Genomic DNA, 115060 nt, shown 5'->3' on the forward strand with positions numbered 1-115060 from the left:
CCCCCCAGGCCCCTTCCAGCAGATCAATGCAGCCCCAATCAATAAGCCGGGCGGGAGATTCACCCATGTGGCACGCACTGCAACATGGAGTCCTTTCCTCTCGCTCGCACAAGCAAACACATCTTCGTGGGCAGAAAGCTGGAGGGCCGGCATGCACAAAGATGCCGGTCGGTTTTTGGCTTTTAAACTTTTTTATTTTAAGCCCAACGAATGCTGCACAAATCTCCTAAAATGGGATTTGGTGGGCAGGTGGGAAGCCAAGGGGCTTTCCTTCAAGAAGGGACCTCAAATGTCCTCACAACAGCCCTGCTAGGTAGGCTGGGGCCAGAGAGAAAAATAGCTGGCCACTCAGGCCTTTTTCCTCACGTCGCCTTAATCAGAATTTAACACCAGCTTGTTTAATATGACAGGAGAAGGGGGTCAATCAGCCCCACGGCCAAAGCTTCGGCTCCCACCTTGTCCTCACCTTTATTTTCTCTTCCTTTCAAACCCCGATTCCTGGTTTGTCATCAGCAAACTTCAAGATGGATGCCGCCAGGAAAGTGCAAAAAGAGGAGAGAGACTGGAAAGGGCTTCATAAAAGCCACGGCTACAACACCCTACTACGAGGGATTCCCCAACTTTCCATCGCTTAAGATTGCCGGAGATCGAGGTGGGGGGATCCCAAGCCAGAATCAGTTGATCCCTGAGCCTCATAGTTTTGGAGACCATGTTGTCCAAAGACTGGAGGGTCAGAAGAGAGAAAGAGGTGCCTTCAGACCTCTTCTACTTCCTTCCTTCCCTTCAATCCATCTATTTATCTATTCATTTTCCTTCCTTCCTTCCCTTCAATCCATCTATTTATCTACTCATTTTCCTTCCTTCCTTCCCTTCAATCCATCTATTTATCTACTCATTTTCCTTCCTTCCTTCCCTTCAACCCATCTATTTATCTACTCATTTTCCTTCCTTCCTTCCTTCCCTTCAATCCATCTATTTATCTACTCATTTTCCTTCCTTCCTTCCCTTCAATCCATCTATTTATCTACTCATTTTCCTTCCTTCCTTCCTTCCCTTCAATCCATCTATTTATCTACTCATTTTCCTTCCTTCTTTTCCTTCCTTCCTTCCTTCCATCTTCCCTTCAATCCATCTATTTATTCATTTTCCTTCCTTCCTCCCTTCCCTTCAATCCATCTATTTATCTATTCATTTACCTTCTTTCCTTCCTTCCTTCCTTCCTTGCTTGCAGTCCTATTGATTTTTCAAAGCCATTTCGAGTAAATCTACCCACCGACTCGGCCCCAAGCAGCTTAAACGGCTTGACAGTTTTTATTCGGCCCCTCAATCTATTTTAAAACGTGTCGGTCTCCGGCCTTTTGCGAGGAGGGAAAGAAACGGGGGACGGGCAGAGTTCTGCCGAAGGGCTGAGGGCAGCCATAGATGGGAGGTTTCGGTCCCAGAGATATTTCAAAAGTCATTTCTTGAGGGGTTGGGTGGGAAGAGACGGACATCCAGCTACCAAATGGGCCTTTTATTCTCCTTTTTTCTCCTTGCTGTCTGAAACTGCAGGCTGGGCTTATTATCAGGGGATGTCTTATTTTGGGGAAAACAGGGTGTATGTGTGTGTATAATTTTATTTATTTATTTATTTAGTCAAACACAACAATATATATAAGCATGAAATAACCACACAATATCTATCTATCTATCTATCTATCTATCTATCTATCTATCTATCTATCTATCTATCTATCTATCTATGCGTTTCAGCCTCGCCAGGATCCAGAGAGGTTTCACTGAAGTGCAGAGACAAGTTTTAAACCATGCCATTTTTGTTCTTTTGTTGGCTGAGATTTATTTCCAGCTAAAACCCCAAACCTTTGGGCACTGGGGTGATGGGGGTGAAATTTGCCTTTGGAGGTACAAAGCCACCAGGATAATCATCTCGCTTCTGGCCCCTGAAGCCAGCAGGCCCCCAATGCAAGATTATCCCCCCACCCAGATCGTCCAGTAAGGAAGGGGTGAGACTAAAGAAAGACACTAACCCCCCCAATAAATAAACGGGGGATCTTGCATTCGGTCTGGCCTTCCCAGCGGGGAGGGAGGGAGGGTGGATCGAGCCCGGCTCCCCCCCACAGCCCAGAACTTGGAAGCCCCCAGCCCGCCACTCTCATTCTCCTCTTCCTGGTTGCCATAGCGGCCACGCAATTCCGGCGGTATTGATGTTCCCCATTGATCTGTGCGGTGGTGCGGTGTCTGGACATGAGGCTCAGCCATTGTGCAGGAAAAGCTGACAGACACCGATCAATGCGCCCTGCCATTTTCCAGCCCTGGCCCACCCTTTCGGGGAGGCGGCGCATGGCTGATCCCCTCCGGGTATGGGGGAAATGGGGGCAGGGGGGAGAAGGCCATGGGGAGGGGGGCTCCTCTCTTAAAGCAGCAGCTATGCATTCGACTCCCCCCTATTCTGGACCCAGGTCCTTCCCCCTCCCCCCACCAACGGCATCCTCAACCTGGCCCAGCTCTTGGAGGAGGGAGGGAGGTGGCACCTTGGCCAGGTGGCAGAGCAGGAGGCGTGGCCATGCAGATGAAGGGGTGGGGCCATACAGGGGGTTTACCCCTTTCCCTGTCCTGTGGCTAGGCCAACCGAAGTCACACCATGTCCCATCAGCCACAGCCACACGGAGAGCACAGGTGTGGCTTGTGAACTTGCGGAATCAATTGGTTTGTGACCAGAGAGGAAAAATAAGTGAGATGCTTTGTCTCTTGGATGCTTGTTGATGCCGGAAGTGATGGTAGTGGAGCCTCCCCCACCCCCGGGAGGGCGAGGGTGCCCTGTACCCATGGACTGGGCCATGCAAAAGCCAAAGGCAAGTTAATGGTTGCCCCCTGGTGCCTCTGGGACTGAAATGCCACTATTGTGACCGTCACACTTGGCTTGTGAGCCTTTGCAATCCCCAGAAGAGGGCCTTAGGTGGCAGGGCAAGCTGACCACCATTCGTGGTTGGAGAGACCAGGGTAGGCAAAGGCAACTAATTGAAATAGTATCGGTTCTCCTGCTTGAGCAGGGGGCTGGACTAGATGGCCTCCAAGGTCCCTTCCAGCTCATTCATTCATTGATTCTATTCTGACTGGGCCAGTTGGGGGAGATGGGGAGGGGCGGCCGAGGCTGATCCCCCCCCCGCCCGGAGCCCCGTGCATCCCTCCTGCACCTGCCGGCCTTCCTGCGGGGTCTGCACTGAACCGGGCTCCGCGCAGCGACCCCGGCCGGCACCTGAGCCGCTTTTCCTGCGGCTGGACCAGTCTGGAAGCGGGCGGGCGCCCTCTGGTGGCCCATCCCGGGACTGCAGCCAGGCGCCGGTTTGGGGCTTCGGCAGCGCTTTTGGGCGGGTGGTCGCGGGGGTGGGGGGGAGACGACCCTCGTGGAGAAGAGGGGCGAAGAGGGGATCCCGGCAGGGGGGCTTCTTGTTAAAATCTGCATCTGCTGGGGGGGGAAGGAGGAGGGAAGCCCTCTGCACGTGCTTTGGGGATTGCAGAGGCAATCTGCTCATGCTCATGGGATGCATTTTGGAGCAAGTGGGTGGAGCACTCTGTCCACGCTCAGAGGCACCGCGCCGGGGTCACTGGGGGATTTCTTGATTAACTCTGGCTCAATGAGCCTCTTCGCCCCGCCTTCTGCAATTCCTATTGGCTGAGGGCGATGCCCGTCTAATTCGAATCTTTTTCCCGCCTTTCACAGTCTGTCAATCACTGCGTTGGAAACCGAGCGCCCGATTGGCCGGCCGAGATATCGGCCGCCTCCCGGTTCTCGCCCGGTGATTCGCTGCGAGGCTCGCGGCTCCTCCCCGTGGGCGGGGAATAATGAAGCGAGGGGGCGGAGGAGGCGGCGGCCATTTTGGCTCTCCGCTGACAGGGGCAGGCGAGCGGGAAAGAGGGCGCCGGCCGTGCCTGGCCCCAGCGCTTCTACCCTCGCCTTCCTCGGGCCGCCCGGTTCGGCTCCTTGCGCCTCGCCATGTCGGACACGCGTGGCGGCAGTGACAGCCGTCCCGACGAGACCGGCGTCGAGAAACAGGTGAGGGCGGGGAGGGGCCGAGCAGCGCTGGTGGGGGGAAGTGTGCAGAACGGGCAGCGCGGATTGGTCTGTCGCTCCGCCACTCGGCGCCGAGCTGCATCCTGATTGGCCGAACCCGAGGAATGCCCGGGGGCTCATTGGTCGGCGAGCTCTCCGGCGTTCGGGCCCGTGGGGGACCATAGAGAGGAGCGAGCGCGGCTACCCGCAGCCTGAACTTCCGGTTTGAAACTGCTCCCCCTCTTGCCCCCGCATCTTTATGGTGAGTACACTTGTCACGCGTGGGAAGGCCGCTCTGCGCGTTTGAATGAGGCCCGTTGCGTTTCGAGCCAGCCGAGGCGCCTCTGGAAAGCGCAATGCTGGGTCTGGCGTCTTGCGGAAGGACTGCAGCCCCCATTCTCTCCCCAGGCAGGGGATGATGGGCCCTGCCGTGGATCCCTGCTGGGTGATTTGATCCCAGCAGAGTTTGGAAGGGACCTTGGAGGTCTTCTAGCCCACCCCCCTGCTCAGAATACAGAATATTAAGAGTTGGAAGGGACCTTGGAGGTCATCTAGTCCGCCCCCTGGTCAGAATACAGACTACCAGAGTTGGAAGGGACCTTGGAGGTCTTCTAGACCACCCACCTGCTCAGACAGGAGACCCAAGAGCATTGCAGACAAAGGGCTGTCCAGTCTCTTCTTGAAAACCTCCAGTGACACAGCGCCCACAACTTCTGGAGGCCAGCCGTTCCACTGGGGTTAATTCTTGTAAGCTTCAGTGGCAGGAAGCTGCCAGCTGTAGGTAGCAGGTTGGCACCTGGTGCCCGGCGGGGGTGGGTGTGTGGGTGGGTTGGGTAAGACCCTCCCTAGCAGTCACCCTTGTCTGCTTCCCTATGTGCTCGGCTGAACTCCCTGCCCCAAAGGCCTCCAGTTCAAGCCAAGAGACGTTGCACCTGATGTGGCCCATCAAGCCGCTCCAAATAAACAGCGAGGGGCTGGCATCCTTGCAAAGCTCAACCTGGCAGGGTTCGGTTTCAGGCAAGAATAACCGACAGGGCATCCAGCTTGGCGGCGGCAGCAAAGATGACAATTTAAGGAGCGAGCATCTGAAAATAATACCAGGACGAGCTCCAGCTATTGTAACAAGAGGAATCTTGAGTTTAATATATCTGTATATTCTTTTCATCATATATATATATATATATATATATATGTATGTATGTATGTATGTATGTATGTATGTATGTATGTATGTATATTATTGTTTTAATGCTGTTTTTTTTATTTGCTGGTCTGTGACCATCATAAAAGATGGATTGTCTGAGATCAGCACAGTCTTTTCCAGTGTTATCTTAAGTGAGGCAGGAGTTGGCATGCTTAAAGAAAAGATAAATTCTTCTTGGGGTGGAGGAAAGTTCAGAAATGTAGGCTTGGCTCTCAGATAAGAGTTTGAAGAGTGTGACAGCCTTCCCCCCCCCTCACCATCCAGTTTTTTATTATTCTTCGGTTCCTGTTCATCAGCATTCTAGAAATATCTAGCTGGCCCAGTGAGAGGAAGGTCTGGTGCACCCAGAACATTGAAGAAATGGGTGGATTAACAAGTGAAAGTCAGGACGGCTCTCATAATATTCAAAGCACTGAGGCAGATATTAGGAATTTTGCAAAAGCTTTATTTTTTAGTGGTGTGTTTTGAACTCCCTTCAAAGAGATTGGGGATGGCTCTTTTGATACATGAAGCATTTTCTGTCCCTGCAGGGGACAGAATGGCTGCTCTTGATTATTATTATTTACTTTATTCATTAAACATGAAACTCAGTCAACTGAACATTCAAAAAGGCACCGCAAATACCATTGACTGGTGCTGATGGTTGATAAGAGTTGCTGCCAGCGTCCCACGTATCAACCAAGGACCTTCTTAAGATGTACGATGTTCCAAGTAGCCCAGTTTTTTGCAGTTCCGCTGGTGTTATTGCAGGAAGCTGCAATTTGTTGATATATCTTATAAAATTCTTGGACATGGTACCAAGTGCCCCGATGACCATGGGTATCACTGTGACATGTTTCATCCATAGCCGTGTAGTTTCAATGGCCAGGTCGTGATATTTCGTGATTTTTTCCAATTCTTTTTCTTTGACTCTGGCATCTCCTGGTACCGCGATGTCAATAAATTGTACACTTCGGTTTTCCACAACCGTGATATCTGATTTGTTGTGTTCCAAGTGACAATCCGTCTGTATTCAAAAGTCCCACAAGATCTTCATCTCATTTTCTATAACTTTTTCCACTTTATGTTCCTGTGACTTTTTGGATACAGGAAACTGTATTTCTTATATAATCACCAGTGGATTAATTTAGGAACTCGATCGTGTCTAGCTTTGTAATCAGTTTGTGCGATTTTGCTGCATTCACATATTAAATGTGTAACAGTTTCGACTTTGTTGTTGCAAAGTCGGCAGTTTGGATTGTCGGTGGATTTTTGTATCTTTGCTTTCATGGCCTTAGTTTGTAGTGCTTGATGTTGATGACGATGATGAGCCTTGCTTTCTTTCAGGACACGCAGGAGAAGGAAACGGGCATCCCCGAGAAAGAAGAGGAGGCCAAATTAAAAGCCAAATATCCCAACATAGGACTTCAGAAGCCGGGGGGTTCTGACTTCTTAATGAAGAGGCTGCAGAAAGGGGTAAGTGAGCCCCCAGGAACCCTCTCCTGGAAAGGAGGAGCCCTGTAGGGAAATCAGGGTGGCAGGAAGCGAAAACTCAGCAGCTGCCGCCTAATGACGATAAACCGAAGCCCGGATGGGTGGCAGCTGACAGAGCGGATGGGTGGCTGCTGCCTTGGCTTGTGGGGTGTCTAGGGGAGGCCCGGCTGGAAGCGTTGTCTTGCCAAGACCCTCGGTGTCCGCTTGCCAGATTCCCACCCAGTGGGAAAACCTCCGTTTGAAAGGAATAGGCTGGAAACTTCCCTGGAGTTTCTGCTGTTTTCTGGCAAAGTCCAGAACGTAACCAGACCAGTCCCCTCCATGGCACAAGGGGGCAGCAGAGGGGAGAGCGCTGGTCAGTGGCTAGGTGTGGACACTTTTTAAGACTTGTAGACTTCAACTCTCAGAATTCCCCAGCCCTGGGCCAAAGGAAACAATAGGCCGCCAATTGGAGGCAGGGCCCATTCGGAGGGATTGGTGGCCCCAGCTGTTATTTGGTGGAGGGGGCAGCAGGAAGGGGCAAGAGGTCGGCATCTAGACGGGCCTCCCTTGTGCAAAGTGATGGACCCAAATCCTCCCTTCTGAATGAATGGCTTGTATTTCCCTCGGAGGACGGAACAGGGGCCTCTCCTCCGTTTGCTGTGGCTTCCCCCCCATCCTTTGGGCCCCAGATCTCATCCCCTCGCTTTCTTCCCCAGCAAAAGTACTTCGACTCTGGAGATTACAACATGGCCAAAGCCAAAATCAAGAACAAGCAGCTGCCAACGGCGGGTACCGACAAGAACCTGGTGACCGGCGACCACATCCCCACCCCACAGGATCTGCCCCAGAGAAAATCGTCCCTCGTCACCAGCAAGCTGGCAGGGTAACCTGCTCTCCTGATGGAATTTCTCTCTCTTTCTCTCTCTTTCTCTCCCCCTCTCTCTCTATTTTTTTTTCCATTTGGGGCTTTGGGGAATTGGGTTGTGTTTCCCCCCACCCCGTTATCAGACTGAACTGAACTCTGCTGTACCCTAGAGCTGGGACCCACAGAACCTCCACTGTGGTGGATCTCTTTGTAGTAATCAAAACCAGAAGCCAAGACATGGACTTGTGTGCCGTTCTGGTGTGTGTTTTCTCGCCACTGCGAGCGGGCAGGCTGTGCAGCATGGATTCTCTGGGGGGCGGAGGGGGGGGAGCGGGACCCTGAAACGCGCTTTGCTTTAGATCGTCAACGCTCTGTCCTGTCCATTAATCCTTCATCGCCAGCTCGGAGGGGGCAGGAAGTCTGCACAGAAAAGCCGAAAGAGGCAGAGTGCAGAGTTAAAAGTTAAGACAGCCGTGTCTTAACATTTCCGGGAAACCTGCTCCATACACTTAGGACAACGAGACCCATCAGTGGCAACCACGGGCTGCGTAGCCTCCAGCGATCCGAAACGCCCATGAGCCTCCTCCATCCTGCGGGAAGAGGGCTTTGCGGGCAGAACCTCGGCAACTCTGTGTTGTGTTTTTTACTTCTAGAAAACTGGCTGAAGGGAGAGTGGGGCTCTTTAAAGGTCTTGGAGAAGCCGTTTTGCAAGGCTTGGAGCTTGCAGGCAAAAAGTCTTCCAAAGTTAGAAGGTTTTTCTGGGAATCTTGTCCGAGGCCGACTGCCAGGTCCAACCTCCCCTGTATCTGCAGAAACTCTGAACATCTGCCCCACCCCCCACCCCCCAGCTGATAGGAACCAGGCAGTGAGTCAGACAAGACGTCCCGTGCCTCAAGTCGAGGCACTCAGCTGGATTGAAGGGTCTCCCCTTCCCCTCTGCTGTTTGGCATGGCCCCCAGGGCACATTGGCATGGATCTTCGACGTAGCGTAAAGGTGCCTGCGTGGAGCCCGTTCAAAGAGAGATGCGGGATGTAAAATCCTCTTAGGCGGGAAAAAGAGATCTTATGGGATCGTCTTGGGGATGGATCATGCAAAGGGTGGCGTTTGTCCGGTGTTGGCCAGGAGCTGTCGGGTGGGCCCTGCTCGCTCTTCCCTGCCAACGGCCGAGCCCAGCGCTACGATATTGGCCAAGGCGGGCTGGTCTTGTCTCAAGGACGGACCCTTGGGAGTCTTAGAGACAGGGGGTGGCCAGTGGATGAGGGGTCAGGCAGGAAGGGCTGACACCGTGGGGAGCAAAGGAGCCCTGAATTCTGAATTGAAGGTGCCGAAGGATGACCGGATGTTCAGCCTAGTGAAACATCCCAGCTTGATTCACGGTGGGGTGACCTTCTTTCCCCCCCTTAGAAAGCAAGGCTGTCCAATTTTAGCCACTTTAAGGCGTGTGGACTTCAACTTCCAGAATTCCCCGGCCAGCGCTGGGATTCTGGGAGTTGAAGTCCACACACGTCTTAAAAGGAGCCAAAGGTTGGATGTCCCTAATTTAAGGATGATTCCAACAGTATGTTTTAACCTCGATCAATAGAATAAGTAGAGAAACTTAACCACTTTGAATTGGGAGCTGTCCAGAGTTACTGATTTAAGATAGGCGGCTCCAGAAACTGAAGGAATGAATGAATCGATCGATTGATCGATAAAACGTTAAGCAGGATCCCCTTGGCAGCCCAAGGAAAGCACGGCCCCTCGCCCAGAGCCCCCCGCCCTTTGAAATTCTGGGAGCTTCTCCAGGGGGCTCTCCCAAGAGCCCGTGGTTACGGAGAGCCCACTTTGGCGGGGCCGGCCTGGCGGTTTCCAGGAAGGTTGTGAGAAGAGAGTTGGAAGATTTCAGGAGTCCCCTGTGGTCTGCTGGCTGACCTTCCCACTCTCTGTCCTCCGTCTGTGTTCCTTGCTTTGCCCCCGAAAGAGAACAAAACCCTGTATTTGGGAATTGAGTGCGTCCCCTCTCTGCAGCAGCGCTTGGCGGGTGCAACAGCTTAACAGGAGGGTGCCCCCTGGCCAGCCCCCCCTTCCCCCCGTCCTGCTGGGTGCTTCATGGGGCCCCAGGAGACGTGTCAGTGGGGGCATCGACCCGGCCACTGCCTGGTGGAACGTCCTCCATCACCCCAGCTTTACTAGCTGGCTTAATGTTGGCCAGAAGTAGGGCCTCTGTTTCCCCCCATTTATCCCCAAAGACTGTGGTGCTTCGAGACCCCCGAAGCCGTAGAGCCTTGCCCGCCGAGCCTGCCCTCTGTCCCAGCCGTACTGTAAATAGACCCGAGTCATATATATATATATAAATATATATATATATACACACACATATATATATATATATAATTTTTTTACATTGTCTTCATCCTTATCTTCTGGTGCTTGCGTTTTTCTAAAAAAAAAAAAATTGCAAAAAAAAGACACCGCCCCTCCAAAGTATGAACGTGCGCACATAATTCTCTCTCTCTCTCTCTCTCTCTCTCTTTCTCTCTCTCCAAACTTCCAAATCACGGGTGCCCCCCACTGCTCTCCCGTTTGTCCTTCCCGCAAACCAGCTTGGTGCTTCAAAGCTGCTGCTTTTAAAAAAAAAAGGGGGTGGGGGGGGAAAGGGAATTGTGTTTTCTGGCTTTTGGCGACCAGCAATTCCGGGTGGTGGGGCTGTGACAAAGAAAGGAAGAAAGGGGTAAAGGAGCCAGGTGTGAACATCAGAGTGACAAACTTTTAACAATAAAATAACCCTTGTTTCAACCCAGGAACCTGATGTCTGGTGTGTGACCTCTTTGCGGGTTGCCGATCCCGCTAACCTGGTTTGCTGGGTTGCTTTTCACTTAGGCCGTTCGTGTGAACCACTGTAGTTAGCTGAACGTGACTTGGAGGCTTAGGCAGGTGGCGCGAAACCCAGTTTACACTCTAGCGAACTCGACAAGTGCAAGATAGGTGGCGGCGTAGCCTGGTGTATGAACCAAGCGTTTGGCTGATTTCTGTCATTAAATATCTGCGTCTTATCAACCCCTGCCTCCAATGTGGTCTCTCTCTTTCTCTCGAATTTGGCCACTTGAAAATGTATGGACTTCAACTCCCAGAATTCCCCAGGCTGAGGGATTCTGGGAGTTGAAGTCCGCTCATCTTTTGCCCAATGGAAATATTCTGCCTGAGGCAGGAAGGCCAAGAATTGAGCAGGGGGGGAAACCCCCAAGCTTGTAACTGAACCATCTCCACAAGTCTACGGGTCGCGGGTGGTGTGAAGGGGGCTTGCCGGCCGTGTCATTCCCTCCTTGGCCATGGGGGGGTGAAAGAGGCCTTTCAGTTCAACCGCTCCCAAATCAAGTGGGGGGGGCGGAGAAAGGGGAGGAACCCAGCCTGAACTGGATGTTCCTTTGCATTTCCAAAGGTTGAGATCATTGCAAAGCGTGGGAATGGCGATGGGGGAAGGAGCCCCAGAGCATTGTGGGAAGGAGGGCCGAAGGGTTGGGGTTTGTTTGCAGTCAGGGCTGGGCCCGTCCCAGTTCCCAGTGAAGCCTGTATCCCAACAGACCCACCCCTCAGTTCAAAAGCAAACGAACAAATTGAACAAATCTGGAGCTTGCGGTGGGGGGTGTGTGTGTGCTTTCCTAGGGAGCCTGAAGTGTCCCATTGAGGTCCTCTGTTGAAGGACAGGCTCCCCCCAGCTGCCAAAGGGCTTTCAGGCGTCCCCCAAAATCTCTTCCTCCAAGGGTTGTGGTTTTTTTAGCTGGGCTCGGCCAGCCCCCCCTCCCCCCCCGTGTTTTCAATGTAAACCTGGCTTGTTTGCTTTGGAAGGTTTAATTGCTGTTTTACTTTTCTCCAGGTGCCTTCTCAGGCTGGGCTGTTTACTTGAGCTGGGTCACGTCAGCGGTTCCTTCACTCGTGGAGGGTTAGAGGTCAGAGGGGATGTTGGCTGGAAGGTGAGGTGGGTGTTTGCTCAGTCTGGCCAGAAGAGTTTTGGCACCCCCAGGACTCCCGATTTCTTCCAAGGGGAGAAAAGGGCTGCTGGGTTTAGGCTGATCAGCCTTCCTGCCTGCCTTCCTTCCTTCCTCTGCCCCATGTGGGGTGGTGGTGGTGGAGACCCACACAGGTAGAGGGCAGCCCTAAATTGCTCCTGGTTAGCATAACCCGCCCTTCTTCGATCTGAAGCACTCCAATTCCCATTATGCACAGCTGCCCTTGCCAACCTGCGTGGATGGGAAGACCCCTGGCTTTCTTGTGGATTTGATTTTAGCCCGAATCGATCCCCTAAGAACGGTTCGTGTGTCTAAGCGGCTGGTTTGGGAAGATTGTTAGAGGTCAAGAGTATTGCAAGGTCTCCGTCCCTCGATCGTCCCCACCCCACAAGCTCTCTAGGGTAGGGATTTGCCAAAATCTCAGATGAAAATTTAGAACGGAGGTCAGGCTTTTGCGGTGAAGGATTCTGGGCTAAGGAAGACGTTGGCATCTGGGTGTTTCTTTCGTCTTAAAAAAAGGATGTCCACGGCTGGCTGGGGAATTCTGGGAGTTGAAGTCCACAAGTCTTAAAGGGACCAAGGTTGGAGACCTTTGCTGTAGAGCAAAGCAGGATGATGGACAGTAAAGCTTTTTTGTTTTTGTTTTTGTGAATGTGGACAGGAGGGAATGCTAATTTTCCATTGAAAGAAGAGGACTAGAAACTTTAGGCCACGCCTTTCTGACGAAATGTAAGATTTTCCTGTCAAGTTTTGTTTCTTAAAAAAAATTTTTTTTTGGTGCGGTTTGACCTTTTGGGTTGTGTCCTTAAAAATGTTGTTGGTGGCTGTGTTTGGGTCAGCTGTTGAGCTTTCCTTGGTGCCCGATTGACACCGTATGGGCACCGTGTCAACAATTTAGGGCTGGGGTGTCATATTGCTGACATCTGTAGACAAGATGTTCTTTCCAGAAGCCGTGTTTTCTTCCTCTTTCTTAAGTCTTCCTTCACAATAGATTTATTACATAATCTCCGGGGATCGGTTAATAGGGGATTACGTAATGGGGATGTAGGTCAGGTAACCAGGTTTGCTCCCTTGTTCTGAGTTGATGGTGTGTGTGTGCGTGTGAGTGGGTGGGCTTTGAACAAAGACAGGCCTGTGTGCTCAGGATTTTACTTTTAAATTCCATTTTCTCTCCGGGTTTTCCTTCCCATCAGTGAAAATGGCTTTACTGTGGGGAGGGAATTTTTAGTTACTTACATGACGCCACTTTCAAAGACTCCTGGCTGGTTTACAAGAGAAACACGAACACATCTGTGGAAATTAATCCCACATCTGCAATACAGCCCCTTTTTTCTTTAACCATTAAAGGCTGGTGGGGCAGGGGTTCTGCCTTTCAGGGCGAAAATTGGCCGCCTTCTGCTCAACGGGGAGAATTGTTTGGCTCAGGCCTTTTGAGTTCTTCTGCTGACGTTTTCTTCCCAGGTTTGATGCAAACATTTAAAAAGACATTTTTCCATAATGTCATGCTAAGAAGAACAGGGGAAGAAAAAACTGACTTAAGCCCCGTCAGTTTGAAATGTGCAAACCCAGTCCCTGGTTCCTAAGGCTTTATAAGGAGTGATTTCATTCAGTTATCCTTGGCTCGCGGGCCCTCGAGTCATCTTGCCAAACCCAGGCCACCCCCCCTTGGCTGCAGGAAAACATTGCTGCGGGTTGGTCTAGACAACCCCAAACTCATCTGGTGACATCATGGAAGACCTGATCCTGCGAAGAAGTCAGCTGAGCTACTGGGCTTTTTGTTTTGTTTTGTTTTTGGGGTTTTTTTTTTTGCAGAAGGAAAAACCAAAAATGTGCTGAAAATGGATTGCACAAAGTTTTGAAATCTGTCATTTGCCCCGAGGCTGCGTGACATCCTGTTATGCTCGAGAAAGATGCTGAGCTTTTCGTTTCGCAGCCAGCCAGCCAGCAGGGCCGTTTTTGCTGAATTCTGCTCAAGAAGCTGGGTGCCTTTGAAGGCAGCCTGATTTTAATTTATTTCTATCCTGCCTTTATTGTTTTTGTAAACAAGGCAGCGAACCTATCCAACACACCACCTTCCTCCTCCTGTTTTCCTTACCACAACAGCCCTGTGAGGCGGGTCGGACCGGGCGAGACGGAATTGGCTCCAAGTCACCCAGCTGGCTTTCATGCCTTAAGCGGGACTACAACACCCATTGTCAGGGGGCTGATTTGAGGTTCAGGTTGACAGTCCATCACGCAGGAAAAGGTTGCTCCCGTTGGGGGGCTTTGTGGGGCATATTTGGGGAGGGGGTATTGCCAGCCAGCATTAACCCAGAGCCAAAACTGGCCTGGGGGTTAGTGTGGAACGGGGGGGGGGGGGACCCCAGCCCTCTGCCTTGCAGGAGGAGAAAACCCCAAGAGTCCAGGGCTCTCCAAGCTTGGCCGTTTCTAAGACTGGTGGACTTCAACTCCCAGAATTCCTCATGCGTGGCCAGCTGGGGAATCCTGGGACTTGAAGTCCCCCAGTCTTAAAAGCAGCCAAGCGTGGAAACCCCTGGGTTAGTCCGTGGCGGGATAAGATCTTCCCCCACTCCCCGAGACGGGCTTGCAATGCTCCCCCCCCCGGCCGGGGGGGGGGTTTGGGGTCAACCCAGGACGCTGAGGGCGCCCGTGGGCTCCGCTTTGCAACTGCACTCCAGACCTCCTTTCCCCCCCCCTTCTGGAAAGTTCCCCCTTCCGCTTTTGCTCCCCGAGGGCAGCTGCGGTCCTTGCCTCCTAAAAGCCCCAGGCAGGGAGTCCCGCAGGGCACTTCCATTCCTTCCTCTTTCTCTTTCTCCCCCCCAAAGGAAAAATGGGCCCGTCCATCCTTGCTGGGGAAGATGAAAGGGGGATTAAAAAAAAAAAAAAATTCCAACCCTGATTGGCTACCCAGAATCTTTTCCCCCCCTCCCTCCCAGGGAGGAGTCCCCGCCCCTTCTCCGCTCTTTTTCCATTCTATCGCTCCGATACGCCTCCCGCGTGGCCCCGCCTCCCCATCCTCTGCGTCGTCGTCGTCGTCCGTGACGTCACTCGGCGGGTGGCATTTATAACGGGCGCTCGTTGCGCGCGCCACTCCCCTCCTCAGACGAAGCCGTCGCGCGAGGCCGGCCGCCATGTTCAACAAGAAGACGATGGTTCTGTATTGCGGCGGCTCCCCCGGATTGGCCCCGGCCGCCCCTCAGTCTCCCGGCGCGGGTGGTGGCGGCGGAGGAGGAAGCGGCGGCGGTGGCGGCGAGGGCGGCCTGGCTCTCCATCCCGGCGGCGTCCGAGCAGGCCTGGGCGTGGGGGGGCTGTGCTGGCCTCCCGCCGGCTGCGCTGAGGGGCCTCGAGCGCTGATTGGCGGAGGGCCGCGCGCAGGGGGCCCCTCGCTGATTGGGCCCCCGGAGGCGGCCGCGCGCGCGCCGATTGGCTCCCCCGAAGAGGAGCTGGACGGCTGCGAGCCCGACGCGGAGAACGGAGCGGAGCCTCCCGCCGCCTCCCCCGCCTCGCCTCCGCCCGGGGACCCGCTGCGCCAGGTGACGCTGCAGCTGGTGGCCTCGTACCTGCGGGAGGCGGCCGACCAGGAGCCCCCCAAGCAGGACGGCGGTTGCGGCGGCGGCGGGAAGTTCCTGCAGGGCCTGCTGGGCCGCTTCGGTCCCTGTCCCGGCGAGGCGGAGACGGCCGCCCGGGCCCTGGAGACGCTGCGGAGGGTCTGCGACGACATCATGGAGAAGCACCAGCTGGCCTTCCAAGGTGGGCTCCTTCCCCCTCTTCCTCCCGCTGCATTGGTGCTCCTGATGGGGTTTGTAGTCCCAGAGAGGCCGCCTCCTCCCCCACCCCGCCCCCTCGCAGGGAAAGTGGATGGGATTCGGTGGGTGTGTAAATATTGAGAAACTGCCATGCAAACAGAAGGTTGGTCTAGTAATTCCTCGCCCCTCCCGCCCCCACCCCCACCGAAAAGGACAGCAAGCAGGAAGGATTGGGGGGCGGGGTTTGAAAATATTGAGAAACTGCCATGCATCCAGAGGGTTGTCTACCCCACCCCGAAAAAGGGGTCCCACCCACCCCCACCCTGAAAAAGCATGGGATTGCAAAGGTGTAGATATTAAAACTGCAATATAAACAGAAGGCTAGTCTAGTTAGCCCCCTCCTCCCAAAAAACGGAAGCAAGCAAGGTGGGGGGAATTGAGAGGATGCCAGATATGCAGGAAGGGCTGTAAAATATACTTTTTTCTTATATCTCTTCCCCCCCCATTCCATCTGCCCTCTGCTGGGGAGGGATGAGTTGGAGAGGAAGGGGCTCTTGGCCAGGATTGGCTGGAAAGCAGCTGCAACTCTGGTGGAGCCCACCCTGGTAGCTGGGAGGCTGTGTGTGGCTGGGGCTGCTGCAGGCCAGCCTGGCTTCTCTCTTTCCTTCTCTGCCTCCCCCCTCCCCTTGTTTTTGCTGCAAGCAGTCATTGTGAAAGTATCAGGCTGCAGCAGAAAGGAAACTGCACTTTGTACTGTGGGGGAGGGGGCAACCTTGCAGGCAGGCAGAGATAAAAAAAAACTCATTATAGATTAGCTTTATCAGTGGCTCCTATCCTGCTGGGCCCAGCAAGCGAAAAATAGCTCATTGTAAACAGGGTGGTATTAAAAAAACACCAGAAGCTTCTGTAGCTAGCCAAGATTTTTAACTTCCTTTGCTGTAGACCAAGTTGGTTGCGCTTCGCCTTTGGAGTGATTTTAGCAAAGCGTTTGAAGTTTGCCAGCTTTTGCGGTTTCTTGATGAATGGAATGGTTGCTGATGAGTTTCCAGGGCGATGTATCAGTGGGGGACAATCCTGGGCCATCATGCTTTGAAGTGAGGACTGTGACACAGAATAGGCAGAGGGTGGCCTATTATAGTGCAATAGTATTTGACTGATTCATTGAATTCCCTGGTAACTGATTTCATCAGCTCCTGCTTCCTGGGAGGTTTAAAGCCTTCTGAATAATCCACTATCCCGCAGGGATTCTTCTCACCTGAATTCAAACTTCCTGAAGCTTTGAGATCCACTGGGGAATCCAGTTCTGCCTTTGCCTCTTACGTGGCACCATTTAGCAATCTGAACTGAGAGTTTCATCCTGCTTTCCTTGGGAAATCACTGGGGCTGAGAATTAAATTGCTGTTTCCTTTTAGTTCTAGTTGCTTTTTGGGTGAACTGTAGCAACACAGACCATGTTTCTGGGGGGTTCTGAGGTTCCCCCCCCTTGGGAAAAGAGAAAACCAGAGATTGTTTTCAATATTTTTTTCCCCTCGTTGACCTTTTGTGGTGCTTTGCCTAAAGTCCTTCCTTCCCTTCTTAATTCAGGAATGCTGAGGAAAGTGCAGATTGACAAAGCAGATGACTTAAAGCTCATGTCAGAAGTTGCAACGCAGGTTTTCAACGATGGCATAACAAACTGGGGGCGAATTGTGACTCTCATTTCTTTTGGTGCCTTTGTTGCCAAACACTTGAAGAGCCTAAATCAGGAAAGCAGCATCAACACTTTGGCGGAGATTATCACAGAGGTGCTGGTGACAGAGAAGAGAGAGTGGCTGCTGCATCACAATGCCTGGGTGAGTAAGATCCCACTGGCTTTTGGGAGGTTTTCTTGCTTGAATGGAAGGAATGGAAACTTCAGCTGTGCTTGAGGCTAGTTGTCCAGACACAAAAATAGGCAGTGATTGCATGACCAGTCTTCCTGTTCCCTCAAGAGGGGTTCTAGTGGGGTGGGCTTCTGGGGTTTTATGATAGACTAAGTTCTCCTTTGAAGGGGTGTTTGAGGCACAGGTCATATTCTATAGGCCCAGTTTCTGGAATTTGCTTCTCTCTCCATGCAAAACCTGCTTGGCTTGCTTTCGGTGGATTGTCTAAAGCTGCCACGTGCTGCTGTTGCTGCCTGTGTCAAAGCCATTAACGGTACCATTCTTTCTTTTAGGAAGGCTTTGTTAAATTCTTCCATGTAGAGGACCTGGAAGGCAGCATCAGAAACATTCTGGTGGCTTTTGCAAGCGTGGCTGGCCTAGGAGCGAGCTTGGCTTACTTGATCCGGTGAGCCAAAAAAAGGGGGGCTCTCCCGAGTGGAGCTTAGCTTGGACTACTCTGTTCCTGCTGTGAATAGAAAACTGAGCTGTTCTCCTCTTGCCGAGTGGGAAGCAGGACAGCTGGAACTCCCCAAGAAGGACTGCTATGAACTGTCCCGGGATAGAAGGTAACCCAGCAAGGATATCTTACAAATGGAAGTCGCTTTTTCCAAGGGAAGAAACATGTGCACTCTGCTTCACTCACACGAAGCTAGGAGGACTGAAGCCCTGTGCAGGAGGAGGAAGTGGTGTGCTTGGACTGGCGGCAATCGGGCTCTGGAGGAAAGACAGTTGGATGCACTGAGCAGTGAGTGATCTGTTTGCACAGGGTGACAGTCGTACCCTCCCGTCTTTTGGAGAATAACGCTGGGTCTGAAGTGCCAGGGGTGTTTGGGTCCTGTGTCATCCTAAAGACTTCCGGGTGATCTCTGGGAAATGCCTTGAACTGTTGGTGGATCCAGGCAATGTATTTTTGCCCCATCACTGAGAGAAAAGGCCTGGCGTCCTTCAGCCTCTCATCAACATCGTATTCGAAAGGGCTGACTGTATTTTTTTATTTTTATTTCACTCTTTCTTTCCACTGCCCTCCCTTTGAAAGCGTCACACTGCCATTAAGCCCCCCCCCATCACACCTAGCTGCTCCCTGCAGTGAAGCTCAGTCTGCAACCATGATAAGCATCATTTGGGACCGATGAAACCTGCAGAATGTGCGCACTCTTGAAGCAGATTTCTCTTTGAGAAAGATTGCGAAGAGGGGTTTTGTTTTAAAACATGATTCAGTTTGGATTTGATGACTCTTGATTCATTTTCCCCCATCAGCATATACTGGGCATTTCAGAAAACCTCCGCATCCAAGTTTAACAAGGTTATCGATGTGACTGTCATGACCAGCGTAAAGTTTGAAACCCCCTCTTTTCTTTCCCTTTCTCTCTTGGGAAGAAAGGAGCCCTTTGGGGTTTTCCGTCACCCTGCTTTATTTCTTTGATTCCTGAGTTGAGCTTAAAGGATGCTTTTTTAAAAAAAAAAAAAAGCTAAACTTGCACATGAATGTCATTTATCCTGTAAGAAAGCAAAATAACATGCGTGAATTAGCAGTGTGAGATCCTGTGGTACACAAAAACACACAAACACACACTCACATTCTAATCTGTGGGCAGCTTCCTGGGTGTCCTCTAGATGTTTCAGCCTGGATGTTTCTGGAGGATGCCTGATGATGGCCTTTTCTAAACCCTTGAGGATGAAACAGTTCATAAGCTGAGTTTTCTTTGATTTTTTTTTCTTTTATTCAGGAGAATGGCTTCAGTTAATAGGAGCAGGAATTTTAATTTGCAGTGTAGAATTGCTTTTAGTTTTCATTGTGCATCAGTCTAGAACCGGGAGTATCCAACCATGGCCACTTTAATAACCGTGGACTTCACGTAGCTGAGGAATTCTGGGAGTTGGAGTCCACAAGTCTTAAAAGTGACCAGGTTGGACACTTGGCTCTAGACCAGATAATGGCAGAAGTAAAAATCTTGGCAAGGTGCTGGAAGACCTGCTTGTTTACATAAACCGTCTAATAAAACCCATTCAGTGATTCTCGCAATGTGAGGAGGTTCTTCTGTTAATACAGAAACCTGAAGTGTTTGTTTTCGTTTTGGGGCTGAATGATTGTCCCTTGTTCTTTCTTTCCTCCCCCTTTAATCTTGCCAGGCAATTGATTGGTAGATGAGGGGCTTAAAACCCTGGACCGACTTTTTTCCCCCTGTGGAGATGGAGAGGCAGGGCCAGAGATCAGTCTTAGAACAGATCTAGAACTAGCCAGCTTCAGGGATGTGGGATTAAGCCTTGTTTCTTCATTCAGGGTGGTCTGAATTCTGGCTTGGGTCCTGGAGCTGTCTGATCTGTGACTTGCACCTCAGTTGTTTCCAAATTGCTGTTCTGTGGGCACTTGAGCTGGTTAAAAAGGTATTACAGTGATGGGCAAGAAAATTAAAGCATTTCACACAGGTTAAGATGCCCCCCTTCTGTCTGCCTCCAGGGCCCAGAAATGTGGCTTAGAAAGAAAAACAGAGGAGGCTAGGGAAAATATTTTTCATAGGGGCTAATAGAACTAGCCTATTGCAATGCCTTGTGTGGGGTTTACTGGCGGAGTATGCAAAGTTTTTCCTTAGAAATATGCAAAATGGCACTTCTCCAAAGTTCTGTTGTTACAAATACTGGTGCCGTGTGGGTGTGTCAGCTGGGTTTTCTTGTCCAACCAAACAGGCAGGGCCTGAGGTTCCCCATTTTCACACGAGCAGCAAAGAGATTGCAAGTGAGACCTGATGGCCTGTCCTCTTTCCTTCTGTTTGACAACACTTTGACTCAAACCCCAGTAGCTGTGACTGTGTCTCTAACGAGAATCCAGAGGGAACCTTGGCATTTTATATTTTAATAGGGCCCTGAGCCTGGATTCCTTCTGATTTCCTGGCAGATCAGAAGAACCAGTCACATCATGGGAGTTCTTTTTTCATCCCAGATCCTCTTGGCGGCTAGGCTGCTGGGGTGACGTCTCTCTTTGTGGTAGGAAAGAAGGGAACAGTCGCATGTAGCAAAAGCCAGAGAGATGTTTATTCTAAGGGCCTTGACTTCAATAAAGCCCAAGTTTGCCAGCAACATTAGAATGGCCTTACTGATTTCTACCCTGTCCACATTCCTCCCAGGCAGAATCACTGTTTTGCAACCTAGCAATGAAGTGTTTAATATAATATGTGCTTGAATGTTCATCCAAATTAAATTAATTTAACCCTTAAGTGTTCAAGTTGTCGGTAATGCTATATACCTTGGGTTTCCCTGCCTTCTTAGAATGTCCTGCTTTGATGAAGCAGAGGAATGTATTTGTCTGAATATTGCAAATGTTCTTTTGGGAACTGACCATAAAAAGTTCATGTATTGGTAGATACTTAATCCAATGAGGTTCTTTGAACTATTCTACCCCCACCCGCTTGTATTGCTCCTTGGTGTAACTGACAGACTTGTGCCTTTTCCTCTAATCCAATATTTATAAATTTCTCAGTTTTGCAATAAGTAGATGGGTGTGCTGGAAATCACTGTTGGGTGCGATGCTGTGACTTTTTCGAGCAAATGACAGAATTGCCAGTGAGGATGCAAGTGGGCTTCACCCTTGGTTCAGCTTTTAGGCAAAAAATAAAGATTGCTTGCTCTACAGCTCAGAAAGATTTAACTGAAGCGATAATGGGCAGTATTCACCCTCATGAATAGAAGGAAACCAGATTAAGGAACTCCAGCAACAATTACAAGATAACCATTTCCCCTTTCTGCTTTTCATGTGCTCACACCCAATTCACTATAGAAGAGTCAGCTCTCTCAAGGTGTAAAGGAAAGGCGGCGGGGGGGGTGTACCTCATTGGCAGTCAGCAAAACCAAAGGGGAGAATTGATGTCTTATTTTAGGGGGGAAAAATATTCAGGACTAGCTGAAGTAAAGCCAGACTGCTTTTGATTGAGGCTTAAATTATTTAACAGTGCAAAGGAGTCACTGAAGAAGACCCTGTTTCTTGGAAAAATCAAGAGCGATTGATTGTTGAAAATATTGTTAGCCCCCCCCCCCAAAAGAAAAAAAGGCTGAACAATATTTTCTTTTTCATAAACTGGTCCCTGGGATTTTGAACTTCAAATACCCACCCTTCTTAATCTCTGAAAATGAAGTGCAATTAAGCGTTGCTGTTGTTAACTTCACAGGTTCCTTCTTTCCTCTCTCCAGGATTTAATTAAACCAGAGGAAAGTTGAGGCTTTGGCACTAATGAATCACCTGCTTAAAACCCCCAGTTCTCATCCATAGCGCAGATCCAAAATAGAGACGGGGTGGAGCCGAGTGTTGTTTACCCTGATGAATTCCCCTTCCTTTTATTGGGGAAAACACATGATGGGGAGGCTGACTCCTCTGTTGAAGCTCTGTGGGAACCATGTGGGTGGCCTCTTCCATTTCATGGGCTCCCGTCCCAAAACCTCCAGCGATGTCCTTGTTAGAATTGTTCTAGAAAGATAGGCGATAATGACCATGAATTTAGAAAACTATGGTGGTGGTATGTTTTAATGGAAAGCTGCGAAACTCCACTTCCTGGCCCCCTCTGGCTTTTAAGGGCTCCCATGGTTGTGGGTCTGAAACTGAGCCGATGGCTGAGCCCAGCCTTCTCGGTCCAAAGCTCAGGCTGTCCTTTCCCACCATTTCCCTTTCTTGCCTCCTTGATCCGGGGTTCAAGACAATTCATAAAGGCTCCCCCTGTCTTTTTCATGGCGACTTAGCACAGCTGCTTTCCACTTTCTGTTCCTAAAAGGCGGAGGGGGGGGGAACACCCCATTGCTGGGCAAATGTTTAAGGCCATTCTTGTCTGGTGAAGTCATCGCTGGTGGCTTTTCCTGTAATAAGAGGCCTTGCAAATAAATAAATGAAAGGGAAGCTTTTATCCCAGGGAAGGGAAGGGGGGTGTCAGCCAGTCCTCCAGCACAGCTGCCTCCAGAGAGGGAAACCTCCCCCTTTAGCTTTAGTCTGGGTTAGTATTTCCACATGGGGTTCATTATTCCTTGCCTCTTCTCTCCCCCCCTAAAATTTTAATCCAGCATTTGATTGAAAGTCTTCCCTGTTTGACGGTCTGCTTTCTTTCTTTCTGATAAGCAGAAGTCAAAAGCAGAAATAAGACCTGTGTCAGCCAGCTGTTCGGGGAACTGGCCTTCCAGATCTAGCAGACTCCATTGTCAAATAATGGGAGTTTTCTGTCTGAAGTTCCTCTCCAAGAGCCATTCAGAAGGAGCCGTTTCAATTCATTGGGGGGTTTCTTTGCCAGTTCCTCCTTTGCTCTTCTTCTCTGCAATATCCCTTTTAGCATCTCACAGCCTGCTTCCTCAGCTTCACAAAGGCTAGTTGCACAACACACAAATCCTCACTGACCAGCCACAAGTGCCTTCCCCTAATATTCCAAGTCACAAACGGCACATGGGGTGAAGCACCCCAAAGGTTCAGAGGGCCAGGCCCCAAAAGATACAACCTGCCATGATTTTGTAGTTTTTTTCTGATCTTCCAGCAACTTTTGGACTGGTGACACCCTTTTCTTCACCTTCTGGGGTAGAGTTAAAGAAAATAGTTGGATTTTTCTACTTCTGCCTGGCTCCTGGCTGAAAGTTGCCAGCAGCATCCAGATGTTTTGTAGGACAAAAGTTATTGGGGGGGGGTGTTCCTTTCCAGGAAGCGATTAGCAAGCAATCTCCCCGTGTGACTTTTAAGCCTTTTTCCAAATAGCGAAGAGATGGGATGGGACTTCCAGCTATCCTTGCGTCCTTAGAAAGAAGAACTATTCATTGAGTAACCATCAAAGTCTTTCAAAGGAAAAACACAGCCCAGAAAGACTGACTGAGGCTTTGAAGGTTTCCAAAAGGGTCTCTGGGCAGACAGCATTGTACAGCCCTGAACTCCTCCTTCAATCCTGTCTAAGGTCTCAAAAGAGACGCTGCTTTCCTGGGTGGCTGTGAAATCTGTTTTTGTGTGTATAATTAACAGGCAGACTTGCTGGGAGGTTGGGAAATGAACCTGGGCTGTTTTCTTGGAGTTGTGTTGCTGCTTTTCCAGTGACCGGGCCTTCCATTAGCGCCCCACCCACCCAACCTTACTTCAATATGGCCAGATCCTGACAGCCTCCTTTGGGTTTTTAAAAATCTCTTCCTCCTTGGAAATCCGCACATCTGTTTAAAGATGCTCCTGAGAGCAACCCACTTTTCCTTTTTTCTTGGACAAACCTGGGATCTCCTTGTCGCCAGATTTTTCAGCCAAGCGATCACATGCGGGTGCAAGATCACCAGGGAGATATCCATGGAAAACGATGGATCCAATTAAGGAAATGGAAGAGCGGAATCTATTCTCTGTTAAGCCATAATTGTCTGGGTGTACACAGCACACGGAGCGATAAAAACAGCCTTATCAGCCACAGTGGGCAATTCTTGTGACCTTGCCCTGTGTTCCTTCCACATATTCCCAATATAATGTCATAAATTCATTAAACTTTTCACAGTTGCCCAGGGGCAAAGTGCCACCGAGTGAGCCCAGTTCACTGCCTTTATCACCAGATGCGATATTTGACCATATCTGAACTTTGCTGGGAACCGAAACTCTCTTCTCCCTTGGTCCCTCCCAAACATAGCTTGCAAAAATGCCAAGTTTTGGATTCGTTCCCTGCTATGAGAGAAATAAAACTTATTATGGTTGTTGTTTTAGCGTTTCTTCCCACGGAAAAAGGTTTTTCTTCCTTAAGCAAATGGATTCTTCCTAATCTGAGAATGCCCTGAAGAATTTGCAGTTATTCAGGGTTAAAGTCCTTGCTGAACAGGCAGTCTTTTGTCTGGATGTTTTCTTCTTTCTATTTTGCTTTAACGTCTTTTTCCCCCTTCTTCTTTGAAATTGGAGACGGGGAAAATGCAGTGCAGGCCACAAAGTGCTGATAGGGTTATCTAGGCACCTTGTCCTTGAATCGCTGAAGCAAAATGATAGCCCCACAATTTCCTTCTTGTGTATTGCCCTTTAGTGCGAAAAATCTGAAAAACCTCCATGAAGCTCTTACAAGGAGAGAGGATTTTCTCCACAAAGATGAGGGCGGGGGAAAAAAATAGCCATTTTGGATCACATTTTTGCCACTGGGCCTGTTCGGAAGGGACATTTGTCTGAATTTCTAAGAAATGGAGTCCCAACACAACCAGATTTTGAGAAAAACATCTCGCTAGAATGAAACACTGAAGGATCAAATTGGGACTGTTAAAAAAACACATCATTCCACAACTGTGCATTAAATCCCTTTTAATTCACTGAAGGTTGTTTGTGCCAGGCGGGGCCCCAACTTAGACCTCTGTAGAGAAAGCCTGAGAAACTTAAGGAGAGTTTAGTTGGGCACGACTAATTAAATACTAGGATCAATGGCTGGCAGTTGTGATATTTTAATAGGCTCCAAGTTGATACTCACGAACTGAAAGAATTTCTTAACACAATAGGGCCCTTTCCTCATCTCTGCCCATCCTTTTCATGTCTCCCACCTAGTGGGAGTTTGCAAAATAATAATTAGGACGGCAATGTGGAAGGCAGATAGTAATTTACAAAACCCTGCAAGCGTCCTAGGGATTGTACCAAATACGTCAGCCTGACAGAGAAGCCACCTTTCTCCTACAGGCCGGCTGTCAGGATCGAACTTGTTTTGCAGACTTGAGCGATACCAAAAAAAACAAAACAAAAAACGTGCTGCCATTCGTGGTCTTTGTACCCCAGGGGTTTAACAAAACGTTGCTCCTTCCGAAATTTGGACGGTTATTTTTCAGAGAATGAATTAAGCCTCAGCCTTTCCTTGAATTTACAGGAATTAGAAGAACATCTTTTTCTTAGAAGTTTTTAAGCAACACAGGAAGACAACACGACGTTTCATTTCGGGGAACCGTCTCAAAGAAGCTTATCAGCCAGACCCAGGAGGCCCCTACTAGGAAGAGAGGAGAGGAGAGGAAAGAGGGCCCAGCCAGATTGTGGGCACCATGACGCTGCAGGAAACTCACAAACGGCTCAAGATGGCAGCAGTTCGGTGTGCTCAAAAGTATTAATGGGCACAGGTGCCATCGTTCCTTGCCAACAGGCTGAGGCCGGAAGGAGCCGAGCGCTCCAAAAAGGGTATTCTTCTTCACCCAGAATGCAAAAGAGGGCGCGGTGGCAGATCGTATGCCTTGCCCCACGCCCAGGATGGGCCCTGAGTCAGCAGGGGTGCGAAGGCTCTCTGCCTCCATTACGCCCAGGGAACAACTTGAATTTTCACATTTATTTTTTTCTTTCTTTCTAGCCCTCTTATTTCCTGTGACTCAGGAAATGCAAAGCTTCAAAAGTTCCGAGCTTCGCTGTGCTTCCTACCCCCCGAGTGGGTTTCTTTCTCGGTTTCATGCGAGTTTCTTCTCCGCTTTTGCTCCTTAATTGCAAAGATGACGCGTTGGGAGAAAGAGGAACAAAACAGGTGACTTTTCTCGAGACCCGTGAGCGGAGTTTTCTTTCTCGGAGAGGCAGGATGCTGAAACCAGGTTTCAGTTGTGGGTCCGAGGGAGCCAAGCCTGCTTTTGTGCTTCCCTGCCATCTGTTCTCCAACAGGCCCTCCCTCTGCCCACAGCTGGCTGCGTCTCGGGCAGCTGGTCCTTCTGTTTTGGCACTCGGTCAGGCTCTTCCTCCTTGATGGGGCAGGGGGGGGGGAATCTCTTGAATGAATATCACTGGCTTGGACTTGTCCATGCAGAGAGCAGTGTGCTTGTGTGTATTGCTAATTGGCCAATAATTCTGCATGGCAGAAACCCTGGGTGCCTAGAATATAAACACAGGTAGTCAGTTCGAAGTTAACAACAGCACTGGAAAAAGTGAATTATGACCGTTTTTCATACTTACAACCGTTGCAGCCCCTCCATGGCCACGTGATCAAAATTCGGATGCGTGGCAGCTGGTTCATATTTGTGACGGTTGCAGCGTCCCCTTTTGCGACCTTCTGACAGCCAAAGCCAATGGGGAAACCAGATTCATTTAACAACCCTGTTACTACCTTAACTAGCAAGAAATATCATAACATGGGTCAGAACTCAACCAATGTTTCACTTAGCAGCAGCAATTTTGGGCTCAATTGTGGTCGTAAGATGAGGACTGCCTGTAATATATAAATCAAAATATGAACCAAAATGGCGAGAAGACCCCCTTGAAAAAAAACTGTTTAGCAAAATTTGTGGGTCCTCCTGGTCTCCACACACTCGTGCGGTCCGTCTCCTGATCCAGATCTTTTCAACTACAGTTGCTTTCTTCCAGACCACAGCTAGGATCACACAATTGTGAGCTTGCAGAGTTGCTGAGGGTCATCTTAGAAGTTGCCAAGTCTGAAAACAATCGATGAGTCTTGGTCTGGATGTCCTTGCTCCTTTCTGTGGCAGCCCGAGAGAGAAATGCAGTGGGGTGGCCCGGCCTGATGCCAGCCAGTAAAAATTCAATCTAAGGCGAAAAGATGCCCTTGAATCGAACAATTGTGCCAGGAGAGAAGTGGTTTGCGCTGGCTTCACCCGAGACCTGTTTTCAGTCTACAAGCTGTGAATGGAACTGAAAATACAGCTGTGGGGTGTCGTACACAAATTAAGCACTTGGCTGCAATAAAAGCTGTGCCTTGCTGCAATGTTGACCTGGGTTCTTAGCACAGGCTGGTTGTGCCTGTGTGTGTGTAGGTGTAACATTTGCCTACCTGGCCCATTTAGGCATAAATGCCCCTCTCCCCCAATGATGTCCCCTTCCTCTGCACGTAGGCAGAAGGACCCCTTCCCACTTATGACCACGTGAGGACTAGAATGCAACCTATGTGAGCCTGGAGATTAATTGGGAGTGAGGGTCCTGCAAGAGTTGCTTTCCCTCCCCCCTCAGCCAAGGACCCTCATTTCCCCTGGGGAGGGGGATTTATTTGCTCTCTGCAGGGACCCTCCTCTTAACATGGGTTTGTTCTCTGCCTGCGTTCCTCGTCTCTAAACTTTGCAAAGTTTACAGAGCAGTAATGCCTCTAGTGCCTGTGTGTTTATGTGTGTGTGTGTGTGTGTGTGGTTGTGTGTACTTTATATCCTGTTCTCCAGAAAAGAAACTTAAGACAAACTTCCTCCACCAAGGAGGCGTGGCTGATTTGAGACCCACGGGGCCGATTATTATTTTGAAATCGATTTATCCTGTGTCACTCATGCCTTCGGTTGGATTGCTGATCCTACGGGATTCTCATTGGGTGATTTGTATTTGTAAATACCACCAAAAATAACTTCAATTTAGACTGGTATGGTGCACAGACTGAGGCTGTTTTCGTTAGCAGATTTTTATTGCGGCATGTGGGCGAAAGTGGGTTATTTCTGGTGCCAACATCATCTCCTCTCTATTTGATCTGTTATAATCAGTTTCTATAGTCTGCAAAGTCAGGTAGGAATTGAAATAACCATTCTGGGCCTAAATGCCCCAATATTACCCTCTCTTATTTCCTGCACCATTTTGTCTTTTTCAGTTTCTTCCTTAAATCTCGTCCCGTCTCCCTTTCCCTCCCTGATTCACAAGGCTTGTGCGGGACTTAGAAGTCTCATGCTTAAGCTGGCACAAACACCACCTGCTCTCTGGGCCAATGAGGAATGATTCATTGCCCCGCAGAACAATCTGTTTCCTCCATGCACAAATATTTGGGTTTGCTGTTGGCAATGGGAGGGAAACTCCTTCCTTCCTTTTCAAAAAACACGAGAGGATCTCGGGATGCCTGTTTGTTTCTGTGGCCTTCAAGCAGCGGTAATATAACCGAAATGTGGTTGTTGAGTGGGAAAAAAAAGAAAAAAAGCTGGATTTAGAATGGGGAGTCCCTGCCCCGGATAATCCTTCCCCGGGTACTGACTCAACCATAGCTTCATCTAGCAATTTGTCACCCCAGAGGTTGGCAAAGCAGTCGGTTCAGCCAGGTATGGAGAAGTGGGCTTAAGCACGCCTGGGTACACCTGCCGTCCTCGTCCCCTCCTTCTCCTCTCCCTCTCTGTCTCTCTCTGTATGTGTGTTCTTCAACTCTCATCCCCAGCATGCTCAGCCAGGGTACAAGGGAGCCAGCAAAGAGGACGGATGGGGCATCCTGTGTCCAAAGGGTGGATGGTCCAGGACAAATTTAGGATCCAGAACAAATTTAGGCAATAAATTGGAGGTTGCAACTGAAGCCAACTTTTGTACAGCCACCATGGGTCTTTCCTTGCTGCACGCTCAGTTGTTTGTTGTACCCAGGCCTCTGTATTTTTTCTCTCTCAGTGGTGCGCAAGGAACCCAGCCATTGGTGGCTTGTTCTACAAACCCTAGTTAAGCCAGGATTTGGTGCCTAAACCAACAAACCGCAGATTCCTGCTTGGACGTGCAGTAGACGGCTTTAAAGGAGCTCCTTGGAAGGGTTTGCTGAGGGCCTCCGGAATTAGAAATCGGGAGGCAAAACCTGCCTCTGACACAATCAAAGTGCCCTTAAAGGACCCATCTTGGGCGACTCCTATTTTTGAGGGGTCTCTCCTGGTTTTCAAGAGGCACGATCCTGTGTGGGGTCCCTCTGAGAGGAGATGCTTTTCCAAGGCTGCCTCTGATCCGAGGTTGGATTCCAGTCTCCCCCCCACGCTGAACTATCGCGGTGCAACTTCAGATGCTCCGTGACGAGGAAGCTCAGGAAGTCGCTGTGGGCAAGATACGGATTTTCTGCGAAACGCTTCTGCTGCATCCGGCCCTGTTGCTGGGCAGAAAATCCAGGCAGCCGGCCGAGCGAAGCAGCTCGGCCAAGGAGCTCCTTCCCCTTTGGATTTTTCCACAGGAGGTGGTTTTTTTTTGGGGGGGGGGGGCTTGCTGTGACTCATGAGCATGAGGACTAGGAAACTCAGCTGGCCTTGTAAAAACCATAACTGTCTCCCTTTTGTTTTGACCTTGCCTTAAAAGTACGCCACTGACACCATTCCTACATTTCTAACAGACTTTTAAATCTGCAAGCAATTCTGAAGGCAGGAAGCACAAGAGTCTCTTGTCCTGTGCTGAAGGCTCCTTCTTTCTTCCCCTCCCTCCTTCCCTCTTCCCCTTTAATCCTTCCTTCCTTCCTTCCTTCCTTCCTTCCTTCCTTCCTTCCTTCCTTCCTTCCTTCCGAATCCCACTCAATTCTGCTTCGTTTGGCCTTCACCCTTATTTCAGTCGCAGGGCTTAGAAAAGGGCTACCATGTTGGTAGTCCGGTGGATTTTATCCCGTCTTTCCAAGCGAAGAAGGAGGGATGGCCAAGGCCAAGAGACAGGAAAGCCGTTTCCCTTGAACCCTGCTTGCGTTGTTTTCCTGTGGAGGTGGGGGTGGGGTGGGATTCCAGTCGAAGAAAATTCTGGACATTAAATGTTCTCTGAGCCTGACTGCCACAGTGCCCTGTCTGTGGGGCTTTCCTTGATGACTCTGCTTGAGTAAAAAATAGGTTGGAGTTTATAACCTCCAGCCAGGAAGTGCTGTCTGGACAAATACATAAAAATGGGGGGGGGGGTTTTGCAACTGGCTACCTTCATTCAAGAGTCAGCATTTGTCCAAAATCCACTTCCTTTTGGCAAGCTTTGCTTCTCCCCCAGCTGTCTGCGCCTCTTTTTGGCGTGAAATGAGGAAAGAAGCGAGAGGGCCAGTTTCAGCCGGAAGGAACCCAAATCGGATGTGAAGCAGGAAGCGTTTTGGAAAGAGGAGCCCAGAAGCACCTTCGGGCTCTCCTTGGCCTGGCAGCCACCCTTCAATGGAGGCCCATGGGGCTTGCCCTGAATCTTTCTCAGGCCCAGGCCGTGGGTGGGGAATGCCCCGGCCCTCCTGGGGAATGGGAAGAACAAAAGTTGGTATTTGCTTTCCTGGTTCCTCCCAGGAGGACTTTGGATTGGCTAATGTAAGGCAGAGATTGAGAGAGGGGATTTGAGTCTTTAGCCCCCCACCTTCCCAAGAATCTAGAGAAAGGCAGACTCATCTTTGGGAGAGTCTCCCCTTTCACCCAATAAGGATCAAGTTTCTAGCTCCCATTGTCCGAAGGATATCTTTGGTGCCACTCCCACTCCCTTTTTTTTATTAAAAAAACAAAAACCGCATAGTGTTGTTCTCTGGCACGGCCGTCTGGGCAACCTTGAGGCACAAGGATCCCCGAGTCATTCAGAGCTGGAAACGATACGTTCTCGGCCACACACACGGTGCTGTGGGGACCCGGAAGTCCTCCCTTCCAGCGGACCTTGCGCTGCACAAGGACTCTGCAAAGCCCACAACCCAGCAGGCTGGGCCTGCTAATTTGACAGAAAGGCTCCATGCTGGTTTGCACGCTCGCCCCAGCCAGCCCTGTTTGATCTGGCCACTTTCAAAAGCATGGAATCGAGTTCGTTCTCCTTTCAGTCTTGCACAATCACAGCTGGTGTGTGTGTATAAGGTTGCGATGCCTGGATTTAGCAGCATGGAGGAGGAGCTAAGGTTCCTTTTAAATCTCTGCTGAATGCACAGTCATGAGGACTAGGATCTTGACGCTGAGGGGTTTGTGTGAAGGCTCTCCACTTTGAAGAGGACGGGATTGGAAGGAAGCTGAGAATTTTTTAAAAATAAACACCTTAATTGTTTTACAATCTATGGTCTCAGGCCATTTGTAGGCCTCTTTCTTTCCACTTGGGCCTCACTCTGCTCACCCTCGTCAGAATATCGCCGTGTCCTTGGAGATCTCCCGGATTCAGGAAGGAATCCACCTTTTCTGGCAGATCCATGAGAACTTGGAGCCATCCCAAGCCAGCCTGGTGAAAACCTCACTCAAGCCTGCCCAAACGAGATCTTCGATTGGTGCCAAAGTGGCATCTTCTCCCCTTAAAAATCCCCTTCTGGGGAAGTTGCCCAGCTCTGAACTGGAAAAGAAAAATATTCAGCAACAGTCCAAAAGTAAGCGTTGGGGTCCCGTATGGCTGGAGAAGCATTACAGTTTTGGAAATGATGCCTTGTGAGCTGCACTAAATGATCCTGTTCAGGACTTGGCTAAATCAGGTTTAGACACCCGCTCCTGGTTAGCAGATTCCCCCCACCTTCTCTGTATGTCTGGTGGAGCTCATTCCTAGCATTTTTCTCCGCTTGGTTGTTAGCAAGGCAACTTAAAAAAAGCCTCATTGTTCTTGCAGAACCTGGGTGATTCACACACGTTGTACTCAAAGGGGGGTTAGTCAGGCCTCAGTCATCTTCCTTCCTGAAGGAACTCGTGGGCTGAATGTTAGAGATGTGGGGAGAGAGAAGATTGTTCTGCATTTCTTAATCCTTGTGCCTACAGATCCCCCAGGCAGACCACCTAAAGCAGTTTTGGTTTCGGCAAATAAAATCTTGCCTCCCCCTTTTGAGTTTTGAAGTGAGGGGGGGGAGATAACTCACATTCCTGGCATAGCAACCCTGAACCTTAGCTATGTGGAGCCTCCTTTGCAAGGGATTGTGGCAATATTTACCTTTAGCAAATTGTTTCGGGGCCCCAAGGTGAAATTCTTACTTTTTTGCTGCCTAGCAAGAGGGTTAGAAGAGCAACTAAGACGATCAAAGGCCTGGAGACTAAAACATATGAAGAATGGTCCCAGGAACTGGGCATGGTTAGTCTAGTGAAGAGACGGACCAGGGGAGACAGGATCGCAGGGTTGCAATATTTGAGGGGCTGCCACAAAGAGATGGTTGGGTCAATTTATTTTCCAAAGCACCTGAAGGCAGGACAAGGAACAACAGATGGAAACTAACCAAGGAGAGAAGCAACCTGGAATTAGGGAGAAACTTCCTAACAGTGAACACAGTTCACCAGTGGAACAGAAGTTGCCTCTAGAAGTTGTGGGTGCTTCATCGCTGTAGGCTTTTAAGAAGAGGTTGGATTAGAAGATCCCTTCCATCTCTATTCTGATAGATTGAAAAAGTTCCCAAGCTGAATTTTATCAGTTTGTCTCCACCTATCCCTGAGCGGGAATGTGGGTTGGATCAGGAGCGGAAAAAAAATTCCAGTATTGACGGTTGTTCTTTGTCAATTCAGTGAATTGTTTGAATTTCTCATGTTTTGAATTGGTTTCCAAGGTGGAGCCTTTGCACAATGCCCTGAGATACAGCTGACCTTGGCTTAAGGGCAGCTAAGGCAACGAAAGTGGGTTTTTTATTACATTTTATAATGAAAGGGAAGATAGATCTCTGATTCCGGAGAAACAGAAACAAGATAACGATGGGGGAAAATATCCCTTTAGCAAGATAGACTGCTTGGGGAGCCGGAAGCTCTATTGGTTATTGTAGGATCTTTTCTCTTCCAGCCCCTTTCACAATCATTCTACACAATCCCAAATTCTGCTCCTTGGGCAGTTGCCATCAGTCTCTGAAGTCCAATTTTGCAAAAGTTGCGGGAATATTTTCCAACTCATTAATTCTTCCTTGGAAAGGTGCATACATGGGGGGGGGAGGGGGGAGGCAACATCCCAACTGTTCCTGCTCAGCTGTGTCGTTCAAATCCCACTTTTCCTACAAAATATCTGAAGACTGGACAGGTTCAAAGTGAGGTGGCCACTGGCTTCGTGTCCTACAGTTGCCTAGGCTCTTAGTGACCCATGGGCTCCAACTCCCAATTCTAGGAGTTAAAGTCCACAGATCGTCTAAAGGGGCCAGAGTTGTCCACTCTTGGTTTGGGTGGACAAAATCCAATTTCGATCAGCGACCCAGCTTTGCAGCCTCCGGGGCGGGTGAGGAAAAGAGCCAGCGTCCTTCTGAGCTTGCTGGTTTCCAGAAGCGTCTTTTCTGCATGTTGGAACTTGCCTGCTCCCCACCCCCACCCCAGCCCGCCGTCCTCCGACTCCGGGTTCAGGTATCAGCCAAAGTAGGAATCCAACCCCAGAGGCTTGTTTACCTTCAATCTGGCAGGACAAGCGGCCCTGACTCAGGAGTCTGGAATGCGTCTGTCCGGCACATAATGTCCCAAGCAGGCCTGGAAGCCGCAGCAGCCCGCCTGGATCTGGATGACTTCAGCAGTCCTCTGGCCTTTGTTCCATTCTGTAATTCCCGGCAGCAGGATTAAAACAGACCAGGCCTTTTTATTTCCCCAGGCAGGCCTGGCTGAAGCCCTCTGTCCACATGGGAGGCTTGGTCTGATCCCTACCCAGTTTTCTTTTGTAATTCATTGGGGATCGGAAGTGAAGAAGCTTCTGGGATGAGAAGTGAAACATTTTCAAGGGGAAACACCCTCCCCCCAACAAGTCTTTTTGAAAAACACTTTCTCCTGTTCCCTGGGCATGTGCAGAGTTGCTTGGGGGTGGGACTGACTCCCCCAGAAACACACCAGACGAGGCGCAGACCAAAAGGGCTGAGCCTCCTCAGTCAAGAGAATTCAGTTTTGTTGAATTTTGCTGAGTTTTTTTTTCGTATCCCGAACTCCCACTGGTGGAAATCCCACGTCTCTTCTAGCCCCTGCCTGAATTGTGTCAAAACACAACACAATCACATTTTTCTTTTGTCGCTTCGTCCTGTTTTTGTTCCATGGCTCAGTTCGAATTAGGAAGGGCTGGATGGTGACCACCGTGCAAAGCAAAGGCTCAGATCTCACCTGCCGGTGTCACAGCGACTCCTAGTGGTCAAAGGGAGGCAGTGCCTTTGCGACCAACGCAACAACACAACTCCAAGCCTCCGAGTCCTCTTGACTTTGTGGATTAGTTTATGTAGTTTTCTTGGCAAGGGCACAGAAAGTCTTTTGTTTTGACTCCCTGGCTTTCCTGGTGGTTTCCCATCCTTGCACTAACCAGATCTTGCAAGTTCAGTCAAGTCCAGTTCAAGGTCATCCCCTATCTGGGTTGGTAAAGAATAAAAGCCTATTTTCATCTCCTGGACTCCCAACGCTTTCATAGGTGAAAAAATTCCCAAAAGTCCTGTTCTGTCTCTGGCCGGGGAGGATGGCAGGTGTAGTCCAAGACTGAAATTGAGGGAAGCTGTTCCCTGATTTAAGTTTGGTGTTGGGCCCTGATCAGAAACGGGAGGTTTCTCAAACTTCCCAGGCCCAGCAAGAGCAGGGATTTTGTCCTAACTTGACAAAAGAAATAGAGTCCTTCTTTAAGAAAACAAAAACCCTCTGTATAACTTTATTCAGGATTTACAAACAAAGCAATCAATGGAAAAGAGAGAGTTAGGAAGAGAGAAACGAGCAAGCAAAGACTTCCAACAAAATTGAGCGTGAAATGAGTTTTTTAAACTTCAGCTTGGAAGCTCCGCAAAGTATAAGGAGAGCAAAATCTTTGGGAAGTTGGCTGTGAAATGATTGTCTCTAAACACAAAAGGCTGCTGGTGTCCACAGGATTTCCACACGAAATGCCACAACACCCTCCCCACCCCCACTAGCCCCCTCCCAGGTGAAATAGAGCCCCCAAATGTCAAAAATCCAAGAATGAAAACTTCTCCTCCTTCTTCCGCCTCTAGCAACAAGATGCCAAGAAAGGGATTTTTAAAACCGGCCCCTTGTTTTCATCAAGACAACTCTGCTCTTTTCCTTCCTCATACCTTGACTCTCATCACTGCTGTTTTGCGGACGGGGCCCCGTCTGAAAGCCCCCCCCTGCCCCTTTGCATTTCCCACCTTTGGGGAAGAGAAGCATAAATGTTCAAATGAGTTTGGGTGAAGCGCCTTGCAGGCTCATGCTCTTCCGGATTTCCTTTCTATACGTGTGTTGGGTTTGTCTTTGGGAGGAACGGGAAGGGAAGCAGACCCAAGGGACGGGGAATGGAGAGTGGTATCAGCTGGGGCCTTGTCTTGTGGCCTCTGAGCTGCCTGCGGCCTCTGTCGGCTTTTCACAGTCTGCACTGATCCGCTGCAAACGTCCCGTGGGCGCCCACAAGCCCGAGGTGGTTGGACTATCCCTGGGACGAGATTTCATTGAAAGATCCGTGGGCTGCAGGTCAGGATCAAAGGAGCTGTACCACTCTGGCTGGTCCAGTGGCGGGGACTCCCGTGAACCCCATCCAAAGGGCATCGAGACGAGAGGAGTTGGCATCCTGGTTCGGATGACGCTGAGGTGGTACGGCGAGATCCTCCTGGGGGGAGCCACAATGACGTTCCTGGCCTCGGCCGACCTTTCCTCCCTCGGCTCCTCGGGGGCCGGTCTCTTGACTTCCAATCCCAGGGAGAACTCTTCTTGGGAACTCTCTTTTGTCAAGTTCTGGAGGGAAGAATTCGGAGCAACAGAATCCGGAGCAGGAGGAGGGTCTTCGCTACCTGCAGGCACCACAACGGGGTCTGAATCCTCCTTGCTTTTAGTCAGCTCTTTTCTGAGGATGCTGTTCTCCGGCACAGGAGGCTCGTCCGGCTTCTTCCGTGGCCGGCCACGCCTCCTCTTCGCGGTCACCTCTCTGAGTCGGTCTGCCGGCCGCTTGGTGGGGCTCTTGACTTTCTGCGGCTCACATGGGCTCCGCTCAGCTTCAACACTGGGTGCTCCGCCGGCCCCACTGGAGATACTTTTGGGCTTCAGCCGGTTCTCGGTTGCGGGTGGGACCGCCACGTTGATAACTGGCACCATGTTGATGACCGGCACAGCGGCCGGTTGGCTGACCAGGGTGGTGGGTCCATTCACAGCCGAGGCTAGCAAAGTGGAGGAGGGTGCCCCCACGGAGAGTGCCATCTTGACCGTTCCCCCCACCGGAGTGGAAGTAAGCTTAGGAGCCAGGATAGGGTGGGGAGAGTGGACAGTCGCCGTCCCAGGAGACACCACCAAGTGGTCCCTGGGTTGGACCTGCACACGGGGAAGCAGCAAAGGGAGACGGGCCACCAAGGCGTTGACCTGTGGGCTGCTGGCCTTCTTGGGAGGAACGTCGGCTGGCTTCTTGGCTTCGCTCCGTGGGGAGGGGGCCGAGGGCTTGGGCACGTTGTCTGGTTTAGCCTGAAATGCAGAGATGAGAGAGGAGGGATGAGAGGCCCATGGCCCATTCAGTTACTCGGTGTGGCAAGTCTTGAAGGCCCCAGTGGCTTCTTGGACCCCTGTGTTAAGAAATAACGTAGCTGGAAACAGCGGAGTTTGTTTGCGTGCCGTTTCCTTCGCACCAGGTGTGTGGGTTTTCCAGAGGTTCCTGGTTTGATTTTTGGTAACCGTAAATGGGTCTGGGGTCTACATTACACACTGTTTGTCAGGGCTGATTGATACAAAGCACCTTTTGGAATTCCTCTGTCTGGCCCCCTTTGCCTCCCTCCCAACCTGGTGTTTGCATTTCTCCTGGGGTGGGTAATTCCCCCCCCACACACACATACACATACTCACGTACACACAACATACACGCCAGAGTCTCGTACCTGAGGTTGTGCTTTGGCTGTATTTTCCGCGGCTTCCGGCTCGCTTTTCTTTGGGGGAGGACGCTTCCCCCACGAGCTCTCAGCGTGTTCTGTAGCCGGAGACAATGAACCAAAGGAATATCAGCAATTCAGGATTTGGGGAGTATTATCTGTGCCATGATGGGGGGTGGGGGAGGAAGGGGACAGCCTCAGCCACAAAGAGAGTGAAGCCACCAATCTTTTGAGTTTGACCCTAGGCATTTTCCAACACCCCACTCTCTCCCCCCCACAAAAAAACCCCAGATGGGACTAAGTCAGGACCAGGACAGCAGCAAAAGGCAGCCATCCCTCCCTCCCATCATTCTGCAGAGGTCAGGCCCAAGACTGGCTGAAATGCCCAGTCCATTCTCAAGGTCCCACCTGTGACCACGGTGGCCATGACCAGGTCGGCGTGAGCCGAGCGTGAGCTGATGAGGTGCTGCTGCAGGAGGAACTGGGCCACCTCCACGATGCTGTCAAAGGAGCGTTTGAGGATCTTCTGGGCCCAGTTACAAGTCAGGGCGCAGGCCGCCTCGACCACCTTGTCGTTGTAGGGGTTGGTGGTCTCCGTTCGCTCCAGCTGCAGGGACACAGAATCGGCCTCAACCGTGGATCGGCTGCCATCCCCTCCCCTCCCCCCCTGCGAGTCTTCTTAGAAGTGGGGCTGCCTGAGCAGCTGGGCGGCAAAGGCACACAGGTGAGCACGCAGCTCAACCTGCACGAATGGCAGGCCAGCCCGCGCACGTACGCAGCAGCCCACTTCTTGCATGGGCCAGTTTCCCTCTCCCCCACCCCCACCACCCTGCCAGGACCACCGAGCCATAAAAGTTGGGGACCGCTGCCCTAAGCCATCTGACCATGGTTGAAAACCACTCTATCCTGACTGCATTACAGCCGGGAAGCCTTTAAAAGGTTACAAAAAGATCCGGTTGGAAGGGCCTCCTTGGAGCTAAACGGATCCTCCGGCTGCAGGGACAGCCCATCTCTTCAGGGACGAGGTCCGGCTGCCTGGTCCGTCTCGGTTTAATCTCCGTTCTCGGAGCAACAGGAGATTCGGGAGGGAGTCCACACAGCTTACGGTCTCTGTCTCTTTCAGGTCCAGGCTGGGCAGGGGAGGCATGTTGACCACCGTTTTGCGACGGATCCCGCTATAGCAATATGTTGGAGGAGAATTAAGGACCAACGAGGCGGGACAGCTCTGAGGGCCGGATAAAAACCAGGGAGGCCAAAAATTCTTGGGGAACCCCTCCAAGGTCAAAAAGGGCCTTCCACGACCCACTCCCTCCGGTCCCTCCAGCATCATAGGAAAAAGGATATTTGGATTGCCCGCGTCCACCCAATCTTCTTGCTTTGATGTTCGGAAAGATCTCCCTGATGATCTTGCCAAAATTTGCCGCACTCAGGGAGCGGCTGCACAGGTTGTCGCAGTAGCGCCTGCCGAGAGAGGAGAGAGAGATATACGCGGCAGCCGCGTTTTCTTCCGGGGCACCAACTGCCGGCATGGCCTAAGCAGCCTAGGACTCTTAACCCTCCAACCCCATCTGTGGGGGACACCAGAAGGGTCCTCGGACAAAACTGCCAACTCTTCCCCCCCCCCCCCGGGAGAAAGGCCACAAAATTGACCCCCATTACTCACTTGTAAGCATCGTACACGTCTTGTTTTGGCAAGCAGGTATCGAGATACTCCTCCAGGTGGTTCCGTATCCAGGTACAGGCGTGCATCTGTTCTGCTGAATTGAGAGAAGTGAGGTCCAAGCTGGGGAAAGAAAGCAATTGGATCAGAAAGAGAACCAGTGCCTCTCCATCCATCTGTTCCTCCCAGCCTTCTCTCTCTCTCTTTGTCTGTCTGTCTATCATTATCTAACTATCATTATCTATCTATATCTCTCTATCACCTATCATTATCTTCTATCATAGCATAATCTCTGTATCTATCTATCTATCTATCTATCTATCTATCTATCTATCTATCTATCTATCTATCTATCTATCTATCTATCTATCTATCTATCTATCTATCTATCTATCTATCTATCTATCTATCTATCTATCTATCTATCTATCTAATCTCTATCCTCTCTCTCTCCCATCTCCCCCATAGAGTGACTCCAATGTCTCCACCCATTCCCACATGCTCAGGGACCACAAAGTCTACAAACCTTAATCTGTAGCATAACCAGAACCATATTTCACCTTTTTTCTCCTGAGCTCGGCCCTGAAGGCAGCTGAAGGTACAGATAAAGTTTGGCGTAGTCTGAAAACTTCTGGACATCTTGCTGTTATGGCAAATGCAGGGAGAAAGAAGGAGGGAGAGAATGGAGTATCGGTGGGTAGTGACACCCAGAGATTGGGCCTGTACTTAGACAGCAGACCATTGGGGCACCCCAAATGTTTTACCTGCCGTTTATATCATTGCAAGAAACATCCTGAATGGAGTCCTGTGGGGATACCAGATTACTTACCAAGATGGAGTCGACTTTGCTCTGGACAGGCTTTCTGATGGAAAAACAAGAAAAATATATTGTACTGTGGCAAAAATATGCTTTAAATGGCGCTCCGTACCTAGAGTGTGTAGCAGTTTGGGATGGAGTGAAGGTTCCGGTCTACTCCTAGTGGCCTCCCATCCCAGGACTGATCAGGCCTGCCTGCCCTTAGCTAAAAACTCACTTGACGTGCAATTTATCCAGTGATCAACCAAGGGGACCTTTTGTGATCTGAATGACTCTCCTATATTTAATCCTATAAAACTGCTCCTGGTCTCTAAAAATACCCCCTGCAATCATCATCATCATCATCTTTTAACCTCACAGGCCCTTTTCAGTTCAGTTCAGTTTTGCAGTTTGAAAGCAGGTAAAAAATGCAAGTAGAAAAACAGGGACCACCTTTGGGGGGAAGGTAACAGCGTTCCGTGCGCCTTTGGCATTGAGTCATGCCGGCCACATGACCACGGAGACGTCTTTGGACAGCGCTGGCTCTTTGGCTTTGAAACGGAGATGAGCACCGCCCCCTAGAGTGGGGAACGACTAGCATATATGCGCGAGGGGAACCTTTACCTTTTTTAATCCCTTGCATGGTGGAATCTGGGTAACTGAATGGAGCTAGCAGAGTGTTTCCTGGTCGGATGGCCTTCCTGTCGCCAATGCGGAGTTTTGTCCAGCAGATATATTCTCATTGTGCCCAGAGCGAGAAATATCTGCCTCTACCTAGGATCGAACTCAGCCTCCTGATTGTGAGGCAAGAACTCCACGTCTAGACCACTGCACCACTCCTAAAAATACCCCCTGCAATGACACCTCTAATCTGTGCCAGCCTCTCCATTCCTCCATTCCTTCAAAAGCCTTCTAAAACCATGGCCATTTCTCGTGGCAGGGAGATCCACGGATCAAGAAGAATATTTTGTGGACAAGCACCAACTTCAGTGTCGGCCCTAAATTTAACTGGCCATTTTTAAAAAACATTACTGCACTGTACTACCTGTGCCCTCCTCATCTTCCTTAACTGGACCCAGTTGTCCTGAGTTTCCAAGACCAAAGGAAAAACCCGAAAATAACGGCAGGCGAGAGACATAAAGGACACCCCGCTTACGAGATGGTGCTCTTCAGCTTCTGCAGCAGGGTGTTGGGCTCTGTGCTGCAGTCCACCTGCACATCAGCCTCCAAAATTTCGCTCCCATTTTCCACGATCTTTGCCAACAGGCAGCTGTCATCCGCCATGGCATCGGTGCCCTTGGACGGGAAGGAGAAAAAAAATCCCTACCTTCTTAGTATCTCAAACATACATACATACATACATATATACATATATATATATATATACACATACTGTGTTTGTGTGTCTCTGTGTGTGTGTGTGTGTATAAAACAATATTCTAAAAATACGAGTTCCAGGTATATTTGTAAAACAAGGAACAGACATTCTGCGAGCAGATACATATATGTGTGTATTGACTTGCCAGCCTCATAAATCTCGTGGCACAGAATAATAGTTTTCAATCAATGGGAGATTTGGAGAGACAAACTCGGCAGCCTATATCAATAAAGTAAGAATTCTAGAAAAAGAAAAGAAAAGAAAGGAACTCGGCAGAAATAGCTCAAAACTTCAGAAAAAAGGGGGGTCTATTTTTAACTTTATTTTCTCCTCCATCTTTCCCTGCTGTTTTTTCTTTCCAGGGCTGCTTCCCACACGCGGGCATCGCTGGGTTGTGTTTAGACCCTCCTGCCCTGGAGAAACTCGAGGCTGCGCCAGGCAAACATCAACTTTGCAACTCTCTTGCCCTCCCCCCCCCCCCCCCGCCTTGGGAAGCGGTTCCTGGGTGCAAAGCCCCCACCTGCACCCCCCCTCGGGCAACTTTCCTGCCATGGGGAATCCTGAGAAACCCCCCTCTCCCTCCCTCCCTCCCTCGCCCCCCAGGAAAAATTGTGGACTACCGCAGCTTGCTGGCAATTAGCTTCCAGGAAGAGGGAAATTCAAACGCATTTTTTTGTTTTTTAAATTCTCCCAGGGAGAGAAAAAAGGCTGCAGCAGCCGGGACGATAATAAAGAGTCCAGCTGCAGCTTTTGAAACTGGGAATGGCTGTTCCTTTCCCGCAAAGGAGTTTTGCAATCCCCGGTATTTTAAAGCAAAGGCTTCCCTTCCCTGGATGCCTCTTTAAAACCCAGCCCAGTCTGGCTCTTTCGACGCATTTTATTGCTCTTCAGCTTCCTTTCCTCCTCCTTTTGTCTCTCCCAGGAACAACTGCGGCTGGTTTTTTTTGGTTTTTTGGTAGTTTGGTCCATGCAAAGCTTTGCAAAAAATAAAAAAAATAATAAAACAACCCCAGCAATTTAAGGTCGCTTTCCGGATGGAATCCACTTACCTATTTCCTTCCCCGGGTTGCAATTCTTCGGCCTGCAACGATTTGTTCTTCTTTTTGACGGCTTGATTAAATTGCAAAAAAGAAAAGGAACATTTTGCACGCCGGAAAAAACATGAAAAATAATAATAAGAAAAAAAATCCTCCGGAGATGATCCTCTGGGACCTTCCGAAGAATTAAGAGATCCCCCCGTTTGCTCGAAAAGGATCCCGAGAGCAAAATCCCGGCCGCGTTTCAGCCCCGCCACGCATCTCGTCCACTTTCGGTCTCAAAATAAAAGAGAAAAAGAAAGTAGCTCCCGGGCGGGAGGCAGATTCGCCTTTTCTTTTTCCCTGATTGGCCAGCCCGTGTCAGTTCTGCCTGGATACTGGCCGGTGCTATAATGCAAATGGCTGCCTCTCGGTTTTCCACCCGGATACAAGCCGGGCACGGCCGCCGATTGGTTGAAGGGGCTAGGAAGTCTGCCTGGCAACATGTTGGCGATTGGTCGGGACTCTGTCAGTTTAGAAACGAAGTAGGAAGAAGGGAGGGGAGAGAAAGAGTGAGAGAGCGCCCTCTTGGGCTTCAGATAGACTGGGCTGGTCCACGGAGAATTAAAGCTGGTTGTGGATCTCCTCCGGGGTTGATCATCTGCTTTTGCAGAAAGGGTGCGTGTGTAGTACCATCTGCACGGTTCCAAGCCAAAGAACTGTTTTCTTCTCTGTGTAGGTTGGGACTACACCTCCCATCATCCAGGGCTTCCATGGGCTTTTAATTGCTTCCCAGGGTTGGAAGATTTGCGCCCCTTCTCCATCCAGGGAGGAGTTTCAGCAGCCAAAGAACTGGAAGGAGCAAAATTCTCACGGCCCAAACTTAACATTTCACATCTTTCTCTCCTTTGCAGAATTTTCCGTGGATTCAGTTTTAGTATCGCCCGTCCCCATTTTAACAGGAGCAACACAGGGTCATCTTCCAGTTGTTATATATTCTTGGTGTTTTATTTTGTTGTTCCTCTCCTTCTGACCGTTTTCTGGTAGATTTCCCCAAGATTTGTGGTCTCCTGCAACCTCTTCCCAGGAAGCTCAGAATGAAGTGTGGGGTGGCAAGATTTAGAAGATGAAGTCTCTTAGAGCCATGTGTGTGTGTGTGTGTGTGTGTGTGTGTGTGTGCCATGCCAATGTGGAAAGCTTGTCTACGATTCTGCATTGGTCCCCAAGAAAATAGGATACGGTCTAGTGTTTGTGTGCAACCCCCCCCCCCCCGTTTGTGCTCAATGTAGAGGAAGTGTTCCCCCAAACTGTGGAATGAACAATTAATTGGTTTTGAGAAAACGGGAAGAAACGATTTTGGCCACTCTTTGATTGATTTATTCAACTATTTTGCCTTCACCATGTTGATGGTGAATCTGAGACTAACCTTCATTATGGCCGTAACTTATGGATGGAGAGACAGTTTGGTGTAATGGTTAAAGGTGCTGGATTAGACCCTGGGAGGCCATGAATTTTAATCTTGTTTTAGGTGAGCAACTTTGAGCCGGCCCTTCTCGCTCAGCCCTGGGAAAAAGGGATTGGTCAAAATGAATTGCACGAGAGTCACACAGACTTGGTCAACTGGTGATTTCACTTGAAATGAAGATTTTTCTCGAGAATCTGTATTGCCAAGAAAGTGATTTATTATAATAACTTTAATTTCTCTGTTTACATTGGCCTCAAACGTGGAAATCTGCGCTACATTACAACCCAACAATATTTTCTGAGTTGCTTCCCTGCCCCTTAAATGTTAGCTTAGCAAGAGGGTGGGATCGGAGGAGGATCTCAGACCCAGATGTCCGAAGTAGAGTCTCCTCCGGGGTAACGCATTGCGCGGCCACGAGCGGGACCCCACGGCTCCTTCCCGAAATCCACCAGGAAGTCCGGATTCACACAGAGACCCCCGTTCTCCGTGTCCACGTCAATCTGGAGCATGACTGACCCTTCCCTGCAAAGGGAGAAGAATTCAAGGGTAGAAAGGAGGGTCTTTGATTTGCTTATTTGGGCCTCCATAAAGTTAGAAAAGCTAATTAGGGAACTCTAGAAATGAGAAAGATTTGTGAAATTCCAATATAAAGGGAGAAGCTATGACAAAGGAATGGAAAGGAAGGATTGCATGTAATACAAAGAGGAGGAGAAGGGGGAGGGCACCCTCCCCAAATTTGGAAACTTGGTATGAATATTCAGACCAAAGGCTTCGTACCTGACCAGTTGTGGATAATATCGCTGGTCCCATGGGGTGTAGTGGCTGTTGGTGACATAAAGCCTTTTCCCATCCAAGCTCAGCTGAAGCATTTCGGGTCCTCCATATACTCTCCTTCCCTAAGTGGAAAAAAAGCGAGGAGTGGTCCAGAAATATAGGAGGTCCATAAAGGGATACACACGGCTCCTTGGTTTTAACCTGCCTCAGGATTTCAAGGAGTCCCACCGAGAAGAAAGAAGCCACGTTGTCTGTTGACAATTATGTCCCACACATTTCCCGTAAGTGCCTCAAACCCAGAATCCTTCTGAGAAAAGAGAGCCTCACCTGGAGCATGAAGGGATCTGGTTGGCAGTCCAGCTCTTCATCCTTAATCACAGTCACCACTCCGCCTTTGTAGATGCTGCCTCCTACAAACACCTGCAGGACCCAAAGGAAGGGTCAGTTCAGGCCGAAGGACACTCTCCCCTTCCCCAAGCTGCGGTTTTTCTCTGCCCAGATATTTGGAAATGGACCCTCTCTGAATGTGGAGGTTCTACCAGCACATGCCAGTAAATGAGGCCTGGATTAGCTTTCTGCTTAACCCAACATCCTGGTTCCGATGGTGGAAGAAGGAACTTCTGGAAGGACCCCAAGCCTTCCTCACGGTGGCAGGGCCTTTGGGTGGGAGGGAGCTCACCTGGCCCGTCAGCCGAGGGCAGTGAGGATCAGAGATGTCGTACTGTCGGACATCACCATGGAACCAGTTGCTCAGGTACAGGAAACGGTCATCCAGCGAGATGACGATGTCTATGAGGAACGCTGGAGAACAGAAGTGCCCAGAAATAAGGTCAGGAAGAAGGGAGGTTTGCTTAATTCCATGGTGTTTTCACGAACCGATGTCTCCCCAAAAATGTTCAGCCTTGAGGGCACTCAGCCCGTTCTCCTAAAATGCTAAAAACCCTTAATGGAGGACATGAACTCCAGCACATACAAAGGTAGAGGATGGAGACATAAGCTTGAGGACAAAATCCCCCTGAACTTCATTTGCTCACCTGTCATTTCAGGTTGGTGCCACCCAGTGACCAATTTCTTTGGAATCTGGACAACCTTCTCTGTGGCCCAAGACCCATCCTGCAAGAGACATGCGAGGCTGGTTGGGACGTGGAAAGCTCTCCCATGCCAACAAATTTGAACCAGCCCTTCCGCTTCCTATTGTGTCTGCCTCCGAATCTGAAGTCCTTCAAAGAGATTTGAAATATTCCTGTAGTTTTTGAATTCCCATCACTGCCAGCATCTGGCTCTTTCAGCTTCTGTGGGGTCCTTCGGGCTCTCTAAATTCCCTTTCAGCCTCCTTTCTCCTCCATAGAGATTCACATAGGTTCTCTGCCATAAAGAGAAAATGAACCGATGGAGCAGAGTGGCCAACTCCCTTAGGGCGATCCCCTCCACCCCAAAATCCCTGAGGGAAATCCTCTGATTTTGCAGTTCTACATTCAGGTACCTGTTCGTAATGATTTCCAACAGTTTACAAATTACAGGTAGCTCTTGACTTACAGCCATTCATTAATCAACTGAAGTTACGGTGGTTCTGAAAAAAGTGAGTTACGACTTCTGTGACCTCCCCATGGTCCCGTTCTCAAAATTCAGCACTTGGCAACAAGCATGTATTCATGATACTTGCAGTGTCCCAGGATCATATGATCATCATGCACGACCTTTCCAAAAAGAAGTCTCTTTTAGAAGCAAAGTTAATGGGGGGAATAAGCTGAGGTCTACCTGTATTATATTGGGTTGTTTTAAAGCTGCATTTTATCCATTTATCCTGTTCTTTATTCTAAGACTTGGATGCCCGTTCTTTCTCTGCAGAGGTGGTGGGAAAGGAGAAAGAAATTTGACTTCCTTTTACCTCCTTCCTGAAAATATGATGCAAAGCGCCGTCGAAGGTGCAGCCCACATAGCCATGTGGGGCGTCTGGGTTATGCAGAAAGCGGACAATCAAGGGTTCAGAATCCTCCCCCAGGTCAATAGACTGGACAAGGCAATGGGTTGTCCAGTCCCACACGTTCAGGCGGCGGCCATAGCGGTCTACAAAGGAAAAGAGAAGAATCAGCTCAATTTCTTCTGGTGAATAGGAAGGCTTCCTGCCAGAAAGTCTCCAGGAGGATGCGGAGAGTTTCCCTAAGCAGTTCCTTAGAAGACTGGTGGCCTTCTTCATGTTAGAAGCCTCCAAGCAGAAGCTGAGATGCCACCTCTTGGAGAAGTGCTAGCTTTGGATGGACAAGAGGATTGGCGAGATGGCCACCAACAACCCCTCAGTGTTCCTCAAATTTCCTCAAAGAGTTTGGGGTCCCTCCCTAGATTAGAGTGCAGACCTGGATTTTGAATTCCAGTGTACCATAAATTCGCTTAGTTCTCTGGTGGCTCACCTTTCTTTAGATCTTCAGGGTTGAACCCATTCGCAAAGAACTTGGGAGCTCCAGCTTCAGTGCTGACTAAGACATTATGCCTTGGTTTGAACCAGAAATCAAATCCTTGTGGAGCTGCGTCCCCAGGGGGGTTCCAGGTGCCTTTCACTTCCCATGATTCCACATCCACGACAACAAATCCTCCTGCGATTGGGGTGTGAAGGGTGAATGCAAATTAATTCAAACAGGTGTAGGTGACTCCCAAGAAGGGTTGGTTGAAAGGAAAGGAAAGCTGCCCAGCTGTACCTTTTGCATTGCCATACAGGTCTCCTAAGGAGCTGATCACAACATCTCCAGAGGGCAGAAAGCGTGCGCTACGTAATGTAGCCAGGTTGGTTTTACAGAAGACCTCCTTAGGTTCGATAACCTGTCACAGTTGAGGAGGGGGAGGAAAAAAATGTTAAAAACCCTTAGAAGTCCCTTAGACTTGGCTTCACAACACAGGGGCCTTCGGGGAAACCTTTTCAACCCAATTCCCTGACTTGCACCTTCTCTGGGTGGGTGACCTACTTTAAACAGACAGGGGGCTTGGGGGTCAGTCCCGGTATCCACAATATAAATCCGTGAAGAGTTGAAACCAGGAAGAACCAGTTGGTTGCGTTTCTTGGTAGGGTCTCCAAAGCAGCTGCTACCAGTATTCCAGCTCATGCAGCGCAACTCATCATTAATGTAGGGCATTTGCAGACGGTGAATAACCTGGTGGGGAAAGATTGGGGTGGCAGAGATTAAAGGAGCATTATTTATCTCGTCGGCTGGAGTTGGATTTCTCCGATTGATTCTCAAGAGTTTGCGAATTGCATATGTCTTGGATGCGGAACACCACTTCTGGAATGGAATTTTGTTAGAAAAATCTGCTTGGCAGAAGAGCGCTTTGGTTATGGGTTGTTGCTGGCACAATGCTGTGTCTCTCCCACTTACAACTGGCAAGCAGAACCTCACCACCAGATGGGCGTCTTCTAAAACATGTAGCATTTTCCTCCCCTTCCCAGTCTTTTATGCATCCTTGGCACAGCAGTGCTCCACCATGCCAACCCTTGGGATCGGAAGCTGCGGACATCTTGAGGCAAGGAGCTGAAGCCCTCGCAACTGGGAATGGAAGAGCCGGCGTCTGAGCACCGCCTGCTTCCTTTGTGGATTGAGAGCAGGCCCAGTGCATTATAGCATAGGAGTGAGTGCGGTACCAGCTAATGACCCTTTACGCTTTTCGCAGCCCTAATAGTTCCAGCCTCAGCTGCGCCTAGTTAAGGTGTCTGTGCATAGGTGTAACTGACCATGACTCTTTGGACCCAAAAATGTGAAAAAAGGCAGATCTGCCTGAGGACACCCATTAGACGCTGAGTAACAGAATGACTGGAAATGGTCCAGATGATGGAAGCTACTGAGCTTTGTTGGGCTCAGAACAAAAGACTCCCTTAATTTGATTTAATTTAATTATTTCCAGCTTTGTTCTTGCTATTCCAATCATTAGTAAAAAGTATCTTAGAAATCGAAAATATATCTAAGACATGTAGCATTTTCCTCCCCTTCCCAGTCTTTTATGCATCCTTGGCGCAACAGTGCTCCACCATGCCAACCCTTGGCATCAGAAGCTGCAGACACGTTGAGGCAAGGAGCTGAAGCCCTCGCATCTGGGAATGGAAGAGCCGGCGTCTGAGCATCGCCTGCTTCCTTTGTGGATTGTGAGCAGGCCCAGTGCATTATAGCATAGGAGTGAGTGCGGTACCAGCTAATGACCCTTTACGCTTTCCGCAGCCCTCATAGTTCCAGCCTCAGCTGCGCCTAGTTAAGGTGTCTGTGCATAGGTGTAACTGACCATGACTCTTTAGACACAAAAATGTGAAAAAAAGCAGATCTGCCTGAGGACACCTATTAGACGCCAAGGAACAGAATGACTGGAAATGGTCCAGATGCTGGAAGCTACTGAGCTTTGTTGGGCTTAGGACAAAGGACTCCCTTAATTTGATTTAATTTAATTATTTCCAGCTTTGTTCTTGCTATTCCAATCATTAGTAAAAAGTATCTTAGAAATCGAAAATATATCTGAACATGTTGTAAATAATGCAGATTGTCCTCTACTTGCAGTAACAATTGCAACTGGAAACCCGGTCAGTGAGTGAATCGCACTTAAGTAAACCAAGTGACTATTTCCCTAAATTATTCCAATTCCAACACCCCTAGTTTCAGTCTTTAAGCGATTTCCTAGGTTGCTAAGATGGAGTGAAAGTTGCCTCTGAGTTCAGCTCCCCTCCGTCTCCGTGCACTTCTGAAACATCTTCCAGGTTTTATATCTTATTCGGAGCATTACAAAGCAATGTTTTATCTTCCACCCCATCCCAAGGAAACCGAACAAGCATTCACATCTTCCGAAAGAACTAAGTAACCTCATACTTGGCAAAAAGTGGGAGATTCAGGATTAACATCCACTGTGGCAAGATAATCCGGCATTTCGGTCCCTGTGCCATTTAAGACGCAAATCACGTATATCAGCTTCTCTCGGGGTCCTGGAGAAAAAAAATTCCACATTTTAGGATCCTTGGCCTGAACCATAAAATGGTTTTGTTTGAGCTACAACTTTCTAGAATTAACGTTTGTCCATCCTGTTAAAGTTGGTTACGTAACTTGTGCGATGGATTGAATCATTGGTGAAGGGTCTTGATAACAGAGTGGAAGTCCTGTGCCAAACGGCTCAAGTACTTTGTTAAGCTAGTTCCACACACCATGCTTCAAATGAGGTGGCTTAATACTACGAAGCATGAGCTCACACCTCATCTCTGCAGCTCTGCCTGGACTCAAGATCCATTTCCCTGCTCTGTTCCCCAGAAGAGGAGAGAGGATCACCCTTTCTTACCTCTCATGGCGTCCAAGGGCGTTGGATATCCAGGACCTGGGTAGCAACGTTCTTCCTCTTTGAAAAAGAAAAAAAGATTTAGCTTCTTGGCATCATGAGCGATAAAGGAGACGTGGGCGTTTTAAGGAAGGTTGTGGACAGGTGGCATTGGGGGAAAAAGTCGGGTCTCTTGGAGATGGATTGACTTCCAACCTTTGCTTGGCATCTTCGGAGGTTTCTTCTCTGCATCTCTTGTCCATTGCTTGAGCATTTCTTTCTCTCTCTTTTGCTCTGCCTCAGCTTGAGATACACCTGAGATTCCCCAGCTTGCTTGCATCCCGTTTATATAACCCTTGAGAGTTGACCAAATCCTGTTCCGTCCCCAGAGGGTGCACGCGGAAGGAATTAATTAATTCATTAAGAAAAGGGCCGATCCCTGAAGCCCAGAGGTTCTCTCCCTTCATCTCATATCAGAGAAGCCCAGCCAGCTGATTCCACACCCTTTGGGGCTGTTCAGAAACAAAGGCCCTAGTATGTTTGTTTCATCTGTTTCTCCTCACATGCTTTTCATTGCATCCTCAGAACAGTTTATCTGAACCCTCATCACGTCTTCTGGTTTTGTAGATTTGCTGACTCTGATCGGAACAACCAGATTCACGGGGCAAAAACAGTACAGCACACATTGAGAATAGCTATTAGAGAGGGAATGCTGTAGGAAACAGAAGCCACAACATTTGGAGATGGTTTCATGTTTCAGGGCTTTGCAAATGGAATGGAGGCCTGACTGTGTATTAGTGGCTCCACAGGGCAAAGCAAAGATTTAGAATTAACTAGAATCAACTCTCCAAATTCCAAGAAAATGTCTCCTGCAAATTCCAAGAAAGCTCTATGGCTCAAAAAGTGAGTCCAAGAAAGCATTACAGGGTGTGCCCTAGCCCAGGCAATTTTTATTTTCATAAGTAATAACATTAAAGATCCATGAATCAAAAATTGGAATTAAGATTGCTGGAAGAAATATCAGCAACCTCAGATATGCAGATGATACTACTCTAATGGCAGAAAGCGAAGAGGAACTAAAGAGTCTCTTGATGCGGGTGAAGGAGGAGAGTGCAAAAGTTGGCTTGAAACTCAACATTAAGAAAACTAAAATCATGGCATCTGTCCCTTTCAATTCCTGGCAGATAGATGGTGAAGAAATGGAGGTAGTGACAGATTTTATTTTCCTGGGCTCCAAGATCACCGCAGATGGGGACTGTAGCCAAGAAATTAAAAGATGCTTGCTCCTGGGGAGGAAAGCTATGGCAAATCTAGACAGCGTACTAAATAGCAGAGACATCACCCTATCAACAAAAGTGCATATAGTCAAAGCTATGGTTTTCCCAGTTGCAATGTATGGCTGTGAAGGTTGGACCATAAGAAAGGCTGAGCGCCAAAGAATTGAGGCCTTTGAACTCTGGTGCTGGAGAAGACTCCTGTGAGTCCCTTGGACTGCAAGGCGAACAAACAAGTCAGTTCTAGAGGAGATCAACCCTGATTGCTCTTTAGAAGGTCAGATCCTGAAGATGAAGCTGAAATACTTTGGCCACCTAATGAGAAAGAAGGACTCACTGGAGAAGAGCCTAATGCTGGGAATGAAGTAGGGCAAAAGAAGAAGGGGACGACAGAGAATGAGGTGGCTGGATGGAGTCACTGAAGCAGTCAGCGTGAGCTTAAATGGACTCCAGAGGATGGTAGAGGACAGGAAGGCCTGGAGGAATGTTGTCCATGGGGTCGCGATGGGTCGGACACGACTTCGCAACTAACAACAACAACAACAAAATAACGTTAATCTTACCACTGCATTTTGAATTCATCTGAATTACACTGAGTGCCAGCCACTTAATGTTCTTTGATGACTCTAGGGCTGGAATTGCTGGTCTTGCCTGTCCTCTTCTCCCTCACAAAGTCTCTTCCAGCTTTCCTTTTTTAGCAGTTTTACAACATTTTCAACTTTCTTGCCTCCTCCTCCTACCCTTCTGCCCTCCCGTCCATCACTTTTGTTGGGCTTGATAGAAAGTGGAGCTCTACCCACCTACATTTATGGGACCTCAAGGTAGCACCTTCCTGAATAAGGGACCAAGGACTTCCAGTCTGATTCATCTGCATTCCCAATCCAAACAAGGGAGTTACTCTAGGTCAGGGATGTCAAACTGAAGGCCCAGGGGCCAGATCGTGCCTGCAAGGTGCTTAGATCTGGCCTGCAGGGTCGTCCTAGAAATAGCAAAGGACCGGCTTCCTGAGCTCCATTTTCACTGACAGAGGGTTGCAGGAGACCGTCACAGCCAAAAAATGGAGCCTGGGAGCCCATTTTTGTTGGCAGAGCGCTCAGGCCACCACAGGCACCCCCGACACAAGTGCGGTTGAGCTGGCCATGCCCACCTTGGCCACATCCACCCCAGCCCCACGAGGTCAAACACAACACCGATGTGGCCTTCAGTGAAATTGAGTGTGACACCCCTGGTCAAGGTGATCTCCAATGGGCTTTCCAACACTCACATTCTATGGACTTGGACTGTTCAGTTTGATTCAGGTTCTGTGGAGGAAGCCCCACCAGGCAATGGTTTTTGGGTGTGATATTTTTTAATACAAAAGGCCGTCTCACACATTTCAAAGTCCCATCGCTTTATCAGATAAAGGCTTGTTAAGCTACTGAAGGTGAAAACAAATGAGCTTCATATTAAGGGTTCAGAGGGAAATTACTGCTTATTTTGCTTTCTTTTGTCTCAGTAGATTAGTGGTAGAGATTTCAGAAATTAAAATGAAAGCTTGAACACTGCTGGGAACATTCAGGTTTCAGACCTGTCAGACTCACACCTTGTATGAGAAACAGTCCTTTCTCCTTTTTCCATTGGTGTTATGAGTGAAGATGTGATGACTGATGAGTGATGCTGAGGGATATTTGTTTTGGATGCAGGGATTCTTAAAATCCAGGGATAGGGCTGCCATACAGCAAGATGACCTCACCCCATTCCTAAGAGGTCTGTAAGGCGAGTGAATAAGAGCACCAGCGTGCCTACCGTTCCTGTCCTCTGATTGTATCCAATTCGTATAGGTATTTCATGCTTATGCTTATATATACTGTTGTGATAAATAAATAAAATAAATAAATAAATGATGGCTGCTTAGGCGCAGTCTTCATGTGACCTTTTGTGTCCAAACAGGACATGCCCCATCCAGAGGGAACCACACACACAGGCAAGCAAGAAGTTGTATCTCAAGGAAAAAGCGATTCTAACAACTTTTTCTTGTTTGCATGATAGACTTCTATGTGCAGAGTGCAGACAGTGATTTTTAAAAACTCACTATGATTTTCACTATTTGTTAGTAAATAAGTCTTCAGTAGGAGTGTAAGATCAGAAGCCATGACATAGAAGCAATACAAAGGTCAGTGTGGTTCAGGGCTTCTCTTGCATCAGGTTAAATCGCTGAAATTAAAAGTTATATTTGTAATCAAAGCTGATGGAGTCAAAGCTGGGGAGTTTGTTAAATCCAGGTATCGGAGGTAGTGTCCCTGCCGTGAGAAGGGTTTTCAAATTTTCATTCTTTTAAGCTGCCTTTCTTGGTGTCCACGTTGATTCATTACATTCTACATTGCATTCTAGAGCCTTCTGTGAGAGGATGAAATAAGAGTTGTTTTTATATTTTGTAGAATGTGACAATTAGTGTTATGAAACTTGAAGATCAATGGATTCCAAGAATTTTTCTTTCCAGGTGTTTGAAGGGTTCATTCCTTGGCAGTGTGTTTGGAATTAAGTTTTAATTGGCTTAATTTTTCTCGTGATGGTGTTTTTCATAGGTGTCATCCTATCTCACTACATTATAATTATATTGTAGATCATTTAGTCAACACCAAGTGAATATAAAGACAGGAAGGGCCCTACCACATTAAGTATTACTCTTTTGCTCAAATTATCTCATGGAAGAAAACCCCCAGACAAAGTACAGCCTCATAGAGCCATCAGTTTAATTAGGCAGATTCACATCTTTCATCAAAATATTAAGACAAGTCGGGCAGCTTCTGTTCTGTTTTGGTCAAGTTCGTGTTCACAGACTTTATAACTCTCGGCGGTTCTTTGTCTCCACCTGGGAAGAGTCAAACCTCACGTTCAGAATTTCCCCATCTGTGGAAGGGAGCAAAAAAAAGTGATTCAGAAGATCTTTCCAAAATGACATTATTTATTTATTTATTTATTTATTTATTTATTTATTTATTTGTCACAACAGTATATATAAGCATAAGTATGAAATAACTTTATGATATATAAGCATAAATATAATCATAAGTATGTGATAACTATATGAAATTGGATATAATCAAAGGGAACATTATTTTTATTTATTTATTTATTTATTGTTTAAATTTCTACAACTCTTGTTTACAACTCTTAAAGCCTTTTTTGCGATGTAGTTGCAGTGGCCTTTGGCACTTAGATCATTTGATATGAAAACTCCAAGGTCTTTGATATGAAAACTCCAAGGGGTGGGGGTCATCTGCAAGGTAATGTCCATTGAGCTTGTATTTAGTGTTCAGATTCTTTTTTCCAATGTGTAAGACAGAGCATTTGCTGGTTGAGATTTGGAGTTGCCAAGTTTTTGACCATTCCGACATAAAGTCAAGGTCTTTTTGAAGGGTAGCTGTATTGTTGGTAGTGTTAAATAGTTTAACATCGTCAGCGAAGTGAACACAATTACTTATAATATGGTCAAGAGATCATTAATGTATAATATGAAGAGTGTTGGTCCAAGAACGCTGCCTTGGGGAACGCCGCTATTGACAGGAACAGGATTTGATAGGGCACTGCCTATTTTGACTACTTGTTGTCTGTTTGACAGGAACACTGTTATCCAATTGTGGAGGGGTCCGGAGATGCCGTAGGATTTTAGTTTTAGGAGAAGTTTGTCATGTACTACAAAGTCAAAAGCTTTACAGAAGTCTATGTAAATAACATTTATTGCTTTGCCCTGATCAAGATTTGTAGTCCATTTGTTTTTGCAGTGTAGAAGTTGTAAATTACAAGATAATTTTTTTCTGAAAGCAAATTGTTTCTTAGAGAGTAGGTTGTTTGTTTCTAAGTGGAGGGTAATGGATTGGTTGATTATAGATTCCATTATTTTACAGGTGACGCAGCATAGAGAGATTGATCTGTTTCACATTTGGTGAAATGGGTGGTTGTCACAGCCCTGAGGCCTCATCACAGGGATAGGAGTGATCCAACTTTCACCTTCTGCTGAGAATTTACCTCAGGAAAGCAGAGGAGGAAAAAGAAAAAGGAGATGATGGAGGAGGAAGAAGAGGAAAATGAAAAGGAAAAGATGATGGAGGAAGAGGAAGAAAAAGCTAAAACGATGGAAGAAGAAAAGGAGGCAACACTTTCCCGCCAAATCTCAGAACTCTCCGCTTCAGGCGCGCGCCAACCAGGCAGCCCCGCCCCCACCGCCAGTGACATCGCGCGTGCCGGCCAATCCGCGTGCCGCTCGGCGGACGAAGATACCGTGTGGGCGGGGCGGGACGCTCTTGCGGGCGAACTGGGGAAAGTGAGAGGGCGCCAGAGGGAGGCGGAGGCGGGAGAATAACACCTGTTTAGCGAGGGGGGGGGTCCAGCCCGCTCGGGGCTGTTGAGGTAATCGCTCTCTCCGTAGTAAGTGCGTAGTAGGTAGACAGCCATGCCCCACAATGTGGTGGTTTTATTATTTTTCTTACACAGCACGGTCTCTTCTTATCAGTCTCCAGTTGGTAACTTTGAAGTGTGTTACATTTCCTGTGTCTTCCACACCCACTTCACAAGTCTTCTGACAGGAATGGTGAGACCTCACCACAAAGCTCCATCTGAGGAACCTCAGCTTCTGAGTTGGAAACTGGTGGGTAACTGGACTTGGCGGAAACTCCTCGCTTGGGACTTTGGTGTAAGGAACTGGTTCCTTGCCTCGCTAGCTGAGCAAAAACCTTTCATGTTCTGCCTAAACTTCTGTGGTTGGGATGCGTATCCTACCAGGCTCACCTGACTACTCTGGAACTTACATCCAGTGGAGTTAAATGTATTTTCTGAGAGCTGACATCATTGGAACGTCGGTGCCTACCTTATCATTCAAAGGAAGCCCCCTGCCAAAGTTGTGCCCCCCCCCCAATTTAGATGGATTTCTTCCTCCCACTTGCTGAAATCCCTCTTTTCCCTTGTCCAGGAGATACATGTCCAGAAGAGCCATCTTCGTCTCTGATCTGTTGGCTGTGATTACCTTAATAGTGCTTGAGGATAGTTAAGTGAAAATCCTCCTGCAACTGACTATGGCTTAAGTTATGGATGGAGTGCCAGTGTGGTGTAATAGTTGAAGGTGCTGCATTAGATGTTGGAGACCATAAATTTTAATCCTGTTTTAGGCACGGAAGCCAAGCTAGGTGACTTTGAGCCACTCTAAACCCCAGGAAGAAGGCATTGGTCCTTAAGAGGCTTTTCAAATGCATTGTGAGAAAAATATATGATTGCCGCTCTCATCTTCAAATAAAATTTATCTCAAGAGTCTGTATTATCAAGAACACTGTTTATTATGATGACAATTTCTCTGTTCACATCCTCCTCAAATAATGGAAATTGTCCAGCGGGATTAAACTACAAACCAACACTCTGGTTTTGAGTTGCTCTCTGCTTCAGTTCCCTGCCCTTTAAATGCTAGCATAGCAATAGGGTAGGCTAAGAGGAATGTCTCAGACCCAGATTTCCGAAGTAGAGTCTCCTCCGGGGTAATGCATATCGTGGGCACGAGCGGGACCCCAAGGCTCCTTCCCGAAATCCACCAGGAAGTCCGGATTCACACAGAGACCCCCATTCTCTGTGTCCACGTCAATCTGGAGCATGACTGACCCTTCCCTGCAAAGGGAGAAGAATTCAAGGGTAGAAACGAGGGTCTTTGATTTGCTTATTTGGGCTTCCATAAAATTAGAAAAGCTGATTAGGGAACTCTAGAAATGAGAAAGATTTGTGAAATTCCAATATAAAGGGAGAAACCATGACAAAGGAATGGAAAGGAAGGATTGCATGTTATACAAAAAGGAGGAGAAGGGGGAGGACACCCTCCCCAAATTTGGAAACTTGGTATGAATATTCAGACCAAAGGCTTCGTACCTGACCATTTGTGGATAATATTGCTTATCCCATGGGGTGTAGAGGCTGTTGTTGACATAAAGCCTTTTCCCATCCAAGCTCAGCTGGAGCATATGGGGTCCTCCATAGACTCTCCTTCCCTAAGTGGGAAAAAAGCGAGGAGTTGTCCAGAAATGTAGGAGGTCCATAAAGGGATACACACGGCTCCTTGGTTTTAACCTGCCTCAGGATTTCAAGGAGTCCCACCGAGAAGAAAGAAGCCACATTGTCCGTTGACAATTATGTCCCACACATTTCCCGTAAGTGCCTCAAACCCAGAATCCTTCTGAGAAAAGAGAACCTCACCTGGAGCATGAAGGGATCTGGTTGGCAGTCCAGCTCTTCATCCTTAATCACAGTCACCACTCCGCCTTTGTAGATGCTGCCTCCTACAAACACCTGCAGGACCCAAAGGAAGGGTCAGTTCAGGCCGAAGGACACTCTCCCCTTCCCCAAGCTTTGTTTTTTCTCTGCCCAGATATTTGGAAGTGGACCCTCTCTGAATGTGGAGGTTCTACCAGCACATGCCAGTAAATGAGGCCTGGATTAGCTTTCTGCTTAACTCAACATCCTGGTTCCGATGGTGGAAGAAGGAAGTTCTGGAAGGACCCCAACCCTTCCTCATGGTGGCAGGGCCTTTGGGTGGGAGGGAGCTCACCTGGCCCGTCAGCCGAGGGCAGTGAGGATCAGAGATGTCGTACTGTCGGACATCACCGTGGAACAAGTTGCTCAGGTACAAAAAATGGTCATCCAGCGAGATGACGATGTCTGTGAGGAACGCTGGAGAACAGAAGTGCCCAGAAATAAGGTCAGGAAGAATGGAGGTTTGCTTAATTCCATGGCGTTTTCACGAATCGGTGTCTCCCAAAAAATGTGCAGCCTTGAGGGCACCCTGCCCGTTCTCCTAAAATGCTAAAAACCCTTAACGGAGGACATGAACTCCAGCACATACAAAGGTAGAGGATGGAGACATAAGCATCAGGACAAAATCCCCCTGAACTTCATTTACTCACATGCCATTTCAGGTTCATACCACCCAGTGACCAACTTCTTCGGAACCTGGACAACCTTCTCTGTGGCCCAAGACCCATCCTGCAAGAGACACGCGAGGCTGGTTGGGACCTGGAAAGCTCTCCCATGCCAACAAATTTGAACCAGCCCTTCCGCTTCCTATTGTGTCTGCCTCCTAATCTGAAGTCTTTCAAAGAGATTTGAAATATTCCTGTAGTTTTTGAATTCCCATCACTGCCAGCATCTGGCTCTTTCAGCTTCTGTGGGGTCCTTGGGGCTCTCTAAATTCCCTTTCAGCCTCCTTTCTCCTCCATAGAGATTCACATAGTTTCTCTGCCATAAAGAGAAAATGAACCGATGGAGCAGGGTGGCCGACTCCCTTAGGGCGATCCCCTCCACCCCAAAATCCCCGAGGGAAATCCTCTGATTTTGCAGTTCTACATTCAGGTACCTGTTCATAATGATTTCCAATAGTTTACAAATTACAGGTAGCTCTTGACTTACAGCCATTCATTAATCAAGTGAAGTTACAGTGGTTCTGAAAAAATTGAGTTACGACTTCTGTTCCCATGGTCTCGTGCTCAAAATTCGGCACTTGGCAACAAGCATGTATTTATGATACTTGCAGTGTCCCACGATCACATGATCATCATGCACGACCTTCCCAAAAAGAAGTCTCTTTGAGAAGCAAAGTCAATGGGAATAAGCCAAGGTCTACTTGTATTATTTTGGATTCAGGGGTGAAATTTAAAAATTTTCCATGCCAGTTCTGTGGGAGTGGCTTAATTGGTGGCCGTGGCTTGGTGGTCAGGTGACTGAATGGGCATTGCCAATAATAAGAAATAATAAAAATAATAAAGTATACAAAACTTGGGAGCGCACAGTCTACCTTCTTTAAAAATAGGGGCACCAGTCTACCAATTGCCTTTTTTGGGAGGCACTGATCTGCCTTCTTCAAAAAGAGAGGCACTGGTCTACCAATTGCCTTTTTTTGGGAGCAACCGGTCTGCCTCCTTTAAAAATAGAGGCACTGGTCTACTAGCCACCTACAGAGCTGATCAGCTGTAGTGTGGCCCTTTGAAGCACCACGGCAGTCATTTAAGGCTGTTTGCAGCTATATCGCCACCCAGAGCTTCAAAGAAAGAGAAGAAGAACAGCGAGGCATTGGGGGAGGGGGGTGCAGGGATTTTTGCTACCCGTTCTCCGAACTACCCGCCCCCATCGCTACCGGATCGCGTGATCTGGTCTGAACCAGGAGCAGTTCAGCCCGATTGGGTTCTTTTAAAGCTGCACTTTATTCATTTATTCTGTTCTTTATTCTAAGACTTGGATGCCCGTTCTTTCTCTGCAGAGGTGGTGGGAAAAGAGAAAGAAATTTGACTTCTTTTTACCTCCTTCCTGAAAATATGATGCAAAGCGCCGTCGAAGGCGCAGCCCACAAAGCCATGTGGGGCGTTTGGGTTGTGCAGGAAGCGGACATGGAAGGGGACAGAATCCTGCCCCAGGTCAATAGACTGGACAAGGCAATGGGTGGTCCAGTCCCACACGCTCAGCCGTTGGCCATAGCGGTCTACAGAGGAAAAGAGAAGAATCAGCTCAATTTCTTCTAGTGGGTAGGAATGCTTCCTGCCAGAAAGTCCCCAGGAGGATGCGGAGGGTTTCCCTAAGCAGTTCCTTAGAAGACTGGTGGCCTTCTTCATGTTAGAAGCCTCCAAGCAGAAGCTGAGATGCCACCTCTTGGAGAAGTGCTAGCTTTGGATGGACAAGAGGATTGGCGAGATGGCCACCAACAACCCCTCAGCGTTCCTCAAATTTCCTCAAAGAGTTTGGGGTCCCTCCCTAGGTTAGAGTGCAGACCTCCTGGATTTTGAATTCCAATGTGCCATAAATTCGCTTAGTTCTCTGGTGGCTTACCTTTCTTTAGATCTTCAGGGTTGAACCCATTCACAAAGAACTTGGGAGCTCCAGCTTCAGTGCTGACTAAGACATTATGCCTTGGTTGGAACCAGAAATCAAATCCTTGTGGAGCTGCGTCCCCAGGGGGGTTCCAGGTGCCTTTCACTTCCCATGATTCCACATCCACGACAACAAATCCTCCTGCGATTGGAGTGTGCAGGGTGAATGCAAATTAATTCAAACAGGTGTAGGTGACTCCCAAGAAGGGTTGGTTGAAAGGAAAAGAAAGCTCCCTAACTATACCTTTTGCATTGCCATACAGGTCTCCTAAGGAGCTGATCACAACATCTCCAGAGGGCAGAAAGCGTGCGCTATATAATGTAGCCATGTTGGTTTTAGAGAAGACCTCCTTAGGTTCGATAACCTGTCAGGGTTGGGAAGGGGGAGGAAAAAAACTATTAAAAACGCTTGCATTGCAATTCTGTTTTCCTTCTTTATACCTCTGCAAAATGCTATTCGTCTAAAAACTCCAAAGCCCCTGTGAAAATGGTCTTTGGCTTCAATCACTTATAAAGAAGTTGGGGCAAACCAAAGGCAAGGCCAGGGGTGGGGTTTGCTCACAGCTTTATGTCCTGGATGTGAGATCCCTCACATCCAGGACATAAACTGTTTCAACTCCTACCCTCATAACGACGCTATAGAGCCCTGCACACCAGGACAACTAGACACAAGAACAGTTTTTCCCCGAAGGCCATCACTCTGCTAAACAAATAATTCCCTCAACACTGTCAGACTATTTACTAAATCTGCACTACTATTAATCTTCTCATCGTTCCCATCACCCATCTCCTTCCACTTATGACTGTATGACTGTAACTTTGTTGCTGGCAATCCTTATGATTTATATTGATATATTGACCATCATTTGTGTTGTAAATGTTGTACCTTGATGAACGTATCTTTTCTTTTATGTACACTAAGAGCATATGCACCAAGACAAATTCCTTGTGTGTCCAATCACACTTGGCCAATAAAATTCTATTCAATTCTATTCTTTGAAGTCCCTTAGACTTAACTCCACAACACAGGGGCCTTCGGGGAACCCTTTCCAACCCAATTCCCTGACTTGCACCCTCTCTGGGTGGGTGACCTACTTTAAATAGGCAGGGGGCTTGGGGGTCAGTCCCGGTATCCACAATATAAATCCGTGAAGAATCGAAACATGGAAGAACCAGCCGGTTGCGTTTCTTGGTGGGGTCTCCAAAGCAGCTGCTACCAGTATTCCAGCTCATGCAGCGCAACTCATCATTAATGTAGGGCATTTGCAGACGGTGAATAACCTGGTGGGGAAAGATTGGGGTGGCAGAGATTAAAGGAGCATTATTTATCTCGTTCACTGGAGTTGAGTTTCTCCGATTGATTCCCAAGAGTTTGCGATTTGCATATGTCCTTGGATGCAGAACACCACTTCTGGAATGGAATTTTGTTAGAAAAATCTGCTTGGCAGAAGAGCGCTTTGGTTATGGGTTGTTGCTGGCACAATGCAGTGTCTCTCCCACTTACAAGTGGCAAGCAGAACCTCACCACCAGATGGGCGTCTTCTAAGACATGTAGCATTTTCCTCCCCTTCCCAGTCTTTTATGCATCCTTGGTGCAACAGTGCTCCACCATGCCAACCCTTGGCATCGGAAGCTGCAGACACGTTGAGGCAAGGAGCTGAAGCCCTCGCATCTGGGAATGGAAGAGCCGGCGTCTGAGCACCGCCTGCTTCCTTTGTGGATTGTGAGCAGGCCCAGTGCATTATAGCATAGGAGTGAGTGCGGTACCAGCTAATGACCCTTTACGCTTTCCGCAGCCCTCATAGTTCCAGCCTCAGCTGCGCCTAGTTAAGGTGTCTGTGCATAGGTGTAACTGACCATGACTCTTTGGACCCAAAAATGTGAAAAAAGGCAGATCTGCCTGAGGACACCCATTAGACGCTGAGTAACAGAATGACTGGAAATGGTCCAGATACTTTGTTGGGCTTAGAACAAAGGACTTCCTTAATTTGATTTAATTTAATTATTTCCAGCTTTGTTCTTGTTATTCTAATCATTAGTAAAAAGTATCTTAGAAATCGAAAATATATCTGAACATGTTGCAAATAATGCAGATTGTCCTTCAATTGCAGCAACAATTGCGACTTGAAACCCGGTCAGTGAGTGAAGCGCCATTAAGTAAACCAAGTAACTGTTTCCCTAAATTACTTCAATTCCAACACCCCTAGTTTCAGTCTTTAAGCGATTTCCTAGGTTGCTAAGATGGAGTGAAAGCTGCCTCTGAATTCAGCTCCCCTCCGTGCACTTCTGAAACATCTTCCAGGTTTTATATCTTATTTGGAGCATTACAAAGCTATGTTTTATCTTCCACCCCATCCCAAGGATACCGAACAAGCGTTCACATCTTCTGAAAGAACTAAGTAACCTCATACTTGGCAAAAAGTGGGAGATTCAGGATTAACATCCACTGTGGCAAGATAATCCGGCATTTGGGTCCCTGTGCCATTTAAGACGCAAGTCACGTATATCAGCTTCTCTCGGGGCCCTGAAGAAAAAAAATTCCACATTTTAGGATCCTCGGCCTGAACCATAAAATGGTTTTGTTTGAGCTAAAACTTTCTAGATTTTAACGTTTGTCCATCCTGTTAAAGTTGGTTACGTAACTTGTGCGATGGATTGAATCATTGGTCAAGGGTCTTGATAACAGAGTGGAAGTCCTGTGCCAAATGGCTCAAGTATTTTTGTTAAGCTTGTTCCACACACCATGCTTCAAATGGGTGGCTTAATACTACGAAGCATGAGCTCACACCTCATCTCTGCAGCTCTGCCTGGACTCAAGATCCATTTCCCTGCTCTGTTCCCCAGAAGAGGAGAGAGGATCACCCTTTCTTACCTCTCATGGCGTCCAAGGGTGTTGGATATCCAGGACCTGGGTAGCAACGTTCTTCCTCTTTGAAAAAGAGAAAAAGATTTAGCTTCTTGGCATCATGAGCGATAAAGGAGACGTGGGCGTTTTAAGGAAGGTTGTGGACAGGTGGCATTGGGGGAAAAAGTCGGGTCTCTTGGAGATGGATTGACTTCCAACCTTTGCCTGGCATCTTCGGAGGTTTCTTCTCCGCATCTCTTGTCCGTTGCTTGAGCATTTCTTTCTCTCTCTTTTGCTCTGCCTCGGCTTGAGATACACCTGAGATTCCCCAGCTTGCTTGCATCCCGTTTATATAACCCTTGAGAGCGTCCCCAGAGGGTGCACGCGGAAGGAATTAATTAATTCATTAAGAAAAGGGCCGATCCCTGAAGCCCAGAGGCTCTCTCCCTTCATCTCATATCAGAGAAGCCCAGCCAGCTGATTCCACACCCTTTGGGGCTGTTCAGAAACAAAGGCCCTAATATGTTTGTTTCATCTCTTTCTCCTCACCCACTTTTCATTGCATCCTCAGAACATTTATCTGAACTCTCATCACGTCTTCTGGTTTTGTAGATTTGCTGACTCTGATCGGAACAACCAGATTCACGGGGCAAAAACAGTACAGCACACATTGAGAATAGCTATTAGAGAGGGAATGCTGTAGGAAACAGAAGCCACAACATTTGGAGATGGTTTCATGTTTCAGGGCTTTGCAAATGGAATGGAGGCCTGACTGTGTATTAGTGGCTCCACAGGGTAAAGCAAAGATTTAGAATTAACTAGAATCAACTCTGGAAATTTCAAGAAAATGTCTCCTGCAAATTGCAAGAAAGCTCTATGGCTCAAAAAGCAACTCCAAGAAAGCATTACAAGGTGTGTCCTAGCCCAGGCAATTTTTATTGTCATAAGTAATAACATCTTACCACTGCATTTTGAATTCATCTGAATTACTCCTGCTAAGCTCTTCCTGATGCTGAGTGCCAGCCACTTAATGTTCTTTGATGACTCTAGGGCTGGAATTGCTGGTCTTGCCTGTCCTCTTCTCCCTCACAAAAGTCTCTTCCAGCTTTCCTTTTTTAGCAGTTTTACAACATTTTCAACTTTCTTGCCTCATCCTGCTACCCTTCTGCCCTCTCATCCATCACTTTTGTTGGGTTTGATAGAAAGTGGTGCTCTACCCACCAACATTTATGGGACCTCAAGGTAGCACCTTCCTGAATAAGGGACCAAGGACTTCCAGTCTGATCCATCTGCATTCCCACACCAAACAAGAGAGTTACTCTAGGTCAGGGATGTCAAACTGAAGGCCCAGGGGCCAGATCGTGCCTGCAAGGTGCTTAGATCTGGCCTGCAGGGTCGTCCTAGAAATAGCAAAGGACCGGCTTCCTGAGCTCCATTTTCACTGACAGAGGGTTACAGGAGACCGTCACAGCCAAAAAATGGAGCCTGGGAGCTCATTTTTGCTGGCAGAGCGCTCAGGCCACCACAGGCACAAGTGCGGTTGAGCTGGCCACATCCACCCCAGCCCCCCAAAGCTGATGCAGTCAAAGCTGGGGAGTTTGTTAGATCCAGATATCGGAGGTAGTGTCCCTGCCGGGAGAAGGGTTTTCAAATTTTCATTCTTTTAAGCTGCCTTTCTTGGTGTCCACGTTGATTCATTACATTCTACACTCTAGAGCCTTCTGTGAGAGGATGAAATAAGAGTTGTTTTTATATTTTGTAGAATGTGACAATTAGAGTTATGAAAATTGAAGATCAATGGATTCCAAAAAATTTTCTTTCCAGGTGTTTGAAAGGTTCATTCCTTGGCAGTGTGTTTGGAATTAAGTTTTAATTGGCTTAATTTTTCTCGTGATGGTGTTTTTCATAGGTGTCATCCTATCTCACTACATTATAATTATATTGTAGATCCTTTAGTCAACACCAAGTGAATATAAAGACAGGAAGGGCCCTACCACATTAAGTATTACTCTTTTGCTCAAATTATCTCATGGAAGAAAACCCCCAGACAAAGTACAGCCTCATAGAGCCATCAGTTTAATTAGGCAGATTCACATCTTTCATCAAAATATTAAGACAAGTCGGGCAGCTTCTGTTCTGTTTTGGTCAAGTTCGTGTTCACAGACTTTATAACTCTCGGCGATTCTTTGTCTCCACCTGGGAAGAGTCAAACCTCACATTCAAAATTTCCCCATCTGTGGAAGGGAGATAAAAAAAGTGATTCAGAAGATCTTTCCAAACTGACATTAGATTTATTTATTTATTTATTTATTTATTTATTTATTTGTCACAACAGTATATATAAGCATAAGCATGAAATAACTATATGATATATAAGCATAAATATAATCATAAGTATGTGATAACTATATGAAATTGGATATAATCAAAGGGAACATTATTTTTATTTATTTATTTATTTATTGTTTAAATTTCTACAACTCTTGTTTACAACTCTTAAAGCCTTTTTTGCGATGTAGTTGCAGTGGGCTTTGGCACTTAGATCATTTGATATGAAAACTCCAAGGTCTTTAACTGGGTGGGGGTCATCTACAAGGTAATGTCCATTGAGCTTGTATTTAGTGTTCAGATTCTTTTTTCCAATGTGTAAGAGCATTTGCTGGTTGAGATTCGGAGTTGCCAAGTTTTTGACCATTTCGACATAAAGTCAAGGTCCTTTTGAAGGGTACCTGTATTGTTGGTAGTGTTAAATAGTTTAACATCATCAGCGAAGTGAACACAATTACTTATAATATGGTCACAGAGATCATTAATGTATAATATGAAGAGTGTTGGTCCAAGAACGCTGCCTCGGGGAACACCGCTATTGACAGGAACAGGATTTGATAGGGCACTGCCTATTTTGACTACTTGTTGTCTGTTTGACAGGAACGCTGTTATCCAATTGTGGAGGGGTCTGGAGATGCCGTAGGATTTTAGTTTTAGGAGAAGTTTGTCATGTACTACAAAGTCAAAAGCTTTACAGAAGTCTATGTAAATAACATTTATTGCTTTGCCCTGATCAAGATTTGTAGTCCATTTGTTTTTGCAGTGTAGAAGTTGTAAATTACAAGATAATTTTTTTCTGAAAGCAAATTGTTTCTTAGAGAGTAGGTTATTTGTTTCTAAGTGGAGGGTAATGGATTGGTTGATTATAGATTCCATTATTTTACAGGTGACGCAGCATAGAGAGATTGATCTGTTTCACATTTGGTGAAATGGGTGGTTGTCACAGCCCTGAGGCCTCATCACAGGGACAGGAGAGATCCAACTTTCACCTTCTGCTGAGAATTTACCTCAGGAAAGCAGAGGAGGAAAAAGAAAAAGGAGATGATGGAGGAGGAAGACGAGGAAAATGAAAATGAAAAGATGATGGAGGAAAAAGCTAAAACGATGGAAGAAGAAAAGGAGGCAACACTTTCCCGCCAAATCTCAGAACTCTCCGCTTCAGGTGCACATGAACAAGGCAGCCCCGCCCCCACCGTAAGTGACGTCGTGTGCGCCGGCCAATCCGTGCGCCGCTCGGCGGACGAAGGTGCCGTGTGGGCGGGGCGGGATGCTCTTGCGGGTGAACTGGAAAGTGAGAGGGCGCCAGAGGGAGGCGGACGCGGGAGAAGTACACCTGTTTAGACTGGGGAGGGGGGGTCCAGCGCGCTGAGGGCTGTTGAGGTAATCGCTCTCTCGGTAGTAAGTGCATAGTAGGTAGACAGCCATGCCCCACAATGTGGTGGTTTTATTATTTTTCTTACACAGCACGGTCTCTTTTTATCAATCTCCAGCTGGTAACGTTGAAGTGTGTTACATTTCCTGGGTCTTCCACACCCACTTCACAAGTCTTCTGACAGGAGTGGTGAGACCTCACCACAAAGCTCCATCTGAGGAACCTCAGCTTCTGAGTTGGAAACTGGTGGGTAACTGGATTTGGCGGAAACTCCTCGCTTGGGACTTTGGTGTAAGAAACTGGTTTCTTGCCTCGCTACCTGAGCAAAAACTTTTCATGTTCTGCGTAAACTTCTGTGGTTGAGATGTGTATCCTACCAGCCTCACCTGACTGCTCTGGAACTTACATCCAGTGGAGTTAAATGTATTTTTCTGAGAGCTGACATCATTGGAACGTCAGTGCCTACCGTATCATTCAAAGGAAGCCCCCTGCCAAAGTTGTGTCCCCCCCCCAATTTAGATGGATTTCTTCCTCCCACTTGCTGAAATCCCTCTTTTCCCTTGTCCAGGAGATATATGACCAAAAGAGCCATCTTCATCTCTGATCTGTTGGCTGTGATTACCTTAATAGTGCTTGAGGATAGTTAAGTGAAAATCCTCCTGCAACTGACTATGGCTTAAGTTATGGATGGAGTGCCAGTGTGGTGTAATAGTTGAAGGTGCTGGATTAGATGTTGGAGACCATAAATTTTAATCCTGTTTTAGGCACGGAAGCCAAGCTAGGTGACTTTGAGCCGCTCTAAACCCCAGGAAGAAGGCATTGGTCCTTAAGAGGCTTTTCAAATGCATTGTGAGAAAAGTACATGGTTGCCGCTCTCATCTTCAAATAAAATTTATCTCAAGAGTCTGTATTATCAAGAACACTTTTTATTATGATGACAATTTCTCTGTTCACATCCTCCTCAAGCATGGAAATTGTGCAGCGGGATTAAACTACAAACCAACACTCTGGTTTTGAGTTGCTCTCTGCTTCAGTTCCCTACCCATTAAATGCTAGCATAACAATAGGGTAGGCTAAGAGGAATGTCTCAGACCCAGATGTCCGAAGTAGAGTCTCCTCCGGGGTAATGCATATCGTGGGCACGAGCGGGACCCCAAGGCTCCTTCCCGAAATCCACCAGGAAGTCCGGATTCACACAGAGACCCCCGTTCTCTGTGTCCACGTCGATCTGAAGCATGACTGACCCTTCCCTGTAAAGCAAGAAGAATTCAAGGGTAGAAAGGAGGGTTTTTGCTTACATTTTTGGGCCTGCATAAAGTTAGAAAAGCTGATTAGGAAACTCTAGAAATGAGAAAGATTTGTGAAATTCCAGTATAAAGGGAGAAACCATGACAAAGGAATGGAAAGGAAGAATTGCATGTTATACAAAAAGGAGGAGAAGGGGGAGGGTACCCTCCCCAAATTTGGAAACTTGGTATGAATATTCAGACCAAAGGCTTCGTACCTGACCATTTGTGGATAATATTGCTTATCCCATGGGGTGTAGAGGCTGTTGTTGACATAAAGCCTTTTCCCATCCAAGCTCAGCTGGAGCATATGGGGTCCTCCATAGACTCTCCTTCCCTAAGTGGGAAAAAAGCGAGGAGTTGTCCAGAAATGTAGGAGGTCCATAAAGGGATACACACGGCTCCTTGGTTTTAACCTGCCTCAGGATTTCAAGGAGTCCCACCGAGAAGAAAGAAGCCACGTTGTCCATTGACAATTATGTCCCACACATTTCCCGTAAGTGCCTCAAACCCAGAATCCTTCTGAGAAAAGAGAGCCTCACCTGGAGCATGAAGGGATCTGGTTGGCAGTCCAGCTCTTCATCCTTAATCACAGTCACCACTCCGCCTTTGTAGATGCTGCCTCCTACAAACACCTGCAGGACCCAAAGGAAGGGTCAGTTCAGGCTGAAGGACACTCTCTCCTTCCCCAAGCTGCGGTTTTTCTCTTCCCAGATATTTGGAAGTGGACCCTCTCTGAATGTGGAGGTTCTACCAGCACATGCCAGTAAATGAGGCCTGGATTAGCTTTTTGCTTAACCCAACATCCTGGTTCCGATGGTGGAAGAAGGAAGTTCTGGAAGGACCCCAAGCCTTCCTCACGGTGGCAGGGCCTTTGGGTGGGAGGGAGCTCACCTGGCCCGTCAGCCGAGGGCAGTGAGGATCAGAGATGTCATACTGTCGGACATCACCGTGGAACAAGTTGCTCAGGTACAGGAAACGGTCATCCAGCGAGATGACCATGTCTGTGGGGAACGCTGGAGAACAGAAGGTGGCCAGAAATAAGGTCAGGAAGAAGGGAGGTTTGCTTAATTCCATGGCGTTTTCACACAAATCGGTGTCTCCCAAAAAATCTGCAGCCTTGAAGGCACCCTGCCCGTTCTCCTAAAATGCTAAAAACCCTTAATGGAGGGCATGAACTCCAGCACATAGAAAGGTAGAGGATGGAGACATAAGCTTGAGGACAAAATCCCCCTGAACTTCATTTGCTCACCTGTCATTTCAGGTTGGTGCCACCCAGTGACCAATTTCTTTGGAATCTGGACAACCTTCTCTGTGGCCCAAGACCCATCCTGCAAGAGACATGCGAGGCTGGTTGGGACGTGGAAAGCTCTCCCATGCCAACAAATTTGAACTAGCCCTTCCGCTTCCTATTGTGTCTGCCTCCGAATCTGAAGTCTTTCAAAGAGATTTGAAATATTCCTGTAGTTTTTGAATTCCCATCACTGCCAGCATCTGGCTCTTTCAGCTTCTATGGGGTCCTTGGGGCTCTCTAAATTCCCTTTCAGCCTCCTTTCTCCTCCATAGAGATTCACATAGTTTCTCTGCCATAAAGAGAAAATAAACCGATGGAGCAGAGTGGCCGACTCCCTTAGGGCGATCCCCTCCACCCCAAAATCCCCGAGGGAAATCCTCTGATTTTGCAGTTCTACATTCAGGTACCTGTTCGTAATGATTTCCAATAGTTTACAAATTACAGGTAGCTCTTGACTTACAGCCATTCATTAATCAAGTGAAGTTACAGTGGTTCTGAAAAAAGTGAGTTACGACTTCTGTGACGTTCCCATGGTCTCGTGCTCAAAATTCGGCACTTGGCAACAAGCATGTATTTATGATACTTGCAGTGTCCCACGATCACATGATCATCATGCACGACCTTCCCAAAAAGAAGTCTCTTTGAGAAGCAAAGTCAATGGGAATAAGCCAAGGTCTACTTGTATTATTTTGGATTCAGGGGTGAAATTTAAAAATTTTCCATGCCAGTTCTGTGGGAGTGGCTTAATTGGTGGGCGTGGCTTGGTGGTCAGGTGACTGAATGGGCATTGCCAATAATAAGAAATAATAAAAATAATAAAGTATACAAAACTTGGGAGCGCACAGTCTACCTTCTTTAAAAATAGGGGCACCAGTCTACCAATTGCCTTTTTTTGGGAGCAACCGGTCTGCCTCCTTTAAAAATAGAGGCACTGGTCTACTAGCCACCTACAGAGCTGATCAGCTGTAGTGTGGCCCTTTGAAGCACCACGGCAGTCATTTAAGGCTGTTTGCAGCTATATCGCCACCCAGAGCTTCAAAGAAAGAGAAGAAGAACAGCGAGGCATTGGGGGGGGGGGGTGTGCAGGGATTTTTGCTACCCGTTCTCCGAACTACCCGCCCCCATCGCTACCGGATCGCGTGATCCGGTCTGAACCAGGAGCAGTTCAGCCCGATTGGGTTCTTTTAAAGCTGCACTTTATTCATTTATTCTGTTCTTTATTCTAAGACTTGGATGCCCGTTCTTTCTCTGCAGAGGTGGTGGGAAAAGAGAAAGAAATTTGACTTCTTTTTACCTCCTTCCTGAAAATATGATGCAAAGCGCCGTCGAAGGCGCAGCCCACAAAGCCATGTGGGGCGTTTGGGTTGTGCAGGAAGCGGACATGGAAGGGGACAGAATCCTGCCCCAGGTCAATAGACTGGACAAGGCAATGGGTGGTCCAGTCCCACACGCTCAGCCGTTGGCCATAGCGGTCTACAGAGGAAAAGAGAAGAATCAGCTCAATTTCTTCTAGTGGGTAGGAATGCTTCCTGCCAGAAAGTCCCCAGGAGGATGCGGAGGGTTTCCCTAAGCAGTTCCTTAGAAGACTGGTGGCCTTCTTCATGTTAGAAGCCTCCAAGCAGAAGCTGAAATGCCACCTCTTGGAGAAGTGCTAGCTTTGGATGGACAAGAGGATTGGTGAGATGGCCACCAACAACCCCTCAGCGTTCCTCAAATTTCCTCAAAGAGTTTGGGGTCCCTCCCTAGGTTAGAGTGCAGACCTCCTGGATTTTGAATTCCAATGTGCCATAAATTCACTTAGTTCTCTGGTGGCTCACCTTTCTTTAGATCTTCAGGGTTGAACCCATTCAAAAAGAACTTGGGAGCTCCAGCTTCAGTGCTGACTAAGACATTATGCCTTGGTTGGAACCAGAAATCAAATCCTTGTGGAGCCGTGTCCCCAGGGGGGTTCCAGGTGCCTTTCACTTCCCATGATTCCACATCCACGACAACAAATCCTCCTGCGATTGGGGTGTGCAGGGTGAATGCAAATTAATTCAAACAGGTGTAGGTGACTCCCAGGAAGGGTTTGCTGAAAGGAAAAGAAAGCTCCCCAACTATACCTTTTGCATTGCCATACAGGTCTCCTAAGGAGCTGATCACAACATCTCCAGAGGGCAGAAAGCGTGCGCTATATAATGTAGCCATGTTGGTTTTACAGAAGACCTCCTTAGGTTCGATAACCTGTCAGGGTTGGGAAGGGGGAGGAAAAAAACTATTAAAAACGCTTGCATTGCAATTCTGTTTTCCTTCTTTATACCTCTGCAAAATGCTATTCGTCTAAAAACTCCAAAGCCCCTGTGAAAATGGTCTTTGGCTTCAATCACTTATAAAGAAGTTGGGGCAAACCAAAGGCAAGGCCAGGGGTGGGGTTTGCTCACAGCTTTATGTCCTGGATGTGAGATCCCTCACATCCAGGACATAAACTGTTTCAACTCCTACCCTCATAACAACGCTATAGAGCCCTGCACACCAGGACAACTAGACACAAGAACAGTTTTTCCCCGAAGGCCATCACTCTGCTAAACAAATAATTCCCTCAACACTGTCAGACTATTTACTAAATCTGCACTACTATTAATCTTCTCATCGTTCCCATCACCCATCTCCTTCCACTTATGACTGTATGACTGTAACTTTGTTGCTGGCAATCCTTATGATTTATATTGATATATTGACCATCATTTGTGTTGTAAATGTTGTACCTTGATGAACGTATCTTTTCTTTTATGTACACTAAGAGCATATGCACCAAGACAAATTCCTTGTGTGTCCAATCACACTTGGCCAATAAAATTCTATTCAATTCTATTCTTTGAAGTCCCTTAGACTTAACTCCACAACACAGGGGCCTTCGGGGAACCCTTTCCAACCCAATTCCCTGACTTGCACCCTCTCTGGGTGGGTGACCTACTTTAAATAGGCAGGGGGCTTGGGGGTCAGTCCCGGTATCCACAATATAAATCCGTGAAGAATCGAAACATGGAAGAACCAGCCGGTTGCGTTTCTTGGTGGGGTCTCCAAAGCAGCTGCTACCAGTATTCCAGCTCATGCAGCGCAACTCATCATTAATGTAGGGCATTTGCAGACGGTGAATAACCTGGTGGGGAAAGATTGGGGTGGCAGAGATTAAAGGAGCATTATTTATCTCGTTCACTGGAGTTGAGTTTCTCCGATTGATTCCCAAGAGTTTGCGATTTGCATATGTCTTTGGATGCGGAACACCACTTCTGGAATGGAATTTTGTTAGAAAAGTCTGCTTGGCAGAAGAGCGCTTTGGTTATAGGTTGTTGCTGGCACAATGCAGTGTCTCTCTCACTTACAACTGGCAAGCAGAACCTCACCACCAGATGGGCGTCTTCTAAAACATGTGGCATTTTCCTCCCCTTCCCAGTCTTTTATGCATCCTTGGCGCAACAGTGCTCCACCATGCCAACCCTTGGCATCAGAAGCTGCAGACACGTTGAGGCAAGGAGCTGAAGCCCTCGCATCTGGGAATGGAAGAGCCGGCGTCTGAGCACCGCCTGCTTCCTTTGTGGATTGTGAGCAGGCCCAGTGCATTATAGCATAGGAGTGAGTGCGGTACCAGCTAATGACCCTTTACGCTTTCCGCAGCCCTCATAGTTCCAGCCTCAGCTGCGCCTAGTTAAGGTGTCTGTGCATAGGTGTAACCGACCATGACTCTTTTGACCCAAAAATGTGAAAAAAGGCAGATCTGCCTGAGGACACCCATTAGACGCTGAGTAACAGAATGACTGGAAATGGTCCAGATACTTTGTTGGGCTTAGAACAAAGGACTTCCTTAATTTGATTTAATTTAATTATTTCCAGCTTTGTTCTTGTTATTCTAATCATTAGTAAAAAGTATCTTAGAAATCGAAAATATATCTGAACATGTTGCAAATAATGCAGATTGTCCTTCAATTGCAGCAACAATTGCGACTTGAAACCCGGTCAGTGAGTGAAGCGCCATTAAGTAAACCAAGTAACTGTTTCCCTAAATTACTTCAATTCCAACACCCCTAGTTTCAGTCTTTAAGCGATTTCCTAGGTTGCTAAGATGGAGTGAAAGCTGCCTTTGAATTCAGCTCCCCTCCGTGCACTTCTGAAACATCTTCCAGGTTTTATATCTTATTTGGAGCATTACAAAGCAATGTTTTATCTTCCACCCCATCCGAAGGATACCGAACAAGCGTTCACATCTTCTGAAAGAACTAAGTAACCTCATACTTGGCAAAAAGTGGGAGATTCAGGATTAACATCCACTGTGGCAAGATAATCCGGCATTTGGGTCCCTGTGCCATTTAAGACGCAAGTCACGTATATCAGCTTCTCTCGGGGTCCTGGAGAAAAAAAATTCCACATTTTAGGATCCTCGGCCTGAACCATAAAATGGTTTTGTTTGAGCTAAAACTTTCTAGAATTAACGTTTGTCCATTCTGTTAAAGTTGGTTACGTAACTTGTGCGATGGATTGAATCATTGGTCAAGGGTCTTGATAACAGAGTGGAAGTCCTGTGCCAAATGGCTCAAGTACTTTGTTAAGCTTGTTCCACACACCATGCTTCAAATGGGTGGCTTAATACTACGAAGCATGAGCTCACACCTCATCTCTGCAGCTCTGCCTGGACTCAAGATCCATTTCCCTGCTCTGTTCCCCAGAAGAGGAGAGAGGATCACCCTTTCTTACCTCTCATGGCGTCCAAGGGCGTTGGATATCCAGGACCTGGGTAGCAACGTTCTTCCTCTTTGAAAAAGAGAAAAAGATTTAGCTTCTTGGCATCATGAGCGATAAAGGAGACGTGGGCGTTTTAAGGAAGGTTGTGGACAGGTGGCATTGGGGGAAAAAGTCGGGTCTCTTGGAGATGGATTGACTTCCAACCTTTGCCTGGCATCTTCGGAGGTTTCTTCTCCGCATCTCTTGTCCGTTGCTTGAGCATTTCTTTCTCTCTCTTTTGCTCTGCCTCGGCTTGAGATACACCTGAGATTCCCCAGCTTGCTTGCATCCCGTTTATATAACCCTTGAGAGTTGACCAAATCCTGTTCCGTCCCCAGAGGGTGCACGCGGAAGGAATTAATTAATTCATTAAGAAAAGGGCCGATCCCTGAAGCCCAGAGGTTCTCTCCCTTCATCTCATATCAGAGAAGCCCAGCCAGCAGATTCCACACCCTTTGGGGCTGTTCAGAAACAAAGGCCCTAATATGTTTGTTTCATCTCTTTCTCCTCACCCACTTTTCATTGCATCCTCAGAACATTTATCTGAACCCTCATCACGTCTTCTGGTTTTGTAGATTTGCTGACTCTGATCGGAACAACCAGATTCACGGGGCAAAAACAGTACAGCACACATTGAGAATAGCTATTAGAGAGGGAATGCTGTAGGAAACAGAAGCCACAACATTTGGAGATGGTTTCATGTTTCAGGGCTTTGCAAATGGAATGGAGGCCTGACTGTGTATTAGTGGCTCCACAGGGCAAAGCAAAGATTTAGAATTAACTAGAATCAACTCTCCAAATTCCAAGAAAATGTCTCCTGCAAATTCCAAGAAAGCTCTATGGCTCAAAAAGTGAGTCCAAGAAAGCATTACAAGGTGTGTCCTAGCCCAGTCAATTTTTATTGTCATAAGTAATAACATCTTACCACTGCATTTTGAATTCATCTGAATTACTCCTGCTAAGCTCTTCCTGATGCTGAGTGCCAGCCACTTAATGTTCTTTGATGACTCTAGGGCTGGAAGTGCTGGTCTTGCCTGTCCTCCCTCACAAAAGTCTCTTCCAGCTTTCCTTTTTTAGCAGTTTTATAACATTTTCAACTTTCTTGCCTCCTCCTGCTACCCTTTTGCCCTCCCATCCATCACTTTTGTTGGGTTTGATAGAAAGTGGAGCTCTGCCCACCAACATTCATGGGACCTCAAGGTAGCACCTTCCTGAATAAGGGACCAAGGACTTCCAGTCTGATCCATCTGCATTCCCAATCCAAACAAGGGAGTTACTCTAGGTCAGGGATGTCAAATTGAAGGCCCGAGGATCGGGCCCGCAGGGTGCTTAGATCTGGCCTGCAGGGTCGCCGTAGAAACAGCAAAGGACCGGCTTCCTGAGCTCCATTTTCACTGGCAGAGGGTTGCAGGAGACTGTCACCGCCAAAAAATGGAGCTTGGGAGCCCATTTTTGCTGGCAGAGCGCTCAGGCCATCACAGGCACAAGTGAGGTTGAGCTGGCCATGCCCACCTTGGCCACATCCACCCCAGCCCCCCAAAGCTGATGCAGTCAAAGCTGGGGAGTTTGTTAAATCCAAATATCGGAGGTAGTGTCCCTGCCGTGAGAAGGGTTTTCAAATTTTCATTCTATTAAGCTGCTTTTCTTGGTGTCCACGTTGATTCATTACATTCTACACTCTAGAGCCTTCTGTGAGAGGATGAAATAAGAGTTGTTTTTATATTTTCTAAAATGTGATAATTAGTGTTATGAAACTTGAAGATCAATGGATTGCAAGAATTTTTCTTTCCAGCTGTTTGACGGGTTCGTTCCTTGGCAGTGTGTTTGGAATTAAGTTTTAATTGGCTTAATTTTTCTCGTGATGGTGTTTTTCATAGGTGTCATCCTATCTCACTACATTATAATTATATTTATAATTATATATCTACGAGACCGCCTCCTGCCGCCGATAGCCTCCCAATGACCGGTGCGCTCCCATAGAGCGGGCCTCCTCCGGGTGCCATCGACCAAGCAATGCAGGTTGGCGACCCCCAGGGGGAGGGCCTTCTCTGTTGCAGCACCGGCCCTGTGGAACAAGCTTCCTCCATGGTTACGGCAACTACCAGACCTCCGGACCTTCAGGCGTGAACTGAAGACTTTATTATTTCAACGAGCGGGACTAGCCTAAGAAATGAAATATTTTAGTTAATTTTAATTGGGTTTTAAACCGGTCTTTACCGTTTTAGTCATTTGGCGATTGAAATATTTTGTTTTAAATTGGGTTTTAAATTGCTTATTTATTATTGTTGTATTTTTAATATGCCTGTGAACCGCCCTGAGTCCTACGGGAGATGGTGCGGTATAAAAGTATAAAAATAAATAAATAAATAAAATATTGTAGATCATTTAGTCAACACCAAGTGAATATAAAGACAGGAAAGGCCCTACCACATTAAGTATTACTCTTTTGCTCAAAAACCGCAGACAAAGTACAGCCTCATAGAGCCATCAGTTTAATTAGGCAGATTCACATCTTTCATTAAAATATTAATACAAGTCGGGCAGCTTCTGTTCTGTTTTGGTCAAGTTCGTGTTCACAGACTTTATAACTCCCGGCAATTCTTTGTCTCCACCTGGGAAGAGTCAAACCTCACGTTCAGAATTTCCCCATCTGTGGAAGGGAGCAAAAAAAAAATGATTCAGAAGATCTTTCCAAAATGACATTATTTATTTATTTATTTGTCACAACAGTATATATAAGCATAAGCATGAAATAACTATATGATATATAAGCATAAATAAAATCATAAGTATGTGATAACTATATAAAATTGGATATAATCAAAGGGAACATTATTTTTATTTATTTATTTATTTATTTATTTATTTATTTATTTATTTATTTATTGTTTAAATTTCTATACCGCCCTTCTCCGAAGACTCAGGGAGGTGTACAGCATAGATAAAACAAATGTACAAAAGAATTAAAATACAATATATATTTAAAAATCTAATAGGACAGGAACGGTAGGCATGCTGGTGCTCTTATGCATGCCCCTTACAGACCTCTTAGGAATGGGGTGAGGTCAACAGTAGACAGTCTTAGGTTAAAGCTTTGGGGATTTTGGGAAGAGACAACAGAATCTGGTAGTGCATTCCTGGCATTAACAACTCTGTTACTGAAGTCATATTTTCTGCAATCAAGATTGGAGCGGTTCACATTAAGCTTAAATCTATTGTGTGCTCGTGTATTGTTGTGATTGAAGCTGAAGTAGTCTTCAACAGGAAGGACATTGTAACAGATGATTCTATGAGTTAAACTCAGGTCATGTCGAAGGCAGCGGAGTTCTAAATTTTCTAAACGCAGGATTTCAAGTCTAGCGGCATAAGGTATTTTGTTGTAATCAGTGGAGTGGAGAAGTCTTCTTGTAAAATATTTCTGGACACGCTCAATTGTATTAATGTCCGATATGAGGTATGGGTTCCAGATAGGCGAGCTGTATTCTAGAATTGGTCTAGCAAATGTTTTATATGCTCTGCTTAGTAGTGTAGTGTTTCTGGAGAAGAAGCTACGCAAGATTAAGTTTACAACTCTTAAAGCCTTTTTTGCGATGTAGTTGCAGTGGGCTTTGGCACTTAGATCATTTGATATGAAAACTCCAGGGTCTTTAATGGGGTGGGGGTCATCAACAAGGTAATGTCCATCGAGCTTGTATTTAGTGTTCAGATTCTTTTTTCCAATGTGTAAGACAGAGCATTTGCTGGTTGAGATTCGGAGTTGCCAAGTTTTTGACCATTCCGACATAAAGTCAAGGTCTTTTTGAAGGTAGTGTTAAATAGTTTAACATCGTCAGCGAAGAGAACACAATTACTTATAATATGGTCACAGAGATCATTAATGTATAATATGAAGAGTGTTGGTCCAAGAACGCTGCCTTGGGGAACACCGCTATTGACAGGAACAGGATTTGATAGGGCACTGCCTATTTTGACCACTTGTTGTCTGTTTGACAGGAAGGCATTTATCCAATTGTGGAGGGGTCCGGAGATGCCATAGATTTTAGTTTTAGAAGTTTGTCATGTACTACAAAGTCAAAAGCTTTACAGAAGTCTATGTAAATAACATTTATTGCTTTGCCCTGATCAAGATTTGTAATCCATTTGTTTTTGCAGTGTAGAAGTTGTAAATTACAACATAATTTTTTTCTGAAAGCAAATTGTTTCCTTGCCTCGCTAGCTGAGCAAAAACCTTTCATGTTCTGCCTAAACTTCTGTGGTTGAGATGCGTATCCTACCAGCCTCACCTGACTGCTCTGGAACTTACATCCAGTGGAGTTAAATGTATTTTTCTGAGAGCTGACATCATTGGAACGTCCGTATCATTCAAAGGAAGCCCCCTGCCAAAGTTGTCCCCCCTCCCCAAATTTAGATGGATTTCTTCCTCCCACTTGCTGAAATCCCTCTTTTCCCTTGTCCAGGAGATACATGACCAGAAGAGCCATCTTCATCTCTGATTTGTTGGCTGTGATTACCTTAATAGTGCTTGAGGATAGTTAAGTGAAAATCCTTCTCCTGCAACTGACTATGGCTTAAGTTATGGATGGAGTGCCAGTGTGGTGTAATGGTTGAAGGTGCTGCATTAGATGTTGGAGACCATAAATTTTAATCCTGTTTTAGGCACGGAAGCCAAACTAAGTGACTTTGAGCCACTCTAAACGCCAGGAAGAAGGCATTGGTCCTTAAGAGGCTTTTCAAATGCATTGTGAGAAAAATATATGATTGCCGCTCTCATCTTCAAATAAAATTTATCTCAAGAGTCTGTATTATCAAGAACACTTTTTATTATGATGACAATTTCTCTGTTTACATCCTCCTCAAGCATGGAAATTGTGCAGCGGGATTAAACTACAAACCAACACTCTGGTTTTGAGTTGCTCTCTGCTTCAGTTCCCTACCCATTAAATACTAGCATAACAATAGGGTAGGCTAAGAGGAATGTCTCAGACCCAGATGTCCGAAGTAGAGTCTCCTCCGGGGTAATGCATATCATGGGCACGAGCGGGACCCCAAGGCTCCTTCCCGAAATCCACCAGGAAGTCCGGATTCACACAGAGACCCCCGTTCTCTGTGTCCACGTCAATCTGAAGCATGACTGACCCTTCCCTGTAAAGCAAGAAGAATTCAAGGGTAGAAAGGAGGGTTTTTGCTTACATTTTTGGGCCTGCATAAAGTTAGAAAAGCTGATTAGGAAACTCTAGAAATGAGAAAGATTTGTGAAATTCCAGTATAAAGGGAGAAACCATGACAAAGGAATGGAAAGGAAGAATTGCATGTTATACAAAAAGGAGGAGAAGGGGGAGGGCACCCTCCCCAAATTTGGAAACTTGGTATGAATATTCAGACCAAAGGCTTCGTACCTGACCATTTGTGGATAATATTGCTTATCCCATGGGGTGCAGAGACAGTTGGTGACATAAAGCCTTTTCCCATCCAAGCTCAGCTGGAGCATTTGGGGTCCCCCATATACTCTCCTTCCCTAAGAGGAAAAAAAGTGAGGAGTGGTCAAGAAATATTGGAGGTCCATTAAGGGATACACACGGCTCCTTGGATTTAACCTGCCTCAGCATTTCAAGGAGTCCCACCGAGAAGAAAGAAGGCACATTGACAATTATGTCCCACACATTTCCCGTAAGTGCCTCAAACCCAGAATCCTTCTGAGAAAAGAGAGCCTCACCTGGAGCATGAAGGGATCTGGTTGGCAGTCCAGCTCTTCATCCTTAATCACAGTCACCACTCCACCTTCATAGATGCTGCCTCCTACAAACACCTGCAGGACCCAAAGGAAGGGTCAGTTCAGGCCAAAGGACAGTCCCAAGCTGCGTTTTTTCTCTGCTCAGATATTTGGAAATGGACCCTCTCTGAATATGGAGGTTCTACCAGCACATGCCAGTAAATGAGGCCTGGATTAGCTTTCTGCTTAACCCAACATCCTGGTTCCGATGGTGGAAGAAGGAACTTCTGGAAGGACCCCAAGCCTTCCTCACGGTTGCAAAGCCTTTGGGTGGGAGGGAGCTCACCTGGCCCGTCAGCCGAGGGCAGTGAGGATCAGAGATGTCGTACTGTCGGACATCACCGTGGAACCAGTTGCTCAGGTACAGGAAACGGTCATCCAGCGAGATGACGATGTCTGCGGGGAACGCTGGAGAACAGAAGTGCCCAGAAATAAGGTCAGGAAGAAGGGAGGTTTGCTTAATTCCATGGCGTTTTCACGAATCGGTGTCTCTCCAAAAATATGCAGCCTTGAGGGCACTCGGCCCGTTCTCCTAAGATGCTAAAAATCCTTAACAGAGGGCGTCAGCTCCAGCACATACAAAGGTAGAGGATGGAGACATAAGCTTGAGGACAAAATCCCTCTGAACTTCACTTACTCACCTGTCATTTCAGGTTGGTGCCACCCAGTGACCAATTTCTTTGGAATCTGGACAACCTTCTCTGTGGCCCAACACCCATCCTGCAAGAGACACGCGAGGCTGGTTGGGATGTGGAAAGCTCTCCCATGCCAACAAATTTGAACCAGCCCTTCCGCGTCCTATTGTGTCTGCCTCCTAATCTGAAGTCTTTCAAAGAGATTTGAAATATTCCTGTAGTTTTTGAATTCCCATCACTGCCTTCATCTGGCTCTTTCAGCTTCTATGGGGTCCTTGGGGCTTTCTAAATTCCCTTTCAGCCTCCTTTCTCCTCCACAGAGATTCACATAGTTTCTCTGCCATAAAGAGAAAATGAACCGATGGAGCAGGGTGGCCGACTCCCTTAGGGCGATCCCCTCCACCCCAAAATCCCCGAGGGAAATCCTCTGATTTTGCAGTTCTACATTCAGGTACCTATTCGTAATGATTTCCATATCATTGTGATCATAGTTTTTGAATTACAGGTAGCCCTCAACTTACAGCCATTCATTAATCAACTGAAGTTACGGTGGTTCTGAAAAAAGTGAGTTACGACTTCTGTGACGTTCCCATGGTCCTGTGCCCAAAATTTGGCACTTGGGAACAAGCATGTATTTATGATACTTGCGGTGTCCCAGGATCATATGATCATCATGCACAACCTTCCCAAAAAGAAGTCTCTTTGAGAAGCAAAGTTAATGGGAGGAATAAACCGAGGTCTACCTGTATTATATTGGGTTGTTTTAAAGCTGCATTTTATCATTTATCCTGTTCTTTATTCTAAGACTTGGATGCCCGTTCTTTCTCTGCAGAGGTGGTGGGAAAGGAGAAAGAAATTTGACTTCTTTTTACCTTCTTCCTGAAAATATGATGCAAAGCGCCGTCGAAGGCGCAGGACACAAAGCCATGTGGGGCGTCTGGGTTGTGCAGGAAGCGGACATTCAATGGTACAGAATCCTCCCCCAGGTCAATAGACTGGACAAGGCAATGGGTTGTCCAGTCCCATACGTTCAGGCGGCGGCCATAGCGGTCTACAGAGGAAAAGAGAAGAATCAGCTCAATTTCTTCTAGTGGGTAGGAATGCTTCCTGCCAGAAAGTCCCCAGGAGGATGCGGAGGGTTTCCCTAAGCAGTTCCTTAGAAGACTGGTGGCCTTCTTCATGTTGGAAGCCTCCAAGCAGAAGCTGAGATGCCACCTCTTGAGGAAGTGCTAGCTTTGGATGGACAAGAGGACTGGCGAGATGGCCACCGACAACCCTTCAGCATTCCACAAATTTCTTCAAAGAGTTTGGGGTTGATCCCTAGATTGGAGTACAGACCCCTGGACTTTGAATTCCAATGTGCCATAAATTCGCTTAGTTCTCTGGCGACTCACCTTTCTTTAGATCTTCAGGGTTGAACCCATTCAAAAAGAACTTGGGAGCTCCAGCTTCAGTGCTGACTAAGACATTATGCCTTGGTTGGAACCAGAAATCAAATCCTTGTGGAGCTGCGTCCCCAGGGGGGTTCCAGGTGCCTTTCACTTCCCATGATTCCACATCCACGACAACAAATCCTCCTGCGATTGGAGTGTGCAGGGTGAATGCAAATTAATTCAAACAGGTGTAGGTGACTCCCAGGAAGGGTTGGTTGAAAGGAAAAGAAAGCTGCCCAGCTATACCTTTTGCATTGCCATACAGGTCTCCTAAGGAGCTGATCACAACATCTCCAGAGGGCAGAAAGCGTGCGCTACGTAATGTAGCCAGGTTGGTTTTACAGAAGACCTCCTTAGGTTCGATAACCTGTCAGGGTTGGGAAGGGGGAGGAAAAAAACATTAAAAACGCTTGCATTGCAATTCTGTTTTCCTTCTTTATACCTCTGCAAAATGCTATTCGTCTAAAAACTCAAAGCCCCTGTGAAAATGGACTATGGCTTCAATCACTTTTAAAGAGGTTGGGGCAAACTAAAGGCAAGGCCAGGGGTGGGGTTTGCTCACAGCTTTGAAGTCCCTTGGACTTAGTTCCACAACACAGGGGCCTTTGGGGAATCCTTTTCAACTCAATTCCCTGACTTGCACCCTCTCTGGGTGGGTGAACTACCTTAAACAGACAGGGGGCTTGGGGGTCAGTTCCGGTATCCACAATATAAATCCGTGAAGAATCGAAACATGGAAGAACCAGCCGGTTGCGTTTCTTGGTGGGGTCTCCAAAGCAGCTGCTACCAGTATTCCAGCTCATGCAATGCAGCTCATCATTAATGTAGGGCATTTGCAGACGGTGAATAACCTGGTGGGGAAAGATTGGGGTGGCAGAGATTAAAGGAGCATTATTTATCTCGTCGGCTGGAGTTGGATTTCTCCGATTGATTCTCAAGAGTTTGCGATTTGCATATGTCTTTGGATAAGGAACACCACTTGTGGAATGGAATTTTGTTAGAAAAGTCTGCTTGGCAGAAGAGCGCTTTGGTTATGGGTTGTTGCTGGCACAATTCAGTGTCTCTCCCACTTACAACCGGCAAGCAGAACCTCACCACCAGATGGGCGTCTTCTAAAACATGTAGCATTTTCCTCCCCTTCCCAGTCTTTTATGCATCCTTGGTGCAACAGTGCTCCACCATGCCAACCCTTGGGATCGGAAGCTGCGGACATCTTGAGGCAAGGAGCTGAAGCCCTTGCAACTGGGAATGGAAGAGCCGGCGTCTGAGCACCGCCTGCTTCCTTTGTGGATTGAGAGCAGGCCCAGTGCATTATAGCATAGGAGTGAGTGCGGTACCAGCTAATGACCCTTTACGCTTTCCGCAGCCCTCATAGTTCCAGCCTCAGCTGCGCCTAGTTAAGGTGTCTGTGCATAGGTGTAACTGACCATGACTCTTTGGACCCAAAAATGTGAAAAAAGGCAGATCTGCCTGAGGACACCCATTAGACGCTGAGTAACAGAATGACTGGAAATGGTCCAGATGCTTTGTTGGGCTTAGAACAAAGGACTTCCTTAATTTGATTTAATATAATTATTTCCAGCTTTGTTCTTGTTATTCCAATCATTAGTAAAAATGATCTGAACATGTTGCAGATAATGCAGATTGTCCTTCAATTGCAGCAACAATTGCAACTGGAAACCCGGTCAGTGAGTGAAGCGCCATTAAGTAAACCAAGTGACTATTTCCCTAAATTACTTCAATTCCAATACCCCTGGTTTCAGTCTTTAAGCGATTTCCTAGGTTGCTAAGATGGAGTGAAAGCTTCCTCTGAGTTCAGCTCCCCTCCGTCTCCGTGCACTTCTGAAACATCTTCCAGGTTTTATATCTTATTCGGAGCATTACAAAGCAATGTTTTATCTTCCACCCCATCCCAAGGAAACCGAACAAGCGTTCACATCTTCTGAAAGAACTAAGTAACCACATACTTGGCAAAAAGTGGGAGATTCAGGATTAACATCCACTGTGGCAAGATAATCCGGCATTTGGGTCCCTGTGCCATTTAAGATGCAAGTCACGTATATCAGCTTCTCTCGGGGCCCTGAAGAAAAAAAATTCCACATTTTAGGATCCTCGGCCTGAACCATAAAATGGTTTTGTTTGAGCTACAACTTTCTAGACTTACGTTTGTCCATCCTGTTAAAGTTGGTTACGTAACTTGTGCGATGGATTGAATCATTGGTCAAGGGTCTTGATAACAGAGTGGAAGTCCTGTGTCAAATGGCTCAAGTACTTTGTTAAGTACTTGTTCCACACACCATGCTTCAAATGAGGTGGCTTAATACTACAAAGCATGAGCTCACACCTCATCTCTGCAGCTTTGCCTGGACTCAAGATCCATTTCCCTGCTCTGTTCCCCAGAAGAGGAGAGAGGATCACCCTTTCTTACCTCTCATGGCGTCCAAGGGCGTTGGATATCCAGGACCTGGGTAGCAACATTCTTCTCCCTCTTTGAAAAAGAGAAAAAGATTTAGCTTCTTGGCATCATGAGTGATAAAGGAGACGTGGGCGTTTTAAGGAAGGTTGTGGACAGGTGGCATTGGGGGAAAAAGTCGGGTCTCTTGGAGATGGATTGACTTCCAACCTTTGCTTGGCATCTTTGGAGATTTCTTCTCCGCATCTCTTGTCCGTTGCTTGAGCATTTCTTTCTCTCTCTTTTGCTCTGCCTCGGCTTGAGATACACCTGAGATTCCCTAACTTGCTTGCATCTGGTTTATATAACCCATGAGAGCGTCCCCAGAGGGTGCACGCGGAAGGAATTAATTAATTCATTAAGAAAAGGGCCGATCCCTGAAGCCCAGAGGCTCTCTCCCTTCATCTCATATCAGAGAAGCCCAGCCAGCTGATTCCACACCCTTTGGGGCTGTTCAGAAACAAAGGCCCTAATATGTTTGTTTCATCTCTTTCTCCTCACCCACTTTTCATTGCATCCTCAGAACAGTTTATCTGAACTCTCATCACGTCTTCTGGTTTTGTAGATTTGCTGACTCTGATCGGAACAACCAGATTCACGGGGCAAAAACAGTACAGCACACATTGAGAATAGCTATTAGAGAGGGAATGCTGTAAGAAACAGAAGCCACAACATTTGGAGATGGCTTCATGTTTCAGGGCTTTGCAAATGGAATGGAGGCCTGCCTGTGTATTAGTGGCTCCATAGGGTAAAGCAAAGATTTAGAATTAACTAGAATCAACTCTGGAAATTTCAAGAAAATGTCTCCTGAAAATTGCAAGAAAGCTCTATGGCTCAAAAAGCGACTCCAAGAAAGCATTACAGGTTGTGTCCTAGCCCAGGCAATTTTTTTTTCCATAAGTAATAACATTAAAGATCCATGGATCAAAAATTGGAATTAAGATTGCTGGAAGAAATATCAACAACCTCAGATATGCAGATGATACCACTCTAATGGCAGAAAGCAAAGAGGAACTAAAGAGTCTCTTGATGCGGGTGAAGGAGGAGAGTGCAAAAGTTGGCTTGAAACTCAACATTAAGAAAACTAAAATCATGGAATCCGTCCCTTTGAATTCCTGGCAGATAGATGGTGAAGAAATGGAGGTAGTGACAGATTTTATTTTCCTGGGCTCCAAGATCATCGCAGATGGGGACTGCAGGGAAGAAATTAAAAGACGCTTGCTCCTGGGGAGGAAAGCTATGGCAAATCTAGACAGCGTACTAAAAAGCAGAGACATCACCCTATCAACAAAAGTGCGTATAGTCAAGGCGATGATTTGCCCAGTTGCAATGTATGGCTGTGAAGGTTAGACCATAAGAAAGGCTGAGCGCCAAAGAATTGAGGCCTTTGAACTCTGGTGCTGGAGAAGACTCCTGCGAGACCCTTGGACTGCAAGGCAAACAAACAAGTCAGTTCTAGAGGAAATCAACCCTGACTGCTCTTTAGGTCAGATCCTGAAGATGAAGCTGAAATACTTTGGCCACCTAATGAGAAAGAAGGACTCACTGGAGAAGAGCCTAATGCTGGGAATGAAGTAGGGCAAAAGAAGAAGGGGACGACAGAGAATGAGGTGGCTGGATGGAGTCACTGAAGCTGTCAGCGTGAGCTTAAATGGACTCCAGAGGATGGTAGAGGACAGGAAGGCCTGGAGGAATGTTGTCCATGGGGTCGCGATGGGTCGGACACGACTTTGCAACTAATAACAACAACAAAATAACATTAATCTTACCACTGCATTTTGAATTCATCTGAATTACACTGAGTGCCAGCCACTTAATGTTCTTTGATGACTCTAGGGCTGGAATTGCTGGTCTTGCCTGTCCTCTTCTCCCTCACAAAGTCTCTTCCAGCTTCCCTTTCTTAGCGGTTTTACAACATTTTCAACTTTCTTGCCTCATCCTGCTACCCTTCTGCCCTCCCGTCCATCACTTTTGTTGGGTTTGATAGAAAGTGGTGCTCTACCTACCAACATTTATGGGACCTCAAGGTAGCACCTTCCTGAATAAGGGACCAAGGACTTCCAGTCTGATCCATCTGCATTCCCACACCAAACAAGAGAGTTACTCTAGGTCAGGGATGTCAAACTCAAGGCCCGAGGATTGGGCCCGCAGGGTGCTTAGATCTGGCCTGCAGGGTCGCCCTAGAAATAGCAAAGGACCGGCTTCCTGAGCTCCATTTTCACTGACAGAGGGTTACAGGAGACCGTCACAGCCAAAAAATGGAGCCTGGGAGCCCATTTTTGCTGGCAGAGCGCTCAGGCCACCACAGGCACAAGTGAGGTTGAGCTGGCCATGCCCACCTTGGCCATATCCACCTTAGCCCCCCGAGGTCAAACATAACACCGATGTGGCCTTCAATGAAATCGAGTGTGACATCCTTGGTCAAGGTGATCTCCAATGGGCTTTCCAACACTCACATTCTATGGACTTGGACTGTTCAGTTTGATTCAGGTTCTGTGGAGGAAGCCCCACCAGGCAATGGTTTTTGGGTGTGATATTTTTTAATACAAAAGGCCATCTCACACATTTCAAAGTCCCATCGCTTTATCAGATAAAGGCTTGTTAAGCTACTGAAGGTGAAAACAAATGAGCTTCATATTAAGGGTTCAGAGGGAAATTACTGCTTATTTTGCTTTCTTTTGTCTCAGTAGATTAGTGGTAGAGATTTCAGAAATTAAAATGAAAGCGTGAACACTGCTGGGAACATTCAGGTTTCAGACCTGTCAGACTCACACGTTGTGTGAGAAACAGTCCTTTCTCCTTTTTCCATTGGTGTTATGAGTGAAGATGTGATGACTGATGAGCGATGCTGGGGGATATTTGTTTTGGATGCAGGGATTCTTAAAATCCAGGGATAGGGCTGCCATACAGCAAGATGACCTCACCCCATTCCTAAGAGGTCTGTAAGGGGAGTGCATAAGAGCACCAGCATGCCTACCGTCCCTGTCCTAATGTTCCCTTTGATTGTATCCAATTCGTATGGTTATTTCATGCTTATGCTTATATATTTATTATTTATTTATTTATTATTTAAATTTTTATACCGCCCTTCTCCCGAAGGACTCAGGGCGGTTCACAGCCTGGTAAAAATACAAAATAATACAATATACATACGATTAAAATATAATTAAAAAACTTATTGAATTGGCCACGGTTAAAAATTTAGAATAAAACCCATTAAAAAAACCCATAAGTTTAAAAACTAACCCAGTCCAGCGCAGATGAATAGGTGAGTTTTAAGCTCGCGACGAAAGGTTCGGAGGTCCGGAAGTTGACGGAGTCCTGGGGGGAGTATATCTTTCAAGGTGTTTGAAGGGTTCATTCCTTGGCAGTGTGTTTGGAATTAAGGTTTAATTGGCTTAATTTTTCTCGTGATGGTGTTTTTCATAGGTGTCATCCTAACTCACTACATTATAATTATATTGTAGATCATTTAGTCAACACCAAGTGAATATAAAGGCAGGAAAAGTTGTACCACATTAAGTATTGCTCTTTTGCTCAAATTATCTCATGGAAGAAAACCCCCAGACAAAGTACAGCCTCATAGAGCCATCAGTTTAATATAATTAGGCAGATTTATTCACATTTTTCATCAAAATATTAAGACAAGTCAGGCAGCTTCTGTCCCGTTTTGGTCAAGTTTGCCTTCACAGACTTTACAACTCTCGGCAATTCTTTGTTTCCACCTGGGAAGAATCAAACCTCACGTTCAGAATTTCCCCATCTGTGGAAGGGAGAAAAACACAAGTGATTCAGAAGACCTTTCCAGAATGACATTTGGTGAAATGGTGGTTGTCATAGCCCTGAGGCCTCCTCACAGGGATAGGAGTGAGCCACCTTCCATCTTCTGCTGAGGATCATTTACCTCAGGAAAGAGGAGGAGGAAGAGGGATTATGGAGGAGGAGGAGGAGAAAAAAGAAAAGGAGATGATGGAGGAGGAAAAGGAAAAGAATGAGATGATGGAGGAAGAGGAGGAAAAAGCAAAAACGATGGAAGAAGAAAAGGAGGCAACAGTTTCCCGCCAAATCTCAGAACTCTCCGCTTCAGGCGCGCGCCAACAAGGCAGCCCCGCCCCCACCGCCAGTGACGTCGCGCGCGCCGGCCAATCCGTGCGCCGCTCGGCGGACGAAGGTGCTGTGTGGGCGGGGCGGAACGCTCTGGCGGGCGACCTGGGGAAGGTGAGAGGGCGCCAGAGGGAGGCGGAGGCGGGAGGACAACACCTGTTTAGACTGGGGAGGGAGGGGTCCAGCGGGCGCTCGGGGCTGTTGAGGTAATCGCTCTCTCTGTAGTAAGTGCGTAGTAGGTAGACAGCCATGCCCCACAATGTGGTGGTTTTATTGTTTTTCTTACACAGCACGGTCTCTTCTTATCAGTCTCCAGTTGGTAACTTTGAAGTGTGTTACATTTCCTGTGTCTTCCACACCCACTTCACAAGTCTTCTGACAGGAATGGTGAGACCTCACCACAAAGCTCCATCTGAGGAACCTCAGCTTCTGAGTTGGAAACTGGTGGGTAACTGGACTTGGCGGAAACTCCTCGCTTGGGACTTTGGTGTAAGGAACTGGTTCCTTGCCTCGCTAGCTGAGCAAAAACCTTTCATGTTCTGCCTAAACTTCTGTGGTTGAGATGTGTATCCTACCAGCCTCACCTGACTGCTGTGGAATTTACATCCAGTGGAGTTAAATGTATTTTTCTGAGAGCTGACATCATTGGTGCCTACCGTATCATTCAAAGGAAGCCCCCTGCCAAAGTTGTGCCCCCCCCCAATTTAGATGGATTTCTTCCTCCCACTTGCTGAAATCCCTCTTTTCCCTTGTCCAGGAGATACATGTCCAGAAGAGCCATTTTCGTCTCTCTGATTTGTTGGCTGTGATTACCTAGTAGTGCTTGAGGATAGCTAAGTGAAAATCCTTCTCCTGCAACTGACTATGGCTTAAGTTATGGATGGAGTGCCAGTGTGGTGTAATAGTTGAAGGTGCTGGATTAGATGTTGGAGACCATAAATTTTAATCCTGTTTTAGGCACGGAAGCCAAGCTGGGTGACTTTGAGCCACTCTAAACCCCAGGAAGAAGACATTGGTCCTTAAGAGGCTTTTAAACTGCATTGTGAGAAAAATACATAGACTTGGTCAATGGTTGCCGCTCTCATCTTCAAATAAAATTTACCCTCAAGAGTCTGTATTATCAAGAACACTTTTTATTATGATGACAATTTCTCTGTTCACATTCCTCAAGCATGGAAATCTGGAGCAGGATTAAACTACAAACCAACACTCTGGTTTTGAGTTGCTCTCTGCTTCAGTTCCCTACCCACTAAATGCTAGCATAACAATAGGGTAGGCTAAGAGGAATGTCTCAGACCCAGATGTCCGAAGTACAGTCTCCCGGGTAACTCATTTCGTGCGCATGAGCGGGACCCCACGGCTCCTTCCCGAAATCCACCAGAAAATCTGGATTCACACAGAGCCCCCCCTTCATTGTGTCCACGTCGATCTGGAGCATGACTGACCCTTCCCTGCAAAGGAGGAAGAATTCAAGGTTACTATGAAACTAGAGATGGGAAAACTTTGTGCAATTCCAGTATAAATAGAGAGACAATAAAAAAGTAGTAGAAAGTAAGGACAAGATTGATTTGGCATGTAATAGAGGAAAGAGGAGGAGGGGAGCCCACCTCCCTGCAAATTTGGTCTGAATGTTCTTCGTCTGTTGAGAGATTTCATACCTGAACATTTCTGGATAAAATTGCTCATCCCACTGTGTGTAGAGACTGTTGGTAACATAAAGCCTTTTCCCATCCAAACTCAGCTGGAGCATTTGAGGTCCTCCATATACTCTCCTTCCCTAAGAGGAAAAAAAGCAAAGAGTGGTCAAGAAATATAGGCGGTACAAGGAGGTTTATATACAGCTCCTTAGTTTAATCTGCTGCAGGAGATTTATTTGTGGGCTTTTAAGAGGTCCCATAGAAAAGAAGCCATGGTCTCTCTTGAGAATGATTTGTTGTCAGGTTTCCTGCAAATGACTCAAACCAGGATCTTTTTTCGGTGTAACGCATGACCTAGGGGAAGCAGGAGAAGAGATGCTGCCTAGGAAACAATCAAACGAGAGGAAGGAGCTGCCGGTGGCTTAACGTCAGAGAAAGAAACTTAGGAAGGACCATATCTAATGGATCAAGCAGTTAAAAGTGGCAGCAGGAATGTTATATTGTCAGACTTGCAAGATTTCTTAATGTAGCCTTATAATAAAGTCGAATAGGTTCATCTACTTGTGTAACCTGCCTGGTTTTCTAGGGAGGGCTGATGCTCAGAAAACGGAGGCTCACCTGGATCACAAGGGGATCTGGTTGGCAGTCCAGCTCTTCATCCTTAATCACAGTCACTACCCCACCTTTGTAGATGCTGCCTCCTACAAACACCTGCAGGACCCAAAGGAAGAGTTAGTTCAGGCCGAAGGACAGTTTTCCCTTCCCCAAGCTACAGTCTTCCTCTACCCAGACTCTGGTATTTGGAAGTGGACCGCATCTGAAAACGGGGGTTCTTTGCCAGAGAACTGGCTTTCTGCTTAACCTGACCTCTTGTTCCAATGGTGGAAGAAGGGACTTCTGAAAGGACCCCAAGCCTTCCTCATGGTTCCAGGGCCTTTAGGTGAGAGGAAACTCACCTGGCCCATCAGCTGAGGGCAGTGGGGATCGGTGATGTCGTACTGTCGAACGTCACCATGAAACCAGTTGCTTATATACAGGAAACGGTCATCCAATGATATAACAAAGTAACTGGTGTATGCTGGGAAAGAGAAAGTGCTCAGAAATAAGACCAGGAAGAAAGTAGAATTGCTTAATTCCCTGGCATGCAACATTTGCAAGAATTTTTGTCTCCCCAAAAGATGCAGATCTCTTTCAGCCATGATGAGACTCAGCCTGTTCTCAAAAGATGCTAAAAATCCTTAATTTGAAGATGGAGGGTGCAAACCCTTTTTATATTCCCCTCCAACATACCTAATTCTCTGTTAATTTTAAGGTTATATTTAATATTTTATACTATTGTTTTATCATGGCGTCAGCCTTCCAGAGTCTCATGACAGCAAAATGGGCAGCATATAAATTCATACATATGAAGATTATATTGTTATATATTAAGATAGAGGTAAGTATGAGAACAAAAGCCCTTCTGTACTATATTTACCTACCTGGCATTTTGGGTAAGTACCACCCACTGACCGTCTTGTCTGGAATCTGAATTACCTTCTCTGTGATCCATGTCCCATCCTGCAAGACACACAGGGTTGGTTGGAACATATAGAGCTTTTAAAGTCAGTGGGGAAGTCTGGTTTTGCTTAATAACCATATAATTCACTTAATGACCATGGTGATAAGTGGAGGATTCTCGGTATTATGCACTCTTTTTAATACCGCAGTTTACCTGTTTCTTTTATTCTAAACTGAAGCCTCAGAGGCCAGTTCTTTCTGATGGAAAGTCCTAACCCTAACCCTAACTCTACTTGTTTTTACCTCCTTCCTGAAAATATGATGCACAGCGCCATTGAAGGCACAACCCACAAAGCCATGTGAGGCGTCTGGGTTGTGCAGGAAGCGGACATTCAAGGGGACAGAATCCTCCCCCAGGTCAATAGACTGGACAAGGCAGTGGGTGGTCCAGTCCCACACATTCAGGCGGCGGCCATAGCGGTCTACAGAGGAAAAGAGAAGAATCAGCTCAATTTCTTGTGGTGAGTAGGAACGCCTCCTGCCAGAAGGGTATTCAGGAGGGTGTGGAGGTTTCACTAAGCAGTTCCTTAGAAGGATGGTGGGCTTTCTAATTTGGAGACATCCAAGCAGAAGCTGAGGTGCCACCTCTTGGGGAAGGGCTAGCTCTAGATAGACAAGAGGATTGGACTAAATAGCTACCAATACCTCTCTCAGTGCCTCCTTCTACATGGAGTCATGGGTCCCATTTTAGGTAAGAGTCCAATCCCCCTGACCAATGGACCTTAATCTCAGTCAATGTTCCATTATCTCACCTTTCCCCAGAAATTCAGGGTTGACCCCTTCTACGAGAAATTTGGGGATCGCCAGTTCAGTGCTGAATAAGACGTTATGCCTTGGTTTGTACCAGAAGTCATATCCTAATGGAGCCTCATCCCCAGGGCGGTTCCAGGTACCCTTCACTTGCCATGTTTCTGTATCCACAAGAATAAATGCACCTGCAGTTTGGGGTTCAAATGAATTCAAACAGATGTAGTGATTCCCAGGAAAAGTTGGCTGAAAGTAGTTTACCCCATTCAGAATTGTCCAAGAGGTGGCAATAGCCTGGAAGAGAGTCCAGGGCTCAAATTTCAGGTTTTCAGAGTTTGTAGAGAAAGTTTCTCTCTCAACATCTTCTGAGCCACATCACAACACCTCAATATGGACCCCTATTTTGGAAAACAGATCTGTCCAGCGGTACCTTTTCCATTGCCAAATAGGTCCCCTAGGGAGCCGATCATGACTTCTCCGCTGCCCAGACAGCGTGGGGTGAGTAGTGAAGCCACTTTGGTTTTACAGAAGACCTCTCTGGGCTCAATCACCTATCAAGGTTGGGGAGAAGAAGAGAAAATCAAAACCCTTGCATTGTAGTTGTATTTCTTTTTCTTTGTAACTCTTCAAATTGCTTTGCTCTAAAAACTCTGGAGCCTATCTGCGGTCAGTGAAACATGGGGGTTGTTTATAGGAATGTGACAGGAAAATTAGTGTGACATCTCTTATATAATTGGCTCGTTTGTCCGGATTTCTTCCTATACTGCAATAAATTGCAGGTGTGGGAATGGTAAACCGGTTTCTATTCTATACTGTAGATATTCATCTTTCAAAAGTGTGGTCTTTTTTGTTAACTTATTTTCCTTTTCTGTTTAAAATCAACATGAGCTCCTCCCTTTGATTTAATTCCCTTCATTCTATGCATAATAATTCTGCTCAGCGATTTTGCAGGGAGACTTGAGAATCACAAAAATCGAATGTATGCATATTTTTTTTTGTTCAGTATCTTTGGAAATAGATTTTGGCTTGGATCACTTATAAAAAGGTCGGGCAAAACTAAGGCAAGGTCAAGGGATCAATAGAGGTTATAATCAGGTTTAAAGTCCCTTGCATTTTGTCACAGATTTCTTTGCAATCCATTTCCCTGGCTTGCAATCTCAGAAGATGGCTGGGCCTACCTTGAACAGGCAGGGAACTCGGGGGTCAGTCCCAGTGTCCACCACATAAATCCGCGAAGAGTTGAAACACGGAAGGACCAGCCGGTTGCGTTTCTTGGTGGTGTCTCCAAAGGTGCTACTGCAAATGTTCCAGCCCATGAAGTGAAGCTCATCGTTAATGTATGGCATTTGCAACCGGTGAATAACCTGGTTGGGAAAGATTGGAGAGGCAGAGATTAAACGTGCATTGTTTTACGTCGTCAGCTGTGGTTAGATTTCTTCGTCTTTCCCAAAAAGTTCATGATTTGCATATCTTTAAATAAAAAACACCGTTAGCAGAATAGGATTTTGTTAGTAGAAAGCTCTGCTTCTGCTTGATATTTCTCTTTCTGCACACAATGAGAATATATCTGCTGAACAAAGGTCCCTATTGGTGACAGGAAGGGCATCCGGCCAGTAAACACTCATTACCATTCAGTTACCCAGACTCCACCCTGCAACGGATTATGGGGTCATTAAAAGAAGATGATGAAAGGTCTACTTCTGCTTGGTGGAAGATTGCATTGGTTGTGGATTGTTACCGACAGAATACAGGTTTCTCCCCCAACCGGCAAGCAGGACATCGACAGGATGGGCGTCCCTAAAACTCGTAGCCTTTTTCTTCCCATCCCAGTCTTTCATACACCCTCTGCATCAAAGCGCTCCTCAATTCCAACCCTGGAGCTGAAGTCCTCGCATGTGGCAATGCAAGAGCCGGCATCTGAGCATTGCCTGCTTACTTTATGGATTATGAGCAGGCTCAGTGCATTATGGCATAGAAGTCTGCGGTACCAGCTAATGATCCTTTAGGCTTCCCTCAGCTCTCATAGTTCCAGCCTCAGCTACACCTGGTTAAGGTGTCTGTGCATAGGTGTAACTGACCATGACTCTGCTGACACAGTAATGTGAAAATGGCAAACCTGTCTGAGGATACCCATTAGACACCGAGGAACAGAAAGACTAGAAACACGCTGGAAGCTGCTGGAAGCTGCTGAGCTTTGTTGGGGTTAGAACAAAGGATTCCTGTAATTTGATTAAAGTAAATTGTTCCCAGGTTTCCAAGTGTTTTGGAAACTGAGAATGTGTCTGAACATGTTGGTATAAATTTTCCTCAACTTATGACCGCAATGGGAATGCAAGATACTAAAGAGAGGCCCAAGGAAAGGGAAACAAAACAAGCATCCACAACATCGCCCCAAAGAACTGAGTATCCTTGTACTTGGCAATAAGTGGAAGATTTGGGATCCACATCCACCGTGGCGAGATAATCGGGCATTTGGGTCCCCGTCCTGGTTAAGACGCAAAGCACGTACATCAGCTTCTCTTGAGGTCCTAGAGAAACATTCACATTTTAGGCTCCTGGGCCTGAACCTTAACACAGTTCTGTCTGAACTAGAACTGGCGTTCACCGATGCTCTTAGGGTACTGGATTAACCCATGCTGTGGACAGAGTCATAGGTCAAGGGACTCTCATACCAGATCAGTGGTCCCACGCCAAATGGCTCAACTGATTTGCTCCACACACCATAACGAGGTGGATTAATATGAAGTGTGAGCCCACCCCTATTCTCTTCGGCTGGACTCAACATCCTCTCCCGTGCCCTGTTCCTCAGAACGGGATGATATCACCCCTTCCTACCTTTCATGGCATCCAAGGGTGTTGGATAGGAACATTCTGGATAGCAACATTCTTTCCCCTCTTTAAAAAAGAAGAAGAGAGAGATTTAGCTTCTGTGCATCAGGAGAGAAGGGAGACATAGGTTTTTTAAGGAAGGTTGCGGACAGGCAGAATTGGCGAAAAAGTCAGGTGCCGCCGACGCAAGAGATGGATTGACTTCCTACCTTTGCTTGGCTTCTTCAGAAGCTCCTTCTTGGCATCTCTTGTTGGTTGTTTGAGCATTTCTGTCTGTCTCTTTTGCTCTGCTTCTGCTTGCGTATCTGAGGTTCTGCTTTCTTGCAGCCGGTTTATATATCCTATGGGAGCTGACTGAATTTCGCTTCATGTCCTTTGGTTAAAAAATAAAGGCCCTAATATCTTTGTGTCATCTTTTTCTTGTCACACTTTTGATTGCATCTTCAGAACAGATTATCTTAATCCCCATGGCATCTTCTGGTTTTAGGTTTGCTGACTCAGATCTGCATAACCAGATTTACAGGGAAAAAAGCAGTTTGGTGCACATTGAGCAGTTCGGTGCACCCGTTGGAGACAGAAGGCCGTAAGAAACAGAAGCTACAAAATTTGGGGATGGTTTTATGATTTGAGAACTATGGTGGTGCAGTAGTTAGAATGCAGTACTGCAGGCTACTTCTGCTGATCACGGGCTGCCAGCAGTTTGGCAGTTTGGGTCTCACTGGCTCAGGGTTGACTCAGCCTTCCATCCTTCCGGGTAAAATGAGGACCCAAATTGTTCGGGGCAATAGGCTTCTAAGAGAGGAGCTTTAAAGCACTATGAAGCGGTATATAAGTCTAAGGGCTATTGCTATTTGAGGGCTTTGTGAAAGGAATGGAGGCTTGCCTGCACATCACCTGCCCTTCGGGGTAAGTCAGAGATTTTTGTGTTGCTTTGCACCAAATGTGCTTTTTCAAAAGACTAGTGGACTTCCTTTTGTTTTTAAAGACGCTTCGTTTCTCATCCAAGAAGCATCCTCGATTCTCAGTTCTTTTGCAGTCTCGAGAAGTTAGAATTGCAACCATCACCAACGTCTTCTCCAAATTCTGAGAAAGCTCTATGTCTCATAACGTGGGTCTAGCAAGCACCGTCAGCTGTGTCCTAACCTACCGTAGATAACTTTTATTTTCAGTAGTGGTAACTTCAACCTTATCCTTGCCTTTTGAAGTTATCCCAGTTTTTGCACTGGGAAGACGGGAAGGAGAGAGGACCAAGAGTTCTGCTGTTCTGGCAATTAAGCTGGGAAAGTGGACATAAAAAGGAGACAACTGGGGCTCTGCCCTGTGTCTTGGCTGCTTTTCAGGAGCTCAGCATTTTTCATTTGGTGGATCTTTGTTGTGGTTTATTAGCTTTCTTCTGGTTAGGATTGGCATCCCTTCTCTGAATTACTCCTGCGAAGCTCTTCCTGTTGCTGAGTGCCAGCCATTCGGTGGAGCCTTTGATGGCTCCACTGTTGGAATTTCAGAAGTGATTAACTGAGTCTGAAGCTCCCTTCTTCCCTCTTTCAATCTCTTTCTTTCAGCTCTGCCTCCTTAGCTGGAGTTTTACAACTTTTTTTATCCCCCTCCTGCTCTTCATAGAGGTTTTACTCTTCTACCCTCCCTGTCTATGACCTTTGTTGGGTTTGATAGAAAACGGAGCTCTACCCACCAACATTCATGGGACTTCGAGGTAGCACCGTCCCGAATGTGGGAGAAAGGAAACCCAAGTCGGATCCCTTGGCATTCCCTACCAAACAAGGGGGTTAGTCTAAGCGATCTCCAAAGGCCCTTTTCCAACCCTCACCTTCTACGGATTTGGACTGTTCAATGTTCCCTTCTCTGAATTAACGTTTCAGAGGGAAATTACTGCTTATTTGGCTTTTGTTTGTCTTGCTTATCAATTAAACTGCTTCAAATGAAAATGTGAACACAGAGAGGAGGCCATGGAGCCCTTGGCATTCCGTTTTCAACCTGAAGAAACACTCCTTCCTCCTCCTTTGCCACCTGCTCTTAGTGTTGTGATTGAAGATGCGACCTCTGATGGCTGTTGGCTGTTAGTTGGAGATGCTTAAAAGTCCTAGATTAGCGCTGTCCCAGAGCCAGGTGATGGCTGTGTGTGAGCACCTCCTTGTGGTAGAACAGGGCATTCTCCCCATTTGGAGGGAGCCGCACATGGGAGCAGGCAAAAAAGAAGTATGGAAGCATCTCAAGGAAAAACACTGTACTGCTTGCACGATAGCCTTCTCTCTGCAGAGAGAGTTGGTTAAAAAGACTCTTGCTACAATGGGTTAATTTATCAGCCTTCAGGGTATGAGTGGAAGACCAGGTGCCCAGATGCAGAAGGAATCAAAACTTCCTGAGCGGGTAGTTGAACTAGAAGACCTCCATGGTTCCTTCCAACTCTTATTCTGTTAAAACCTCAGTGAGGATGCTTTTGCATCAGGTTAAAGGGCCAGAATTAAAGTCCACTTTTGGGGGTTCCCTGATGCTCAGGACTTTTCTATGAGAAGCTGAGTTTGGTTCCTCAATTAATTGACTAGTTGGAGCTTCTGTTGGAGCAAAGACCATTCATGTTTTGTGTCAATTTCTGTGGTTGACATGCATGTCCTTATCAACCTCCTCTGACTGCCGTGAAGCCTACGTTGAGTGCGGTTGAACTAGATTTAACTCAAGGGCATTCCTTTTCAAAACTGACCCGATAGAAATGTAATGGGCACAAAGGGGTAAAACAGTCTCTACGTAATTCCTTCCCCGGCTATTAATATCCTCATGGGTGGAACAGATTGGTGTATTTAATAATTTCTCTTCCTCTTCCTGGCGTGTTGTTTGCATTTACTCCTTCCCTGCCTTCTGGCAGATACCAAGAACAGCCATGGCTCCCGTTTAACTCAGAAGAGTTCTTTATAGACTAGGATTGCGAAAATCTGAGAGCAGAGAGCCAGCTTGTTCTTCTCTGATCTATCGACTGTGATTACCTGGCTTCAGATAGCTAGGTGAAAATCCCTCTCCTGCACTAACATTAATTATGGCTTAAGTGATGGATGGAATGGCAGTGTGGTGTAATAATTGAAGGTGCTGGATTAGATGTTGGAGACCATACATTTTAATCCTGTTTTAGGCACGGAACCCAAGCTAGGTGACTTTGAGCCATTCCTCTCTAAACCCCGGGAAGAAGGCATTGGTCTTTAAGACGCTTTTAAAATACATTGTGAGAAAAATACATAGACTTAGTCAACGGTTGCCGCGCTCATCTTTAAATGAAACTTATCCCAAAGAGTGTATATGAAGAAGAAAATCTTTTATTACAATGACAACTTTAATTTCTCTGTTTACATTCTCTTCGAACATAGAAATCTGTGCAGTGGGATAAAACTATAAGCCAACATTATGGTTTTGAGTTGCTCCACAGCCCACTTCCTGCCCACTAAATGCTAGCATAGCAATAGGGTAGGTTAAAAGGAATGTCTCAGACCCAGATGTCCGAAGTAGAGTCTCCTCCCGGGTAACGCATTTCGAATGCACGAGCGGGACCCCACGACTCCTTCCCGAAATCCACCAGGAAGTCTGGATTCACACAGAGACCCCCATTCTCGGTGTTCACATCAATCTGGAGCATGACTGACCCTTCCCTGTAAAGGAAGAAGAATTCAAGGGTAGAAAGGAGGGTCTTTTGCTTACTTATTTGGGCCTCCATAAAGTTAGAAAAGCTGATTAAGGAACTGTAAAAATGGGGAAACTATGTGCAATTCCAGTATAAATGGAGAGGCAATGGCCAAGTAATAAAAAGTAGCCATATGATTGATTTTGTATGTAATACAAGAAGGAGGAGAATGGAGAGAAACCCCCAGCCTGCCTTGTAAATTTGGTCTGAAGCTCTTCGCCAGTTGAGAGATACCTGAACATTTCTGGATAAAATTTCTCATCCCATTTTGTTTGTAGACCATTGGTAACATAAAGCCTTTTCCCATCCAAGCTCAGCTGGAGCATTTGGGGTCCCCCATAGACTCTCCTTCCCTAAGGTGAAAAAAAGCAAGGAGTGGTCAAATATAGGAGGTCCAAGGAGGCTTATATGTAGCTCCTTAGTCTAATCTGCTGCAGGAAAGTTCTTTCTGGCATTTCAAGAGGTCCTATAGAAAAGGAGCCACACTGTCTCTTGAGAATGATTCCTCGAAAGGTTTCCTACAGGTGTCTCAAAACTGGGATCTTGGTGTAGTGGAAAGTGTAGAAGGCCTTGGGGAAAGAAGAAGGAGAGATGCTGCCTAGGAAACAATCAGATGAGAAGAAGGAATCTCCAGTGGCTTAACAATCAGAGAAAGAAACTTAGGAAGCATCATACCTAATGGAGCAATCAATTAAATGTGACAGCAAGAAGTTTACATTTTCAGACTTGCAAGATTCTCTTAATGTAACCTTACAATAAAGTCAAATAGGTTCATCTAGTTGTGTGGCCTGGCTAGTTTCCCTGGGAAGGCTGATGCTCAGAAAATGGAGGCTCACCTGGATCACGAGGGGATCTGGTTGGCAGTCCAGCTCTTCATCATTAATCACGGTCACCACCCCACCTTTGTAGATGCTGCCTCCTACAAACACCTGCAGGACCCAAAGGAAGAGTTAGTTAAGGCCGAAGGACAATTTTCCTGTCCCCAAGCTATAGTCTTCCTCTACCCAGACTACGGTATTTGAAAGTGGATCCCCTCTGAATGAGTAAATGAGGCCTGGATTAGCTTTCTGCTTAACCCAGCATCCTGGTTCTGATAATGGAAAGAGTGAACTTTGAAGGCCACCAAGCTTTTCCCACAACTACAAGGCCTTTGACTGGGAAGGCGCTTACCTGGCCCATCAGCCGAGGGCAGTGGGGGTCAGTGATATCATATTGTCGGACATCGCCGTGAAGCCAGTTGCTCATGTAGAGGAAACGGTCATCCAGCGAAATAACTATGTGAGCATTGTATGCTGGAGGAGAAAGTGCCCAGAAATAAGGTCAGGAAGAAAGTAGGATTGCTTGATTCCCTGGCGTGCAACTTTTTCAAGAATTGGTGTTTCCCCTAAAGCTGCAGATGAAAAGACTTTCAACCATGAAAATATTTGGCCTATTCTCCAAAGATGCTAAAAATCCTTAACATGAGAGTGCGAATGGAAGGTGGAGCTCCCTTTTTATGTTCCACTCCGACATAGCTAATTTATCTGTCAATTTCAATGGTATTTTTAATGTTTTACACCATTTTTTTATCATGTTGTAAAGCTGTGCAGAATCGCATGACAGCAGGATGGGCAGCATATAAATTTAATAAATAACTAAAGTCAAATAAGAACTCCTGGACGAACAAAGCTGGGGGCATGAGGACAAAAGCCCTCTGTACTTCATTTGCTCACCTGGCATTTCAGGGAAGTACCACCCGGTGACGGTCTTGTTTGGAATCTGTATCACCTTCTCCGTGGTCCACATCCCGTCCTGCAAGAGGGACAGTGTTGGTTGGGACATGCAACACTTTTGACCACAAAGTCAGTGGGGAAAGCTGGATTTGCTTAATGACCATTTAGCTCACTTAATGACCATGGCAAAAAGGTCATAAATCAAACGGGGCTCACTTAACAAGGGCATTGCTTAGTGACAGAACTTCTGCTCCCAATTTTGGGCATACGTTGAGGACTACCTGTACTTTGTTTTCCTTTTAGCAGTGCATGTCACCCATTTCTTTTATTCTCAGCTAAAGCCACGGGTGCCAGTTGTTTCCCATGGAAAGATAGGGGGAAAGAGAAAGAAATTCTACTTATGTTCACCTCCTTCTTGAAAATATGATGCATAGAGCCATCGAAGAAACAGTTCACAAAGCCATGTGGGGCATCTGGGTTGTGCAGGAAGCGGACCCCCACAGGGACTGAATCCTCCCCCAGGTCAATGGATTGGATGAGGCAGTGAGTGGTCCAGTCCCACAGGTTCAGGCAGCGGCCAAAGACCCCTACGGAGGAAAGGAGAAAAATCATCTTAGCTTGCTCCGGTGAGTAGAAATGCCAGAGGGTACTCAGGAAGGTGTGTAGAGTTTCTTTAGAAAGGTACCAGGCTTGCTCGAGACCTTCAAACAGAAGCTGAGATGCCACCTTCTGTGGAAGAGCTAGCTCTGGATGGCAAGAGGGTTGGACTAGATGGCCACCAACACTACCTCAGTGTCATCCTTCTTCAAAGAATCTTGGATCCGTCCCTAGGTTGGAGTGCAGCCCCCGTGGGTTTTGAATTCCAGTGGGTCATAAGATCACGCAGTGCTCTAGCAACTCACCTTTCTGCAGATTTTTTGGGGTAAATGCATCCGCAACGAATTTGGGGACTCCTAGTTCAGTGCTGATTAAGATGTTATGCCTTGGTTTGTACGAGAAGTCAAATCCCAGTGGAGCCGCATCCCCAGGGCGGTTCCAGGTGCCCTTCACTTCCCATGTTTCCGTATCCACGAGAATAAATGAGCCTGCAGTTTGAGGTGGGTGGGGCAAATGCAAATTAATTCAAATAGCAGATGTGGGTGACTTAGGGTTGGCTGAAAGATGTTTGCTCCAAGGGAGATGTCCAAGAGGTGGCAACCACATGGAGGACAAATTTCAGCTTTCAGAGTTTGTGTGCAAAATTTTCCCTCTCGGCATTCCCTCCAAGTCACACCTGCTCTTTCAAGTACTTCAATCTGAACCCCCTTTTTGGAAATCGTCCAGTGGTACCTTTTCCATTGCCAAATAGGTCCCCTAGGGAGCTGATCATGACTTCTCCATTGCCCAGACATTGTGGGTTAAGTAGTGAAGCCACTTCAGTTTTACAGAAGACCTCTCTGGGCTCAATCACCTGTCAAGGTTGGGGAGAGAAAGAAAAAACATAAAAACTCTTGCACTGTATTCTATTTTTTTTTCTTTGTAACTCTTCAAATAGCTTTGATCTAAAAACTGCAGAGCCCATCTGCAGTCAGTGAAACATGGGGGTTGTTGATAGGGGAAAATTAGTGTGACTTTTTTTTATGTTCAAATATCTATGGAAATGGATTTTGGCTTGGATCACTTATAAAAAGGTCGGACAAAACTAAGACAAAGTCAAGCGATCAATAGTAATTATAATCAGGTTTAAAGTCCCTTGCACTTCTTCACAGAGTCCTTTGCAATCCATTTCCCTGGCTTACAATCTCAGAAGATGGCCGGGCCTACCTTGAACAGGCAGGGAGCTCGGGGGTCAGTCCCAGTATCCACAATATAAATCCGCGAAGAGTTGAAACATGGAAGGACCAGCCGGTTGCGTTTCTTGGTGGTGTCTCCAAAGGTGCTACTGCAAATGTTCCAGCCCATGAAGTGAAGCTCATCGTTAATGTATGGCATTTGCAACCGGTGAATAACCTGGTTGGGAAAGATTGGAGAGGCAGAGATTAAACATGCATTGTTTTACGTCGTCAGCTGTGGTTAGATTTCTCCATCTGTTTCCCGAAAAGTTCATGATTTGCATATCTTTGGATAAAAAACACCGTTTACAGAATAGGATTTTGTTAGTAGAAAGCTCTGCTTCTGCTTGATATTTCTCTCTCTGCGCACAATGAGAATATACCTGCTGAACAAAGGTCCGTATTGGTGACAGGAAGGGCATCCGGCCAGTAAACACTCAGCTCCATTCAGTTGCCCAGACTCCACCCCGCAAGGGATTATGGGGTCATTAAAAGAAGATGATGAAAGATCTTGGTGGAAGATTGCATTGGTTGTGTATTGTTACTGACAGAATACAGGTTTCTCTCCCAACTGGCAAGCAGGACAGCGACAGGATGGGCGTCCCTAAAACTCATAGCCTTTTTCTTCCCATCCCAGTCTTTCATGCACCTTCTGCATCAAAGTGCTCCTCAATTCCAACCCTGGAGCTGAAGTCCTCATATGTGGCAATGCAAGAGCCGGCATCTGAGCATTGCCTGCTTACTTTATGGATTGTGAACAGGCTCAGTGCATTATGGCATAGAAGTCTGCGGTACCAGCTAATGATCCTTTAGGCTTCCCTCAGCTCTCATAGTTCCAGCCTCAGCTACACCTGGTTAAGGTGTCTGTGCATAGGTGTAACTGACCATGACTCTGCTGACATAGTAATGTGAAAATGGCAAACCTGTCTGAGGATACCCATTAGACACCGAGGAACAGAAAGACTAGAAACACGCTGGAAGCTGCTGAGCTTTGTTGGGGTTAGAACAAAGGATTCCTGTAATTTGATTAAAGTAAATTGTTCCCAGGTTTCCAAGTGTTTTGGAAACTGAGAATGAGTCTGAACATGTTGGTATCAATTTTCCTCGACTTATGACCGCAATTGGAATGCAAGATACTAAAGAGAGGCCCAAGAAAAGAGAAACAAAACAAGCGTTTGCAACATCGCCCCAAAGAACCGAGCATCCTCATACTTGGCAATAAGTGGGAGATTTGGGATCCACATCCACCGTGGCGAGATAATCGGGCATTTGGGTCCCCGTCCCGGTTAAGACGCAGAGCACGTACATCAGCTTCTCTTGAGGTCCTAGAGAAACATCCACATTTTAGGCTCCTGGGCCTGAACCTTAACACAGTTCTGTCTGAGTTAGAACTGGCGTTCACCGATGCTCTTAGGGTACTGGATTAACCCATGCTGTGGACAGAGTCATAGGTCAAGGGACTCCGATACCAGATCAGTGGTCCCACACCAAATGGCTCAACTGATTTGCTCCACACACCACAACGAGGTGGATTAATATGAAGTGTGAGCCCACCCCTCATCTCTGCGGCTGGACTCAACATCCTCTTCCCTGCCCTGCTTCCCAGAACACCCCTTCTTACCTTTCATGGCATCCAAGGGCGTTGGATAGGTACCGTCTGGATAGCAACATTCTTTCCCCTCTTTAAAAAAGAAGAGAGAGATTTAGCTTCTGTGCATCAGGAGAAAGAAGGGAGACATGGGTTTTTTAAGGAAGGTTGTGGACAGGCAGAATTGGTGAAAAAGTCAGGTGCCTCCGATGCAAGAAATGGATTGACTTCCTACCTTTGCTCGGCTTCTTCAGAAGCTCCTTCTTGGCATCTCTTGTTGGTTGTTTGAGCATTTCTGTCTGTCTCTTTTGGTCTGCTTCTGCTTGCATAACTGAAGTTCTCCTGCTTTCTTGCAGCCGGTTTATATATCCCATGGGAGCTGACTGAATTTTACTACATGTCCTTTGTGGCTGTTTAAAAAACAGAGGCCTTAATATCTTTGTTTCATCTTTTTCTTGTCACACTTTTGATTGCATCTTCAGAACAGGTTATTTTAATCCCCGTGGCATCTTTTGGTTTGCTGATTCAGATCTTCATAACCAAATTTATAAGGGAAAAAAGCAGTCTGGTGCACATTGAGCAGTTTGGTGCACCCGTTGGAGACAGAAGGCCGTAAGAAACAGAAGCTACAAAATTTGGGGATGGTTTTATGATTTGAGAACTATGGTGGTGCAGTAGTTAGAATGCAGTACTGCAGGCTACTTCTGATCACGGGCTGCCGGCAGTTTGGCAGTTTGGGTCTCACTGGCTCAGGGTTGACTCAGCCTTCCATCCTTCCGGGTAAAATGAGGACCCAAATTGTTCGGGGCAATAGGCTGCTTAGAGAGGGGCTATAAAGCACTTTGAAGCAGTATATAAGTCTAAGGGCTATTGCTATTTGAGGGCTTTGTGAAAGGAATGGAGGCTTGCCTGCACGTTACCTGCCCTTCGGGGTAAGTCAGAGATTTTTGTGTTGGTTTGCACCAAAGGTGCTTTTTCAAAAGACTAGTGGACTTCCTTTTCTTTTTAAAGACGCTTTGTTTCTCATCCAAGAAGCATCTTCGGTTCTCGGTTCTTTTGCAGTCTCGAGAAGTTAGAATTGCAACCGTCACCAACGTCTTCTCCAAATTTTGAGAAAGCTCTATGTCTCATAACGTGGGTCTAGCAAGCACCGTCAGCTGTGTCCTAACCTACCGTAGATAACTTTTATTTTCAGTAGTGGTAACTTCAACCTTAATCGCCTGGATTATTGCAATGCTCTCTACATGGGGCTACCTCTGAGGTGCACCCGGAGACTTCAGCTAGTCCAGAATGCAGCTGCGCGGGTGATTGAGGGAGCACCACGTTGCTCCCGGGTAACACCACTCCTGCGCAGTCTGCACTGGCTGCCTGTGGTCTTTCGGGTGCGCTTCAAGGTTTTGGTTACCACCTTTAAAGCGCTCCATGGCTTAGGGCCCGGGTACTTACGGGACCGCCTGCTGTTACCTTATGCCTCCCATCGACCCGTACGCTCTCACAGAGAGGGTCTTCTCAGGGTGCCGTCCGCCAAGCAGTGCCGGCTGGCGGCCCCCAGGGGAAGAGCCTTCTCTGTTGGAGCTCCCACTCTCTGGAACGACCTTCCCCCCGGTTTGCGCCAAATATCTGACCTTCGGACCTTTCGTCGGGAATTAAAAACTTATTTATTCATCCAAGCGGGACTGGACTGATTTTTTAGATTTTTAAATTTCTAAATTTTAAAATTTTAAATTTTTTATATTTTCTGTAATTTTATATGGGGTATTTTAGGTTGGTCAATTCGACGGTTTTAATTCGGCCACTATTGAATAGGTATTTTAAATTGATTTTTAACTTTGTATATTTATTGTTTTTTATCTTGGCTGTACACCGCCCTGAGTCCTTCGGGAGAAGGGCGGTATAAAAGTTTAATAAATAATAATAATAATAATAATAATAATAATAATAATAACCTTATCCTTGCCTTTTGAAGTTATCCCAGTTTTTGCACTGGGAAGACGGGAAGGAGAGAGGACCAAGAGTTCTGCTGTTCTGGCAATTAAGCTGGGAAAGTGGACATAAAAAGGAGACAACTGGGGCTCTGCCCTGTGTCTCGGCTGCTTTTCAGGAGCTCAGCATTTTTCATTTGGTGGATCTTTGTTGTGGTTTATTAGCTTTCTTCTGGTTAGGATTGGCATCCCTTCTCTGAATTACTCCTGCGAAGCTCTTCCTGTTGCTGAGTGCCAGCCATTCGGTGGAGCCTTTGATGGCTCCACTGTTGGAATTTCAGAAGTGATTAACTGAGTCTGAAGCTCCCTTCTTCCCTCTTTCAATCTCTTTCTTTCAGCTCTGCCTCCTTAGCTGGAGTTTTACAACTTTTTTTATCCCCCTCCTGCTCTTCATAGAGGTTTTACCCTTCAAGCCTCCCTGTCTATGACCTTTGTTGGGTTTGATAGAAAACGGAGCTCTACCCACCAACATTCATGGGACTTCGAGGTAGCACCGTCCCGAATGTGGGAGAAAGGAAACCCAAGTCGGATCCCTTGGCATTCCCTACCAAACAAGGGGGTTAGTCTAAGCGATCTCCAAAGGCCCTTTTCCAACCCTCACCTTTTATGGATTTGGACTGTTCAAGTTCAAATTCAAGTTCTGTGGAGGAAACTCAACCGGGCAATGTTTAACCTCGCAAAAGTTAACCTCGCACATTCCAAAGTTCTGTCGTTGTATCAAATAAAGGCTTGTCCAGCGACTGAAGGTGAAAGCAAACCAATTTCATGTTAAGGGTTCGGAGGGAAATTACTGCTTATTTGGCTTTCGTTTGTCTTGCTTATCAATTAAACTGCTTCAAATGAAAATGTGACTGAAGGTGAAAGCAAACCAATTTCATGTTAAGGGTTCGGAGGGAAATTACTGCTTATTTGGCTTTCGTTTGTCTTGCTTATCAATTAAACTGCTTCAAATGAAAATGTGAACACAGAGAGGAGGCCATGGAGCCCTTGGCATTCTGCTTTCAACCTGGACAGACTCAGAAACTGCATGAGAAACTGTCCTTCCTCCTCCTTTGCCACCTGCCCGTAGTGTTGTGACTGAAGGTGTGACCTCTGATGGCTGTTGGCTGTTAGTTGGAGATGCTTAAAAGTCCTAGATTAGCACTGTCCCAGAGCCAGGTGATGGCTGTGTGTGAGCGCCCCCTTGTGGTAGAACAGGGCATTGCCCCCATCTGGAGGGAGCTGCACATGGGAGCAGGCAAGAAAGAAGTATGGAAGCATCTCAAGGAAAAACACTGTACTGCTTGCACGATAGCCTTCTCTCTGCAGAGAGAGTTGGTTAAAAAGACTCTTGCTACAATGGGTTAATTTATCAGCCTTCAGGGTATGAGTGGAAGACCAGGTGCCCAGATGCAGAAGGAATCAAAACTTCCTGAGCGGGGAGTTGAACTAGAATTCTTTCCACTGCTATTAATATCCTTGTGGGTGGAACAGATTGGTGTATTTAATAATTCGTCTTCCTCTTCTTGGTGGGCTGTTTGCATTTGCTCCTTCCCTGCCTTCTGGCAGATACCAAGAACAGCCATGGCTCCCGTTTAACGCAGAAGAGTTCTTTATAGACTAGGACTGCCAAAATCTGAGAGCAGAGAGCCAGCTTGTTCTTCTCTGATCTATCGACTGTGATTACCTGGCAGTGCTTCAGATAGCTAGGTGAAAATCCCTCTCCTGCCGCTAACATGAATCATGGCCTAAGTCAGGGCTCTCCAAATTTTGCAATTTTGTGGACTTCAGCTCCCAGAATTCACACTGGCTGGGGAATTCTGGGAGTTGAAGTCCACAAGTCTTAATGTTTCCATGTTTGGAGACTAAGTTATGGATGGAGAGCCAGTTTGGCATAATGGTTAATGGATTAGACATCAGGAAACCATAAATTTTAGCTCTGTTTCACCCACGAAACCCAGGCTAGGCGACTTTGAGCCAGTCCTCCTCTCTCAGCCCCAGGAAGAAGGCAGCCTTGGTCTCTCAGAGGTTTTCAGAATACATTGTGAGAAAAACACATATAGACCTTTCCCCACAATCCTCAGGAGCCAGGATTGAAGCGAAGGATCACAACAACATAGTTACCGATTTCTTCTCACTTCGCCAGACCTATGGCGTGTGGTTGAGGATTATGTGGCAAGTCAGTCATGAGTTGAGAAGGAAACGTGGGAGGTGAAGATGGAGATAATTACCTATTGACGGTGCAATGCAAACATTCTTTCCTGATTGAGTTGATTAGCACACAGAGCGGGGTAAAATTTATATCTCTGTATTTAACCTTCTTTTATTCATGTCTGAACGGTTCAGGGTGGCAATTCTCACCCTGCAGAAGGTGGTTATGGGGGCTGGAATTCCCGAAGGTGGCTTATGGGTAGGACAATGGGAGCCCTATTTTTCATATACCTGGAGGATGTGGAGATTTGCCACAAATATTGAAGGAAGATTTTCAGGCATTTCCTGGATCAAATGCCTTTATAGAACCAGCAACAAAGGAACTTAGCGAAGACTCCAGCAATGAAGTTGTGACTTTACATGCATAATACTAGCTACACATTTGCAGGTAGAAGATTTGAACTCAGGTCCTGTTTTGGGGGCCACGGGGGTCAGCCAATTGGCACTCTCCGCTTGAAAGAAAGGTTATCTGAAAGAGTCTGTATTACCAAGAAAACTTTTTATTAAAATGACAAGTTTAATTTCTCTGTTTGCGTTTGTCAATAACTGCCGGAAAGCATTTAAAAATCTGTTCCCCGCCAATTTGCAAGAGTTGTGTCAGAAGACTTGCAGAAATCTGTAGAGACGGCCTAAGCAAAGTGCCTTGAAGGGCATAAACCCGGGATAGAGTTTTGCACCTGGGCAACAGAATCTAGAATTTCCTCTGAATGGAGCTGAGTTTGTAGCACCTGCAGCTAAGCAAGGAGAGAAGAGCGATGAAGAAACCAGTGTGCCCCTTAGCTCCATAGTGCCGACTGAAGGATGAGCAAGCTAGCTTATTTCCTGATTTTGCACACTGGTTAAGTGAAAATGTGGAAATCAGTGCAACAGGATTAATCTACAAAGCATCATTCTGGTTTTGTATTTCTCTGCGCCCCATTTCCTGCCCCCTAAATGCTAGTTTAGCAAGAGGATGGGCTCAGAGGAGGATCTCAGACCCAGATGTCCGAGGTACAGTCTCCTCCCGGGTAACGTATTTCATGCGCACGAGCAGGACCCCACGGCTCCTTCCCGAAATCCACCAGGAAGTCCGGGTTCACACTGAGACCCCCGTTCTCCGTGTCCACGTCAATCTGGAGCATGACTGACCCTTCCCTGCAAAGGGAGAAGAAAGGAAGGTTATCTGAGCAAGGACGGCTCAAAAATAGGTACAGGATTGATCTGGAGGGCAACGCGAGAAGGAGGGCAACTCCCTAGCCCCCAATTTGCTCTGAGTTTTCTCCACCTGTTAAGAAGCTTCATACCTGACCATTTGTGGATAAAATTGCTTGTCCCACGGGGTGTAGAGGCTGTTGGTGACATAAAGCCTTTTCCCATCCAAGCTCAGCTGGAGCATTTGGGGTCCTCCATAGACTCTCCTTCCCTAAGGTGAGGGGAAAAAAAAGAGTGGTCCAGAAATGTAGGAGGTCCATAAAGGGTACATTTGGCTCCATGGTTTTATTCTGTCTCAGGAAAGTCTTTTGCAGCATTTCAAGGAGTCCCACCAAGAAGAAAGAAGCCGTGCTTGTCCATAGACAATTATGTCCCACATGTTTCCCATAAGGGCCTCAAACACAGAATCCTTCTGAGAAAAGAGAACCTCACCTGGAGCATGAAGGGATCTGGTTGGCAGTCCAGCTCTTCGTCCTTAATCACAGTCACCACTCCGCCTTTGTAGATGTTGCCTCCTACAAACACCTGCAGGACCCAAAGGAAGGGTCAGTTCAGGCCGAAGGATAGTCTCCCCTTCCCCAAGCTGTGGTTTTTCTCTGCGGTATTTGTAGGTGGAGTGGTGTGGTGGCTAGAGATGGCGCTCTTGCCTCACCATCAGTAGACTGTGAGTTCAATCCTAGGTAGAGGCAGATATTTCTCTCTCTGGGCACAATGAGAATGTATCTGCTGAACAAAACTCTGCATTGGTGACAGGAAGAGCATCCGGCCAGTAAACACTCTGCTAGCTCCATTCAGTTGCCCAGACTCCACCCCGCAAGAGATGGGGTCATTAAAAGATGATGATGATGATTTGGAGGTGTAATCCTTCTGAACATGGGTGTTGTTCTACCATGTGCTAATAAATCGGGCCTGAAATAGCTTTCTGATTAACCCAACATCCTGATTCTGATGGTGGAAAGAAGCAACTTCTGGAAGGATCCTAAGGAAGAAACCATGATTTCCAGGCCTTTAGGTGGGAGGGAGCTCACCTGGCCCGTCAGCCGAGGGCAGTGGGGGTCGGTGACGTCGTACTGTCGGACATCGCCGTGAAGCCAGTTGCTCAGGTAGATGAAATGATCATCCAGTGAAATGAGGAAGTCCACGAGCAATGCTGGAGAAGAGAAGGTGCCCAGAAATAACATCAGGAAGATAATTTAATTACCTTAATATCCTGGCACAGACAGTTTTTCATAAATCATTATTCTCCAAAATATGTAGTTCTGTCTCAGTTCTCAGACCATTCTCCCAAGAGTCTAAAAATCCTTAATCTGGGGACAGAACTAGAGAATTGAGACATGAGCAATGAGGACAAAAGCCCTCCTGAACTTTATTTACTTACATGGCATTTCGGGGAAGTACCACCCGGTGACCGACTTGTTTGGAATTTGGATGACCTTCTCTGCTGTCCAGCACCCATCCTGCAAGAGACAGGAGAGGCTGGTTGGTTGGGGAATGCAAAGCTCTGCCGTGTCAACTTAATTTGCACCACCCCTTCTGGTCCCTATCCATATCTGCCTCCTAATTTGAAGACCTGATCTTGGTGGGACTTGAAATATTTCTATAGTTTGCAGCTACTGAATTTTATCTCGATTCTGTCGTAATTCTTTCCGATCTGGGCCAGGCAACTGGACCTATCAGCTCTGGTCTTCAGCAAAGAGTAACACGGTTTCTCTGCCGTAGAAACAAGATGAACTAATAAGGCAATGCTACGTTCAGGTTCCCGTGTGTAAAGATTTCCTTATCATGATCACAGTATACTCATTATTACGTTGCGTTTTGTTTTTAATGGTGCATTTTAATCAGTATTTTATTCTGAGCTAAAGCCCTGGATACTACTTATTTCAGATGGAAAGATGGGGGGAAAGGAGAAAAAAAATTCTATATATTTTTTTCACCTCATTCTTGAAAAAATGGTGTATGGAGCTCTCCAAGGTGCAGCCCACAAAGCCGTGCGCGGCATCTGGGTTGTGCAGGAAACGGATCTCCAGGGGGGCAGAATCTTCCCCCACGTCAATGGACTTGACGAGGCAATGGGTGGTCCAGTCCCACACATTCAGACGGCGGCCATAGCGGTCTGCCGAGGAAAAGGAAAGAACCATCTCAACTTCTTCTGGTGAGTAGGAATGCCTCCTGCTAGAGAAGGGTACTCAGGGGAGGGTTTTGCTGAGCAGTTCCTTAGACCAGGGGTCTCCAACCTCGACAACTTTAAGACTTGTGGACTTCAACTCTCTTCAGTTCTGGGAGTTGAAGTCCACAAGTCTTAAAGTTGTCAAGGTTGGAGACCCCTGCCTTCGACAGATGGTGGGCTTTCTTATGTTGGAGGCCTCCAAGCAAAAGCTGAGGCGCCATCTCTTGGGGAAAAACTGGACAAGGAGGTTGGGCTATATGGACAGCAACACCCCCTCAGTGTGAACTTTTCTCAATATCTCTTTGACCCTTCTTTAGGTTGTAGTCCAGCCCCCCCCCCCCCGAATTTTGGGTCCCAATGGGCTTTAAGCTGATGCGGTGTTTTGTTACCTCACCTTTCTTTAGGTCTTCAGGGTTGAACCCGTTCACAAAGTATTTGGGGGCGCCCCATTCGGTGCTGATTAAGACATTATGCCTGGGTTGGTACCAGAAGTCATATCCTTGCGGCGCCTCGTCACCTGGGCGGTTCCAGGTGCCTTTCACTTCCCATGTTTCTGCATCCACAAGAACAAATCCGCCTGCAGATGGGCAGAATGGAAATTAATTCAGGTGGGTCTCAGGAAAGGTTGACTGAAAGGGATTCACACTGCTCAGAGAGGCCCGAGAGATGGCAACAGCCTGGAAGAGAGGCCAGGACTCAAATTTTGGGTTTCTGGAGTTTGTGCGAAAGGTTTCCCTCCCAACTTCTTCCAAGTCACACCTGCTCTTACAGTACTTCAATCGGGACCCCCATTTTGGAAAACAAATCCACTCAGTGGTACCTTTTCCATTGCCGTATAGATCCCCTATGGAGCTGATCATGACTTCTCCGCTGCCCAGACAGTGTGAGGTGTGTAATGTAGCCAGATTGGTTTTACAGAAGACCTCTCTGGGCTCAATCACCTGCCAAGGTTGGGGAAGAGAAGAGAAGAAGACATTGGTTAATGTCCATGGAAACGGATTTTGGCTTAAATCCAGTGGTGAAATCTGAACTGGTTTACTACCAGTTCGCTGGCTGCACATGCGTGCTGTGCTCGCGCATGCACAGTGCGCACCACACACCAAATGCAAGGTGCGCGCATGCACAGTACACACCAAAATGAGGCATGGGGTAAGTAGAACAGCTCGGGAGGGTGATCAGCTGTGGCGCGCTATCTTTTTTTATCTTTTAAAAGCATTTTTTTACAATCTATTTGGCCAAAATAAAAAAATGTTTTTAAAAGTAAAAAAAAGCTCTGACGATCGTGTGGCTCAGCTGTGATCGCCAGGGCCTTTATTTATTTATTTATTTATTTATTTATCTGATTGATTTGATTGATTGATTGATTGATTTCTATACCGCTCTTCTCCCGAAGGACTCGGGGCAGTTTACAGCCAGAATAAAACAACATTAGCAAAAATTGAAAACATTTAAAAAACTGATTCTAAATTTGGCCAATAGATTAAAACTATCATAAAACCCTCATAATCTTTTAAAAGCATTTTTTAAAAGAAGTGGCAAGTGGGCAACCGGGTGATTGGGTGGGCATGGTTGGGGGGCTCCAGGGATTTTTGCTACCGGTTCTCCAAATCACACGCCGCCATTGCTACCGGATCGGCTGATCTGGTCCTAACAGAGCATTTCACCCCTCCTTAAAGACAAGATCAGGGAATCATTGCTGGTGGTAGTATGCCTGACTTGCACCCTCTCTGGATGTGTGGGTGGGCCTACTTTAAACAGGGAGGGAGCCTGGGGGTCAGTCCCGGTGTCCACCACGTAAATCCGCGAAGTGTTGAGGCAGGGAAGGATCAGCCGGTTGCGTTTCTTGGTGGTGTCTCCGAAGCAGCTGCTGCAAGCGTTCCAGCCGGTGTGATGAAGCTCATCGTCAATATACGGCATTTGCAGCCGGTGAATAACCTGGTGGAGAAAGATTGGAGATTAAACATGTTATTTATCTCTTCGCCCGGAGTTGGACTTCTTCATCAGGTTTCAAAAGGTTCGTGATTTGCGTGTGTCTCGACGCGGAATGCCACTTGCGGAATGGAATTTTGTTAGCAGAAAGGTCTCCTGCTGGATGGAAAGGGGTGTGGATTGTAGCTGGCAAAATGTAGGTTTCTCCCTCTTCCAGCAGGCAAGCAGAACCTCACCACATAGCCCCTTAAAAGACATCACCTTTCCCCTTTCCTTCCCAATCTTTCATGCACCCTCTCCACAACAGTGCTCCATTATTCCAACCCTTAGGGACCTGCAGACCCTTTCTTGACCATTGGGTCAAGGAAAAGTTCTCCCCCGCATGTGTGTGTGTGCGAGAACCGGCAACTCCAATTTTGTGGCGTGTGAGCATTCCCAGTGCATGATAGCATTGGTGTCTGTGGTACCTGCTAATGAACCTCTCTTGCCTTTAGCCTTCCCACTGTTCACACATGACGTTTCCAGACGCAACTGCATCCAGTTAGGGTGCCTGTGCCTGTGTGGATCTAGGCTATGACGCTGCTGACATAGGCATGTGAAAAAGGCAGAGCCGCCTCGGGAGTATCAGCAGACAGACCAACAGAACGACTCGAAATGGTCCAGAAACCTAGAGCGGCTGAGCTTTGCTGGGCTTAGAACAAAGGACTCCCTTAATTTGATTTAACTTAATTATTCCCAGGTCTTGGTGTCGTGATTCTAGTAATTAGCAGAAAGTGTTTTAGAAGCCAGCAATGCGTCTGAACATGTTGGTAAATATTAGTTTTCTTGCAGTTTCATAAAGAGAGTCCCGTTTTAGGCCTGCAACCTGGTTTATAATGCTTAACGTTGCAGTAATGGTTATGCATTCTAAAGCAATAACAGCCTCTGTTTCAACCAAAATCTAGCCGTTCAGGGAGAGAATTTGAGGAGTCGTCTTGAAGTGATTAGGACTTCTGTTCATGTCTGCGCCTACCAAGGAGGGCATAAAGGGTCTTTCTTCAACCTTTAAAGCAGAGCTGGGGAATGATGGCCCTTTTATGACTTGTGGATGTCAATTCCCAGAATTGCTGAGCCAGCATCATTCCCCATCCCTGCTTTACAGGATGTTCGCCATCCTTCGCCTTTTTTTAAACGAAGTTGCAGAAGTTCACAAGGAACACTGGGTTGCACCACAATTTGTTTTGGATGAGTGTGACATGCAACCCAGGACCCATTGGCTCATTCAATAAACTCTGGTTAAAAATAACTACAGTTTAGGCTGATGGGCTTTTAGGCAGCCTTACTCTGCTTCCACCCCCAGCCACCAAACATGAGTTGTGTTCAAGAGACACCCAAGGAAAAGGAAACCGAACAAGCCTTCACAACGTCATCCCAAAGAACTAAGTATTCTCGTACTTTGCAGTAGTTGGGAGATTCAGGATCCACATCCACCGTAGCGAGATAATCGGGCTTCTGGGTCCCTGTGCTGGTTAAGATGCAAGGCGTGTAGACCAGCCTCTCTCGAGGGCCTAAGGGTGGGGTGGGGAAACACATTTTAGGATCCTGCGTCTGAATCTTAAAACGGTTCTGCCTGAGCTACAATTGGCTAGACTCGCATTTGCCCATCCTGTTAAATGTGGTTCCTGGATTAACCCGGTGAATAGCGCAGGCTGGTAAAAGCCTGTAATTAAGAACACAAAGCCTGCAATTACTGCAGGTTCGAGCCCGGCCAAGGTTGACTCAGCCTTCCATCCTTTATAAGGTAGGTAAAATGAGGACCCAGATTATTGGGGGGGCAATAAGTTGACTTTGTAAAAATATACAAATAGAATGAGACTATTGCCTTATACACTGTAAGCCGCCCTGAGTCTTCGGAGAAGGGCGGGGTATAAATGTAAACAAAAAAAAAACAAACCCAAGCTATGGGCTGGATCACAACACAAGGCTTTTCAGTCATCTGTACTAACACAAAATCCAAAACCAGGTTCATGGTAACTGAACTTGTGCAGAAATCACTATCGGATTTTTCCTGGCCAGCGAGAGCAATCAACCAGTGGAATGACTTGCCTTCAGGAGTTGTGGGTGCTCCAATGGAAGTTTTAAAGAAGTGATTGGACAATCATTGTCTGAAATGGGATAAGGTTTCCTGCCTGAACAAGGGGTTGGACTAGAAGACCTGTTGTGTCTTGCCCGCCCTCAGAGCAGCCGGGGCCTTCTTATCTGCTCCCGAACACAGAGGAATGTATGCCTTCCAGCCCCAGCCCTGACTCCATGCCCAGGCAAACGGAGCAGCTAGACCCCTCCCCCTCCTCCACAGCAGGTGAGCCTGAGGAGGGTTTACTCCCAACAACAGCTGATTGGAGTAATCCTCGCATCAGAAGATTGGATAGGCGGAGGCAACAGAAGGAAGGGAGGGGCAGGCCTTAATGAGTGCTGAGTCATGGAGCCACACCCCATGGCCTATATAAAGGATCTACTTTCTGGCAGTCTCTGAGTCAGGCAAAAGTCGAACTTATCTTGCTGAAGTCACTTACTGGTCTCCTGCCTGCTCTGAGGACTTTGCTAGGACTTTGGGCAGAGCTGCAGAGGCAAGCCTGATTCGGATTTCCCTGACCCAGCCGTCAGCGGAGGAGTGGGACACGACAAGACCTCCAAGGTCCCTTCCAACTCTGTTATTCTGTTATTTGCACCAGGCCAGGTTGAGCTCTGAGACGCTCCCTGGATCTTGGGGTTGGAGTGCATTGATTGTTGGTCAA

At 47.1% G+C, this 115060-nt stretch overlaps 10 protein-coding genes and 2 long non-coding RNA genes across 16 annotated transcripts in view; 4 read left to right on the plus strand and 8 right to left on the minus strand.

Annotated features, from left to right (window-relative positions):
• Positions 1-3863: 3863 nt before the first annotated feature.
• On the plus strand, positions 3864-10351 carry ENSA (endosulfine alpha). 2 transcript variants are annotated; one of them, XM_058160524.1, is made up of 3 exons: positions 3864-4054; positions 6582-6710; positions 7427-10351. In XM_058160524.1, exons 1-3 carry the CDS (start codon positions 3995-3997, stop codon positions 7595-7597), a joined length of 360 nt encoding a protein of 119 aa, XP_058016507.1. In that variant the 5' UTR covers positions 3864-3994; the 3' UTR covers positions 7598-10351. The 2 variants fall into 2 exon arrangements, with proteins under 2 accessions (XP_058016507.1, XP_058016508.1); XM_058160525.1 differs by lacking the exon at positions 3864-4054 and adding an exon at positions 4094-4313.
• A 4274-nt stretch (positions 10352-14625) lies between these two features.
• Positions 14626-20421, plus strand: MCL1 (MCL1 apoptosis regulator, BCL2 family member). The gene is made up of 3 exons (XM_058160517.1): positions 14626-15312; positions 16893-17140; positions 17503-20421. Exons 1-3 carry the CDS (start codon positions 14694-14696, stop codon positions 17617-17619), a joined length of 984 nt encoding a protein of 327 aa, XP_058016500.1. The 5' UTR covers positions 14626-14693; the 3' UTR covers positions 17620-20421.
• Positions 20422-21251: 830 nt separating this feature from the next.
• Positions 21252-31428, plus strand: LOC131186610 (uncharacterized). Its single transcript, XR_009152395.1, has 3 exons — positions 21252-25322; positions 25489-25656; positions 26484-31428. It is a non-coding gene; the product is annotated as an uncharacterized LOC131186610 (long non-coding RNA).
• Positions 31429-31474: 46 nt separating this feature from the next.
• RFX5 (regulatory factor X5) lies at positions 31475-41730 on the minus strand. 3 transcript variants are annotated; one of them, XM_058160365.1, is made up of 10 exons: positions 41370-41730; positions 40099-40238; positions 38976-39009; positions 38707-38789; positions 38150-38269; positions 37827-37947; positions 37592-37669; positions 36895-37093; positions 36496-36584; positions 31475-36088 (listed from the first exon to the last, which is right to left on the minus strand). In XM_058160365.1, exons 2-10 carry the CDS (start codon positions 40224-40226, stop codon positions 34949-34951), a joined length of 1992 nt encoding a protein of 663 aa, XP_058016348.1. In that variant the 5' UTR covers positions 40227-40238; positions 41370-41730; the 3' UTR covers positions 31475-34948. The 3 variants fall into 3 exon arrangements, with proteins under 3 accessions (XP_058016348.1, XP_058016350.1, XP_058016349.1); XM_058160367.1 differs by lacking the exon at positions 41370-41730 and having other exon boundaries at positions 33084-36088; positions 38150-38271; positions 38708-38789; positions 40099-40204; XM_058160366.1 differs by lacking the exon at positions 41370-41730 and having other exon boundaries at positions 33084-36088; positions 38673-38789; positions 40099-40204.
• A 1283-nt stretch (positions 41731-43013) lies between these two features.
• Positions 43014-49009, minus strand: LOC131186609 (methanethiol oxidase-like). Its single transcript, XM_058160369.1, has 11 exons — positions 48871-49009; positions 48411-48523; positions 46533-46718; positions 46269-46389; positions 45984-46166; positions 45464-45642; positions 44610-44688; positions 44255-44376; positions 43903-43995; positions 43579-43697; positions 43014-43323 (listed from the first exon to the last, which is right to left on the minus strand). Exons 1-11 carry the CDS (start codon positions 48875-48877, stop codon positions 43161-43163), a joined length of 1365 nt encoding a protein of 454 aa, XP_058016352.1. The 5' UTR covers positions 48878-49009; the 3' UTR covers positions 43014-43160.
• Positions 49010-55514: 6505 nt separating this feature from the next.
• On the minus strand, positions 55515-62141 carry LOC131186608 (methanethiol oxidase-like). Its single transcript, XM_058160368.1, has 12 exons — positions 62055-62141; positions 61863-61919; positions 61402-61514; positions 60086-60271; positions 59235-59355; positions 58950-59132; positions 58427-58605; positions 57038-57116; positions 56683-56804; positions 56331-56423; positions 56007-56125; positions 55515-55751 (listed from the first exon to the last, which is right to left on the minus strand). Exons 1-12 carry the CDS (start codon positions 62110-62112, stop codon positions 55589-55591), a joined length of 1473 nt encoding a protein of 490 aa, XP_058016351.1. The 5' UTR covers positions 62113-62141; the 3' UTR covers positions 55515-55588.
• A 4438-nt stretch (positions 62142-66579) lies between these two features.
• Positions 66580-72877, minus strand: LOC131186595 (methanethiol oxidase-like). Its single transcript, XM_058160339.1, has 11 exons — positions 72844-72877; positions 72385-72497; positions 71069-71254; positions 70218-70338; positions 69933-70115; positions 69410-69588; positions 68074-68152; positions 67716-67837; positions 67364-67456; positions 67040-67158; positions 66580-66785 (listed from the first exon to the last, which is right to left on the minus strand). Exons 1-11 carry the CDS (start codon positions 72848-72850, stop codon positions 66623-66625), a joined length of 1365 nt encoding a protein of 454 aa, XP_058016322.1. The 5' UTR covers positions 72851-72877; the 3' UTR covers positions 66580-66622.
• A 4972-nt stretch (positions 72878-77849) lies between these two features.
• LOC131186594 (methanethiol oxidase-like) lies at positions 77850-83195 on the minus strand. Its single transcript, XM_058160338.1, has 11 exons — positions 83137-83195; positions 82676-82788; positions 81374-81559; positions 80955-81075; positions 80670-80852; positions 80148-80326; positions 79282-79360; positions 78927-79048; positions 78584-78676; positions 78267-78385; positions 77850-78012 (listed from the first exon to the last, which is right to left on the minus strand). The coding sequence occupies exons 1-11, from the start codon at positions 83141-83143 to the stop codon at positions 77850-77852; spliced, it is 1365 nt and encodes a 454-aa protein (XP_058016321.1). The 5' UTR covers positions 83144-83195.
• Positions 83196-88022: 4827 nt separating this feature from the next.
• Positions 88023-94065, minus strand: LOC131186783 (methanethiol oxidase-like). Its single transcript, XM_058160706.1, has 11 exons — positions 94044-94065; positions 93624-93736; positions 92387-92572; positions 91639-91759; positions 91214-91396; positions 90705-90883; positions 90383-90461; positions 89858-89979; positions 89520-89612; positions 88923-89041; positions 88023-88715 (listed from the first exon to the last, which is right to left on the minus strand). Exons 1-11 carry the CDS (start codon positions 94048-94050, stop codon positions 88556-88558), a joined length of 1362 nt encoding a protein of 453 aa, XP_058016689.1. The 5' UTR covers positions 94051-94065; the 3' UTR covers positions 88023-88555.
• On the plus strand, positions 90784-92520 carry LOC131186784 (uncharacterized). Its single transcript, XR_009152416.1, has 3 exons — positions 90784-90922; positions 91224-91350; positions 92332-92520. It is a non-coding gene; the product is annotated as an uncharacterized LOC131186784 (long non-coding RNA).
• Positions 94066-97521: 3456 nt separating the features above from the next.
• LOC131186781 (methanethiol oxidase-like) lies at positions 97522-102888 on the minus strand. 2 transcript variants are annotated; one of them, XM_058160704.1, is made up of 11 exons: positions 102861-102888; positions 102452-102564; positions 101232-101417; positions 100758-100878; positions 100331-100513; positions 99837-100015; positions 99429-99507; positions 98887-99008; positions 98553-98645; positions 97951-98069; positions 97522-97684 (listed from the first exon to the last, which is right to left on the minus strand). In XM_058160704.1, exons 1-11 carry the CDS (start codon positions 102865-102867, stop codon positions 97522-97524), a joined length of 1365 nt encoding a protein of 454 aa, XP_058016687.1. In that variant the 5' UTR covers positions 102868-102888. The 2 variants fall into 2 exon arrangements, with proteins under 2 accessions (XP_058016687.1, XP_058016688.1); XM_058160705.1 differs by lacking the exon at positions 101232-101417 and having other exon boundaries at positions 102861-102876.
• Positions 102889-107529: 4641 nt separating this feature from the next.
• Positions 107530-115060, minus strand: part of LOC131186780 (methanethiol oxidase-like) — a 10299-nt gene continuing 2768 nt past the window's right edge. The window contains exons 3-12 of the mRNA XM_058160703.1: positions 113721-113833; positions 112107-112292; positions 111178-111298; positions 110752-110934; positions 110125-110303; positions 109569-109647; positions 109219-109340; positions 108623-108715; positions 108283-108401; positions 107530-108133 (exon numbers count right to left, since the gene is read on the minus strand). Of these exons, the coding sequence (XP_058016686.1) occupies positions 107971-108133; positions 108283-108401; positions 108623-108715; positions 109219-109340; positions 109569-109647; positions 110125-110303; positions 110752-110934; positions 111178-111298; positions 112107-112292; positions 113721-113833 (1358 nt within the window). The 3' untranslated portion in view covers positions 107530-107970. The remainder of the gene's footprint in view (positions 108134-108282; positions 108402-108622; positions 108716-109218; positions 109341-109568; positions 109648-110124; positions 110304-110751; positions 110935-111177; positions 111299-112106; positions 112293-113720; positions 113834-115060) is intronic.

Source organism: Ahaetulla prasina, chromosome 17, assembly GCF_028640845.1.
Source record: "Ahaetulla prasina isolate Xishuangbanna chromosome 17, ASM2864084v1, whole genome shotgun sequence".
Lineage (NCBI taxonomy): Eukaryota > Metazoa > Chordata > Lepidosauria > Squamata > Colubridae > Ahaetulla > Ahaetulla prasina.

Bases quoted from the DNA above. Each gene is read 5' to 3' on its own strand.
- ENSA (XM_058160524.1), top strand. From the start codon at position 3,995: ATGTCGGACACGCGTGGCGGCAGTGACAGCCGTCCCGACGAGACCGGC. The intron at 4,055-6,581 runs GTGAGGGCGGGG...GCTTTCTTTCAG, and splicing joins AGACCGGCGTCGAGAAACAG to GACACGCAGGAGAAGGAAAC. The intron at 6,711-7,426 runs GTAAGTGAGCCC...TTTCTTCCCCAG, and splicing joins TGAAGAGGCTGCAGAAAGGG to CAAAAGTACTTCGACTCTGG.
- MCL1 (XM_058160517.1), top strand. From the start codon at position 14,694: ATGTTCAACAAGAAGACGATGGTTCTGTATTGCGGCGGCTCCCCCGGA. The intron at 15,313-16,892 runs GTGGGCTCCTTC...TTCTTAATTCAG, and splicing joins GCACCAGCTGGCCTTCCAAG to GAATGCTGAGGAAAGTGCAG. The intron at 17,141-17,502 runs GTGAGTAAGATC...TCTTTCTTTTAG, and splicing joins TGCTGCATCACAATGCCTGG to GAAGGCTTTGTTAAATTCTT.
- RFX5 (XM_058160365.1), bottom strand. From the start codon at position 40,226: ATGGCGGATGACAGCTGCCTGTTGGCAAAGATCGTGGAAAATGGGAGC. The intron at 39,010-40,098 runs GTAAGCGGGGTG...TTTTTCCATCAG, and splicing joins AAGCTGAAGAGCACCATCTC to AAAGCCTGTCCAGAGCAAAG. The intron at 37,094-37,591 runs GTAAGCTGTGTG...GTGTCCCTGCAG, and splicing joins ACCTGAAAGAGACAGAGACC to CTGGAGCGAACGGAGACCAC.
- LOC131186609 (XM_058160369.1), bottom strand. The intron at 46,719-48,410 runs GTATGAGGTTAC...TTTCCCCACCAG, and splicing joins AATCTCCCACTTTTTGCCAA to GTTATTCACCGTCTGCAAAT. The intron at 43,996-44,254 runs GTGAGCTCCCTC...TGGGTCCTGCAG, and splicing joins GCCCTCGGCTGACGGGCCAG to GTGTTTGTAGGAGGCAGCAT.
- LOC131186608 (XM_058160368.1), bottom strand. From the start codon at position 62,112: ATGCTCAAGCAACGGACAAGAGATGCGGAGAAGAAACCTCCGAAGATG. The intron at 59,356-60,085 runs GTAGGTCACCCA...CAACCCTGACAG, and splicing joins AAGCCCCCTGCCTATTTAAA to GTTATCGAACCTAAGGAGGT. The intron at 57,117-58,426 runs GTAAAAAGAAGT...TGTCTCTTGCAG, and splicing joins ATCATATTTTCAGGAAGGAG to GATGGGTCTTGGGCCACAGA.
- LOC131186595 (XM_058160339.1), bottom strand. The intron at 68,153-69,409 runs GTAAAAAGAAGT...TGTCTCTTGCAG, and splicing joins ATCATATTTTCAGGAAGGAG to GATGGGTCTTGGGCCACAGA. The intron at 67,159-67,363 runs GTGAGGCTCTCT...TTTCCCACTTAG, and splicing joins CAGATCCCTTCATGCTCCAG to GGAAGGAGAGTCTATGGAGG.
- LOC131186594 (XM_058160338.1), bottom strand. The intron at 80,853-80,954 runs GTATAGCTGGGC...CTCCAATCGCAG, and splicing joins CCTGTATGGCAATGCAAAAG to GAGGATTTGTTGTCGTGGAT. The intron at 78,677-78,926 runs GTGAGCTCCCTC...TGGGTCCTGCAG, and splicing joins GCCCTCGGCTGACGGGCCAG to GTGTTTGTAGGAGGCAGCAT.
- LOC131186783 (XM_058160706.1), bottom strand. The intron at 92,573-93,623 runs GTACAAGGATAC...TTTCCCAACCAG, and splicing joins AATCTTCCACTTATTGCCAA to GTTATTCACCGGTTGCAAAT. The intron at 90,462-90,704 runs GTAAAAACAAGT...TGTGTCTTGCAG, and splicing joins ATCATATTTTCAGGAAGGAG to GATGGGACATGGATCACAGA.
- LOC131186781 (XM_058160704.1), bottom strand. The intron at 100,879-101,231 runs GTAGGCCCGGCC...CAACCTTGACAG, and splicing joins GAGCTCCCTGCCTGTTCAAG to GTGATTGAGCCCAGAGAGGT. The intron at 98,070-98,552 runs GTGAGCCTCCAT...TTTTCACCTTAG, and splicing joins CAGATCCCCTCGTGATCCAG to GGAAGGAGAGTCTATGGGGG.